This window comes from Taudactylus pleione, unplaced genomic scaffold (assembly GCF_031769625.1).
Source record: "Taudactylus pleione unplaced genomic scaffold, aTauple2 ptg000086l, whole genome shotgun sequence".
Classification (NCBI taxonomy): Eukaryota; Metazoa; Chordata; class Amphibia; order Anura; family Myobatrachidae; genus Taudactylus; species Taudactylus pleione.
In genome coordinates, this window is record NW_028284488.1 from 1,713,272 (window position 1) to 1,857,450 (window position 144,179).

Sequence of the window (144,179 nt, forward strand, 5' to 3'; positions counted from 1 at the left end):
CCTCTTTTTATTTAACTTTAAAATTATTTTTATTGACTTATAAATAAAAGGGGTCCATGTTAATTATACAGGCACCATTGCAACTCACCAGTGTTTTTCACTTGAGCCGCTGTTTCAAATCTTCTGCTGCCAGGCTGAAGTCAGTGAATAAGGGCATTACAGCAGACGGGTAGCTAGGGACATGAAAAGAGCAGTTTAAGTGAAAAAAGGGGTGCAGCTCATTTGAACTGCCGTGAAATCTATTTAATAAACAATTGGCAAATTATAAACAAACTTTATTGATTTAAATAATCAATTAATATTTTAAACAACAATATATCATATATATTATATCTTCCACTGTTTACACTGCTATTGACCCAGTGGCACCAGCAAGGGAAGGGATAGGGTCAGTACAATCTAATTTGTAGATGGTTCTGCAGCTTTAAGTCACCTATTTAAGCTTAAGGTTTAGGTAACATAGCAGGGTTAGCGTTAGGTTTTTTTGGGGGGGGCCTAGGCTTAGGCACCCCTAGGGGAGAGGGTTACGGTCATGCATCACTGGGTGGGGGTGTAGGGTTAGGTACTAAGTGGGAGGGTTAGGCACGAAGGAGGGAAACTTAGGTTTAGGGTTTAGGCACTAACAGGGAGGGTTAGGGTGTGGAGTGGGGAGGGTTAGGGTTAGGCTACAAAAAGGGAGGGTTAGAGTTATGGGGAGAAGGAGGGAGGGTAAGTATATTTACCCAACCCCCTGTTGGGATACCATCCATCGGGATACCCCTGTCGGTATTTTGACATGAGGCATCCCAACAGATGGCATTACATACCCATTCCCTTACCACAGTTGGTGTAGTGGTTAGCATTACTGCCTCACAGCACCAAGGTCTTGAGTTCAATTCCAGGTCATGACTGTTGTCCTCTGGGTTCTTTGTTTCCTCCCACATTCCCAAACATAATTATAGGTTAATTGGATGCTGACATGCTTATTGTATGTCCAAAAATATTCTCTTGAAAATGCTGTGTATTATGTGTGTTCTATAAAAATACCTGTAATTAAATAAACATTAATAAAAAAAAAACATTGCCATTGTTAAGTAATCCAAGCACCATTTATTACATTTACAGATGCTCCATATATGCCATCAGACTCCTTTACAGGCTGTGTTTGAGAAATGACAGTTAGGAGCTGAATGGCTGGTACTTTATCTCCGTCCACTTTAACTCTCTCGAAGGATTTGTACATATACCACCCTTTATGTCTGCATCACTGGGTGGCGGACATCCATTCCATGAATAGATTGGTATCACTCCCATTTGAAGGAGACTATTTCCTTAAAGAGAATCTTCATTCCCTCATTTCAAAATTGTCAGGTGACTGGTCACCACAAGACAGGCTCTGCAGAAATTCTCATGCAGGATGTCTGGACAGATTTAGCCCACATATGGAATATGAGGCACAAAGTAATATAGACCTGGGAAAGTTACAGCAGACTGTTTCAGACAGGAACCCAAAAACAAATTTTCCTGCAGAAATGTACAGTAATGGTGTGTACACACTAGAAGATATCGACCACATCGACCAGTGTGTACCCACTATAAATTACTCTGCAAGCTCCCGTGGGGTTGCTCATCGCATTGACAGATTAAGCCTACATGCAGCTCAATCTGTCAACTTGATGAACGATCCCATGCTTGTGGAGAACGACATATTGTGTGGATGTGGTCGTCCATCGCATCTTTCGTCAGCCAGGTACACACATCGTCTAATGTGTACTCGTCTTAAGTGTATAGACACGTCTGTCATGTCATTAGTAAAGAAATTATATGAGATAAAATTACTGAATCATCCACCAGGGAATATTTTTCAGAAATCTCTACTTTCAAGAATTTAGTAAATAAAAGCTGCCTCAAAGAACAGTCTGAAATCATTGCTAAATCAGAAAGCAATTAATTATTAAAGGAAAACAGGTTTCTATTTAAAAATATTAAATGTGGAGAAACACAAATGAGATTACTGTACGATCCTGGGGAGCACTTTCCTGTCATGAGAAAAGACATGAAAACGACTGCACGATGATGACATTGTAATCGTGCAGCCGTTTGTCTGTCTGTGATGTGCCTACACTGAATGAGCAGTCGTTTGTCTGTCTGTGATGTGCCTACACTGAATGAGCAGTCGTTTGTCAGTCTGTGATGTGCCTACACTGAATGAGCAGTCGTTCAGTGCAGGCTCATCAATCATCTGGTAACATGTTGAACCTGACTTTATTGTCAGATTGTCCAGCATGTTTGCCCGATGATAGATGTCTAAACGACCAGCGGGAGTGCACATCGCTGGTCGTTTTAGACATTTTCTCAAACGATTTGCAAACGATTTATGAACGATTGAACGATATCGTTATCGTTCAATCGCTCAATTTAATCGTCTAGTGGATGTGTGCCTTTAGGGGTCTATCTACTAAGCATTGGATGGAGTGAACGGAGATAAAGTCCAAACCAATCAGGTCCTAACTGTCAATTTTCAAACACATCCTTTGACATGGCAGTTAGGAGCTGATTGGCTGGTACTTTATCTCCATTTACTTTATCACCATAAAAGGCTTAGTAAATAGACCCCTAAGTTCTAATACTTGGGTTACTGCAGAAATGTGCCTGAGAGTGAAAGGATAAATGGCTATACCCACAGATGTGGTGCTGTGCATATCTCCATATGAGATATATATAGACCTGTGTTCTTGCAAAATTAGAACTGAGATAAAAGATCTTCATCACTTGTGACAAGGTAAGCAAGTCAAGATCTTCAGCGGTGGTCAAGAACACAACACACAACTGTGAGGAGGTCCTTTGCAGACCATTATTGGGGTCGTAATTATCATGGGTGTCATCAAAATTACATGGGGTGCCCTCTGTGGTGACCTTATAACTTGAGGTCGGTGGCAAAATCACAGTCAATTTATTGTGGTGGTATAAGGAGTCAAATAATGAAAACAAAGTGTTATGAGTGCAGAGTATTCTGGTGCATATATCAGCAAGTCACATAGCTGGCAAAAGAAATTTCAAGGTAGGTTTCTCAGCTGCAACACCCATTATTTCCAGGAGAATAAGCTCTGAACAACTAAGGGGTCTATGTACTAAGCCTATAAAAGAAATACAGTGGATGGAGATAAAGTATCAACCAGTCAGCTCCAAGCTGTAATTTTTCAGACACAGCCTCTAAAGTAACAGGAGCTGACTAGTAGTCACTTTGGCCCTGATTCAGAGCCGCTCACAAGCACTGTGCGCTCGCAAGCGGCCCAATGTTTAGGCACTGCGCATGCACCATGTCCGGCGTGCGCGAGCCCCGCCGAGTGACTGAAGTTCAGTCACTATGGGGCTCGCAACAAGATGGGGCAGCTGTCGATGGTGACAGCTCGCCCCGCTTTGTGGGCGGGTAGGGGGGGTGGCTGGATAAACGCAGGTGTTCCCTTAGGAACGCCTGCGTTTGTAGGGAGGTCTTACTGACATCACTACTGATGTCAGTAGTAGACTTCCTGCTCTATTAGAGCAGGAAGTCCACTCGGCCTTGCAGCAGCCTAGACCCCCTACCATAGGGTCTCGTCGCAAGGTCGATGGTCGCGATTATCGCGATGGTCTCCTGGCTGCTCGCACAACCTGTGGGTGGTCTCCAACAGCTTTGCGAGCGGCCGCAGAACAAAACCCCAAAGTAACGCCCACAATCCCGGCAGCGAGCAGCTCTGAATCAGGGCCTTGTCCACTTTTATCTCTCTCCGAGGCTTTATATATAGACCCCTTAATCTTGAGGGAGAGCACTAACAGATGGGGTCTTTCACAGATAGATCTTATAGCAACAGCTGGAAAGGAGCGGGTGCACTGGAGAAAACGCCATCTGAAAATGGTGAATGCTCTTGCAGTCAAGCTCCTTAAATATTATCTGTGATATCTCCTGTGTTACCTTTATGATGAATGGCCCCAATACTTTTAATTTCTTCAAAAGTAGGTGAACATATGATCCCCCTCAATGAGATGGGTATTCAGCTTGGTGTATGTTTTTCCTCTCAAAGTCCTAAAAAGTTAAGTAAAGTAAGATTCTACCTTTTTGACCATGCAGATCAGGGTTTGCACAGGTGATTCAGGGCCTGATTCAGCAAGGATCGCTATTCTGCTAGAACGCACGCACCGCATTTGCTAATATTAGCGGTGAAATGCAAATGTTTGCATTCGCATTGCGATCACAGCTTACCATAAGGATGCCCCCTTCCCCTTACTCACACCCGTATACTTGGGCAACATAGCTAAATAATCAGTAACATTGAACCCATACGCACAGTTAAGGCAGGTCAGACCTCGCTCAGGAATTGCTAACTTCAGCGCACGCTATCAGGCCTCAGGCTGCATATGGTATTGCAATGGATAATTTATGCACGCCCCTGCAACGGCGTTGCAACGCACTGGCACACCTGCATTCGCCAGACCACCCCCCCATCACCACCCACAAACGGCACTTCCTGTCAATGTGCTCTGTGTCTGCGTAGCCTCTGCAAATGCATTTCCCATCGCAATTGCTAGTTCACGCAACACGCACTGCAATGCATACACATGCGCAATGCAAATTAATTGACCGATTGCGTGCGTCTTTGCTACTGCGATCCTTGCTGAATCAGGCCCTCAGTTAGCAAAACAACTACCATGGTATTACAATGCCAAATATGTCATCAGAACCCAGAATTCTGGAAACTGTCAGCTGATAAATTGAGACTCATGTTTTCTTAATTTAAATGTGTTAAAAGGTATATCACTACATTCAGTATAGTTCATTTATATTCATGGCAGCGCTCTGCTGTATTTCTCTACTCATTCTAATCAGGTTGTATGCTACTTGTAGAACAACTCCATTGGAAACACATATAGAGCGTCACAGCATTGCCAGTTGTTTATTTACCACATCAAAAGATTCAGTTAATCTGTATTTAGTTGTAGTTAAAGTAAGGACTCCCCTTACTGGGAGCCAATCACAATTTGGCTAACTACTTGTTATAGAGTAACTAAGAGAAGTAACGATCAATTCAGTTCAATCATTCTGTGGCATGGTGAAAAAAGGGAAAGATGATTCCGCACAGGACAAGCAAATCAAAGGTGATATGAGAACCAACGTAGTTATGTTTATTTTCAAAGGGAGTGAATTCCACCTGTCAAATAAAGATTGTTGGTGCTACTCCCACGGAGTAATGTCATTAATACATCTCTCAATGATCTTTCCTGGTTGGTGAGAACCACAAAAGTAATCTTAAGTTACCTTAGCGGTTCTCACCGTTGAAGTCAATGGTGGGAACCGCTCATTAGCTGAGAAGCGGAAGGCTCGTCTCTTTCAGCCAAAGAGCGCTCAGCACGGGGATTTATATAGTGAAATCCCTCCGTTGAGCCGTCATTTGGGTAGTACCGTCCTTAGAGGATGGTACTAATGTCCGCTGGTCCAGGCATTTTCATTTATTTGTTTTGTCAAGCCCGTGGATGCCTACATGGAAAGAATTAAATGTGATCCACGTGGAGGAGGTGAGTATAGAATTTTTTTAACAGGTACACATGGATTATCTACTTGAAGACGTGGACATGAATAGCTACAGGTATACCAAGTGAATATGTGAGATAGTGAGTGTGAGTGTGCATGTATGTGTTAATAAACTTGCACTTTCACGGTGTGTGTAATGTTTTTTTTTAATATTTCTATTGCAGTGGAACTACAGGTACCAGCGGGCCCGTAATGCCCCGCATGCCGGTACTTGTGTTTCTCCAAGTACCAGCATGCGGGGAGGCTTGCTGGGACTTGCGGTTCTACTGCAAAAGACAATATTTTTAGCTCTGTCAATTACACTACACTATCAACCCGGCGCCCACTGCTCCAGGGGTGCCGAGGATAGCCCTGGGCTATCTGCAGAGGCCTGGAGTGCCCTGGAGAGGGGGGCCCCCAACTCCACAGGGATTCTCGGCTTGGGCTGACTAGCGGTCAGGGGTAATGCCTTGGCCGGGGGACCCGGTGAAAGGGTTCCCCTGGCTGTGGCATTACTCCCCCGCTAGAAAGAGTTTAGTGCTGGTTATGGATAATACAGGGGACCCCTACGCTTTTTGACCCCTGTATTTCCATAACCAGGACCGGCTCAGAGCCCAGTGCTGGTTGCACCAAATACAGGGGACACCCTACGTCGTTTAGCCCCTGTATTTAACACAACCAGTACAGGGTCTCCAAATCCCGGGGCTGGTTGAGCTCTGGGGGGATGGCCACACCATTTTTTTTATTTTTACACTTTTATTAATTTTTTTGCACAGATGCACGTATGGATCTCACTAATCCGTCCACGCATCTGTGTCTTTTATCACAGGTGCTTGCCTAACCCTTGACTGGGACCCTAACCCTAAATCCTGGCCAGGATCCAACTGGACCACCTCATGTTGGTTTCATCCCAATTAATGCAGGAGTGTATCTTTAAGTTATTAAGTTTTATTATGTGATGTCATCCAAATCCATCCAGTGGAAGGCCCAGAATAGGCTCCTTGGGTCAAAGTTCTGCCCGGTGCACTCCGGAGTGAGGTGCGACTAGGACCCCAACCCCAATTAGGCATCCCAGACCAATTGCTACCCCTCTGTGAACTTTGCATCCAAAGCTATGGAAGGTACAGAACATGCTCTCCGGGGCAAAGTTCTATCTATCTATCAACAAACTTCCCTATTGTCCTGTCTATTCTGGGGGGGTATAAATATGTGTGCTCAAACGCTGGGTCTTCAGTCTTCGTGCTGAATGCTGAATGACGATGGGGTTTCTTGCTGATGCCTATCATCCGGTCCGGAAGCGCTGCGTATGTATACTGTACTTGGGGTCTGTATAATTCCTTTGCGTCTAATTGTGTATGGATCAATAGCGTGTAACTGACTGTACTTTTTACTTGAATAATAGTTTGTGCTTCGGAACCACACGTTCCAAGTCTGGAGTCTTTTATTTACTGTATGACTGCGTACGCAAATTAGCGTCATCCTTAGAGGTTTATAGGAAGGATTTTAGAAGGTACAGGCAGGGGTATATAGAGGTTCAATTTTAATATTGCCACTGTAGTAGTGCATTAATAGATATGTGTATGCTGGTTTTAGCTGCTGCTGCTAAACTAAAGTATCTATAATGTATTTTATATGTAGTAAATATTTGTATTAATATTTTTATTATATATAAATGTTTGTTATAGGTTATTTGTTATATATAATCAGTTCAAAGACTGTATGGTTTATGACATTTAACTATTTATTCCAGTTAACAAGTGTAGGTATATATAGGTGTACGTTCAGTGCATATAGGGATTCCTTTGCTATAGCACCATGGGTGTCGGAATGGGGGTGAGGGGGGGGGGCAAGGGGCCTCAACCGAACATTTGAAAGTCGTGGCGGCCACGGATGGTCAGGGGCTGTGCTTTATAGCAATAAGCCGCACGGCCCCTGCACTGTTCGTCGGAGGTGTAATGTGTGGTCTTTAAGTTAATGCATATTACATCTCCTCCTCCGTGCAGTGCATATACAGCACAGCCCCTGACCGTTCACGGCTGCAGCTCCAGTCCTTGCACGCATCAACAGGTAAGAAAAAGGGAGGAGGTGGGGTACAGAGGCGTTAGAACGATTTTATGTTGCCCCCCAAAATAAAATTGTTCTGATGCACCTTTATAGCACTGTCCATTTTCTGTGTGTTTTCCCAGGAAAAATGCCCCATATTTCCTAACCAACCCTAAAGCAGGGATGTAACAGAGTGTGCACTGTATGAGGTTACCCGTGGTATATTAGATATATGTAGATGATCCCCATCTGGCTGTATATTACTGGCAGCAGAGTAACTTGTTTTACCTTTTGTTTGCAATTCAATAAAATTAGTCACCTGCCTGTATGAGCCCTAAGGAGAGCTTCCATGCCATGGCTGGCTATATATATCATTGGATATTGTCAATATAAAGGAATTACAACAGCATGTAAGTACAATATAGTATCAATTATATTTGTCTCAAATTGCTGTTTAGTAATGCACTATCGACCTGCCCCGGCTTCGCATGGGAGCAATTTCATCCCACCACAGCCCCCTGCATCTCATAACAACCTACGTCCTGTCACCACAGTCCCCTACATTTTCCAACAGCCTCTTGCTTCTTACTCCTGCCCCCTGCATTTTACAACAGCCTCCTGCTTCTCACTACTGCCCCCTGCATTGCACCACAGCATCCTACAGTTTATTTCACCACAGCCCCTTGCATCTCACCACAGGCCTCTGCTTCTCACTCCTGCTTCTTTAAACAGCCCCCATGCATCAAACGACAGGCACCTGCAACTCACCACAAGCCGCTGCTTCTCACTCCTGGCCCCTGTATCTCACCATAACCCCAACTACTGCTGCCCTGGGATATGCTGGGAATGGCAGGAGTATCATGGATGATAGAGGCTGAGGCACCTGTGCATGTTTCCGCACTCTCCATAAGCACTCCTCTACAGTTGCTGATCATGGGGATCAGCAATGTCCTCTTGCACAACGTACCTTGTATCTCCTGGGCTTCCTGTTGAAATTCCTCACCATGGTGCTCTTGTCCAAGAACAGTGCTGACTTTCATGGGAGGTGCTTCCTGTTCACCAAGGGCAAGTGGCTGAACAGGGACATCATGCTAGAGGGAGCACTTCACAGTGGAGGAGTGGTGGCCGGAGTCCGTCTGCAGGTTCAGCATAGGGTTGGACATCGGAATCCAATGATTACTAACCATCAATGTTTTTGTTCCGATGTTAGTGTTTTTACAATTTGATGGTGGGGATACGATGTTTGCCACCTTCAAATGAAAATCATTTGATGGTGTTCTGATGGGTTGTTTTTATAAATTCCTTATAGCTATGCCTTCCCCGGTTTCTTGCTCGCTACTGTGTTTGCATCAGGGTATTTTCTTGTGTTTGTTGGAGGCTGTGTCTCACTCTTTGTCTGCCTCAGATGTGACCCTGCTCAGTCCCCGACTCCCCCCCCCTCTCTAGGCTGCTGCTAGGCAACAGGGCACATTGCTATCTCTGATTAGCTCAGTTTTAGATGCTCTCTTGCAGTTTCAGCACCCTGGCCAGCTCCTATACAGCAGCTTGGTGAAAGATTTTTTTTGTGACTTTGCTTTACTAAAATCTAGGGATGTGCGCCGATCCCCGTGTTTTGGTTTTGGATCTGTATCTCCTTGAGTTTTTGATCTGGATTTGGTTTTGCCAAAACCGCCCCTTGCGTGTTTTGGATCTTTATTTTTAACCACTTGCCTGGCACGGTCGTATCAGATACGACCACACCAGGCTGGGCTTTCCCTGACATGGTCGTATCTGATACGAGCAGTCAGACATGCCCACTAGGCGGCTGTGGAAAGCTAATCTTCCAGCAGCCGCTTACATCAGAGGGACCTTCTGGTCCCTCTGCAAGCATGGCTGCCTCTCCAGCGTGTCCCAATCACAGCTGGCCACAGTGATTGGCCACCATCAGCAACCCCCTCCCGGCGCACTGGCATTGAAGCAGCAGCCATGGCTCATGTAGCCACAGCTGTTGCTGTGACCCAATCACTGTGGCCAGCACTGATTGGGCAGCCGGGCCCAGCAGCCGTGGCTCTCGTAGCCGCCGCCGCTGCTACTATGGATCCGGGCCACCAGCGGGACACCCTCCCGCTGCGGCTCCAGAACTACAGTGATCACTAGTTGATCACTGTGTAGAAGAAGCCACCGCAGCAGATCTGGTAGCCACCGTTGCTGCTATGTATCCGGGCATATCATATCATGATCATATGTACAGGAAGCAGCAGCGGCTCTGACTGCTGCTACTGTGTACCCAGGCAGCCTACCGCACACTCCCTCCAGCCTCAGCTCCTCCTCCTCCCCCATGATGCCTGTTTTTATAAGGGCCATTATATATATATATATATATATATATATATATATATATATATAAAATGTGTGTGTGTGTATATATATATATATATTATATGTGTGTATATATATATATATATATATATATATATATAAGTGGATATATATGTATGTATGTATGTATGTATATGTATGAGTTAGGAAATTGAGAAGTATAAACTAAATAGACAACTCAAACTGCATGAAAGGTTTAAGGGTACAAAAGTTAATTCTGTTGCCCCTGAAAGGGTCCCTATTGTTCCTACTGCAGGGTTAAGATTGACATCTAGATCTACATATGACCCTATTTCCAATAATCACTCAATTAAATCATTTTTGAGCCCCCCCTGGACAACACAGCACCCCTTTATTGACTGCAGCCCTAGCCTGATGGACAGGACAAAAACACAGCAGCAGCCACTGTTAATTGACAAGACAAGTGACACAGCAGCTGCAGCACCCACTGAAGGAAGCCCCCCTTTATATACTGCAGCCTACACCCCTTTATGGACAACACAGCAGCAGCCTTCAGGCCAAGATCCCGACTGGACACACACAGTGAGTGACTTATGCGTTTTGCCTCGTTTTCTAATCAGAGTCACCGAGAAAACCCAAGCCTAACTCGGTTCTCGCCTCGGATCTGGAAGTTCGGGTGGGTCCGGTTCTCAGACAACCGGACCCGCTCATCTGTACTAAAATCATCACTGCTTGGCTTTTTTGTCACAGATGGTTCATACACCTAAACCTTCCTCGCCCAATGCTGTATAGAATAGTGAAAATCCCATCAGGCCTCTGCATCTCACCACAACTCCCTGCATTACCAGTGTCACTGCAACCCCCGTGTAGCTGGCTTGTGCCCGGCCACTGGGATGTGCTGGCAAGGGCAGGAGGATCATGGATGAGATATTTTTATTGCAGGTACCGTAAGCATGGGCATAACTACATAGGCACAAGGGGTGCAACTGCTATGGGGCCCAGAGCTGAGGAGGCCCATCTTCCTTGTCAAATTTACATGGTTTATATACATTTTTCACAATTAGGTGGTACATAGGGGCCCTTACAAACTTTTGCTATGGGGCATTCAAACACCTAGTTACGCCCCTGGCTGTATGCATGCAATCCTGAGCACACAACAGTAGATGTGCATCGTGCCAGAGACTACTGCACATGCACAGGTCTCCAATAATATGGCACCCATGCGCATGCACAGATCACCATTAAAATGGCCGCTGTGCCATTTTCCCAGTCATTACCGTTGCTACTGCAGCACCGCTGCTGGTCTCTGGGGAGGTATTAAACATGGGTGCAGGGTGTTCGATGTGGGTCCCCCCTGGACTCAGCGGCCCGTGTGCACCGCACACCCTGCACCCATTATAGATACGCCAATGCTATTTCCTAAATGTGAAAGGGTGGCTGTAAGGTGTGACTGATCAGGAGGTATTGGGAATATGTATCAGATGCAGAAAGTAAGTACACGGGTGATGGAGCGTATGGTGTTCTGCAGCCTGGCATTATATTGTCTTCTCAATTTTTTTTATAAAAGGTCTTCATTTTTCTAGTCTCAGTATAGAAACCTTTATACCTGAAAAATGTTATTAAAAACAAATACAGTACCAGTAGAGCGTCCCATTGGCTGTATCTGCAAGACCCTGAGTATAATGTTGGGTACACACTATGCCAATGAATCGGCTGGCCAGCCGGCAGACCAACCTGATTTGCTAAGTATGCCAAACAAGATACACACTTACTGACCGACCAACCAATATGTCTGGTCACAGGAACCAGTGGTGATGTCATTGTCACTGATTCCTGTGCCCAGCATATTGGTTGGTCAGTCACACGTACACACTGGCAGATGTGCACGTTATAATTAAAAGATATATATCCCACCTGCTGTGCTGTGCTGTGCAGCTGACACATATATATATATATATGAGAATGACGTTGTTGGTCAAATTGACTGATTAATGAAAATATGAAATCTTTGGATCACCACAGGTTTTTTTTACAAGATCAAGTAGGCAAAACATGGAGTAGGACGCAGGACAGACTGGGGCTCTTTTGCTTGATGCCAAGTCAGTGACTGGTGCCCTGAAATAAAAGGGCTACCACAGCATTTTGCAGCGCCATGTAATACCCTCTGGTCTACGCCTAGTTGGTCAAGGGTACATCCTACAGCAGGATAACGAAATAACATTCCTCCAGACTATGGGCCTAATTCAGAGATGGTTATGGGTCTGCGCATGCACAGGACTCGTTCTACACATCTGTTGAACGAGTCCTATGATTACGCTCGCTGACCCCCCCCAGCTGCAGCATGATTGACATACTGCGGCGTTTGGGGGGCAGGGCGGAGCGGGGGCATCGCTGTTCACCATTCTCAGAAATGGGACGTGTCACCCCCATTTTCCAGGAGGGATGATGCCAGGGTCTGTGTCTGCAGATGCAGGATCCACGTCTCTGAAGTGACCAGCACCTGATCAGGCTGCGGGAAGCTTCAGCTCCAGTAGCCTGACCAAAGGAGCAACCATCGCGACGGTGCTCGTAAATGCAGCAACCAGGTGTCTGACACCTCCTTCTGCATTTGCATGAAATGGACAGAATTGCACATCTGCTTGTTTGCAGCTTTTTGTCCATCTCTGAATCAGGCCAAATGTTAGATCTAGCTAAGAGGAAAAATACAATATGGTAGGTCTGAAATCATGGAATGACCAGCACAGGGCCTGAGTCACTATGTTACGCAATACTGTGTATGCACGCAGTTCAACTGCGATAGCATGCTAATCCATTGCGGTCACAATGCAAACTCAGCACTACATAAGATCGCCCACTTTACATTGTACACATTTGTAATACTTAGCAGAATAGCGAGACCATCGGTACAATCGAGTACCATCGCAGCCTCACGCACACTTGCACAAGCTCTGACCTTACTCAGAAATTGCTAACAACCACGCACGCTATGAGACCTCAGACTGCGTACGGCATTGCAGTGGCTAATTGATGCACGCGAAAGCACTGGCACACCTGCGTTTCCCTGACCACCCCCCTGTCACCACCCACAAACAGTGCTTCCTGTCAATCAATCTGCGAGGGGTCTGCATAGCTTCTGTAATGGCAGTCCCGATCTCAATAGCTAGTTTGCGCACGCGCATTGCGATGCATGCGCAGTACGTAAAAATCACTCGTTTGTGTGCGTAATCGCAGTTGCGTACGGTAGTCAAGCCCACAGTCCCCAGAATTACATCACATCCAGTTGGTTTGGGATGAACTGAACAGAAGGGTGAAATCAAAACAACCTACAAGTGCAACACATTTGTGTAACCTTCTGCAACAGAATTGGGAACAACTTCCCGACAATATTTGATCTTTATTGTAGAAAGATTGTCACAAGTGTATTCTGAGGTTATATCTTCAAAAGGCGGCTACTATGAGGATCAAAAATGGGGGTGTTCTAAAACGATTTGACCGTTAGTGAATATACTTCCTATTAAGTTACATGCTGCAAGCAAAGAAAGAACCCTATATTATCTAATGAGTTAATGAGAAATGAGGTTTCAAGTTTATTCTTGTAAACACACTATTTGATTAATAATAAAAGTAAGAGTATTAATGAGTAATGCTGGCCATACACGCTACAATTATCGGGACGATCCGCCAGATATCGTCGGATCGCCGCAATAATTGTAGCGTGTGGGGGGCGACCGAGGATTAAATATTGCGTCCGATGCGATATTTCCCCTTAAACTGTCGGCCGCATCGGGCAGTGTATGCCCAGCGCAGCCGACAGACAGACATTTGCTGTGTTCCTTCCTAAGGAAGGAACAGGGAAATGTCTCCTCCCCCGGGAGCGGAGCGCAGATGTCGGGCTGATACACCGTGAGAGAAATCTCACAGTGTATGCCGGGGACATCTGCGACTGGCAGGCTGCCAGATAAAATGTCTGTCGGTGTGACAGACATTTTATCTGGCAGTGTATGCCCGGCTGTGTGATCTGCAAGAATGGGAGAGGATGAGAGTGTCTGAGCTACATTATTATTAGTAGTATGAGTGTCTAAGTATTATTATTAATATTAGTATAATTTTTTTTCATAATGTGCCAACATACAGTATTACAGAAAGATTACATACAAATAATATGATGAAATATGAGCTTCTGTTGACTATTTTCAATCTAGTTTACAATAAGAGAATGGCAAGTGATTCTCAGAAACATTTCTTCTGTGGTTCCTGGTGTCCAGGATATTACTTTGCTGTGATACAAAACACTTGAGACTTGACAGAGTTGTAAATGTCAGTCCTTAACATAACTGTGCTCATAGCACTGTCAGAGTACTTCATAAAAATCCCTTGAAGCTAAGCAAAAGTTCAACAGTACATTACCTAAATATTTCAAATGATATCACTGCAAAGTACAAAACAACATATTATTCAGGCTTGCCGACTTTCTGGCTGCCCCTTCCGGGAGGGAGCAGCCAGATTGGCATGAGAGGGGTGTTTGGCCAGCACAAGAAGGCGGGGACGGCCAGACGACGAGTATTTGTGGGCGGAGCAAGGGCGTGGCCACGTGATCGCGTCAGGTACGTGCAATCTCTTCTTTGCGATCCTTGCTGAATCAGGCCCACAGTTTAGAGATCATATAGTGATGGCAAAAAATCCTGCCTCACTTCACGCAGAGCCATAGCTAGACATTTTAGCACCCTGTGGCGCCCCCACCCCAGTCCCCCGCAGTTTAGTTTCAGAGATGTTGCCAAACTACTGTGGGGTCATCTCTAAGTGCTATTCTGTGCTCCAAATTAAGTAGCATTTCAAACGTGTAAGGATAATGCCGCTAGCATTCTGGTGTCTACATAGTCACTGTCGAAAATGTAACTGTAGACATCCTCACTACATCCCATTTTAGTGACGCCTATACAATACATAGGGGGCGATTCAATTGTTTTGTGGGTGGCCATAATTAATGGGCACCCAGTAGTGTAATTCAATTGTTCTGGGAGCCCATTAATTATCGCGGCCATTGCGCACTAGTAGACCGGGTATAGCTGTGTAAAACCGCTAAACCCGTCTGAAGTCCTGGTTTGGGCACCCAAGCTGCTGTTTGGGTGCCCTAACCACGGGTTTATCGCACATCTTTGCTTGTAGTTATGCCATTGTTTGCATGCATGTTAGCAAATATTGGGGTCCTTTTCAGAACTAATGGAATGGTATTATAGGCGAGGACAATGTAAACAAATATAGGCTGCAGGTATACTTCAGGGTCCAGTCTCCAACCCGAGCAACACCAGGTATCCCAGCTAGTATTAAATTATTGATGTGACAATTGATATTATATTTCCTTTTTTTATTTCAGTTTCCTACAACAGTTGAAGAGTGGTTATCTATTGCCAACGATTTCATAGAGCAGTGGAATTTCCCTAATTGTGGAGGAGCCATAGATGGGAAACATATCCGTATCATGCCAGCAGCTAATACCAGATCCTTTTTTTTTATAACTTCAAAGGATCCTTTAGTATTGTTCTAATGGCCATTGTGAATGCTAAATATCAACTAATATTTGTGGGCATCGGGAAAAATAGAAAAGTGTCTGATGGTGGGGCACTGGAACAGATGCAGCTCCATAACAAGCTGAAAAACAATGCACTGAACTTGGAAGAACGAGAGCGAAATACATACTGGCTCAATTTTGTGTTTGTTGCTGATGAGAATTTTGCACTGCATCATACATGCCCACTCTCCCGGGATGGCCGGTAGTCTCTCGAAAATCGGAAAAGTAGGCAAAACTCCAGGTCACGCCCCGCCCCCAGTACTTCATCATCGTTGAACCACGCCCCCTCCTGCATACAGACATTCAGCACCATCCCGGAAGGAGGGAGCCGAATGTCAGCAAGTATGCACTACACACTCATATATTAAAACCATACCCACAAAGGACACTTATTAGTGAGACAATGATTTTTAATTACAGATTGTCTAGAGCTAAGTAAGTGGTAGAATATGCCTTTTCGTATCCTGAGCAGCAAGTTTCGCATTTTGCATACTGCCACTACACTTCAGCTAGACAAAATAGACAAAGTGGTTATGGCCTGTTGTGTACTGCATAACTAGTTATGCCGTAAAACGCACACAGGGCCTGATTCAGGCCCGCTCGCGACCGCATAGCGCGTTCACAAACGGGTCAATGGTGGGCCTTTGCACACGTGCGGCGTGCGCGCGCGAGCCCCGGAGCGAGTGAGAACTTCCCTCGCTCCGGGGCTCGCTACAAGACGGGGCAGCTGTTGATCGACAGCTTGCCCCGTTTTGTAGGCGCGTAGGGGGGGGTGGCTGGGCATGTGGAGGCGTTCCCGAAGGAACGCCTGCCATTTGTGGGCGGCCCTACTGACATCACTATTAGAGCTGGAAGTCCACTTGGCATTGCGAGTGCTGAGACCCTACCAAAAGGGTCTCCTCGCAATGCCGATGGTCGTGATAATCGCGACCATCGCCAGGCCGCTCGCACAAGCTGTGGGTGGTCACAGCCTCAGTTATTATTCCTGTGCTGTAAAACAATAGTTAGCTGTTGTTACACTAACTATGGTCAGCACTTTAAAACTCAGGCTAATCATTTTCATGCTATTGGCTTGGTCACTGTGCGCTCTAAGCCTGTCTGTGCCCAGTGATTCCCCTGCATACCATTTCTCTCCTGGATACCTGTGTGTATGGATAGCAGAGCGTCAGATCAACAAATTAAGTTCTGGTAGGAATAATGATGGAATTGTTTGATAATTATGGTGTCGCTTTGTGCAGTTGTTTGGGTCACTGCAAAAAAGGTTTTTAAAAATTTCTATACTAATGTACACCAATTTACGGAATGGGATTGAAATACCGACCGCTCAACAGCAGCCGGTTCAAATCCCAACAGTGGTAGGCAGACAGTAGGAGATCCCAACGCCCGGTGGTAAGTATCCTAACCCTCCCCTCTCCCCCCCTAACCCTTCCTTAGTGGTGCCTAACCCTTACCTCCCCCCAGGGGTGCCTAAACCTAACCCCCCTCCCCACACCCTAAACCTAACCCTCCTAGGGGGGTGCCTAACCCTAACCTCCCCCGGTGGTGCCTGACCCTAACCTCTCCTTCCCCTAGCCTAACACTAACCTTCCCCGGGGGGGGTGCCTAACCCTAAGTCCCCCCGGGGGTCCCTAAACCTAACCCCTCCGTCCCGGGCTAAGTGTTATACCTATTCGGCACACGACGATCGGGATGGTGGGGGTCGGTCTTCTGGCGTCGGGATTAAGATAGGCGTTGGTATTTTGATGCCTATCTTACGTTGCGTCCGCCGGTCTATTAACTAGATCCCCCAATTTATATCTGGCTCCAATATGCACAATTCATTCTTCTCCTTAATGTGTTTCCATTCTACAATGATGGGTCCACATTAATAACTGTTACAACTGCTAATGCACATAAGGTACAAAGCTCTATATATTCAAGTAGTATTTATTCCGATTTCATTAATTCATTTTGAATGTATACAAAAAGGTCTGTGGTACTGGAATACCCCCCCAAAAAGAAACAGTTTAGGTCTATGTTTAAAAGGTCCAAATTTAGTTTTGTTTTTTTTATTTATATAATAACAGTTTATTTTAAGGAAAAGTATGCATAGCAGATGTTTATTTTCCTTACATAACTTTTAGGTCTTTATACTCAATAGGGCTTCATGTAGATATACGCAGATTTGCTTTATGGGTTCCATACAGGACAAAACCTGGGAACATTGGTGCAATATAAAGGTAATTCTATGGGTTTACCTTGTGTGCTAGTCATATTAACAGCAATGAAATGTGTGGCATGGACAGGGATGTGAGAAAATTCATGTTAGTAGAGACTACTAGCTCTAACAGAAGTTCACGAATGTGACAAGAAGGCATTATCTGCTTATTTGGGCAGCATTATGGTTTATGGAAGACATTTTATTTTACTGCAGCAGAATGAACACATAAGTGTACACTAATAAAAAAGCAAGTTTAGGTTTGTACTTAGCATTTAAAAATATAAATTCAATTTCTAAACATAACTAAAGATGAAACAAATTCCTAGGAAATGGCCGCTGAGCCGAAATACAGAAGTGAAAATAGAAACAGTAGCCCAAAGCAAGTAATCGCTTCCTCTCCTATGTTACACTCACAACTCTAGAACTTGGTTTAGAATTAGTGCAGCATAACAAATGCTGCTCAGAATAAAGAAATGTAATGGTACGAGTGACCGTAGCACAGGGTTATATGAATCTAAAGAACACGCAAAAAAAAAAAAATACAATTCTAAATATTCCAGAAACCATTCCATTCTACATGAATAGATCATGCCAGGAGACTATTTAAATTATAGTTGTTAGCTGTGCCAACAAGGATAATCTACTATTAAGTCCACATAAAACATGATGTGTAAGAATTATATTCCTGAGATGTGCTGCAGCAGAAGCAAGCCTGAATATTTCAGCTCTCGCTTCCAAAAAAAGAAAGTCCATCAATGCTGTATTTAAAATCAAATAAAACTACTTAATGTCCAAAGTCAACTTGTGCACATACACAGATGACTGCTGACTTTCTACAGCATAATAAGTGAATTTCACCAAAAATAGTTTGTGGTTCAGTGGAAATATACTCCATTGTTACGCCAAAAATTATACATTATGAGCCATTATCTGTGCATGCATCAAAGTCCAAATCAGCATACTAAGGTTACTGCATGCTTCCTGTATGCATGGGCCATGGTCCAGAGCCTAGGTCATCCGCAGGATTGGGTCCTCCCCTCTCTGGGCCCATTACTTGAGCCTGTTGGCTTTGCCACAGTTGATGAAGTTCCTTAAACTGTTCTACCATCTTGTCCTTTAAGTCCGGATGTGAGATCTGGAGTTTTATACTGTCGGCTGACCAGGAGGATTCTCCTGTGAAGATTTCTGATAGCAAGCGAGCAGCCACAGGAATGACCTAGAATTTCAACAATTGAAAGAATAAAGACATTGCTTAGAAACCAATAACACGTGGTAGATAATAATGAAATATGTATAAAAATGTGCTTCAATGACGGGTGCAGCTAGAGCAATTCAATAGAGGTCACAAAACTCTATCCAAACAGAACAGAATAAATACAATAAAGTTCCAGTGCTCCCTACTAGACCAATAGTCCCAAAATTCAGAAAAATAAATTTATTTCAATCTTCATGGATTTTCCCACATCTAGAGTGATTCTTCTCTTATTCCCCACAATGGTGTCCAATGGAACGTAATTCAGGGGTACATAAAAAGAGAGAAATATATGCCAGATATAGTGAAGTACCGCTTTAATTTCACAACATATACAATAAAAATATCCACCAGCACTGAGGGTATAGGTTGCTCCTTTTTAACACATATGTTTGCTGGTGTACATATACACCTCCATATCTGGTACGCTGCCTATACCCTCAGTGCTGGTGGATATTTTTATTGTATATGTTGTGAAATTAAAGCGGTACTTCACTATATCTGGCATATATTTCTCTCTTTTTATGTACCCCTGAATTACGTTCCATTGGACACCATTGTGGGGAATAAGAAGAATCACTCTAGATGTGGGAAAATCCATGAAGATTGAAATCAATTTATTTTTCTGAATTTTGGGACTATTGGTCTAGTAGGGAGCACTGGAACATTATTGTATTAATTCGCCAACACGGGATAGATGCCTATATGGCAAAAAAAGACAAACATGATAAAATAAAAAAGTACAATTGCTTAGTTCTGACAATGGCAAGGCAGATGAAAGAAGCAGGTTTTCATTTCAGGAGATATCTTACAATATGATCAGTACCTGTACAGTGATGAGTTTTTTCTCTCTTGGTTTTTTGTCTGGCCATTCTTCCCCAAAGCAGAAGAATATCTCATATGGAGGCAGCATGTTTGTCTGTCCTTTCTGGCAGGCAATGAGCTCTAAGGAAAAAAAATAAATAAATTAATAAATTCTATACACTATTTAAGATGCAATACAGTATTATTACTTACAGAGGCGTCACCAGGTCTGGTGACACCCAGTGCGCGCCCTGCCAAAGGGGCGTGGTTTTGCGGGGGATTCCGATAACATCACTCGGGGGGCAGCCTCCTCTTCTATGACAGGACCCAGGGGCTGCACTCGGCTCCTGTCACTGCAGAGGAGTTGGCATTTTGGTGTCACCCCCTCCAAGAATGACACCCGGGTGCGTCCCGCACCCCCCCCCCCTAATGACACCATTACTTACTTATATAATGCACACATATTCCACAGCGCTTTACAGATAATATTTAGCCATTTGCATCAGTCCGGGCCCCAGTTTACAATCTATATTCCCAACCACTTACACACACGATAATTTTTTTTGTTGGGAGCCAATCAAGCTATCACTACATTTTTGGATTATGGGAAGAAACTGCAATACCCAGGGGAAACACATGCAAGCACTGGAAGAATATACAAACTCCACACAGTTAGAGCCATAGTGGGAATCAAACCCATGATTACAGTGCTGTGGTGAGGCAATAATGCTAACCTTTACGGGAGGCAAATCGGGAAGCCGACTGCCTAAATACCGGCAGCCGGCTTCCCGACTGTCTTATCCCGGCAAGGGTGAAATGCCGGGCGTCTAGATCTAGACGCCCGCATTTCCCTGACGCCGGGAGACCGGCGCCCGGCATCACGATCGTAGTGATGCCAGGCGCCGCGAGCGGACAGCCGTGCGGGGGGGGGAAGGTTAGGTTTAGGGCTCCCGGGGGGGACTTAGGGTTAGGCACCCCCTCGGGAGGGTGAGGGTTAGGCTAGGCGGAGGGACACCCGGAGGGTTAGGCACCCCCGGAGGGGACTTAGGGTTAGCCACCCCCCCAGGGGACTTAGGTTTAGGCAGCGGGGAAGGGGGTGGTTAGGGTTAGGCACTTGGGGGGGAACTTAGGGTTAGGCACCCCTAAGGAGGGTTAGGGTGGTTAGGTTAGTGGATACTTACCTATCCACGATCGGGATTTCCAACGCTGTCGGGCATCCGCTGCGTCGTACTCTGCTCCTGTCGGGCTGCCGCTGACGGGAATCGAACATGCGGCCGGTGGTATTTCATACCAATTCCACCTTTACACCATCGGTGCTCCGCATAAATGGCCAACAAGACCATTATGAACCATTTTGAGGCAAGAACCCAAATATGTTGCTTAAGAGAGTAAAGGTTGGTTCTAATTATGATGAAAGGCTATATACTGTCTCATCTATTATTTCTATCCACTCGAGAGTTCATGGAGAGGAGAAGCAGGTAGGTAGCTATTGTAGGGGGCGAGGCAGGGCCCGTGATGCCTAAACCTAACACTCCCCCTCGGCTAAATCCTAACCAGTCCCGCTATACTTACATTCGGCATCCTGGCTGTCGGTATTCCGGCGTCGGGATGTCACCTCCTGTCGGTATTCCGACGCCGGTCTTCTAGCCGTGTAGTGGCATTCCGGCACCGGGATTTCTTCAGCCGGGATGCCGCACATCGGTATTATAACTACATCCCCCCACAAGAGTAGGCATATCTCCCACATCCCGCCCACTTTCTAGTGGGCAGGATGGGGAAATTTTACAGTGAATTTTCTGGTCTGCGAGTAGGGGCGCGCTAGATCAGAATTTCCCAAACTCTGCCCATAGGCATCTTTATAATGGATGCACACAGGCCCCTGCCCACACTGCACACCTATAGTTAATAATACTTACCTTTCCGCATATTCCGGAAGCCATTTTCCCGGTGACCTGCGCATGCGCAGAAAAGAATCTACCACAGTCAGTGCGCAGACAGAGAGGTGAGGGACCAAACAGAGACAGCACAAAGGCCCCCCTCCTCTCTTAAAACGCCCCTGACTCTGCCACTACAGTCCAGACAGAGCCGTTACTAGACGTTTTGGTGCCCTATGGTAGAAAATGAGAGTTATGGTAAGAACTTACCTTTGTTAACTCTCTTTCTTCGAAGTCCATAGGTCCACAGGAAGACCTTGGGGATAGAACTGAATCCGGGCACCACGCAGTTAAAAGCTTTCAGCTCCCAGGATGCACTGGTCAACTCTCGCTATAACCTGCCCCAGAGCCAGAGGCACCTCAGTTGGTAATAAGCCAAAGGCCGGAGGAGGAAAAGAGAGAAGGTAGACTGGTACACTCAAGAATCACACTCTCACGGAGATGGAGACGGGAAACCGGTGAGCAGCAAGATAGCCCATCTGAAGCCAGGTGTATCAGGGCAGGTGCCCTGTGGACCCTTTGGACTTCGAAGAAAGAGTGAACAAAGGTAAGTTCTTACCATAACTCTTATTTTCTTCTTCAAAGTCCATAGGCTCTACAGGGAGACCTTGGGGATGTCCCAAAGCAGTCCTTTTAAGGGTGGGGACGCTCCTGCACTGAGAGGAGAATCTGGCGCCCAAAGGAAGCATCCTGAGAGGCGAACGTATCAAAAGCATAGAACCTTACAAAGGTCTGGATAGAAGACCACGTGGCCACCTTATAATGCTGAACAGCCGAGGTGCCATGGCGAGCTGCCCATGGGGGACCCACAGACCGAGTAGAATGAGCATTAACAGAAGCAGGAACAGGCAGGCCAGCCTGCGCGTAAGCCTCTGAGATAGTCATACGAAGCCATCTGTTTGTTTAGTGGCTGGCCATCCCTTCTTGTGGAAGCCACAGAGCACAAATAAGGAGTCCAATTTCCGGATGGAACTGGTACGGTCCACATAAATTTTGAGGGCGCGGACCACATCCAAAGGAGGCCTCACCTGCCGAGCGGTCTGGTGATTGAAAGGCCAGCACTATAATTTCCGCATTAATGTGGAAACTAGAAAGAACTTTAGGAAGGAACTCACGTTGAGTACAAAGCACAGCCCTGTCTTGGTGAAATATTAGGAAGGAGGAGCAACAGGAGAGCGCACAGAATTCTGACACTCTCCTGGAAGATGCAATCGCCAGAAGAGAGTCTTAGCTGTTAACCACTTAAGTTCTATCGAATCTAGTGGTTCAGAGAACCCTGGAGGGCCCGAAGAACTACTGCTGAATCCCAAGGAGCCACTGGGGGGACATATGAGGAAGGTTGTTGATATCCGGAAGAGGAGCAATTCTACGTTGGAACCATACTGACAGTTCAGAGATATGCACTTTCAGCGAGGCCATTCGGAGTCCGAGGTCCAATCCAGCTTGAAGGAAGGCCAGGACTCTGGAAATCCGAAACACCTGAGGGTCGTAATTCAGCGGACGACACCACTGGAAATATGTATGCCACACACTGTGGTAGATCCTAACAGAAGCTAGCTTGCACGTTCTAAACATCGTGTTGATGACAGAGCTAGAGAATCCTTTGGACCTTAGGAGGGATGTCTCAAGAGCCATGCCGTCAAAGACAGACAATTCAGGTCCGGGTAAAGGCAAGGACCCTGAGACAATAGGTCCGGACGTTGAGGCAGCAGGAACGGAGTGTCGATGGAGAGACTCCGAAGATTTGTACCAATGACGTCTAGGCCAAGCTGGAGCTATCAGCAGGACAGTGCTTCCATCTTCTTTGAACTTCCGGAAAACTCGAGGTAGAAGGGAGACTGGAAGAAACAGGTACGCGAACTGGAAGGTTCACTTCACTGACAGAGCGTCCACCAAGGTTGCCTCTGCATTTCTTGTTCTGGACCCGTACACTGGTAATTTGTGATTGTGTCGGGAGGCCATGAGGTCCACCTTTGGAATGCCCCATTTGTCCACTAGGAGTTGAAACACCTCTTGGTGAAGAGACCATTCCCTTGGATGCATGTCGTGACGGCTGAGGAAGTCCGCTTCCCATTGAGAACTCCCGGAATGAACACTGCCGAAATGGCCGGGAGGTGACACTCTGCCCATGTCAGGATGCGTGACACTTCTGTCACTGCTGCCCAACTTCAAGTGTCTCCTTGATGGTTGATGTACTGTAAGCCACTGTAGTGGCATTGTCAGACTGAACCTGTTCTGGTTTTCCGTGAAGTATGTGTTTGGCCAGCTTGAGGGCCCTGTACACAGCCCGAAGTTCCAATATGTTGATTGGAAGGGTTGCTTCGACTGCTGTCCAACAACCCTGAAATGAGTGCGGACCGGTCATTGCGCCCCAGCCCTGAAGACTGGCGTCCGTTGTTAGGAGTACCCAGTTCGGGAACCATAAGGGGCGACCCTTGGTTAGATGAGATGTCAGTAGCCACCAAGACAGAGACAGACGCACCTCCGGAGAGAGCACTATTGTCTGAGCTTTGATCTGATGGGGTAATCCGTTCCATCTGGAGAGGATCAGCCCCTGCAGAGTGAAATTGGGCATATTCCACAATGTCGAAGGTGGACACCATGGTTCCCAGAACCTGCATCGCCGAGTGTATTGACACTCGGCAACAGTGGAGGCCTCTGCGTATTTGTAGTTGTTATGTGGAGATCTTGTTGAAGTCAGAAAGATTCTCTGCTGTTGAGAATCCTGTAGGGCCCCCAGATGAATCATCCTCTGCGATGGATTCAGGGAGGACTTTTTCCAATTGATTAACCAACCGTGCGCCTGTAGAAAGGCAATTGTCAGTTGTAGGTGGTGGCGAAGCACTTCTGGAGAACCCGCCACCAGGAGGAGGTCGTCCAGGTATGGTAGCAGCCGGATCCCCTGATTCCGCAGATGTGCCGCCATGATAGCCATAACTTTTGTAAACACCCTTGGGGCTGGGGGCAGGCCAAAGGGTAGCGCCCAGAACTGGAAGTGTTGTTCTAGTATAGCAAACCGGAGATAATGCTGGTGAGAAGGCGTTATAGGGACATGTAGGTATGCGTCCTGAATATCCAGTGTTACCATAAATCCCCAGGTTCCATAGCCAGTATGATGGAGCGTATGGTTTCCATCCTGAACCTGGCACCCTGAGGATTTTGTTCAGGGATTTGAGGTCGAGGATAGGCCGAAGAGACCCATTCTGCTTCTGCACCAGAAAGAGAGTAGAATAATAACCAGTCCCTTGCTGGGACAGTGGGACTGGCACAATTACCCCAGCTTGCAGCAAGGACTGTATGGCTTTCTGGATCTGTAAGGCCTTGCTCTTGTCCGAAGAAGGGCCTGTGCAGAAAAACTGGTGAGGAGGTCTTCGTAGGAATTGGAGGGCGTACCCGTGAGAAACCACTTCTCTTACCCAAGCATCCTTGGTGGTTTGACACCAGCACTGGGTGAACTGAAGTAGTCGGCCTCCCACTCTGGGATCCCCCAGAGGGAGGGCCGCCCCCTGTCAGGCTGAGGGTTTATCCTCTGGTTTGGAAGCAGGGCGTCTTGTGCTCCAGGCCTGTTTCTTTGGCTTGGCAGCCTTCTTTGTGGCTGACTGTCTAAGAAAGGACTGCCGTTTGGTTTTCCTTGAGGACGAAAGGAAGAAGTTCGAGCCTTTGAAGGAGCAGATGCTTAAGGCAGAAACGCTGTTTTCGATGCTGCCAATTTGTCAACAATCTTGTTCAGGTCTGGACCAAACAAGATCTCCTCATTGTATGGTAAGGCCTTTCTTAGAATCCGCCCTCCAAGAGCGCAGCCACTGGGAACTGCGAGCAGACACGGCCGCGACTCTGGAGGTCAGCAGACTGTCATCCAGTGCAGCCTCACCAATTTATGCAGCCACATCCCTAATGTGGCAAACCAATGACACCTGATTCTCACAAGCTTCTGTGGGAAAGGAGTCCTCAAGTGCATCAGCCCAGCTCTTTATAGCTTTAGCTACCCAGGAGATTGCAATGGACGGACGGGCAATAGCTCCTGAAAGGGAGTATATCGATGTCAGGCAAGTTTCCACCTTCATATCTGTAGGATCCTTTAAGGAAGAAATGGAAGGCATAGGAAGTGTAGCACTTTTTATTAAACGTGCAACATGAGAATGCACAGGGGGCGATCCCATATTTTACAATGAGCCTCAGGAAATGGATAACATGAGGCCAAACGCTTTTGAGGCTGATACCTCTTACCAGGCGATTGTCAGGCAGCAGCCATGTGTTCTACCAGCTGGTCTGATAGAGGGAATACTGCCGAAGTCACTTTTATCCGTTTAAACTGAGGGTGTTTGGATTGCGGGGCAGGCTCATCATCCGCTATTGCCAATATGGATCTGACCGCACGCACCAAGACAGGAATATTAATATTTGACCTAGAATCCGCCTCTTGCAGAGGGGAATCGGGGTTAGATGCATCTGCAATCTCCCCGTCGTCAGATGACATCTCAGACTCAGAGTTGTGTGGACTAGGATGAAAACACAGGTCTCTTCATGGGAAGTCGCCAGGCTCTGCACTGAAGTAGAGAAAAAATCTACCCATGGTGGGTGCATTGGTATTCCCTGTAAGAGAATGACAGACTGTTGTGATACAGGAGGAGTCTGCATAATCTGTGGTATACCCTAAAAGGGAATGATGGTTTGCTGAGGTAACCCCATATGGGGAAAAACAGCTGGTTCTGCCAGGGGGCCCGCAATGGAGGCTAAGACCTGAGAAAAGGCAGCCCAAGGGGGTTCTTGTACCGTTGCAGGGGGGGTTTGAGGTGCAGAGAGGAATATAACACCTCACACATAACCTTTCCCGAACCAAATCCTTAAACTTGCAGAACATAACCTGCAAGATAGCAGAATGGGCGCAGCATTGTGCTCGTTACCCTTGTACAATATGACACTGTGCAATCAATGCAAATTGGCACTACCATCAACTACACAGACTCGGTGTCTGGTACTCTATAGTGCTACATACACTATCCCAAGGGAGAGGTATGTAGGGGAACCGGACCACGCGATGTTGTGATAGAGCTGCGACTGCACCACTGAAGAAAATGGCCGCCGGAGATCTCAGAGGGGGCGTTGTCGGAGGAGGAAAGCAGCTCAGAGAAGCCAGACCTCAGAGGAAAGGCACCCTGAGCTGAGGGGAGGAGCCGCTAAAACGGGGAAGCTCTCCCCTGGCTGGTTGTTAACCCCCGGGATGCAGGTTCCCGCACTTAATGTCCCTGGTGGTCTAGTGGATCGCGGTGGCTAGAGCCTGCGTCCACACCCAGTGACCTCCGGTCTGTTCCCTGAGATCGGAGGTATAGACTGCCTTAACGCGCGGGTCACTACTAGCGCTGACCCCCGGAATGCCCGCCGAGATCCCCAGATCAGTACTGGCATCGCGGCTCCAGAGAGCTGACTGTGCGGCAGTGCAGACGTCCCACGGACAGTCTGCTGCTGCACGCTCTAGTAAAAGTCAAACTAACGAAATAAATCATAAAAACAACAAGCTTAAGGGCTGCCTAAGCAGCCCCTGCGTAATGGTGCCCCGACTCCGGCTGGGCACCAACGAAAACTGAGGTGCCTCTTGCTCGGGGGCGGGGTATAGGGAAAGTGTCCAGTGTATCCTGGGAGCTGAAAGCTTTTAACTGCATGGTGCCCGGATTCAGTTCCATCACCTACACCCCAAGGTCTCCCTGTGGAGCCCATGGACCCTGAAGAAGAAAGAGCTTTGTTGCCTCCTCCCCATTGTAAACAGGGACAGTGCATGCGGGCCAAAAAAGGGGCATGGTCTCATAAGGAAAGGGCGTGGCCACACTATAGTACACCCCAATTCACATGACGCTACACAGCAGTGCCCTTTATTCACATTACACTACATGGTATTGTCCCTTATACACGTTACGTTAAACAGTAGTAGTACCTCTTACACATTATCACACTGTATAAATTCCCCCCCCCTTACACATTACGCCAAACCGTACAAATTTCCCCCTTTACACATTATGCCACACAGTACAAGCCCTCCCATTACACATTATGCCACACAGTACAAGCCCCCCCATTACACATTATGCCACACAGTACAAATTCCCCCTTATACATTATGCCACACAGTACAAGCCCCCTCTTATACATTATGCCACACAGTACAAGCCCCCCATTACACATTATGCCACACAGTACAAGCCCCCCCATTACACATTATGCCACACAGTACAAATTCCCCCTTATACATTATGCCACACAGTACAAGCCCCCCCTTATACATTATGCCACACGGTACAAAATCATACACACATTATACCACACAGTACAAGTCCCCCCATTACACATTATGCCACACAGTACTAATTCCACCCCTTACACATTATGTCACACAGTACAAAGCCCCCCCTTACATAAAATGCCACAGTACAAAGCCCCCCCCCCTTACACATTATGCCCCACCCCCAGGTCTCTCTCCTAAATGCAGCACTTACCTGTACAGCTCCAGCTCCTCAGCGCATCACTGCGGGAGCTTTGGGAGCTGCAGTCTCTGTCTCAGTCCCCACCTGTGCTGCCTCTTCTGCAGGCTGCAGACCAATGCCAATGGAATGGCTTCTCGGCGCATGGCACTGTGGGACTGGAATGGGAGAGACATGATAACGTCTCTCCCAGTCCCTGAAGACACTACAGGAGATGGGAGAAGGGGTGGAGCACAGGGGGAGGCAGCTGCAGCGCTGTCCGCTGTAATGCGTGTTAGAGCAGTGAGCCAGGAAGAGAAGGAGCTGGGCACAACGCTGTTATACATTGCAGTGGGCGGCCGCGGTAGATGAGAGGCAAGCTATTGGGTGATCGCGATTGGAGACGGCCGGTTCTGCCCACAGGGCATGTGCGTTCTGTGCGGGCACACCGACCGCATCACCCTAGTTACGGCCCTGAGTCCAGGCTTTAAGGATGTCTGTGCTTGAGCACAGGTAACTTAATTAGCACCTCAGTCAATTTGATGTAACCATCTGGATGCGTGCTAAGCATGGATATCCTTAGAACCTGGACTGTAATGGTGGAGTTTGGGAACAGCTAGGCTAGATATGTACTTGTTGGGTAATGCCATCAGGAAGTTGGTGTTACTCACCGCAACCAAGCCCCGGAGTGCTTCACATTCCAGGGCTTGATGCATATGAGAAATGCGGTCAAACTCGCATTTCCGGGGACCACAGGTAATGCGTGAATTTCTTCTGTCTTTGTAAATGTTACATTCTATTCAAACAGGTTGATCTTTTTGTGTTATTGCACTTCAGTCAATTATGAACAGTAAAACCCATGGTGTCATGTCGGCATGTGGATAAAGAACAAAATAGAAAAACATTAATCTAAAAAGCACTTTTACACCTATATATACTCACAACAGACCCGAATCTCCAAAGACTTAAGGTAACCTACGGGCGAGAATTCAGATCTGTGGCGCTCACGACAACATGACAGCGCATAAGCATAATACATCGACAAAAAAGATCCCTACAGGAGGAGATATATCAAATCTTGGAGAGAGATAAAGTAACAACCAATCAGCTTCTGTAATTCTTCTGGGACAGCCTGTAACAAAGAGAATTATGGTAGACTTACCATTGATAACTCTTTTTCTTCATGGTCCATAGGGTCCACAGGGATACCATGGGGATAATGTGGTTGGAATGATCCAGGCACCATACAGTTAAAACTTTCAGCTCCCAGGATGCCTTTGGTTCTCCACATATACCCCGCTCCTGACCAGACATTCAGTTTTGTAAACTAGCCCACGGCAGGAAAAGGAAGAATAATCGTACACCAGAAACACTCTCATACAAGATCGAAAGAAAATTTACCAAATGCAACCAGGTGCGTCAGGGTGGGTGCCCTATGGACCTCGAAGAAAAAGAGTTATCAATGGTAAGTCTACCATAACTCTTATTTTCTTCTTCAGGTTCCATAGGGATCCACAGGGATACCATGGGGATGTCCTAAAACAGTTCCCCTAAGGGTGGGGACACTCCTAAGCAGAAAGGAGAATTTGTTGCCCAAAGGAAGCATCCTGATAGGCAAAAGTATAAAAGGCGTAGAACCTGAGAAAAGTGTGAACAGAAAACCAAGTGGCTGCTTTGCACAATTGCTCAACAGAGGCACCACTACTAAACACTTATGATGGCCCTACAGACCGAGTAGAATGTGCTGTCACCGTGTTTGGAACAGGGAGATCAGCCTGTGTGTATACCTGAGAGATAGTCATATGTAACCATCTAGCCAGAGTCTGTTTGTTAGCTGGCCATCCTTGCTTGTGAAAACCATATAACACAAAAAGAGTATCTGATTTTCTAAAAGAGTTTGGATGCTCCACATAGATACGCAGAGCACGAACTACAGTACATCCAGGGAGGCTTCACCTATCGAAAGGTCTGAAGACTGAAAAGCTGGAACCACAATCTCTTCATTCACATTAAAATGGGCCAGTACCTTAGGAAGGTAACCCTCCCTTGTGTGGAGAACAGCTCTATTCTGGTGAAAAATTAAAAAAATGGGGAGTGACAAGAGAGTGCTGCCAAATCAGAGACTCTGCTTGCAAAAGAGATAGCGAGGAGAAAAAGTGTATTCGCTGTCAACCATTTTGAATCTACAGAGTCCAGAGGTTCAAATGGGGGAGCTTGTAGCCCCTTGAGAACCAAAGCCAAATCCCACTGTGCTACCGGTGGGATAAAAGGAAGCTGAACTTGGAGAACTCCCTGAAAAAAAAGTTCCCTGAAAAAAAGTTCCCTGAAAGGTGCGATGACCTGTCACTGCCCCCCATGACATCTGTGGTGAGAAGCACCCAATTTGGAATCCAGAATAGGTGACCTTTGTCCAGATGATCCTTTTGTAGCCACCACGAGAGAGAGAAATGAACCTCCAGAGTGAGAAGGATCGTCTGGGACCTTATTAGATGATACTGTCCGTTCCACCTGGAGAAAATAAATTTTTGCAGAGGCCTGGAATGGAACTAAGCATATCCCACCATGTCGAAGGTGGATACTATTGACCCCAGGGCCTACATCGCTGATAGAATAGATACCCTTCGCTTGCATATTTGCAATGATAGGGCCAAAATCTTGTCCTCTGGAAGAAACACCCTTTGTGCCTGAGAAACCAGAAGTGCCCCCAGATGTACCATCTGCTGTGTTGGAGAAAGAGAGGATTTCTTCCAATTGATGATCCAACCTTGCTTCTGTAGGCAGGCAATGGTCAGTTGGAGATGGTGTTGTAAAACAGCTGGAGACTGTGCCAATATCAGAAGGTCGTCCAGATATGGTAGTATTCTGATTCCCTAATGCCTGAGGTAGGCCGTCATAACCACCATTATTTTGGTGGTAAAGACCCGAGGGGCCGTTGATGGACAAAAGGGTAGTGCCTGAAATTGGTAATGTTGTTGCAGGACAGCAAAACGTAGAAATTATTGGTGGGATGGTGTAATAGGCACATGCAGATACGCATCCTGAATGTCCAGGGAAACCATAAAATCCCCAGGCTCCAATGACAAAGTAATTGACCGAAGAGTTTCCATATGGAACTTGGGTACAAGGATAAACTTGTTGAAGGTTTGTAGATTTAGAATAGGGCGATTAGACCCATTCGGTTTCTGAATCAAAAATAGATTGAAATAATAACCTCTTTCTTGCTGAAACACAAGAACCGGGATTATCACCCCTGCTTGCAGCAGGGAGTAAATAACCTCTTGAAGAGCCTAGACTTTGATTGCATCTGATGGGGGAATTTGTACAAAAAAACTTGTAGGGAGGATGCCTCCGGAAAGTGAGGGCATAGCCCTGAGAGACCACTTCTTGGACCCAGGCATCTGTTGTTGTTTGATGCCAGTAATCCGCAAATTAAAGAAGTCGGTCTCCCACCCTGGGATCCCCCAGGCGGAGGCCAGCCCCATCAAGCAGAAGGTTTGTCATCTGGCTTAGAAGCTGGACGTTTGGCCGGCTCAGACCTCTTAGTTTGTCGCCTGGTTGTCCTGCAAAAACTAGACTGCCTGGAAGAAGACTGTTCCTTTGCTCGTCCCTGGGGATGCAAGGACCAAAAAGAAAACTGCCTAGACTTTAATGTAGCCGTAGATGGCAGACCTGCAGATTTTGAAGCTGCCAGAGTAGCTATTATCTTATCTAACTCCCAAAAAGTATATTTCCATAGAAAGGTAAGGATTCCAGAGCCTTCTTTGACCTTGTATCAGCTTTCCAGGACCTTAAGCCAAAGGACCCTACTAGCCACCACTGAGGCTGCTGATGCTTTAGAAGCTAAGAGTCCTGCATTTATTGCAGCTCCTCCCAAATAGGAGGCTGCTTCCTGTATGTGTGAGATATATGTGAGCTGTTTTCTGGTAGCATTTGGTAGAGAATCCTCCAATGCCGCCGTCCATTCTTCAACCGCTTTGGCTACCCAAGCCCCAGCCATAGCTGGACGAGTAACAGCTCCAGATGATGAAAATTTACATGAAACCAGCACAGGGGCCTCCCCCTCCTGAATCCCTTTACTTTTTGACATATCAATTATAAAGGTAACAATGCAAAGTAATGTAATGTGACAGCTTTCAAAAATAACAAGTAACTGTGAAGTATAAAAGAAAAAACCCTCATACACCTGCAACAGAGGGATGAGGATAGAAACAGTGATAGTTATAACTGACAGTCAGAAATAAAAGGCAGTATCAACACAGCAGCTAGCAAACAGTCACATACAATGCATTTGCAATTTAGTTGCAATGGCTCTGAATTAACTACTCAAAACATCATGCTTGGTAGATATAGAGCACTATATACCTGACCCATGGGGAGAGGTATACAGGGAGACTGACCCAAAACCTCCTGAAACCAACAGCTACAGCAGCGCACAGATAGTGGACTGTGAGCTGCATCAATAAGCCAGGTACGCTGGCCTCATTGCAGCAGAAGCGTCTGCTGTCGATCCCTGGTGTCAGATGACAAGGCCCCGTTAGTCTAATGAGGACACGGACGCTCTGGGCCCTCACACTGCAGCGGCTTCCGGTGAGGCTCGCAAGGACTGCCACGTGCGATTCCCCGTAAGTGAGGAATCGCCTTACCTGACATCTCCGTGCATCCGGCTGCAGTGAGATGTTACTGGTGTTGCGGCCCGGCGGAGGTAGACCGAGTCGCGGTGCATGCATCTTAATTCAGATGCTCAGCACTGCTAACTCGAAAACATAAAAAATAAAACATAAAAGTTTAGGACTGCCTGAGCAGTCCCCTGTTACAACAGTGTGTTCAAATCCTGCCGCACCAAACAACTGAATGCCTGTGGTCAGTGACGGGGTATTTATGGGGGAGGACCAGAGGCATCCTGGGAGCTGAAAGCTGTAACTGTTTGGTGCCTGGATCACTCCAACCACATTTTCCCCATGGTATCCCTGTGGATTCCTATGGACCCTAAAGTAGAAATAAAACATAAAATAAAATAAAAGTTTAGGACTGCCTGAGCAGTCCCCTATTAAAACAGTGCGTCCAAATCCTGCCGCACCAAACGAACAACTGAATGCCTGTGGCCAGTGACGAGGTATATATGGAGGAGGACCAGAGGCATCCTGGGAGCTGAAAGCTTTAACTGTTTGGTGCCTGGATCACTCCAACCACATTTTCCCCATGGTATTCCTGTGGATCCCTATGGAGCCTGAAGAAGAAATGATAGTTAGAAGCTGATTGGTTGGTACTTTATCTCTCTCCAAGGTTTGATACATCTCCCCCTTAATCCCAATTTTGACCAAATACTTTATCAGACCATACCCACAGAGTTTACTACAACTATAAAAGACACTTTTACCTGGTAATAGAATTTTGTTTGAATCTGTGTCTTAACAATGATTGTTGCATGATAAGCACCTTTGTACGTGTGTTAGCCTGATTTATGATCTGCAGTCTCTCTCCTCAGCCCAGCACACACCATCTTCCTGAAGATGGTGCTTCTGAGAGGAGTGAGGTAAGTATATATTGGGTGCAGGGTATGGTGCAGGGCTTCACACACCCTGCACCCATTATAAACATGCCTATGCATGGGAAATTTATCAGTTTACCATTTTGTGAGGTCAGAAAGAAATTTTGCCTCTGCTAAATCACCAACTTCATATTTTGACTTCCTCAGGATTAACAGTTATAATTTATAGTTAATCCAGTTGAACAATCTTTATCTTTTTTTCAACCTTACTAAATATACTATGAATACTTTTCACATACTTTTGTTGGATGCGCAGTATATGTACAGTAGAAGCTACATGGTCTTTCTCTCAAGTTATTGGCCAAAGTATAAAATAAAACTATGCTTAAGATGTAAACTGTAGCAAACAACCCCCCTTCCAATCTTACCATTTAAGAAGGTCTCCAGACTGAATAGTTTGATCCTCTTCTCTCTTTCTATAGGATTGGGTCCACCTATGTTGGTCGCACATGGTCCCGACCAGAAAACTTTACACTGGCACAAGCGGATGGCATAAATATCCTGCCCTTGGAGAGTGAGGATGAGTCCTCGATCCATCACATCAAGAAGATGATTAGTGTAAAACTTCTGTTTGTCATTACTAATTTCATCTGTGCCTGGAAACCGAACTTGTTCCAGGGTAGTAGGTCCAAACAGCTCCACTTGTTCTGGTGTTGGCTCAAGGTTACTGTAAAAAAGGCGGCAGCCATGAGGGTTACTCACAGTCATTGCTCCGGCTTGCTTCCCTCTATATAGAAACTTTATTTCCAGATCTGTCACTGAGACAAAGAAATACAATAAGAAAGACACCATTTAATGTCAAGATATCCAGTCAAACATTTTCATTTTACAGATCTATTGTTCATAGGAAGCTGCATTCCTTTGTCATATAATAGATTCTGTTCATACAGATGTGTCCACATACATCTATCCTCCGTGCGCTACAAGTCTCGCTACACATAACGGGGGAGCTAAGTGTGACTTGGTAGCGCCTTTTCGTGCGTCATTTACCTTTAAATACGTGGTATTCGCACAGCAATGCGAATATTTAGTACAAGCAGCTTCCGCTGATTAAAATGATATGCAGCATGCCTACCGTATATTCTGTGAGCAACTGCGAGTGTATTTGCATTCAAAACGCTATGTTACAGTGTTACAGCATTCCGTATACAGATACACCCGCAGACACACACAGAACATAGGCATGCTGCATATCATTTTAATCAGCGGAAGCTGCTTGTGCTAAATATTCACATCACTGTGCGAAGAAGACGTATTTAAAGGTAAAAAGTTGCACAAAAAACGCTCATCGCTACCGAGTGATGTCATGGCATAGCGCGACTAGGAGGCTAGATGTATGAGGGCACATCTGTATATTAAAATTATCTTTTCTTGCCTCTCTTGATGGACCTTTCTAAAAACAAAGTAATATATATATATATATATATATATATTTTTATAAGGATTCTTGGAACAAATTCTTAACAATCTTTATGTGCTGATCTGGTGTGCTAGTGTGATATTTTGACAGTGTCTGTCAAAATATTAGATTCTATTATCTAGTATTAACTATGACCTAAACTAATGGAGAATGTTATCTAACCCTTTGTAAAAAAAAAAAAAAACCTATTGAAATTATTTTTCTCCTAACTATAATACACCCCTTTTGTAGTTTTTTTTTTACAGACATATCTGTCCATCGGCTGTGCAGCACAGCCAATGCGATATGTCGGTGAACGCCAACGTTCACTGACATATCGCGGGTACACACTGCCCGATGGGCAGCAGGTGCATTGGTCGATCAATTGATCGGCCAATGTATATGTCAGTGTGTATCCAGCTTTACAGAAGCATGTTGTGTGCTTCGTTATCTTTTGATCTTACAAAATGACATTAAGGAAACATCTCTGGTTGGCAAAGTTGAATTTAAAGAATTGTGTTATTGTTTGGTTTAGCTAAAATAAGAGGACCACACCTCTTAGCTTTGGTTATCCCTTATGTAGGGTACACACACTGGACAATATATCGCTGTTACATCCAATGAAATATATATATTGTTCCGACTGTTGGCCGGTGTATACACGCAAAGTATTTGTGAATCACGTCATTCACAAACATATCTTGACGGCCGTGCAGCACAGCAGATGCGATATATCTGAAAGATATATTGTGCACATCTGCCAGTGTGAACTGGTGACCGACCGACCCATATGCTGGCTGTACGAACAAGTGACAAATAAATTTAAGTCGCAACTGGTTTATGCAGCCAGATATATTGGTTGGCTGATTGGTAAGTGTGTATGCACAGTTACATACTTATCAAATTGGTCGGTCAGCCGGCCGATCCACCAACCAAGTGTGTATCAGTATGCACAAGATACCGACTTCCAGCTCAGCAACTGGTCCCAAAAAAGGATACAGGAATAATCTGTGATACCCCGCTATCATGAGTTGTTCCCTAAACATAGCCTATGACCTCCAGATGCAGAAGAGCCATGGCTGGTTTCAAGCCCCACAATCCCTTGGGGGCAAGGAGAGGCAGAGGTTGCCATGGCAGCCAGGAAGCTGTCATGAAGGCTGGGCCTGGCTTGTGGACAGAGCAAGACAGTGTGGAGTCACGTGTTTGATGCGGGGAAAGTTGCCCAGCGTGAGCCAGCTGATTTAACAGGAGACCTCTCCTGAGGTACCTTGCTGAAGATTGGCTGCTGCAAGGAACTATGTGGCATATCTGTAATTGTAATTTGATCCAAGGCTGCTGTGGCCTGCCTGTCATGGGGTAGAGGGATCTGCTGAGGAGCTGAAAGACACCATATACGAGTACCGATAACTCTCAGCAGACGTGCCATGTGAAAGAGAGAGAGAGAAGTTTGTACCTAGGTGGTTGGTGCGCAGAGAACTGCCTGTGAAACGGAGATGTTACAGCAGCCACCCAGAGAACAGAGCTCAGTAAATGTCTGCAGGCTGCTGACATCAATGTGGTGAGGGAAAACCATACTATTTCTTTATACAACAGAGCCTGCCTCTGGTACAGTGGTGTAACGTGGGAGGGGAGGGCAGGGTGAGTGCCCTGGATGCTCTCGGACATGGCGGCGCAGTCCAGGGCACGTGTGGTCGGCGCTGGCACTACCACTAAAACAAACACACCGCCGGCGTCGGCGGTGTGTTTGTTTTAACACTGCAGCCAATAAGAGTCAGACAGACTCTTATTGGCTGCTGCACCCAGCGCCGGAGCTGGGCTGGAGCTCACTTATGAGCTCCGGCTTCCGCACTGGGTGAAAGGAGAGACGTCATGACGTCTCTCCCACAGTGCCGAGCAGGACGGGAGCAGCGGACAGCGGCGGGCGCAGGGATTACGGAAAGTAAATTATGTGCTGTGTGTGTGTCTGTCTTATGTGTATAAGGCACTACTGCTGGGGGGCACTGCATAAGGGGTACTACTGGGGGCACTATATACTGGGGGCACTATATATTGGGCACTACTAGGGGCACTGTATAAGGCGCACTACTGGGGGCACTGCATAATGGCCACTACAACAAGGGGCAATGCATAAGGGGCACTACTACTTGGGCACTGCATAAGAGGCACTACTACAGGGGGCATTGCATAAGGGACACTGCTACTGGGGACATTGCATAAGGGGCACTACTACAGTGGGCATTGCAAGAGGGGCACTACTACTAGGGGCATTGCATAAGGGGCACTAAGGTGCATATGGAATGGAATGTGCCCAGAGTGACGAGAAATGGTGGTGTGTCATGTTGACACGCCCCCATTTTTCAGTGACCATGCCCCTTGTGACATGGGCCATGCCCACTTTTTTCCAGCGCATGCACATAGGTGGGGGGCTCCACTTTTCATCTTGCCCTGGGCTCCAAATACCCTCTGGTATAAAGCATTATTAGCAGCACTGCAACACACTTCACACTTATGGCCCCAACGTGTAACCTGTATTTGGGCCTTGTTCATTCAGGTTATAAAAAAATAAAAAATCTTACATGATTTAATATTGTATATGGGAAAGGTGTCCTAGACGGCACACCCTGAATATATATTATGGAAGGTGCTACCTGTTGAGACTGTTAATGCAGACACAACAAAAAAAATAGACAAATCACAGCTGCACAACTCCAAATTACTATTTATTTATATATGTATATATATATATATATATATATATATATATATATATATATATACATACATACATACATACACACACACACACACACACACACACACATATATATATATATATATATATATACACACACACACACACACACATACATACATACATATACACATTTTTGCAATAAAATTTTGCAATAAATAGAGGATTTTAGCATAATCATGGTCAAGGTTATGGGCCTATCCACCATATCCAGGTAACCTCTGTAGAATAGCTCCCTAACATACAGGGGTTAAAATCCAGGGCGCAGGACACCCCCAAACCAGCTCAGCCGAGCCACCCCAGGGCATCGCTCTAATGAGAAAAGTGAAGTGAAAAGTAAGATAGATAAGAGCAGCTACAGCTGCATGATTTAATATTGTGTTTAATGAGTAAAGTTTATTGAGCGTAAGAGTTACTTTTGTGTACTGCACTGCATTAATGTTTGCCTTAAAGATTGGAGAGTAAGATTACTAAATACGAATAGTAAATAGTGAGAAGATTTTACAAGAGCCTATTTATTTTAGAAAGTCTTTTTGTAATAGAGTAACATTATTGAATAATGGGAACAGTGTAATATATATTCATTTGCAGTTTTTAGGTTCGGTAAATAGTTGTTATCTAGGATTTACTATGTGAAGTATAGAAAGTAGGAATATAGGTAATGTAAACAAGAAATTAATTGTATGGTGTTCAAATGTTGCTATTTAAAAATACTGTGTATTTTTATTGATGCCAAGTGTTAAGAATATCTAATAAAGAGAATAAACCTAAAGCATTTTAACCTAAGCAAAGTGACTGAATAATAAAGAAGTACTCTTTTCCCCCAAAGTATCTATTTACTTTGGGGAAGCGAGAATCCTTGCCTCTCTTCTGTGGTGTGAGAGAAATGAAGGAGCAGTATTGCAGCTGAGGACAGAGAGCCAGAGTGAGAGTGGACTCTCCTTTATCCCGCTACAACCAAGTAACAGAGGACCTGTGAGTAGATCCTTCACACAGAAGCATCCATCAGTCTGGGAGTGTCACATATCTATTTGTAAAAGGTGTTTTAACAGACAAAATAACCTGATCTTTATCATTGGCAGGACATAGTAAATGCTAATTTTCTAGGCACCACTTTTTAAAGGCATTGGCATTTCAGTGATCTGCAAACTGAGAAAAGCAGGTTTCCCAAAGACACCACCACTGCCACTGTTCTGCTAGTCATGAGCAATGGAAATGATTGAAAATTGTTATATGTCCGTTTAGCTCATCTTAATTATCAGTCTTTTTTCACTTCCAAACGCTGATACAACTAAGGAGTGAATTTACTAAGATGGGAGTTCTATTTAAGATGTGATGTTGCCCATAGCAACCAATCAGATTCCAGGTATCTTCTAGAAGGTGCTAGATAAATGAGAAGTAGAAGCTGATTGGTTGCTATGGGCAACATCACTTCTTCAACAGAACTCCCATCTTAGTAAATTTGCCCCTTAGTGTGTACCTTAACTTTTCTGTTAAAATTACCATCATGTTTTAACTCCTGGTTTCCATATATTCTGCAGATCTAGAATAATTAGAATATTGGACTATAAAACTTGTATTTATGGCATTAAATTATTTAGATTTCAAATTATTTCTATATATCATTGAAGATTTAAGCTGACGCCTGCTTTTTATATTGCACAAATTCATAAAATGAATACAAAAACATTAACAATGAGACAGATATACGTAAAATTACATTATTTATACTCCTCTATACTCACATGGTAGCATCTGTGGACTGATGAGCAACTGTGGGATTCCCTGTTCAATGGGTGCTGGGATTACACCCTGAATAGGAAGAGCTGCATTTTGTGATGGCTCAAGGCCCCTTGCCGGAACCAGTTCTGGTAGAGGTAGAACTACAGGCTGTGACACCAAGCCTTGGGGTGACAGCTCCACGCCAGAGTATGCTCCAGGAGCAGCTGGTGTTGCAGCAGGATCTGTTGGTCTCAAGTTGTGCTGTATGAGGTTTGAGCAGGAGCTGAAACTTGGCTCAGATTTGGGCCAGATGTAAGGAGGAAGCGGGTCTGCAAAAACATGGTTACATATAAAGAATGATGGGAAATATATAAAGAGTGGTAATGACGCTTGCCATAGATTGAAGTGTTGGGGATTTATTTGTTGCAATATTAGACAATTTTGTCTGCTATTTTATAGTGCCAATACAGTGAAGAACAGAACAAGAAGAGAGTCCATAAGTTTGCATTTTATGTATCACTTTATTATTTTTACATTTCCAAATTTATGTAAAATCACGTGCTCATAAAAATTATGTCAACCAGTTGGCATGTAATCAAAGTTAGTCTGAACTCTGACCCCTCTCAGATGTCATAGGAGGGGGCAGTGACAGAGAGGCAGGAGAGATTGTGAGAAAGTGTAGGGCCTATACATTACACAACTTTGTGAACAATCCGACCAAAACCAGGATGGTTTTGGTCGCATTGTTCAGAAAGTCGTGTAATGGATAGCCGGCAAGGACCAGCGATGCGCGTGCACGCTGGGTCCTTGCCGACCCCGACTATCTACTGAACATGCCCGTCAACCTGACGATGCTCGTCAGGTTCAGAGATAGGAGGTCGGACTCCTGTACTGTATGACGTACAGTGAACGCCGTTCAGTGCGGGCACCGCACCTCGGCGACCTGAAGGTCTGAACGCTAGACGTTCAGTCTTTCAGGTCGCCTAGTGGTTAGGCCCCTAGGGAAAAGAGAGAAAAGGGAGGGGGGGGAGGGGGGGTAAAGAGAGAGAGAAGGAGAGAGAGAGGAAGGAAAGAGGTGGACAGAAAGGGATCTCACATATGATATAGCATAGATGTCATAAGCAGGAACCTAAATAGATACGCTGATCTACAGTCTTAGTGAATTATGTTTTATGCAGGTGGCAGGGTGACAGATTTATACTGTGGGCACATTAATGACTGATGGCTGCGAGGTATCAAAGTTCTGACCATTTGTCCAGCCAATCACAGCCACCAACGTTGCAGATTTTACTTACACTGCATAGCGTTGTGCAGAAATATTTGTGTAGTTGGGTTACTGTGCAAAGCTGCACATTGCCACTAATTGAATACAACCATGTGTGTAAACATCAGCTACTTTATTACACAATTCAGTGAGCCACTCAGCCCATCACAGATAACTTGTGTCTCACTACGTGCATAAACAGGCAAAGCTTTTACTCCATTCTATGCTTAAAGCAATTGCAGGGTATTGTAACACTCACCGCTAATGTCAAGCATTGGAAACATGTGATCAATCTACAACAGAAGACACAGAGAAATAATATTAGTGAAATAAGCAGGTAAGACATTTATTTAACACGCATAATGGAAATAATGGCAATGGAGTCATTTACAAGGGTCAGTATTAGCTACAATTCTGAACATTTCAGAATATAATATAACAAATTCCTTCCATTGTGCTGCCTGTACTACAAATCCAATTTGCAAACAGAGCAAAGAGGAAAATAGTGTATGCTGGAATGTATCATATCTGTAACGCTACACAATGCCAGTTTCCATCTTGCCTCCAAATTTTATATTGTATGCAATAAATTGATTATTACTCTGCTCACATTACTGGTTGCAAAATTAATAGAGGCCTATCAAAACAGTGTATCATTCGGAGTACCAAACAGGTAGCTGTATCTAATTTGCCAATTTGGAAACCTACCCTGACATGGAGTTTGTAGGCTACACTGGCAGCACTGCTAGTTTGATCCAAGTGTGGCCAGCATCAGACTATATCGCCTAACGATCATACTGTAGATCAGTATCCGATCATTACCCCTCCATGGTATATGTACCAACTTGGTGAGAATAATTTAAAAATGGCTAAGCATCCTGACTATGCGATGTTACAGTTTTGCTGTTTATATATTATCATTACAAAAATGTACTGTGTACTGTGATATATTTCTTTTATTCTGCAGTGATCCACTCTTTGTATGCTTCCTACCAAAATAAAGTTTTAAAAATGAAATTGCTGCTCAGTTTTGGAGCTACTCATGCATGTCTGTAATGTCAGTTTGCCTGTCAATCCATGCAAAACTGGCAGCAACACTTGGCAGCACATTGGTCATATTGGGGTAGTGTGTTTGTGTCACAAGAACTAGCCTAGACAAGACATATTTTTTCTGTGCTTCTTAAGGTGCGTACACACGGTACGATATTTTATGAACGGTAAATCGTTCATTTTTATGCAGCAAACGACCAACAAACAACCAACGATGTGTGTTACCGCATGCAGACCTACTTGGACGATTTCATCAAGAATTGCCTGTTCAGAGATGTAGCAGGATGACTTTACTGAAAGATACCATAGATATCTTTCAGTGTGTACTCCCAATATCGTTTCTCCTGCACTACAGAAGGTTCAAGGGAAATCGTTCAGCGATATCGTTCACTGAACAGATAGTACCGTGTGTATGCACCTTTACATTGCAACATCACAATATGGTGTCATATTGTTATGCAGAAGTGTTGTGGGGTATGTTTCTCTTCAATACCAAGGGGTGAAGAAATTATCATGGAGTTTTCCACCTGTCCAGATTGTTAATTGTCAGTGGAAAGCATTAAGGGCCTGATTCAGGTGCGCTCGCAAGCGGGTCGATGGCCGGGCAGTGCACACGCGCGGCATGCGCATTACGCGAGCCCCGTAGCGAGTGACTTTGAACACATGCACATGTTCCTTTTATCATGATCACACTGAACATTCTGCATCTTTAAAAGCTATGGCTCACTAGGATCATGTTGGATTACAACTAACAATATGTCAATTGAACCAGCTGATTCTTTGAAACTAGAACCTTTATATGTGGCTCAAGTATGAAATATACATTACAGATGGTCCAAAGTTCTAAATAAAATATTCCTACCTCCTCCTCCTCATCATCAGCCAAGGGCTCTGCAACAATAGAGAGAAAGAACGAAGCATGTTTGAGAAAAGTGATACATTATGCAGCTAACAGCGATTACTGTAATCAACCACTCTAAATACAAGCCTGATATAAAGCAGCAGTGTCTGTGTAGCAAATTATATGCAGTTTAGTAATGTAAAACATGAAGACAACATAAAGCCCAGTAACATATATAGAAGTTACCAACACAGAATAATCTATATGTGAAGGAAGATAAACTATAAATAGTTAAAAGGGTGCTGTCAAGAGTTGTCTCTCTAAGCAGCTGCTGGGAAGGAGATAGTCTCCTAGATAAGGTAAATAATATAGCAAAAAGCAGCGCTGAATTTGATAAATAAATAATATGAAATTTACTAACAAACTAAAATAAAAATGATTGCTACACCCTGACTTTTGAAACTTGGGCGGAGATTTAATAAACTTTGGAGAGAGATAAAATTGGAGATAAAGAGCACCAACCAATCAGCTCCTAACTGTCATTTTTCAAAAACAGTCTGTAAAGTGACAGTTAGGAGCTGATTGGTTGGTGCTATTGATCCCCAATTTTATCTCTCTCCAAGCTTTATTAAATCTCCCCCTTGGCACTTTAAAGAGGAAGCACCTTATTACTTATTGGGACATCGTCCAGAATTGGGACGTTGCAGCGTTGATACCGGTAACAGTGGTTTACAGGACTCATCCATTTGCGTTTGGGACAATCTATGTTTGAGACCATTGCTAATTAAGGATACCGCTGGACCATATTTCAAGCTGGTAAAACCTATGTATAGCTGGACTACTGCTACCCAAAAGGACTTTGTCTAGTGCTTATCAATTACCTACAATTAGTGCCTACAGGGTTTTTTAGTTTATTTATTTGATGATTACTTACATGCATGCATGCATGAATTTATTTTAGAATATATATGATCTGATTGCTACATATGCCTATATATTTTTATTAATTCTGATTGTTTTTATTTTATTTTATGTTATTAATTGTCATATTATTTATCAAATTCAGCACTGCTTTTTGCTATATTATTTAGAATAATCTATATGTCCATCTAATATGCTTATTTGCGTGTGTTATATTATATTTAGTGGGGAGAAGGGGGGGGGTTGAGTTAATTTGTTCTTAATATTTAGGTCCTTACAATAGCAATATGTCTGTAGCAAGCATTCTTGAATTCCCTTACTATAGAAGTCCCCATCCCAGCTGCTGGGAGACTTTGTGTAAATAAAGTTCTTTCCCGTGTTATTATTGCCTTTGCTTTGTAAGGCACCACACTGCTCTGCAGCACCAGGGTGTACATATACAATGTGGGCATACAGACATGAAAACTAAGGGTAGGAAACAGGGCCGTAACTAGGGTAGTGCGACAAGTGCCATGGCACAGGGCACCGCAGGGCAGGGGGAGCAGTTTGGGTCTGTCAATTTTCCTGTTTGTTAGAATTCTCACTTGTAGCTTCCTCTTCTTTTATCTCCAGCATCTCCTGGCCACCCCCATCTCTACCCTGGCCCTTCCCCATGAGGCCATGGTCCTATCTTATGTTCCTATTGAAAAAAAAAGGGGGGGGGGCGCCAATGCTCTCTACGGCACAGGGCACAAAAACGTCTAGCTACGGCTCTGGTAGGAAAGGCCCTTGCTCATGGGAGACTTTCTAAACTAGTGCATTTCAGTTACTTTAAAATACAGCATTCTTGAATGCTTCATAACTTTTGATACAGTATATTTCAGTGTTTCTGTCATATTAGCTCTGTGCCTTCTCTCCTCTAAACTGTACATATTCGACTAATCAAATCTTTCCCACAAGTATGGCGATACAGGTCATGCACCAATTTAGTAGCTCTCCCCTGTCATTTGTAATTGTGTCACTTTTATTTAGAGAAAGCCTATAAAGGGGTAATATACCCTAATTCTTCATGTTAGTCATAGTCTTCCTATAGAACCAAGTATTTTGCTGGCTTTCCCCACTGCTGGACTACACTACTTGCATACCTTCATATCATACAAAACTATGGGGCAGATGTATGAAGCTCTGGGAAGTGATAAAGTTGAGAGCGAAAAACTACCAACCAATCAGCTCCTAACTGTCATTTTTCAAACACAGCCTGTAACATGACAGTTAGGAGCTGAGTGGCTGGTCGTTTATCACTCTCCACTTTATCACTTTCCAGAGCATCATACATCTGCCCCAATAACTCCAAAGGACTCTTTCCTCTTGTGGTTCACATTGCACAGACATAGCTACAACTTGGTGTATTACATTTAGATTCCACCTTAGTCTATTCCTTTATTTTCTCTATCATGCCACAATTGTAACTATTAGTTTTTACCCCTTTTGGGGTATCAATCTTGTTAGAAATGTTTGAAACATTAGAAAAATACATACCTGCCCCATTAGACAACAAGTAATATCACTAATGAACACTTTAAACAGAGGGAGGCCTAGGGCTGATTGTCAGCATACTCCACTTGTTATCAGGTAAATTTGTGACGTTACAAATGTTTGTGAGGGAGTCTTTGTAATATAACTTATATGATATTGGTAGTAATAAATAAATGTAACATCTATTATATGTTGAACATTTAAACTCAGAGTTCAGTTTCTCCTAAATATACCTTCATTTTGCCCTGGAAGATCACATAGCTGATAAATCTTGAATGGCTGCATTGGCGTTTCTTTTGTACCATCATAGAGCAGTTTAAATTCTCTGCTTTTGTTTAGAGCACAACGCAAATTAGCCTTCCACTTTGCTGGATCAGGTTCATCCACTCCCTCTTGGTACTTCCCAGTTTCCTTGGCCCAAGCCTGGGAAATTAAAAATTATCAGAGGAAAAACATTACATTTTAGCCTTAAATGTCATCACAATTCTGTTTTATATTACATTTTTTATATAATTGTCTTCTTCTCTCTCATCCAAACTACGTATCGTGCACTGTGTCCTCCACCTGACCCTAATGGACTTTTTTAGCTATTGAGGTATGAAGACTAGTTATTGGGCATGATTTCTAACACTGTATCTTTGTAGGTGTTAGAATTGGGCGCTTAATAATATAAAATAGTAGTATTAATAAGTATGCCTGCTGCTAGTGGGTGTGACAATTGAAGTGTCACTAGTTTACTCTAAGGAATGAAAAAAGGAAATATTCATAATTGGCTGTTATTTATTATAAGCAAATATATATGTCCCTGCTTATCATAAAATAATACAGGGACATAGAATACAAATAATCATGTCACTCCTTGGTATGTAGTGAGTAGACACATTTCGTTATTTTATGACAACTTTTTCAAAACATCTTGTAACGAAACGCGTCAACAGTCTAAAAACAAAATCCTACACAGAACCACTTTCTACACACAAAGTAGTGAAGGGTTGGTCATGTGGCCCATAGAGTATATTTACTACTGGAACTTTGTGATCTGCAATCAAACAGGGAACAACTGAGAATTATCATAGACGGGCGCATACCTCCTGTGTACTAACCATCCCGCACTTTGCCAACCAGTTGTTTGATTGCTAATATAAAACCATTTATGTGCATCAGTGTTCTCCCCAGGCTGTTTTTGGCGGGTGCACCACCCGGCACTTTGGGAGCCTGCAAGTGGGGACAGTATCTGGGAGCTGTATAAAAAGGACAAGTTCCTACAGACTTTGCAGCTTTTTCATAATCAGATGACTGGGCCTCTAATAAGAAGAGAATTAATATATAAAATGTTATTTAAAGTTTAAATCATTATAAGGTAAGGGTTTAAAACATTTTATTATTGCGAAGGCCCCCACCCGGTTACTTCTTGATGCCAGCCGGCTGGAAAATTTTTCTGTGGAGAACACTGTGCATGTTATTTAATGGCTATTAACATCAATTTGATTATGCAATTATTTTTTTGTAAGTAGTGGCACACGTGTGAACGTGTGTGTGTGTTTAAATTGCATACATTTTAAAAACAGCCACTGCTGTGGAATATTTCTGTGTTTGTTGGGCATGCCCAGAAAAAGATTAAAATGAGGTTAGCTTTGTAAGTAGTCAGACATTAAACCATGGTTTCCAACTCCCGTATGGAAAAAAAAAAATTATAATTACAGATTAAATGGATTTGATTAAAACGGTGAACCACACAGGTGACTGAATTTTGATATGAGTAGTTATCTTTACTTTCAAGGTTTTCATCCAGACATTTGCAGCTATATTATTCTCAAACTTTTATGCAGGTTGAGAAGCACCTGAAGCAAATTTGCTTTGACATATCAGTTGTAGGTTCACAAGGTAGGTGGAATGTAGTTAAAAAAAAGTTCAGGGTGCTCCCCACATTGCCACAGTGAGGAGATAGGAGGTTAGAGGCTATCCCACTCAAATTTAAGGTTTTATTTAGTTACTAATTATTCTTAGACAAAGCGTATTTAATAGAAAATTTTAATATTTATTTTATAAAAAAAGTAATACAATATCACTATTTAGAAACTGATATTTGCATCTGTTTCAGTCATATTTGGACATGTTCATTTAGTTATACATTAGAAAGAACATTCTTTAAGGTAATACTACCTTCCAGCATTGTGCCCACCTTAAATATGGTGTTCTCGTCATCCTGTATAGGTATATGTCGGGTTGCGTGACGCCACGGGATACGGAACAACTTGCGATCCTGATCTTCCCAATGTAGCCCTGGGTAAATACCACTGTCCACCTGTGCCACCAACCATGGCTTAAGACGAATACGCCGGGGGTGCGAATTCATGTCCACGTGCCTCACAGTAGGTGGCTATGATACGAGGATGGCAATGAGATAGAACAAGTACATCGTCATATTGTAACCTGCAAAACAGAAGTGAAATTGTGGACCATTCTTGGTTTGCAGTTATGCTTACTTACTTTAAAAGTATTGTCTGACTTATGCAGTGGTCATGACAACCGCTGTTAAGGCTTCCTGCACTTCATCCGTCGATGCTAGCGCCCGGATCAATCAAATCACAAAGTAATATACAAGAACACTAGGGACCCGGTGACGCAGACAAACAAGTATACGTCACCATATAACCCATTAATTTAAATGAAGATGTAACTAACAGAGTTTTCATATATTGACTCATCAAGCTAATATCAATCGGGCAGTCGACATGCACGTCCATCAAAAAGACGCAGCCTGTAAGCAAACCAATGATAAACACCTCCTCATAGATAATATAACGATAGGACAATGTCTATCCATCCGGATTGAATTACATATGCCTAAATTATAATGTATACAAAAACATGGGTTGTCAACATGTATGTCGACATTTTTAAAAAAATTTCAATTATAAACAACCAAATTTAGACACATTAAATAATTAAAAATAAATAACAAATAAACAAACTCCATAGGAAACCCACATTGCCACAACACTCGAAAAAACAAAAAATAAAAAATAAAAAAAATTGTATCATTACAAAATCTGATGATGCACCCCCACTTGAGATCCAAAAATACTTTAATCCAAAAACATCCCAAGGTGTATAGCTTCATTAAGGCCGCGAGGGTGGACCGTATCCAATTTATGTATCCACATCGCTTCTCTCTGGAGCAAGAGTTTGGCCCGATCGCCTCCTCTCTTGGGTGGAGGCACCCAATCGATAATCATGCATCTCAATGTTGCTAAAGCATGCTGTGTTTCAAGGAAATGTCTTGCTACAGGTTTATCAGAAGAACCATTAACAAGCGCGGCTCTAATAGAGGATCGATGGTTAGCCATCCTCTCACGAAGTGGACGTATCGTCTTGCCAACATAGACCAGAGAGCACGGGCACACCAATAAGTAAACCACATGGTCGGAGGTACAGGTGACTCGATGTCGAATGTAGATCTTGGTACCTGTGTGTGGGTGATGAAAAAATTGACCCACCATCATACTCCTGCATGTAATACAATTTACGCATCGAAAGCATCCTGGCTTCACTTGGTTCATCCAAGTTTGAACAGCCACAGCCTTTGTTCTATCAGGACGCATTAGTCTGTCCTTTAAATTCTGGCCACGCTTGAAGCTCATCAATGGTCGTTTAGGTATACAATTTTTTAAAACAGGATCTGTAGCAATAATATCCCAGTGCTTAACCACTGCATTACGGACAATCGAACCAGCAGAGTCAAATGTTGTAGTAATTACAAAAGGATCCTCAATTTTAGATCGCTTTTTCGCATTATAACCTTCACAAAAAATCTTTTTGGCCTTTTGTAAACATATATTCAAATTTTTCAAGTTATATCCTCTTTCAAGGAATCTGCCATCTCAGGATCAGAATTGTTCCGAAAAACTCGTAAGAATTGTGAAATTGGCAAATTTCTCTTAAGAGCAACTGGATGATGACTTTTGTAGTTTAAAAGCGTATTACGGTCGGTGGGTTTCCTATAGAGTTTGTAGCCATAGCCAGCATCAGTGACAAAAATAGTAATGTCCAAAAAATTAATTTTGACACTATCATGTCATGGTAAATCGTATTGGCGAATCTAGGTGATTAAGACATTCCAACATTTTCAATAAAGAATCCTCAGAATCCTTCCAGATCAAAATAATATCATCGATAAATCGACGGTAAAAACCGATACTATCTCCAAACGGCGGAATCAGGTAATTTTTTTCGTACGAATCCATATAGATGTTTGCATAGGCTGGCGCGATATTACTGCCCATCGCCGTCCCCGCCGTCTGGAGATAGTATCGGTCACCGTATCGAAAATAATTACATGTTAACGTCATCTCCAATAACTCCATTAGAAACTCAATGGGTGGAGATCCCACATGTGTATTCAAGAGAGCCATCCTAACTGCCATCATTCTCTCCATGTGGGGAATCACAGTATACAACGACGATACATCGAGACTGGCCAAAAAACCATTATGTATTAAAGGTAAAGACCTCAATTTAGTAATCAGATCTTGTGTATCCCTAAGGTAGCTGTCAGTCCTAATGACACATTTCTGGAGAAAGCTGTCAAGATACTGGGCAATTGGAGAAAACAAAGAATTGCGTGCCGAAATTATCGGACGTCCAGGCGGATGATCAAGGGATTTATGGATCTTGGGCAGTAAATACAAAATCGGACATATCGGATATTCCGTTGTCAAAAAGCCAAAAACAGCTTCATTAATCCAACCATTCTTTAACGCACCATCCAAGACCAAATCCAATCTGTTTTTAAAACCCACTATCGGGTCACCAATTAACAATCGATAAGTACCAGTATCTGACAACTGTCTCCTTACTTCAGCGTCATAATCAGTAGTGTTAAGCACAACCACTGCCCCGCCTTTATCCGCTGTTCTAATCGTAATTTGCTCATTTTTACTGAGATCGCGTAAAGCGATTATTTCAGCTAAAGGCAGATTGTGTCTCACTCTTTGTTGTACACTGAGAGATTCTTGTATACTTTGATCCAATAACCTAGAAAATGTTTTAATGCTAGGGTTTTGCGATGGTGGATCGAACATGCTCTTCCTTTTAAATACATTACATTGTGTACTAGTATTCTCATTAAATCTCTCCTTCAATCTTAATTTCCGGTTCATTTTATATTTGTCAATACTCCACCTAAAATCGTTATGATAGGTGGTGGGGACAAACGATAAACCCTTCGATAGAAGGTTCATCTCATCTATATTCAATTTATAAGAAGACAAATTTATGACCGAATTTTTTGCGTTTTCGTCGGTTTTCTCCCTCCCTTTGTATTTGCCCCGCCTCGGGTGGGGCCTTCTGCGTTTAAAGCAATGTCAAACTGGGAGCGAGTATTAACCCGTGGTAAGGGTGGTTTAGTGTTGGTTTGCGTGTCAGAGGAGTCCCTATCAGAGGAAGTATAGCTATCAAGTTGAAAATGGGGATTTCTAGATCTTATATTTCTAAATCTATAGGTCTGGTTATCAGTACCTGTCAACCATCGATAGACACGATGTTCCTGATAGTCCCTACTTGACAGGAAATGGTACCGACTTGCGTTCCACTTGGCAGGAAGTTTGGGGAATTGACACGCACGCTAGCGGGGGATGCAGCTCGATTATACCTGTAAGGTTTGTTTTTATATATGTGTCTGTTAACATGTTTTTTTTTTTTCATTACTTTTCATTTTTTAGTTAGTCTTTGATTGGTATTATTGCACAATTACAAATGATGTCTTCATGTCTCTATATGTTTGTATTGTTTGTACTCACATGATTGTGAGGGAGGAGTCTCTTAATTGGACTCAGGTATATATTGATGCAAAGTACTACTTGGAATTGTACCTTGACAAAGGTCCATGGCTAGGACCGAAACGTCGGAGCTTTACTATGATGCTGTAAATTTTGTTTTAAAAAAGATGAAATAAAAACTCATTTTAGAAGACTGGTGAGTGCACCCCCTTTGTTCATTTTTTGTATGCAGGGATACAGGTGATCCCTTTTGGGTGGCTACCCCAGCAATTGGATTTTCAGACGTGAGTGTGGACTAATACTGGACTTTATATTTATATATATGTATATATATATATATATATATATATATATATGCACACACCGTTTTATTCTATTCTGGGTTTCATTTAACTCTTAGATGATTTAGATCACGTGTGGGGAACCTTTTTTCTGCCGAGGGCCATTTTGATATATATAGCATTATTCGCGGTCCCAGTGCAGGCCACGCCCCCTCCGTGTTACATCACACGTGGCGGGGTCACAATCGCTGGTGACTACAGCAATCCTGAGTATTCTCCAGGGAGCTGTATGGGCAGCGGTGTGACCGTCTGAAGCACCAAGTGCTGCTCAACCACAAACTGGTTGATGTCAGGTGATGTTTCAGAATGCTCTGCCTCTCTACATAAAAATGTCTGAGTATGTATGAACAGTATATATATATATATATATATATATATATATATATATATATATATATATATATTATATATATCCATCCAAGTATCAGATTGCTCACACCTTCAAATGTAGTTTGTGGGTGCTAGGTTGATTTATCCAGAAATAGCACCAAAAGTTATCCAGCAAGGGTAAACTTAAGGAAACCAGCACATCACCATGATTTTAAATGTCCAAAAAAATCAGTTTTTAATATAGTACATCAACATATACGAGCCATCATATCATATAGAGAAAGAATATTTGTACTCATCCATGTTCTGTGGAGAAGACTTAGCAGCAAATAGAGGCAGTATATTGCCGAAACGGGCAGTCAGGGATGGCCATCACATACCCTTTTTCAAGGGTCAACCACAGAGACCAGTCACATATACTGGGACTTTATATACTGTAGTCTATTAACATAAAATGCACCCCCCAGCCTAAGTGCACACAGCTGTCAGAGGCCATCAGCGACCTAACTCATCTGCAGGGAACACAATACGTTCCGTCGTACCAGAAGTGACATCGTGGAACCGCGACCATCAACATCCGGTCGGCCGGAACGCAGTGCTGCTTACCACGGGAGCTGGGGAAGTGATCAGGCACACACAACAGGGAGCTTGCCGAGTAGCCATGGCAACTAAGTGCACCTAAACATATCTCCCATCTGACAATATACTGTATAACTAACAAATCCAAAAATAGTTATAGATATCACGTATAACAGGAAAGGATTACAAATATGAGCTAGATCTACGTTTGTTGAAGGCAATCCAGTATTTAAGCATATAGACCTATACTCTTTATTTAGCACTTTGGTATACTCTCAATAACTTAATTGTGGTATTAATCCACAGTCAGTATTATCACAAGTGTCAATCAGAAATTTTTAGTCCACATTATTGCTAGGCTTAATACTGGATATTTTTTTTTTAAAACAAAGCCTTAACCATTTAAGCACAGCTCTTGAGTAAATGATTGACCTATAGCTATATAGCGTGTTATATCTACAAAAAAACATAATTGCACATAAACAATAGCAAAAGAAAAAAATCAGGAGAAAAAAATAATTACTCAAAGGAAAAAATTAAAGAATATACACATGGACCCATAACTAAGATGTTATAACAATGTAAACATAATCGGCACATCAATATTTAGCAAATAAAGAACATTGAAAAATTATATTGAGAATTAAATTGAATTGATCTAGCGCATAATATGGCATTGTGTCAACATAATTAGCTCATCAGTAATTCTGTAATCTCGGGAATTGAGTAAATAGATTAAATAAAAACAGTCGGCTATTAGATAAACGGAGTTAGCAGCAGTTCCTCATTGAGACCATAGCATTAATCTTATAAATCCATTCACATTCGCGTTGTAAAAGGGAACGATGTCTATCAGCCCCCCCCTCCCCTCCCTCCCCCATCTCCTCTACGTGAAGGTGGAATGTGATCCACTGGCATAAAATGTTTTGCTACTGGTGGTGTGCTGGCATAATTTTTTTCTGTAGCTCTTTTAATTGAGCTCCTGTGCATACCAATTCTCTCCTTCACCATACACATTAATTTGCCCACGTATATTCTATTGCATGGGCATGCAATCACATAAACAATGTATTTTGACTCACAAGTCATTCGATGTCTCAAATTGTAAGATTTACCCGTAATTGAATGGCATAATTTATCTTGCATAAAATGGCAAGCTACGCACTTGGCACGTTTATAGGCACCAATTTGTAAGGAAAGCCAGTTAGAGTTGGTGTTCACCGCTGGGCTAATATCGGAAAAGGTTAAACGTTCTTTTAAGTTGCGACATCTTTTATAACAAAATAATGGCTGGTTTGTGCAATTACTACCGATAACTAGGTCAGTCTGTAAAATATGCCAGTGCTTTAATATTGCTTTGCGAATGTGACTGGAGGATAGTGAGTAAGTAGTAGGAAATATTATTCTGTCCTCTAACTCCTTCTTTGGTTTAGAGACCAGGAGTTCCTCTCTATTGAGAGATAGACATTTATCGATTGCATCACGGAGTTCTTGTCCATCATAACTTCTCTGCAGGAAATTTTGCCCTATTTTGTCAAGTGCTGCTGTTGTGAGTTCTTCAGTGATCCAAACTACCCTCAGAAGTTGAGAGTAAGGGAGTCCTCTTTTGAGAGCAGGAGGGTGGAAACTATTAGCGCATAAAAGAGTGTTCTTATCGGTATACAATCGGGAAGCCGGCCTCTTGACTGTCATATCTCGGCGAAGGTGAAATGCCGGGTGTCTAGATGTAGACGCCTAACATTTCCTCGACGCCGGGCGCCGCGAGCGGACAGCCGTGGGGGGGGAGAGTTAGGTTTAGGGCACCCGGGGGGGACTTAGGGTTAGGCACCCCCCGGGAGGGTTAGGCACCCTCGGGGGGGACTTAGGGTTAGGCACCCCCCCGGGGGACTTAGGTTTAGGCAGCGGGGAAGGGGGGGTTAGGGTTAGGCACAGGGGGGGAGGTTAGGGTTAGGCACCCCTAGGGAGGGTTAGGGAGGTTAGGTTAGTAGATACTTACCTTAGGAAGATCGGGATTTCCAGCGCTGTCAGGCTTCCGCTGCCGGGCTCTGCTGGTTTGTCGGGCTGCCGCTGCTGGGATTCGAACTCCCGGCCATGCGGCAGCCGGGATATCATACCGATTCCTTCTTATCAGTTTGTTTTCTGAATATCTCAGTCTTGAGTTTCCCCTCCGTTATGGAAACCAGAACATCTAGGAACTCAATATTGCGTGGACTGCTCTTGTATGTAAACGTAATCAAGGGTTCTTTTTGGTTGAGGCCATGAACAAATGCCTCTAAATGAAACGTGCTCCCCATCCAAATCAAAAAAAAAGTTAGTCTATAAACAAAAAGTAACAAGCAATAAATTTGGAACATATAGGATCTGCGGTAATGTGTGGTAGTCTCATAGATGTACATGTATAAGTTAGCGTAAGCAGGGACCATCTTGGACCCCATAGCGGTCCCCTTTAGTTGTAAGTAGAAGGCGTTATTGAATAATAAATAGTTCTTAAATAGTTCTTATGCAAAATGACCTCCATTAATAATAACAAAAAAAAATCGACCGGAGGGCCATTGTACCACGTACTGTCAGTGATCACCCTCCTTACCGCTTCCAGACCCATTACATGATCTATATTCATATAAAAAGACTGGATACGTCCAAAGATACCAGTATACAGTCTTTTGGTAGGTTCTCAAATTGTCTCAGTTTAAGCAAAATATCAGTAGTGTCTTTTAGATAATATGGTGTCTTCAGTACAACAGATTGTAAATGGTAATCACAGTATTGGGAGAGCATTTGCCTAAGGAAGCCCTGAGTGGAAATTATGGGCCTACCAGCGGGTGAAATTAATGATTTATGAATTTTCGTTAATGTATAGAAAAGGGGAATTTTCGGATGATCCTGAGTTAGAAAGTTTACAGTACGTTCATCTAACCAATTATTATTGAATCCAAGTTGGATAATCAAATCAATTTCCCGTTTGTAAATGCCTGTAGGGTCAAAAGAGAATTTTTTATAACAAGTGGTATCAGCCAGTTGGCTTAGTGCCTCGTTAACATAATTCATCCTATTTAATACTACGATGCCCCCGCCTTTATTGCATCAATCTCTGCCTTTTTCAGATTCTGACGGAATTGAACTTGGCGATTAATTATTGGTAATGTATCTCTTTTCACCAATCTAACAAAAGTCTCTATTGAGGAGTTATTGGAAGGGGGTCAAATTGGCTTTTAGGTTTAAATGGCCTCTGTTCTGTATTGGTTAGTAGTAATAGTTTGTTTATTAAATTGAACTTTGATCCTCAATTGTCTTTGAAACTTATAAAGTTCAGTTTTCCATTGAAAATCTGTTTGTTTGTATGTTTGGACAAAAGATAGTCCCTTTGACTGAACAGTTTGTTCTGCTTCCGAGAGTTCGTGTCTGGACAGATTGAACGTTACTATCTCCTTGCTCCCCTCTTGGACTTTTCCTGTGTTCTTTTTATGGTTAATGCCCGATCTCCTGGTTGGTCTTTTTCTAATTTGTTTCTACTGCGGGTGTAGGCATTTTCCATTAAAAAAGGACCCCTAGAGGAAGAAGAGTGATCAGAATCACTCATGGACACTTGCACCTCACGAAATGACAGATGACTGAAGTCAACTGTACTCTCTCATGGGGCGCGAGCCAATCAGCGGCCGCTTTACATTTAGCGGCCACTCATTGGCTGAGACCCATGTGAGAGCAGCCAATGAGTGGCCGCTTTGCATGTAAAGCGGCCGCTGATTGGCTCGCGCCCCGTGAGAAATTACAGCTGACTTCAGTCATCTGTCATTTCGTGAGGTGTAAGTGTATGCAACAGCATATACTTACATCTGTCCGGTCTGGTTCGGGTAACTTGTTTGTTTTACCAAGACCCTGGATGCTACGGAGAGCAGCACCAGGATCTAGGTGAGCATAGATTCTTTTTTGCAGGGCCAGGCACACAGATCCTACTTGAGAAGGGGACAGACACATCTGCAGCAGGTATGTGTGAATGGGTAGGTGTATGAAATAAGGTTTTACTAGGCACGGTGTGTGTGTTTGGTCTTTAAACTATTTATTTTACAGTGGGGGTATGGGTGCTGGCCATCTGCTGGCACTTGTGGTTCCCTGAGAACCCCGGCTTGGACTGCTAATGCTTTGGTCCCGGAGCCCCGGTGAAAAGGTCTCCGAGCTGTGGCATTACCCCTACCCCTACGCATTTTTCCCCCCCTATAATTAAAGCCAGGACTGGCCCTGCAGCCATATGCTGGTTCCTAAACTAAGGTGGAACCCTACTCATTTTGTTTCCCGTAATTTTAGGAACCAGGACTGGCTGGCAAGTCTGGGGCTGGTTGGGTTTTTTTTTTTTGGGGGGGGGCCCTACATCATTTTAAAAAAAAAACATTTAACCCGTTTTTTACAGGTAGACCACACAAGCAGCCTTCACATATTTCACTAATATGTGCAAGCTGCCTGCCTGGGTGAGTTTTGAACACTGCAATCTCGGGTAAGTAATCTCATCTAAACTCGCAATTTGGGGGAAAAAAACTCAATCTGCTTCACCATCGGAAAACTCACTTTAATCTAAACTCACTTCTTAGTAAATTTGCGAGTTTAAAAATGGGAAACTCACCCGAGTTTCAGCAAGTCAAAGTGAGTTAAGAAAAAAAAAAAACTTGACCAAAGTCGATTCTTAGTAAATGTACCCTTAGACACAGTTGCTAATCCACAGTGCAGATACTAAGTACATATTGCAACATTTATATTTAACACATAGTAACAGTGTGGCTAATACCGAAGCGCGGGTTTCACTGAATGCTTTTTCAAGGCCAAGATGTTTTTAATTTTAGATTAATTGAGAAACTGCCTTGGTGTGTGCTAGGGGATTCCCATGCTGCTGAGTAGCTGCACTGATATGCAAATTATACTAGCAGTACTTCACCGCTTCCCAGTTATTAATTCTCACATGATGCAAGTCAGATTCTACACTGGTGACACTGCATACCTCAAGCAGTTAACAGAAGACATAAAAAAAAAAAAAATCACAGGGTAGATCTTATTTTATAGAACTAAAGATATTTGAACTAAAAAGGTTTGTCAATGTCACGTGGAGTCCAGAAGGGCTTTGAGCATAATAGATGTTCAAGAGAAAATCTCAAAAGTAATGTTTAAATCATAACCTAGGTTAATTAAGAACTTTGCAGGCTTCGTCCATGAGGTTAATGAAGTAGGATATAACTGAGAAAAGCTAGATGGAAATACTGCAACATCCTGTTGCAGCATGCCATATAACCTCCACAGGGGGCAACTTAGTAATCATATAAACTTAATAATGTCTACCCCCATCTCCCAGATGCCCCAAATCTTGCGCACAGCGAAACCATGTGCGACCAAAATTACCATAGGCCAAGCCCCCTGAATGATGCTATTTGCGGGTGTGCCCGTATGGCACGCCTCCCATTTAATGTCAGCTGGGGGCGAGCCCAGCACTACGTCAGTAGCTGGGATGCCCCCAACTCTCTCCCTTCAATGAATGGATGCCCATTCTTGTTCCCAGGGGCCAGCACCACCGCGGCGTTGGAAGTGCCCAACATCCTGTCCGCCTGTGGGACACTTCGTCCCGTGGGTGGAACAGCGGGGCAGTGCCCGAAAAACGGGACTGTCCCGTTGAAATCGGGAATGGCTGGGAGGGGTTTGCACTCTATGGGGTGGCACCCCTGTTCGACCACACTGGTCGAACGTGCCTTGAGCCAGCCCTGCCAACCAGTTAGCTCACATTGGTGTTGGAAGATGTGCAATGCTGACTTCTCAATGGACCCTGTAATGGTGGGTCTTCATTGCCTAGGTTAACCCTTAGAGCAGTATCTGATACAATTAAGCAAAGTTGATTGATAATTATCAATTTTATGGGTTTATTTTGCTTTCTGCAAAAAATTTTTCTTTTTTTTGTTACCCTACTTCTCTCCACATCTGTCAAAGTGGTAAATCCAATTACCAGCGAAAAGTGCGAGTTGTCGTTGCTACAGCATTAATATGCCGGCAGCAGCACATCATCTCACACCCCTCGTGGCCGGCTCTGAGCCCGAATATGCACAATTTTGCTCTGAGACCTTTGGGGCTGCGAGCACTTTTGTCTGAGTTTGAGCTGCCATCAAGTGCAGCTGTTGAAGTGACTTCAAATATAATACTAATATTCAAGGTTTCAATCATGTTCAGCTCAAAAATCATTTTGAATGAGTGTGATTTGTAGGGTTTTAGATATTTTAGAAGAATTATATATATATATTTTATTTCATTTTAGTATTTTTATTGTTTTTTTAGGGTGGCTTTAAAAAAATGTACACAGCATCAAGGTGAAGTATTACTAATAACCTATAAAGTGGCACTATACCCTCCCATTTCCTGCAACTACAGTATTACCTCTTCCTAGTGACATAGCAGGGCTCTCAGGTGCTCTGTGGTAACACAACACACTGCCGGGGCACTAGTAGGAGCAGGAAGACAGGCACCGTGTGAACGTCCTAAGGCTGTGCCCTGCACCTTTCTATGTAGCAGGATGCTTCCCACAGTAACAGAGGGGGGGGGAGGGACTGGACACCCTAATTGTAAACATAAGAGGTGCTACCATGCTGAAAATTGTATTGCCATGCTGAAAAAAAAGAAATGCAGTTGCATGCTCTAAGTACTAAGAAATGGATAATCAAAACAATTATCATAAACCCTAACAATTAACAAGGAGTATTTAGAAGGTCCTTAGCAAATGTTTGGCCAAAAATGTATGCCCACCTACCATCCATATTACTGACATCATATAAATTTATCCAGAACTTACCCCTAATAGTGCCCATTCTAATGTGTAGACTGCAATGCAAGGACCTCTACTATACCCAGGGGCGCTGAGAGGGGGGGCGGGCTTGCTGGAGGGGTCCGACGCCGCTCCCCCCTCCCTTCTACCTGTCAGCAGCCCAGCACACATTGCTGTGTGCTGGGCTGCAGTGGGAGACCGCTCACTGCTAATGAGCAGGAGCAGCAGCTGTCTCCTCTGTCTGTGGGGGGGCAGCGATCACACTGATCGCCCCCCCTGGATTTGCACCGGGCTGGGGGGCTCACGGCGCATACAGTTTTTTCCTAAAGGGCCGTGGCCATGCATTCCACGAATAGGCCACATCCCCTTCACCCGGGCCGGAAGCTGCTTGTGCTATCTATTCGCATCGTTGTGCGAATAAGACACAATTGAAGGTAAAAAGATGCACAAAAAGACGCTCAGTGCTACAGAGTCACGCCACGGCATGGAGCGACTAGAAGGGCTGTTTAACGTGCCAGAAGGCTAGAAATATGTGGACCCATCTGTAACTGTATACCTGGACAAACCATGTTGCAATACAAGAGGTGCAAATACATATTTTTGTTTTTGCATGTGGGGTAAATACTGGCTGCTTTTGCATGTAGCCCACAAATGCTGGACAGCTTTATTTTGACTCTGCAATTTTTATGTCAACTTGGACACACCCCACCCAAATCTAAATCTCTCTGCACATTTTAAATCTGCCCCACCTGCAGTGCACAGCATGGTTTTACCAAGATCCACAGCTACATGCCTGCTGTCATGCTCTGGCCCTCTCCGGTGTCTATCCAGACTAGCACAGAGGTCCGATCGTGCTGTACATTGTTCCCGGCTGGTGCTGAGGTCTGACTGTGCTGCTTCTGCCCTGTCCGCTAAGTGTCCTGTCACTGAGCATGGAGATGGCTCTCCACAGCCCCTTGCTCACAGCGTGTCTTCCTAGCATGATAGCACACAAGAGTTACCTCCTAAACCCCAGTATGGGTGCAGCCATATTGGACGCTCTTCCACCACTCAGAGCGCTGCTACCAGACCAGCTGATTCCAGCATCCAATCTCTGGAGATCCTCCCCTATAAATTCTATTTCCTGACTATTCTCTGTTGCCAGTACAACATCGCTTCTGCTGAGCTCCCAGGTACTCTGTATCTGAATGGTTCCAGTATGTTATATTCCAGTTCCAAGTCTAGTTATCAAGTCTCCTATTCCATCTAACATTTCACTCTAGTTTTTCCACAGAGACTTGCTAACATTAACCTATATCTGTCCCAGCCGATGCTTACATTATCGTTTCTAAACCGACCCAGTACTGCAATTCATCAACATCGGTCTCAACCGATCAAGTTCTTTAATTCATCAACATCGATTTCAAACCGATCCATCTCTCAATCCAGCATCATCGATCCCAATCCAATTCTGTCCATCTCTTCAGTATTATATATCCAGTTCCCATTCCAACCTGCTGCTTAATAAATACATTTACTTTACTGTACTCGCCTTCGGGCCCATCATCTTCTACAGTTCATATTACTCCTCTTCAGCCTCCCACGCCTGTTCCGACCAACTCCTAGCCTCAGACGTGACACCCTTTCTTACTCTATTCCCAATTCTGTATCAGGCAAATTCCAAATCCCGGGTCAGACCTAGTGATTTTGGTGGAAAAGTGGTATAACACAAATGTCTCTTTCCTAAGCTTTTACATTACTTTATCCTGCCTTTGGATTTGTGCCCTACATACATTACTTTACATTCTGATGTATTAAATTTAAAAATTTCCCACAATAGTGGATTGCTATTTCCTCCAAATCACTACAGATTTTTATCATTGTTATTTTTACCCAATCTACTGTAGAGTGTTAATGCGGTTACAAATCCTTGTTTCAACTTCAGCAATACTTCCCTTCTCTTTACAGGCAGTATCTAGGGAATGCTTAAAACAGAACAGGAGCCAGCCAGGACTTATCCCAATGGTATTGTACCAGTAAATTATGATTTTTCTGTGCTTACACTACTGACTAAAACACTCACTGAAATTTACTAAACTATAGCACCACACACAACGGATGCAATTTAAGTTTTCACCTTCAAACACACAACTTAAAAAACTCTGCACTTTACCTCAGAAAACCACATCCAGTATGTAATGATTTGCAAACTACATTGTAAACTACACTATATTAAAAGGTCACCCTATTTTTTGTCCTTTTGCTAAACCTTTATCCATTATGTTAATTGACATACAGTAAGTCTGATGAGACTAAACAACATGGCTTGGGGTTTTTATAATTTGCAGTTTTAATTAAAAAGTTTATGAAGTTGGGGCGTGGCCTGACCGTTAATAGAGGAAGCCGCATCTTGTTAGAGCTCCGGGCCAGTGCAGAGGAAATCTAGCCTCTATAGCCCCATCCCGGTCAGCGGACACCTCCAGACCCTTGCTTACCTTCCCCTGGTTTGTCACTGGCCCAGCGGGTTGCAGCTGCGGAATCGGGAGGCGCAATAGGCGCTTCCGCGGGTTGCAGCTGGCCTGCTGCCCTTTGAGCCGGGGACTGGAGCGCGCGGACTGGCGGCTGTGGACTTCCGGCGGCGGCGTCATCTCTGTGGTGTGCGCCCGACGGAGTCCTCTCTGCCGCACATCGCGTGACCCCTCTCCGGCCCTCTAGCCTCGGCTGCCCTGCTGCTGTGTCAGGGCTGGTGTCCCTGCTTCTGGGGACTCCCGGGAGACATCTTTGGGAGGAAGCCCCAGCGTTCTGAAGCCTCCGGCGGCCATCTTTGATTCTCTCCCACGCTGATGCTGCTGCTGGTTATTGCTGCCGGGATACTGGCAGTGCAACCCCGCTTGCAGACAGGATTATCTGCTGCCTGTGACTCCCTGGAGTAAGGGGAGGGTGGTGAGTCCCTGAGGGGAGATTATATTATATTGTATTTCTATATCCCACTGCTCCACCTGCTCCATTGTCACGTGACCTGTTGGCCCTTCTCTCTATGTCTGGAGCTCCTATATGACCACCTATACATATCCAGTTTATTTTTCACTAGCCTAACAGGTTCAAACCATATCAGCTACTTAGCTTGCTCTTTCCCTGACATTTTTTATTTTTGTGCTGGTGGATATTTGCCATTTACTCTACGCTGGCTCCCTCTTGTGGTCTTCTGTGATAATTACCTCAAGTACTATTTGCAGCCACAATTAGCGAACCTCCATGTGCTATTATATTTTCTGCCAGCCTTTCACACTCTTTTTTCTGAGGCTGAAGTTCTCCTGGATGGTGCCTCTCTGGAGTTAAAGATGTTCGCTTAATATTATCACCAAACTTGCCTGGACTATTATTGTAGAGCCCTGTGTCTCACCTTTTATACCGTAGTTTTTGTTTTTTTTTGTATTATTTCACTATGTCGCAGAGAGGTAAGAAACCTCCACCATCCTCTGCAAATTTCTTCGGATCTAAATCCAAGGGTTCACAGAGTTCGTCATTACCCCCAGAATCCCCCTCCTCCCCTTGCTCATCCGAAGCTGGTATTGATCCTCAAATTCAAGCGGTTATGACTGGTTTGTTGGAGGGAGTTCAATCCGCATTCAAGCAAGAACTGTCAAAGGCTATAACAGAATTTAAATCAGAATTGACATCTCTTGGCAACAGAACGGACGCGCTGGAATCTAAATCGGACGACTTATGCCGCTCCCAAAATCGTCTTGATAAAGAACTCTCTAGACTTCATGATGAAGTGGAGACACTCAAAGAAAGACAAGAGGACCAAGAGAATCGTTCCCGTCGCAACAACTTACGTATCCGTAATATAGGAGAATCAATCTTTGGTCCCTCCTTACCGTCATTTCTAAAAGACTTTTTTCAACACTTAGTTCCAGCCCTTACAAATGAAGATTGTTTATGTGATAGAGCCCATAGAGCACTCCGATCGAAGCCCTCTCCTACTCAACCTCCTAGAGACGTCATAGTTCGCCTGCACTATTTTCGTACAAAGGAACGGATCTTGTTAGCTACTCGAGACTCTCCAGTGATTCCTTTCCAAGATATGCAGTTACAAATCTTCCAGGACCTGGCTCCCTCTACTATTCAGAAACGGCGGGATCTTCAGCCAGTCACTAAGATTCTACGGCAGCATCAAATCCGATATCGCTGGGGATTCCCCTTTATGCTTCAGGTTTCAGCAAACAACACTGTACATAGTGTCAAGACTCTCACTCAAGGTCAAGATTTATTAGCCAAGCTTAATCTTCTTCCGACACCGACTTCTGATCCGGTGACTGATGCAGCCTCTCCCAAACCTCAACGCTCCCATCCTCCTTCACCGGACTGGACCAGGGTTTCCCGTCACCATGCTAAGGACTGTGACCCCACTTGAACTGTTCGGTCACTCCCTGGTGTATACTCTCTTTATAATAGGGTTTAAGCTCCCTACAATGTTCTTTTTGAATTTTGCTAGGAGGAACAGTCCTCCCCTCGTGGTTCTCTGCGACATAAATAGTTATTATTTGTATGAATATCCCGATGTTTAGATAATTTTTCTCTTTTCCCCTTGTCTTTCCCATTTTCCTTCTCCCTCCCTCTTTTTTTTTTTTTTGTTTTTTTTTGTTTTGTTTCTATATACTGACACAGGTTTATGATCCCTGTTTTACAGGGATTTTTGTTTGATTTGGTTTTAGCCGATCTTATAGTTAAGGGTTCAGGCAGTCCTGATTCTATTGGACGGTCCTTTCACTACCCCCCATGCTCCCTTTGATATTTTTGATTAATGTTATGTTGATTGATATTATTGCGGTCCTTGATTGGGACCCAATTTACCAGGGTTGTTACCCAAATGGGTTCTCTGTTTCTTTCCTTTTTTTGTGGCTCTCTTCTGTTTCTTTTTCCACTTTTTTTTTTTTTCTTTCTGTCCCTAAGGGTGGCTCTACTTGGGCCAAATTTTTGACGTGTTATGTCAGTAGCACCTCTTTATATATTTTTCCATGTCTCTTAAATTGCTATCAGTTAATGTAAACGGTCTTAATTCTCCTAAGAAACGTACTGTTCTCTTGGGGGCTTGTAGGAGGGAGAAAGCCGATGTTGCATTTCTGCAAGAGACGCATCTTACGGGCCCGCATTCTCAGCTCCGAGGTAGGTGGTTTGCCCAGACCTTCTTTGCTTCAGCGAATTGTAAAAAACGTGGGGTAGCCATTTTAATTAGGCGTAATATCCCTTTTGTCCACATTAAAACTGTGACAGACCCAGAGGGTCGATTTCTTATAGTGATCGGTACTCTCCGTACTGAGATTTTCACTCTGGTGTCAGTGTACGCTCCTAATCAAGACCAGCCCCAATTCTTTGATTCTTTGTTCAGGCGTATTAGCAGAGTTGCGCAGGGCCATATTATTTTATGTGGGGATTTTAATACCATTATTGACCCCCTGTTAGACAGATCGAACCCGCCTTCAAACTCCTCGGGGATGTCTCTGCCTAGAGCTTCTCGTACTCTCCTGGCCTCCCTTAAACATTATGGCCTTAGTGATACCTGGCGTCTTAAACATCCTCACAGCAAAGACTATACTCATTTTTCAGCCCCACACCAACATTATTCCAGGATAGATATGATCCACATTTCCTCCACTATTACCTCTCTGGTTACGGAAGCCGGTATTTCCCCCTTTACATGGACAGACCATGCAGGTGTCTATATTCTTTTAGATGTACATCGCTCTCCTCGTAGGAAGCGTAACTGGCGTCTTGATGACTCCCTTTTACAACATCCCCCCGCTCTGCTAGAAATAAAATTGGCGATGACCCGCTATTTTGAGGAGAATACCTCCCCTGATATTTCCTCTAGTATCCTCTGGGAAGCCCATAAGGCTACTATACGGGGTTTTCTTATTTCTAAAACCTCAGCGGTTAGGAAAGCGGCTGCACAAGAAATTACTTCCCTTGAGTCACAAATTTCAGTACTATTGATTCAGCATAAAACATCCCCTAGCGCCTCCGTGCTAACCCAAATTGAGAAACTACGAGGTCAGCTTAATGCCCTTCTGTCTCGTCGCGCTGCGCTTATCTTGCAAAAACTTCGTCAACGCTTTTATGATAAATCTGACAAAATTGATTCTTTGTTAGCCAATAAACTGCGTCGCAGACAAGCATTAGGTGCGATAGACAAACTACACTCTCCGTCTTCTGGTTCTCTAACTTATGATCCTGAGGTTATGGCTGAGGAGTTTCGAACCTTTTATAGTTCCCTTTATAACTTATCAGGTTCTTCTTATCCCACTTCAGCTGGAGCCGAGGGGGTGCACTCATATTTGTCCTCTACTTTCCTTCCGAGGCTCTCAGAATCCCAATTATCTACTCTCAATGACCGTATTTCAGATGAAGAGACAATAGCTGATATTAGATCAATGCGTTCCTCTGCCGCCCCAGGCCCTGATGGATTTACAGCCCAATATTATAAACTGTTTGCAAAGGAACTTGCCCCACATCTTACATCTCTATTTAATGATATTTTGGAGGGCGCTTCTTTTGCTCCTGATACAACTCGGGCCGACATTGTAGTGATCCCTAAACCTGATCGTGATCCTACTCATTGTATTAACTATAGACCGATTTCATTATTAAACGTCGACCTGAAAATTTATGCTAAAATCCTAGCGACTCGGTTAGCTCCTTTGCTTTCTTATTTGATACATCCGGATCAGGTCGGGTTTATACCTGGACGTCAGGCATCGGACAACACCAGACGGGCCATTGATCTGATACATTCTATTCATAAAAGGAAACTTCCTTCTCTGATTTTAGCTCTTGACGCGGAGAAGGCCTTCGATCGCATCTCCTGGCCCTTCATATTCACTTAGACAAAATGGGATTTTCAGGCAAATTTTTAGATGGCGTTGCAGCACTTTACCGTTCCCCCTCAGCACGAGTTTCGGTTAATGGTGTCTATTCCTCTAGTTTTGGAATAACTAACGGTACTCGGCAGGGTTGTCCCCTCTCTCCCTTAATATTTGCTCTTATTATGGAACCCCTAGCGGCAAAGATCCGTTGTAATAGAGCTATCTCGGGAGTATTCACTGGCCCTTCGGAATATAAAATCGCATTATATGCCGACGATATTTTAGTCTCTCTCACTGACCCAGCTCGATCCCTAAATTCACTTCTAGAGGAAATAAATTCATATTCCCAACACTCGGGTTATAAAATTAATGTCACCAAGACTGAAGTTCTTGATTTCTATATCCCTGCTACCCTAAAGCAAACACTGGAGGCCATGCTCCCTTGTACCTGGCATAAAAAAAAGATTAAATATCTTGGTGTTTTCCTAACTCATCATCTTCATCAGCTGTTTCAGGCTAACTTTCCCCGCCTTCTAGATTGTATTAAGTCTGATTTGTGTGACTGGTCCAATTATTTTATTTCTTGGATAGGTAGAATACATTCAGTTAAGATGAGCGTTCTCCCTCGGCTCTTGTATCTATTTCAGACCCTTCCGATCTACATCCCTCCATACGTGTTCAAATTCCTTCAGTACCAAACCTCATATTTCATATGGAACCGGAAACGCCCGCGGATCAGACTAAAGTTGCTTCAGCGGCCTTCCAGGGGTGGGGGTTTGGGAATTCCTGATTTTAAAAAATATTATTATGCTGCGCAGCTCTCTCATTGTGCTCAGTGGTGTAACTTCAGTGCGGGGAAGGTCTGGGTTGCTATCGAGGCCGAGGAGCTGGGACTGGCTACTGTATCCCCCCTCTTGTGGATCCCTAAGATTCATCGTCCCCGGACAGTTTCTTCTCATCCTGTAATTTCCCGTTCTTTAGCAATTTGGGATTTAACTAATAGATGTTTTAAGTTAGCTCCGGCCCCGTCCCCTTTGATACCTCTACTTCATAATCCATCTTTTCCTCCTGGTTTATGTAAGTCATCTTTTACTGCCTGGTCATCAAGCAATATCTATTATGTAAATGATATTACTATAGATACTAATTTCCCACAATTTTCTGACTTCCGGGATAGAGCAGCGGTTCCATCCAAAGATTTTTTTCGGTTCCTACAAATTAGACATTTCCACTCCAAAATTAGCTCGATTCTGATTAGCAGACCTTTGACTTCTTTTGAGTCCTTATGTTGGAGAAGACCCTCCACTAGGGGTCTTATTTCTACTATTTATTCCTTACTAGGGGAAGAAGTAAGCTCTAATCGAGACCCTCATGAGTTAGCGTGGGAACGAGATTTGGGACACCCTATAGATGCTGAGGATTGGACGGAGATATGGGACAATGCTGCCACCAGCTCTATTTGCGTCAAAATTAAAGAAAATGTTTATAAATTGCTATACCGATGGTATTATGTACCATCGCGGCTACAAGCAATGTTTCCCGATGCTTCGGATAGATGTTGGAGGGGTTGCGGTGGAGAGGGCAGTTTTTTGCATATCTGGTGGACTTGTCCCAAACTATCTAGAATATGGCAGGAGGTTCTTGCTCTCCTCTCGCACCTCTTTGATATTACGATTCCCTCTGATCCTCGGCATTTTCTACTTCCCTTGGGTCTGCCTTCTCTGTCCCAGTGTCAGAATAGGTTATTCCAACATATAGTGTCTGCTATGACCTGCCAAATTGCAGCGTATTGGAAAAACCCTCATCCCTCTCCGATGCAGGCAATATTATCACGCATCTGGTATATATACAAGATGGAATATATGACAGCTTTATTACGTAATACATCCAAAACCTTTGATAAAATATGGTCTCCTTGGCTGACATACCAAAATGTTTCCTCTCCATTTAACAATTAATTTTTTCCTTTTATATATTTTCTCTAACATGTTTAATCTGAAAGAATGTGATCCTATATGGAGTCCGCCCACCCTCTTCTCCTCTTATTCTCCTTTGTCTTTCCTAAAGTCTTTCTTTTCCTTTTTCCTCTTTATTTTTTTTTTCTCTATATTTTTTAAACGGATTGCCACACCGTTGCTGCAAGATTTTTCTCTTGCTTCTGTATTCCTTCTCTTTTTTATAATGAGAAAATTTTCTACTATATCATATTATTATTCTGAAATAGTACAGTTCCCATTATAAAAGTATGTTATGTGTTAATCCTTATTTTTGAATATTGGAATGTACTGTTTTTTTCTGTGATTTGCTCAATAAAAAGAGTTTACAAAAAAAAAAAAAAAAAGTTTATGAAGTTAATTGTTGGTATTTGATGGTGCAGGTTATGGGCAGCAGCAGATTAATGTTTAGTGAATTTTTTATGGCAGCGGTGACTTAGCCAATATGATTCACAAGGGGAAGTGGTTATGCAGGTTAATTAAGTGAGAGCTGAATGAGCATTCTTCCTTTTGGATCCAGGTGTAATTCGAGTTGTTCCCACTTGCATGTTTTATTTTGTTTGGTCATTGGTGTGTTCGGTTTGCTTTTATAGTGTGTTTGTTGATGAGTGGGCAGAGAAGCATTATTGTCAGTGGATACATGTGGCACAGGAAGTGGTTGCAGTATAGGGACTTGGGTAGGCTAATGTCACAAGCAATCTCTGTTTGCGGCTCTTGTTTTGTGTTCATATAACCATGCAGCTGTCAGATGTATGTTATTGTTGCTGCTCTTTGATCCAGTTCTTTTATTTTCCATTTTATGCTAAATAAATTGTGATTACTTTTTTTTCACAAAATACAAGTCTACATCTATGGGGGGGAATTCAAATTAGCGGCGGTAATTTGCCGTGGGCTAACTGAAGCAGCGATGTTATCAATTAGAGCCGAAGGCAACACGCAGGTTGTTTTTCAAGCCTGAGTTTGTGGGTGCCGCAATCATGTTAACCCATAGGTCCGGGAACTTATCCCGGATTCTATGTGTTAACGCTTGCTAATATAGTAAGTTATCAGGCAATAAAAAGGGGATTTAAATGAATAGACCGGGCATTAAAGCCTGCGGCTACCAGTCTTTTTCATCTGCGGAAAATTACTGCTGCTAATTGAATTCTCCTACATTTATTTGTAGTTTGAGTGGTTATTAGTACAATTTAAATTTTTATTGCAAATGATAAAAATCCTCAACAGATAGTCAACTTTAAAACCAAACATTTCAAGGCTTCTGAAAATAAGAGTTATGGTAGACTTACCTTTGATAACTCTTTCTCTTCGAAGTCTATAGGGTCCACAGGAATACTATGGGGATAATTTGGTTGGAGTGATCCAGGAGGCACCAAATAGTTAGCTTTCAGCTCCCAGGATGCCTCACGGTCCTCCTCCACATATACCCCGCCCACGGCCACAGGCATTCAGGGCCTGATTCAGAGATGTATGCTACTGCTAATCACACACAGATTGAGCGATTTGCCATTGCGCATGCATCGCATTGCGTGGGCGAGAAGGCAGCAGTGCATTCGCTGTGCGTTCACACAGAAGCATTGCAGATCGATTGACAGGAAGTGACCGTTTGGGGGGTGTTGACAGGGGGTGTTAAAACGCAGGCGTGCATGGCCGTTTGAACGCTGTTACGTGGGCGTGCATAAAGTAGCCACTATAATTGCGTGGCAGAAGAGCTCCCTGGCCTGCGTCAGGTTAGACCTTCCGCAAGGGTAAAATGGCCGCCGATGAACTTCGATGGTACCGATGTTTAAGTAGGAATGCGTAGTTGTATGCAGGTGTGAAAGCAGTAGTGGGCGTCTTTATGCTCGGGTGTTCTTTACTAACATTAGCATATTTTTGCAACTGCGTTGCGTACGGAGACGCAGTTGCTGTCGCATTAGCCATCTCTGAATCAGGCCCTCAGTTCTGTAAACAAGCCTAGGCAGGAGAAGGAAAGAGGAGAAGGAAGAACAATCATATCCATAAATGAGGGAATCTGTGACCGAAAGAAAAATTACCCAATGCAGCCAGGTGTGTCAGGGTAGGTGATCTGTGGACCCTATGGACTTCGAAGAAAAAGAGTTATCAAAGGTAAGTCTACCATAACTCCTATTTTCTTCTTCAGGGTCCATAGGGATCCACATAGATACCATGGGGATGTCCTAAAGTAGTTCTCCTAAGGGTGGGGACGCTCCTGAGCAGAAAGGAGAACTCGTCGCCCAGAGGAAGCATCCAGAAAGGCAAAAGTGTCAAAGGCATAAAACCTGAGAAAAGTGTGTACAGAAGACCACTTGGCTGCCTTGCACAATTGTTCAGAAGAGGCACCACGACTAAATGCCCACGGTGGCCCCACAGACCAGGTAGAAAGTGCTGTCGCCGTGTTTGGGACAGGGAGATCTGCCTGTGTGTACACCTGAGAGATAGTCATACGTAACCATCGAGCCAGAGTCGGTTTGTTAGTTGGCCATCCTCGTTTGTGAAAACCATATAGCACAAAAAGAGCATCTGATTTTCTAACAGTTTGTACGCTCCACATAGATACGGAGAGCACGAAGCACATCAAGGGAGGTTTCACCTACAGAAAGGTCTGAATACTGAAAAGCTGGAACCACAATTTCTTCATTCACATGAAAACGGGACAAACCTTAAGAAGATAACCCTTCCTTGTACGGAGAACAGCTCTATTCTGGTGAAAAATTAAAAATGGGGTGTGACAAAAGAGCGCTGCGAAATCAGAGACTCTGCGTGAAGAAGAGATAGCGAGGAGTAAAAGTGTCTTCGCTGTCAACCATTTAAAATCTAGAGTCCAGAGGTTCAAATGGGGGAGCTTGTAGCCCTTGAGAGCTTGTAGCCCTTGAGAACCAAAGACAAATCCCATGGGGCTACCTGTGGGACAAAGGGTGGCTGAACTCTGAGAACCCCCTGAAAAAAATTCTAATATCCGGCTGAAAGCAAACTTTCTTTGGAACCAAACTGACAGTGCACTCTCAGGGTGGCCAGGCGGAGACCAAGGTCTAGCCCAGCCTGGAGAAAAGCCAGTACACTGGAAACCATAAAAACCTTAAAATCATACTTTCTGTGGGAACACCATTTACCAAAAGAATGCCAATCTCTGTAATAGATGTGGGCAGAGGACAGTTTTCGTGCCCTAATCATTGTTTGAATCACAGAGCCTGAGAAACCTTTGGGTCTTAAGATGAAAGACCCAAGAGCCACGCCATCAAAGAGAGACAGGGTAAGTCTGGATGTAGGCAGGGACCCTGCACTAACAGATCCGGCCATAGAGGAAGAGGAAACGGAATGCCTATGGATAGATTCCATATATCGGTGAACCAATGACGTCTGGGCCACACAGGAGCCACTAGTATTACAGTTCTGCCTGCCTTCTTGAATTTCCTGAGGACCCTTGGAGGAGGGAAATCGGAGGAATGAGATACACCAGTTTGAAGTCCCATCTTACTGCCAGTGTGTCCACTAAGGTGGCTGAGGGGTCTCTGGTCCTGGTCCCGTACCTGGGGACCTTGTGGTTGTGATGTGATGCCATGAGGTCTATGTCTGGTAGGCCCCATTTGTTCACTAGGAGTTGAAAAACCCTGGGTGTAGAGCCCACTGTCCTGCATGTATGTCCTGACGACTTAGGAAGTCCGTTTCCCAGTTGAGGACTCCCGGGATGAATATTGCCGAGACAGCCGGAAGATAACATTCTGCCCAGATCAGAATGTTTGTCACTTCCCTCATGGCTGCATGCCTTTGCATGCCTCCTTGATGATTGAGATAACCTACTGTGGTCGCGTTGTCGGACTGGATCTGGACCGGCCTGCCCTGGAGCAGGTCCTGTGCCATGATGAGTGCTTTGTATATTGCTCAAAGCTCCAGAATGTTTATGGACAGATGACTTTCCTGATTTGTCAATCTTCCCTCAAAGGTGTGATGACCTGTCACTGCCCCCCATACGCAAAGACTGGCATCTGTGGTGAGAAGCAACCAATTTGGAAACCATGAATGGGCGCACTTTGTCTAGATGATCCTTTTGTAGCCACCACAAGAGAGATTGAATCTCCGGAGTGAGAAGGATCCTCTGGGACTTTGGGCCTGATTCAGACACACTCGCGAGCGCAAAGCGCTCGCAAGCTGGTTGATGGTCCCTCACTGCGCATGCCGGAGCCGGCTTCAGCAAGCACATGCATGAGACCCGGCCAGTGACGGACGCTCTGTCGCTACGGGTCTCGCACCAAAAGGGGGCGGCTGTTGATTCTGATTGACAGCTCGCCCCGTTTTGGAGGCGGGCAGGGGGGGGTGGCTACACAAACGGAGGCGTTCCCAAAGGGACGCCTGCTGTTTGTGGGAGGCACCACTGACATCACCAGTGATGTCAATGGAGAGCTTCCTGCTCTGTTAGAGCAGGAAGCTCTCTGGGGCTTGCGACGGATGAGACCCTACCACAAGGGTCTTGTCGCAAGCCCCGATGGTCGCGACCATCACCTGGCCGCTCGCAAAAGCTGTGGGTGGTCACCCACAGTTTGGCGAGCGGCTAGGAGACCACAACAAAAAAAAAACATCCTGATTCAGAGCGAGCGCTCTTCAAGAGCGTCCGGTTCTGAATCAGGCCCTTTATTACATGATACTGTCTGTTCCACCGGGAAAGAATCAATTTTTGCAGAGGCCTGGAGTGGAACTGAGCATATTCCACCATATCGAAGGTGGATACCATTGACCCCAGGACCTGCATCAGTGATAGAATGGATACCTTCCAATTGCGTAGCTTTTTGCTAATTCGCAATGATAGGGTTGCACCTTTTGAGCCTGAGAATCCAGAAATGCCCCCACATGTACCATCCGCTGTGTTGGAGAAAGAGAGGATTTCTTCCAATTGATGATCCAGCCGTGTGTCTGTAGACAGGCCATGGTCAGTTTGAGATGGTGTCATAGAACAGCTGGAGACTGTGCCAATATCAGATGGTTGTCCAGATATGGTAGTATTCTGATTCCCTGACGCCATAACCACCATTATTTTGGTGAAGACCTGAGGGGCCATTGATAGATCAAAGGGCAGTGCCTGAAATAGGTAATGTTGTTGTAGGACAATCACTCAGATCAGCTGTTTGGATTTTAAAAAGTATGTTACCCATTCCCATCTAGCAAGCAACATATTGCTCTTACATTTCTGCATAATGGATTTTATTTCTGTTAGCAAAGATTTAGATGTAATGACTTGATTGTATTTTGTATTACCTGGGTGGGGGATGTTGTTCAGTGATGCCTAGTTTATGGTAGGATACTGCTTGTGTTTACACAAACCCAGTGCCAAATTTCTTCATTGATTAGTTAGCATTTGTGGTCAGCTGTAGCATGTCTCAATCAGACTTTCTTTAAGTTTAGAATCAGTATAGAGGCAGCCGTGGATGTCGATGGCAGCCGTGTATTATAAGCACTAAGTGTGTTATAACACAAAGTGTAATTATATAACAGTTAAAAAAAAACAGTTGAACAAACAATGAACAACATCTACAACAAGGTAATTACAATATCATTCCTTACCAGTAGTTTGTGTGTTGTGCATTATTGAATGTATTGCAAAAATGTATCAAAAACTTCTATTAATGATCTCACTCCATGGAATCATCTCTAAGACTACTACATCCTTTACTCTCCCTGCAGCTCATCCTTTTGTACATATTGCTGCCTCAGTACTTTCCTCTTCTCTTACAAACACATATGAGCTTTTAACTTATCTAAACACATTGACAATAACATCCACAACCTCTCGCCATAACAAACATTCTGTCAAATCCCACAAATATATTTATATCTCGCTCCTGTTGCTTCTATTAGCTGGTGACATATCTCCAAATCCAGGCCCAACTCACATGCCACACCCACAACAAACTATAAATCCAGCTAACCTCATAAATATTGCATGCCTCCCTTCACCATCCAAGTCACTAAAATGTGCATTATGGAATGCACGCTCTGTCTGCAACAAACTAACATCCATCCATGACCTCTTTATTTCAACCAACCTCAACCTTCTGGCAATAACAGAAACATGGCTAACACAATCAGACACTGTCTCCCCTGCTGCACTTTCACATGGTAACCTACACTTCTCACACACCTCCAGGCCTGGCAATTGTAAAGGAGGTGGGGTAGGAATATTACTCTCCCAATCTTTCACATTCACAGTTCTCCCACAGGTACCTTCACTCACATTTACATCATTTGAAGTACATTCTATCAGGACTTTCACCCCTTTCTCTCTGCGAGTTGCTGTTATCTATCGCCCGCCTGGGCCACCGCACCAATTTCTGGAACATTTTTCAGCCTGGCTCCCTCACTTCCTATCCTCAGACATCTCCACCATCATTATGGGTGATTTCAATATCCCCATTGACAGTCCACAATCTCCTCATGCCACCAAACTATTCTCTCTAACCTCCTCTCTTGGCCTCTCCCAATGGACTGACTCCTCTACTCATAAGGAGGGCCACTGCCTTGATCTTGTATTTACCAGACTATGCTCAGTTTCTGATTTCACTAATGCTCCTTTCCCTCTCTCAGATCACAATCTTATCACCTGCACACTTTCCTCCATTACATCAACCTCAATGTCAGTGAAATCAACCAAACCTACTAAAACCCGCAGAAATATTAATGTGATTAACTTTCAACAACTATCTACCTCTCTACAACAACAACTCTCACCAATTTCTGCACTCACTTCTCCTGAGAATGCTGCATCACAGCTAAACCAGATTTTAGTAAAAGCCCTCGATGAAGTAGCTCCAGCTACCCATCACACTCCGCGTAGACTCAGACGTCAACCGTGGCATTCTAACTTAACAAGGCATCTACAAAAACTCTCACGTAAAGTAGAACGTCAGTGGCGAAAGTCTCGCACTCCAAGTGACTTCCTCACATATAAGTCTATCTACAACTCTTATCGTACTGCTCTGGACACTGCCAAGCAAATATATTTCCAATCTCTAATCTCTGCTCAAGCCTCTAACCCCAAGCGACTTTTTAATACATTTAAACTGCTTCTTACCCCTCCCTCACCCAAGCCACCTGCTACTATCTGTGCACAAGATCTTGCTTCCTATTTCAAGGACAAGATTGATAATATCCGAAATGAAATGTTATTCTCTTCCTCAGCTAGTGACCTACTCAATTCCCTACCTGAACCCTCTGGCACATTCTCTTCATTTGACCCCACAAATGAAGATGAAGTATCTACACTCTTCTCATCCTCCTACTCTATTACCTCTCCTCTAGATCCTATACCCTCACAAATTAGTAAAGCTCTGTCTCCTGTGCTCATCCCAACCCTAACTAAAATCTGTAATCTCTCTCTTTCTACTGGCATCTTTCCATCACTGTTCAAGCATGCAGTGATTACTCCCATTCTGAAAAAACAAAATTCTGACCCTAACACTCTCTCTAATTACCGTCCTATCTCCCAGCTCCCATGCCCCTCCAAGCTACTGGAGAGACTTGTCTACACCCGCCTCACACACTTTCTTAACACCCACAACTTATTGGACCCACTTCAGTCTGGCTTCCGTTCCCAGCACTCCACAGAGACAGCACTGACTAAGGTAGTAAATGATTTGGTCACTGCCAAGGCTAAAGGCCATTACTCACTTCTAATTCTTCTAGATCTCTCTGCTGCTTTTGACACTGTTGACCACTCTCTTCTCGTACAAACATTACAATCCCTAGGTCTTAAGGACACAGCCCTTTCTTGGTTCTCTTCCTACCTATCTGATCGCTCTTTTTCTGTTCGTTTTTCTGATTCTGCCTCCTCTTCGCTACCTCTATCAGTTGGAGTACCGCAAGGCTCTGTCTTAGGTCCTTTGCTATTCTCAATCTATACCACCTCTCTTGGCAAACTAATCCGCTCTTTTGGATTTCAGTACCATCTGTATGCGGATGATACTCAAATCTACCTATCCTCTCCAGATTTATCACCATCTGTATTGGTCCGTGTCACTGAATGTATTTCTGCCATTTCATCTTGGATGTCATCTCGCTACCTGAAACTTAATATTTCTAAAACAGAATTAATTATATTTCCACCGGCCAATAACAGTTACCAATCTGATCTCTTTATCACTGTTGATAACTCAACAATCCACCCCACCCCACAAGCTCGCTGCCTTGGTGTCATCCTTGATTCTGAATTGTCCTTTGTTCCCCACATTCAATCTGTCTCAAAATCATGTTACATACATCTAAAAAACATATACAAAATTCGACCATATCTCACACAAGACACTGCAAAAACTCTAATCCATGCACTCATTATTTCCCGCATTGACTATTGCAATAGTCTCCTTACTGGTCTTCCCAAAAACAGGCTATCGCCATTACAATCCATTATGAATGCAGCTGCGAGGCTTATCTTCCTTGCCAAACGTTCATCATCTGCTGCCCCGCTCTGTCAGTCCCTCCATTGGTTGCCAGTTTTCTACCGTATTCAATACAAAATACTGTTACTTACACATAAGGCCATTAACCGAATTACACCAACATACATCTCTTCACTCATCTCAAAATATCTCCCAACCCGACCTCTCCGCTCAGCACAAGAACTGCGTCTCTCATCCCCACGCATTACTTGCTCCCATTTACGGTTACAGGACTTTCTTCGGGCTGCACCTACTCTATGGAATGCCTTACCACACACAATAAGACTTACCTCTACTCTTCAATCCTTCAAGCGTTCCCTGAAAACTCACCTCTTCAGACAAGCTTATCAGATTCCAGAACCGACCACATAACCTTCATAGCTTCCATGTCTTATCACATCCCCTCTCACAGTCCATACATAACCTCACATATTGTCTTTCTTTCACATACTCCTGACATTTTGCCGACATTCCTATGTGACTGGATCAAGCAGCCCACCAAGAAACTCTGCATTCTGGCCAGACCAAATTGCAATATATATAGCACCTATCCTTGTGTATCAATGCCTGTTTCCCTATAGATTGTAAGCTTGCAAGCAGGGCCCTCTTACCTCTATGTCTGTCTGTTATTACCCTGTTTTGTTCTATCAATGTTTCCAATTGTAAAGCGTAACGGAATATGCTGCGCTATATAAGAAACTGTTAATAAAATAAATAAATAAAATAGGACAGCAAACCGTACATATTGTTGGTGGGATGGCGTAATAGGCACATACAGATATGCATCCTGAATGTCCAGGGAAGCCATAAAATCTCCAGGTTCCATTGCCAAAATAATTCACCGAAAGAGTCTCCATACGGAACTGGGGTACACGGATGAACTTGTTGAGGGTTTTCAGATTTAGAATAGGGTGATGAGACCAATTCGATTTCTGAACCAAAAATAGATTGGAATAATAACCCCCTTCTTGTTGACCCACAGGAACCGGGATCATCACCCCAGCCCACAGCACGGAGTAAATAGCCTCCTGGAGGGCCAAGACCTTGATAGAATCTGATGGGAGAGTTGTGCAAAAAAGCTTCTGGGGAGGAAGCCTCCGGAAAGTGAGGGCATACCCCTGAGAGACCACTTCTCGGACCCAGAGGTCTGTTGTTGTTTGTTGACAGTAGTTTGCAAATTGAAGAAGTTGACCTCCCACGCTGGGATCCCCTAGGAGAAGGCCCGCCCCATCAGGCAGAGGGTTTGTCGTCCGGCTTAGAAGCTGGACGTCTGGTCGTCCAGCATCTTTTAGTTTGCTGCTTGTTTGTCCTGCATGAACTAGACGGCATGGAGGAAGACTGTCCTTTTACTCATCCCCGAGGACGAAAGGACCGAAAAGAAGACTACATAGACTTCAAAGTAGCTGTTGATGGCAGACCTGCAGACTTTGAAGCTACCATAGTAGCTATTATCTTATCTAATTCTGCTCCAAAACAAGGTAGGGATTCCAGAGCCTTCTTTGACCCTGTATCTGCTTTCCAGGAGCTTAACCAAAGGGCCCTACGAGCAGCCACCAAAGAGGCCGATTCTTTAGAGGCCAGGAGCCCAGCATCTATTGCAGCTTCTCCCAAATAGGAGGCAGCTTCCCGTATGTGGGAGATATAGGTGAGCTGTTCTCTGGTAGAGTATCTTACAATGGCCCGTCCATTCTTCACGAACCTTGGCTACCCAAGCCCCAGCCATAGCTAGTCGAGTAACAGCTGCAGATTATGAAAATACTGCTTTAAGACATGTTTAAATTTTTCTATCTGTAGGATCTTTAAGAGAAGATGCTGACGGAATAGGCAACGTAGCATTCCTGACTAAATGTGTCACATGAGCAGCCACAGTAGGAGGGATTTCCCACTTAGTACATTCAGTAGCTGGGAAAGGATACAAAGATGCTAATCTTTTCGTAACATGGAACCGTTTATCCGGGTTACTCCATGCTTCTTCCATAAGTTCAGTGAGCTGCTCAGACGTAGGGTTTAAACACTGGAGCTTAATTTCTAGGAGGCATCATCCTGTATATTTAGGATTGATCTAACCACCCTCAACAAAGAAGGAACATCCACTGTAGAAGGACAGTCCTTCTCTCCCGAGCTAGACCCTGGAGAAGAACCTGGTGCATCATCTGATTCCTACGATGATGCATCAGACTGATTAAAAGATAACCTCCGCTTAGGCACCTTAGTGACTGTTCGCAACAGCCGACTGAGCCATACTCTGTCTTGAGTGGGCATAAACATCCACCAAGGAAGGATGTATATGAGGGGCAAACATAGCATGCTGTGGGTATCCCATTAAAGGAGGCAGTAAAATACAGTACAGTAAAAAGTGAGATACTTTGAGAGGTTCCAGTCAATAGACAGTAAGAGTAAAAAGGTTGACAATGTATAGATATACAACAGATGTTAGACAGGCAATACAATAAATAATAATCTTTCTGATCACTTATGTTTTTTATACGAGAAATAATTTTATACAGAAAGTTCATTTTTTTTTAAACTCTCTCCTCTACAGCTTATACTTTAGACAATCTATAGTGTTAATTATTTATACTGTATTACATACAATATGCAGTGTATAAGGAGACCAATGTGTACATACTGTATATGTCCCGGGCAGGTGCTAGGTTTTCCTGCCGCTCCCCTGGAATTGCTCCAATGCTTTGCAAAGGTGGGGACTTGGATTGTAGAATGGTTTCCACATCCAGGAAATAAAAACCATTCAGTCCAGGAGGGCTGGTCCTACTTCTGCATCTGACAGCTTATTGAAGTATTCATATACACTGCAATTTGTATGATACAGATTATAGCTTGTTAAATACTAACTATTCCCGCAGGGCAGGTCGGGTGATTGCTGTAGAGGCTGCAGCAATCACCTGACGTGCTTCCCGTGGCTCCACCCATGGCGTCAATGCCACGGGGAGCACACGTCAGAGGTCACTTCTTCCTAGTTTACTTGGCAGTAGTACTGCAGCTAGGTGAGCTACCAAAATCAAGACCGTGAGCTACCGGTAGCTAGCGAGCTACAGGTTGGAGACCACTGCACTAGACCAACCTTCATCCAACTAGTTGGCTGGTTGGAATGAAAATCTGGTAACGTATGGGAGTAAATTATAATCAGCAATTTGCTCCTAAATGCCAGAAAACAGATGAAAATGGTCGTTCAGATAAGTTTGATAAATGTGTGATCTAAACAATTTGTTCAAACAAAAGTTTTTGTCCATTTTCCGGCGTTTGGGAGCCAATTGCTGATTGTCATTTGCTTTCATACCTTACCAGATTTTCATTCCAAACAATCAACTAGTTGGATGTACACTACCGTTCAAAAGTTTGGGGTCACTTAGAAATTTCCTTATTTTTGAAAGAAAAGCACTGTTTTTGTCAATGAAGATAACATTAAATGAATCAGAAATACACTCTACACATTGTTAATGTGGTAAATGACTATATTAGCTGCAAACGTCTGGTTTTTAAAGGAATATCTACATAGGTGTATAGGGGCCCATTTCCAGCAACCATCACTCCATTGTTCTAAGGGTACATTGTGTTTGCTAAGCACGTTAGAAGACTAATGGATGATTAGAAAACCCTTGTGCAATTATGTTAGCACAGCTGAAAACTGATTTTTTCCGTTAAGTTAGTTGAGTATTTGGAGCATCACATTTGTGGGTTCGATTATACTCTCCAAATGGCCAGAAAAAGAGAACTTTCATGTGAAACTCGACAGTCTATTCTTGTTCTTAGAAATGAAGGCTATTCCATGTGAGAAATTGACAAGAAACTGAAAATTTCCTACAACAGTGTGTACTACTCCCTTCAGAGAACAGCACAAACAGGCTCTAACCAGAGTAGAAAGAGAAATGGGAGGCCCCTGTGCACAACTGTGCAAAAAGACAAGTACATTAGAATCTCTAGTTTGAGAAACACGGTTCACAAGTCCTCAACTGGCAGCTTCATTAAATGGTACCTGCAAAACGCCAGTGTCAACGTCAACAGTGAAGAGGCGACTGCGGGATGCTGGACTTCTAGGCAGATTGGCAAAGAAAAAGCCATATCTGAGACTGGCCAATAAAAGGAAAAGATTAATATGGACAAAAGAACACAGACATTGGACATATGGAAGATTGGAAAAGTGTTATGGACAGACGAATCGAAGTTTGAGGTGTTTGGATCACATAGAAGAACATTTGTGAAATGCAGAACAAGTAAAAAGATGCAAGAAGAGTGCCTGAAGCCATCTGTCAAGCATGGTGGAGGTAATGTGATGTTCAGGGGCTGCTTTGGTGCTGGTAAAGTGGGAGATTTGTACAAGGTAAAAGGGATTTAGAATAAGGAAGGCTATCACTCCATTTTGCAACGCCATGCCATACCCTGTGGATAGCACTTGATTGGAGCCAATTTCCACCTCCAACAGGACAATGACCCAAAGCACACCTCCAAATTATGCAAGAACTATTTAGGAAAGAAGCAGGCAGCTGGCATTCTGTCTGTAATGGAGTGGCCAGCACAGTCACCAGATCTCAACCCCATTGAGCTGTTGTGGGAGCAGCTTGACCGTATGGTACGCAAAAAGTGCCCATCAAGCCAATCCAACTTGTGGGAGGTGCTTCAGGAAACGTGGGGTGAAATTTCTTCAGATTACCTCAACAAATGAACATCTAGAATGCCAAAGGTCTGCAATGCTGTAATTGCTGCAAAAGGAGCATTCTTTGACATAAGCAAAGTTTGAAGGACAAAATTATTATTTCAAATAAAAATCATTATTTCTAACCTTGCCAATGTCTTGACTATATGTTCTATTCATTTTGCAATTCATTTGATAAATAAAAGTCAGTTTTCATGTAAAACACGAAATTGTCTGGGTGACCCCAAACTTTTGAACAGTAGTGTAAGTTGGTCTAGAGTGTGGCCAGCTTTAGTCTCTGAGTCGGAGATAGTTTCTGCTACAGTGTTACCACCTGTGCTTCCTGGATTCGGTTCCATATATTGTTTATTACATTGACCTTGGCTTTCATGCCTTGACTATATGATTGGATGGTGCTTGCTCTCTTTGGAATTAATTTTGGATTCCTCTATTGCAGTGGTTCTCAAACTCGGTCCTAAGGACCCCACACAGTTCACATTTTCCAGGTCCCCCAGCAGGTGCACAGGTGTAGTCATTACTGACACATTTTAAAAGATCCACAGGTGATCCTAATTATGTCACTTGTGATTCTGTGAGGATATCTGGAAAACATGCCATGTTTGCGGTCCCGAGGACAGAGGGCCTGATTCAGAGCCGGACGCTATTTGCGCTCGCTCGTTCAGAAAAAGGGGCCGGATATTTAAATAGAGCACTCGCTCTTTGCGGTCTGTTGACGCCTCTATGTCTGAACGAGCGAACGAAACATGCGCTCGCTATTTTTAAAAAAACGCCCCCTGGCCGCTCGCATCCTACGTCATCTCCGACTATTTATTAGATTAATCGAGTACATAGAAAGGCGTATGAACTGCTCGCAGTGCTTGTGGTAGGATTTTCCTACCGCAATCATGCGAACAGTTCAGGCTAAGAAACAACCAAGTGACGTGGCCGATGACGCTGCTTTGTTAATTATTCACACCCTTAAAACGCCCGTTTTGACCGTTTGGCACGCCTGCGTTCGGATCTCCACTCCCCGTTTTCAAGCACCTTCCCCTGTTACCACCCACAAACTCCTCATTCTGTCACTCAAATTAGCAGGCATTCGCTATTTTGTAAGCACACAATTTCTGACCGCAATGACTGGTTCGCGCATGCGTATTACAACCCATACGCATGCGCAGTTGTGCGAACATCGCTGGAAGCGAACAAGCAGCCGCTTACGAGCGGCTCTGAATCAGGCCCAGAGTTTGGAGAACCTGTGCTCTGTCTGTCTTAAACCATACTTTGATATGGATTTCACACAATTACATTGCAGTTTCTCTCTGAACCGTTAGTTACATTATTTGTTACATACTGGTCAATACTGTATATTATTATTATTCCATTGTTATAGTAATTCTATCTAAAGGATTATATGATATGATGTACAGTTACTTTCTATCTATATAGTTTATATATGCACTACTCCATAATCACTTGCCAGTGACTTATGGAGAACTATGCATAGATTGTTATCTATTTATATTGATATATCCAGTGGTGGTTATAGAGGCGCGCAAGCAGGGCAGTCGCTCAGGGGAGCTGCCACAGTCACCCCACAGCCAGTCCCTGCAATGTGTAGGAAGTAAAGCGATTGCTACTGCTGTCACTTTACTTACAGGCACGGCGGCCGGCTGAGCTACTGTGTATGGCCATCAGACCATGTGTGTGCGAGTTCGCATTGGCAACAAACTGGTGAGATACAGACCAGAGTGTGCTAGAAGCACCGGAGCAGAGAGCGACACCCCAGGCAGGAAAAAGGAACAACATTGGTTGTGACAGGTGCAGGGTGCTAGAATTAACACTTGAAATGTGGTTGCTGCCCCAGCCACAACCCATTGCAACAAGCTTGCTGGGTGCCCGCTGTGATACATGAAATGCTAGCGGCGCACTTAGCCCAGGCTGTCCCGGGCTCCCTTTCATTTTCCTGGCCCCGTCTGGCTCCGCCTCCTGCTCCTGAAAGAAAAGAGCTCAGCATTCAGAGTGGAACGCTGCCACCTGTAACAGAACCTCACATCCTAGAGGAACAACCACAACCAGCTCAAAAAGTGCATGTCATCATGATGTTAAAGTGTGTAAGGGAAGTGGGTGGGGGGGAGGCGTCGGTCGGGGAAAGGCATAAAATATATTGGGGGAGTGTGTGCGCGTGGTTGGGGTGATAGACGTAAATGTATATAATTGGTGTGGGGGATGATAGGCATTAAGTATATAAAGGATGTGATAGGCATAAAGCATATAAGAGGTGTGAGGTGGTGATAGGCATAAAGTATATAGAGGGTGTGGGGACATACTTGCCTACTCTCCCTGATTGTCAGGGAGACTCCCTGAAATAGTAGCAATCTCCCTGACTCCCTGAAGAGTCTAGCAATCTCCTTGATTGCACCTTACCCCCATTATGTAGCTGTTATATTAAAAAAAATAACAGATATATACATTCAAATGGAATCATTAGTATAATTTCCCTGTATTGGTTATAAGGCACAATGATCTCTATGGCTACATGCATTTCTGAAAAGTATCAGTGTGTTTTCATCAACAAGTAGATCTTACTAACTGCTTTGGATCTCGTGTACAGTTGGATGTAAGTCAGTATTACGACACATCTCTCAGATGTAGCAGTACACGCCGCCTTTACCGCCACGCTCATAGGTGCTGCTTTCACAATCTCCCTGACATGCTTATTCAAAAGTAGGCAAGTATGGTGTGGGAGGGTAATGGGCATAAATTATATAAGGGGTGTGAGGGTAGGGGTGACAGGCATACAGTATATAAGGGGTGTGTGGGGGACTGATACACACAAAGAAGCTGCACACATGTAATATTCTGTTAGTGAGACATAGGAAGCTACACAGTACACACATGTAATATTCTGTCAGTGAGACATAGGAAGCTACACAGTACACACATGTAATATTCGGTTAGTGAGACATAGGAAGCTACACAGTACACACATGTAATATTCTGTCAGTGAGACATAGGAAGCTACACAGTACACACATGTAATATTCTGTTAGTGAGACATAGGAAGCTACACAGTACACACATGTAATATTCTGTTAGTGAGCTCTATTTCTGTGAGCTGTCAGATAATATAAGGAGGAATATTACTTATGCTTATTGTGCAGCGTTGGTATCAGGGTGGTTGTGCCCTTTTGAGTGTATATGGATGATACAATTATTTTATGTTTTGTTAAATATTCTGGGTTACAGATCTTATCTGGGTTACACTCTTGAGATTTTAATTATTGTGTTTCATTTTAATGTCTTTATTTGTGTCAGTATATTTGGACAAAACAAGTATATGACAGTGATCACTGTAGTGCGTTTTTACACACTAAAGACAGTGAGGGACTGCTGCCTGCCCTCATCCCGCATAATATGTGATGGGCCCCAGAAACAGTGGAGTAGGACACCAATTTTTTAATGTAAGGTCCCTTGTACCAACAATTTTTTGCCGTTAGCGTGATCACTGCGTATATCAGAAAGACGTATCATTCCCATCTACGTGTGTGTACAGACGACCGACTGACTTATATACTGGCAAATATAGGAATATAGTGGACGGCAGGATGCTGGAACAGTGACTTGTCATGTGAAAGTATCACTATCTTCTATTGAAATTAGCAATTTACAATTTATATTGTGGCAAGATCAGGGCAAGTGTGCAGACTCCTGGGGTAAACGGCTGCACTTGTCATGCAGCAGCCAAGTAGTAGTACACCATTCGAGGGGTTTGGTACAAGTATCCGCAGCTAGCTTTATTAGCAGCACAAAAATAAACAAAACATAAAAGTGAATCCTGGCCTGTCCGGCTCTTAAGCAAAATAATTCCCTCCTTCAGAGTGGAGGGACCTAACGACCCTCTCACAAAACGGAAGTCTTAAGTACAACACTCACATTCAGTAATCACAATGTCTCTCAACAGGCCCAGGGAGCGGAAGATCTACTAAAGAGACTGACACATCATTTTTCAGCCTCTCACAGGTGGTCTGGCAATCAAGGTTGCTACCAGACAGAAGTTAAAAAAAACAAACACAAAAAAAAACCTCATAGGGAATATATACAGCAGGTAAAATATGTATTGAACACATCATTTTTCTCAGTAAATATATTTGTAATGGGGCTATCGTAATGGAATTTTCACCAAATGTCAGCAACAACCTGTGCAATCCACACAGGCAAAGAAATCAAACCATAGATGTCAATAAATTAAGTTATGTGTAATAATGTGAAATGACTTGAACACATGAAGACAGGGAGGTGCAAAATGCATGGAAAGCCAAGACACCAGCTGAAATTATCAGTAATTAGAAAGCAATCATGCCCCTTGTCAGTGCAAATTAATATAAACTGGTTCAGTCCCAACTGATGGCCTATAAAAAGGTGTATCATTACCAAGGTGTCATACAAGAAACATCTCATGATGGGTAAAAGCAAAGAGGTCTCTCAAGACCTTCGCAACCTTATTGTGGCAAAACATACTGATGGCATTGCTTAAAGAAGGATTTCTAAACTTCTGAATGTTCCAGTGAGCACTGTTGGGACCATAATTTGGAAGTGGAAAAAAAATAATTTCTCCATAAACAAGCCACGACCAGGTACTCCTTGCAAGATTTCTGACAGAGGAGTGAAAAGAATTATCAGAAGAGTTGTCCAAGAGCCAAGGACCACTTGTGGAGAGCTTCAGAAAGACCTGGAATTAGCAGGTACAATTGTTTCAAAGAAAACAATAGGTAATGCACTCAACCACCATGGTCTGTATGCATTGCTGAAGAAAAAGCATGTTGAAGCTCATTTAAAGTTTTCTGCACAACATTTGGACAAGCCTGTGAAATACTGGGAGAATATAGTCTGGTCAGATGAGACCAAAATTGAACTCTTTGGATGCCATAATACACACCATGGCCCTCATTCAGAGGCGGTCGCTCTCTCTGAATGAGGGCGGCCGCTTGTTTTTTTTAATGCGGCCTCCTGGTCGCTAGCTAAGCTGTGGGTTACCACCAACAGCTTAGCGACCGACCAGGGTAATGGTCGCGATGGTCTTGACCGTCGCTACCATCGGGGCTTGCGACGAGACCTCTAATCGAGCAGGAAGCTCCCCACTGACATCACTGCTGATGACAGTGCGGCCGCCCACAAAACGGCAAGCGTTCCGTCAGGAACGCCTCCGTTTGTGTAGCTACCCCCCCGCCCCGCCTACAAAACGGGCCAATGGGATCAACATCAACAGCCGGCCCTTTTGTAGTGAACCCCGGAGCGAGAGAGTTTCTGCGCGTGCGCAGGACCAAAACATCGACCCAGTTGTGAGCGTGCAGCGCTTGCGAACGGGTCTGAATGAGGTCCCATGTAGGAGAAATGGCGCTGCACATCACCCCAAAAAACACCATACCAACAGTGAAGTTTGGAGGTGGGAATATCATGGTGTGGGGCTGTTTTTCAGCTTACGGTACTAGCATACTTCATGTGATTGAAGAAAGGATGAATGGAAAAATGTACAGAAACATTCTTGATAAAAATCTGCTGCCATCTACCAGGATGCTGAAGATGAAACGAGGGTGGATATTTCAGCAAGACAATGATCCCTAACACACAGCCAAGGCAAGGTCACTCTCAATTGGTTTCAGAGAGAGAAAATAAAGCTGCCAGAATGGCCCAGCCAATCACCTGACTTGAATCCAATTGAAAATCTATGGAAAGATCTAAAGGTCAGAGTTCATAGAAGAGGTCCACGGAACCTTCAAGATTTGAAGACTATTTGTGTAGAAAATGGGCCAAAGTCACACCTAAGCAATGCATGCAACTAGTTTCTCCATACAGGAGGCGTCTTGAAGCCATCATTACCAACAAAGGCTTTTGTACAAAGTATTAAATAAATTTCAGTAAGCGTGTTCAATACTTTTTCCCTGTGTCATTTCACATTATTATTACACATAACTTAATTTATGGACATCTATGGTTTGATTTCTTTGCATGAGTGGATTGCATGGGTTGTTGCTGACATTTGGTGAATATTTCATTACAATAGCTCCATCACAAATATATTTACTGAGAAAAATGTTGATGTGTTCAATAATTATTTTACCCGCTGTATATCCCTTTGCCATACACTCAGGTGAGTGGTTTCTAACCAGCACTGGAGTCTACAGCCAGGGGCGTATCTATAATGGGTACAGGGTGTGTGGTGCGGGGCCCCTGGGTCCAAGGGGGCCCCGCACCGCACACCCTGAACCCATAGTGTACTTGCCTCTCCGGAGTCCCACGTCGGCGCGGGGGGGGGGGAGGTGCTGTAAAAACGGCTGGAAAACAGCCACCGCGTCCATTTTCCCGGTGACTTGCACATGCTCTATAGACTCCGGGCACACTCTAGTGCCCAGAGTCAATAAGTGCGGCGCTGGCCGCGCACAGCTCAGTGCGATGCCGGCCACCTGAGGGAGAGGAGGGGGCCCGTGTCGGAGACTGCACACGGGCCCCTCCTCTTTAGAAACGCCCCTGTCTACAGCCCAGTCCTACTTACCCCAAAATCAGGGAGTAGCAGAATAGATTATATAGTGGGTTTGTCCAGTTCTATATGTCAATACAGTATAGAATTTTTTTCAAATATTTCAGTTTTATACATTATTATTAATGGGTATTTAGTATATTTATATGGACTAATTTTATGTTGTCCATTTCTCTATATTAGCAGGTTAAATGGTTAGATTTGTGATAGCCACTGTACACGTGTAACATTTTCTTTGGAAAACCAAACTCAAATTGGGTCTGTAGGACCTGCCATTGCTCAGCAGGAGGCCTGACCACCGGCAAGCCTGCTCAGTTGGCGCATCTTTCCTCCTCAGCGTTTCAGGAGACTGGATGTACCTTCTGAGACACTTAACGATGTGTATACCCAGCGATGTCGCCGATGATCCCAGCGCCAACTGGCCAACATGTGGGCGATATGCCGCCCCCCTTGCCCGCATTGCGCTGCATGGGATAGTCAGCAGCATCACCTGATTTTACATGCAGTACATAAGATCAGACGATGAGGCTGATGACCCCACGGGAGAGCGCACTACACGATGTAGTGCATACATACTACACATTTTAACGATTTGTCGTTCTCATGTGTCTGAGCCCTACAGAGTACCGCAAGTACCCTATACCACCACCGCTAATGCCACTAAGCACCAGGGCATACACCATCCTGCCACCTGGAGCACTGCAAATGCCCAGCAATACTCGTACATGTGTTCATCTCTGTGTCTCTATGCTTGTTGTTCATACCCAGGCGCACTCCGCTATACTCTGCTAATAGCAAGCAACTACTGTCTAAATGAGAAGTGGTCTCTATAAGGTCAACCTCTTACAGGTTATATAAAATGCATTCAATAAACACTTCCTGTGAATGCCCAACCTGCCATAATCAGGTTCTGAAAACTTGTATAAAGGGACTTCCTCACCATATTTATAGCAATTATATTCGCACTAAGCCAACATCCGATACAGAAAAGGGAAGCGAGGATGAAGATCCTTAATGGCTACCACAATACCGTACCATATAGTCACCGATGATAGTCGTCATGTACAGAATGCGCAAGTTTTAAAAGTGTTTTCATTCATTGACTTATTTTCCCCAGCCTAATTATAAACTATCTAATAAAGGAAGGCATTAATAATGCTATAACCTATTTATATATGAATTCTTAAAATGTGAATAGTAAAAAATATATAAAGCAATAAATGAAGCAGTGGTGGAACTACAGTGTGTGCGGCTGTTACTTTAACTGGAGGTGCGCAATCTCGGCTCCCTCCCCCTTCCCAAGACTTCTGCTCAGAACGGAGGCCTTTGGAGTGGCACATACTTAGAGGGAGCATGGGGCAGCTGTGCATGCTCGGAAGTAGCCCCATCTCTGCTTTTTTCAGAGCAGAGCTGGTGGCCTGGATGCAGGGGTGTATCTAGGGATCCAAGCGCCCATGGCAATGTAATGGACTGGCGCCCCCCCATGCAGTGCCCCCAGTAGTAACCCTCCAGTAGCAATCCCCCTATACTGCATTGCCCCCAGTAGTACCCCCTATACAGTGCCCCAGTAGTAGACCCCATTTGTAGTCCCCCCTATGCTGCACTGACTCCAGTAGTAGTCCCCCCTATACTGTGCCCCCAGTAGTAGTCCCCCCTATACAGTGCCACCAGTCGTGGCAACCCCCCCTAAATTGCCCCCAGTAGTGGCCAGCCCCCTAAATTAGCTCCAGTAGTGACCACCTCTGTACATTGCCCCCAGTAGTGGCCACCCCTATATAGAGCCCCCAGTAGCAGGCACCCCACATAAAGTGCCCTCAGTAGCGGTCACCCCCTATTTCAGTGCCCCCAGTAGTGGCCACGCTGGCGGATGTGTGTTTGTAAACTGTGTAGGGCAGACCGCTATCACTGCGGTCTGCCCTACACTTGTGGGGCCGGGGGACTTGTCCACCCCTTGGCTGCTGGTGGCACTGCCCCCCTTTGGTCGGCGCCCCTGGCGAGTGCCATCCTTGCCAATGGGTAGATATACGCCCCTGCCTGGGTGGTCAGAGCAGAGCTGGTGACCTGGGTGGTCAGAGCGGAGCCATCGTAGCCCCACGCCCCGCTTTATAATGCTGGTAATAACGGCACTATAAAGTGGGGGGTGGGGCTGCAATGACGCAATTGCGCCGGCACGCCTCCGCTCCGCTGCCAGAATGTCGGTAAGTATGCCCCCGAGTCTAGGGGGGCAGACACCACCCACCCTGCACCCATTGACTATACTTATCTTCCTGCTGCAGAAATCACTGAGTCAATGGAGCTGGTAACATTCTCTCAGCGATATGCACAGTAGCTTAATCACTGGGATGGTGTCGCCGTCATTAACCTGGTCTATTTTTTTGCAATACTATAAGCAACAACTGCGTTGGAAAGGGCTTCCTGTTACCTCCTGGTTATGTGGTACAGCAACAGGATGAGATACAAAACACATCCTCATTTGTTCTCAGAGTTCTCCGTTCCTTTGCATTTATTATATTACAACAAATAGTTCTTTCAATTCATAACTTTTTGTCGTTTAGTCTACATTTTGAAGGAACCCTGTTATCCCGACTCATGACTTCCTGTTCTGCATTATTTTTCAATACATTGTGATTGTAAAGCTTTATAAACTGTAAGCCCATATCTAGCAAACATTAAAGTCACAACCTCAATAGGCCTCAGTGACATATCAGACAGATCCTCCACGGGACATCTGTTATTTTAGTATGTCCAGCTTGCCATCATTAGAAGAAGTATATTCTCCCAGAGGGGATGTGGTTATGAGATCGGCTGCCACGATGCCGCCGGTCTCAATACCGACAGGGGAATCCCGACAAGGGACTTAAGATAGACTTTGAAATACCAACGCCTATCTTAATCCTGACGCCGGAACGCAGGAGGACGCCAGCCTGAACTAAGGTAAGACACCCTGGCCCTTAGCGTTAGCCACGGGGTGAGGGTTAGGTTTAGAGAGCGTAGCGAGGATAGGTTTTGGAGGGGGGGAGGTTCAGGTTAGGCACCCCTAGGGGGGAGGGGTTAGACACTCTGGGGGGCGGTTAGGAACTAAGGGGGGAGGGTTAGGTGGGGAAGGGGGGAGGGTAAGTATACTTACCCGACCCCTGTCGGGATACCAACCATCGGGATGCCGCTGTCGGAATTCTGACAGAAGGCATCCCGACAGCCGGCATTACATACCGATTCCCTCCCAGAGATCCTGTGCTATTGCATACACACAACATCTTCTACTACTACTAGTACTATTACTATTGTTAACGATCCAGTGCGGAAGTTTCCTCCACAACCTATACTATTGCATACCAACGCAACTCTGTTCCTGCCCTGCAGCATGCTAATCTCCAACTGACTAGAATTCTCTGCAGGATGAAACAGAGCTATGTCAGCTTATAGCAGCACTGACTAATATGGAAGAGAGTTTTCAGAAGCAGGAGCAGCAGCAGCCATAATGTGTCTGTACGGGCTCAGCTCTATACACTTGCCACATGATATGAAAATACAACATATGGGCTTACAGCATACTTGCCTACTTTTGAAAAAGCATTTCAGGGAGATTGTGAAAGCAGCACCTATGAGCGTGGGGTAAAGTGGACGTGTACTGATACATCGGAGAGGCGTGTCATAAAATGACATACATCCAAATTTAAACGAGCCCCAGAGCAGTTAGTAAGATCTACTTGTTGATGAAAACACGCTGATACTTTTCAGAAAATGCATGTAGCCATAGGGATCATTGTGCCTAATAACCAAATGCAGGGAAATGGTCCCATTTGAATGTATACCTGTATTTCTACTATTTCAGGGAGTCTCCCTGACAATCACGGAGAGTTGACAAGTATGGCTTACAGTAGCTTTACTGGGAATAATATAGGGTGAATTTAAGGTTTAATACTAAGGGTCCGGATTCAATTAGCCGCGAAAAGCTGGGATTGGCAAAAAGCGCCACGTTTTCGCCTAATTCACGTGTTTTGAAGGCGAAAACTCATATTGGCGAATGCAGCAAATAGCGTAACTGGCGAAAAGGTCCGTATTTGGGGGGAAATCAGTCTGTACCCCCAATAAAGCCTAACTCACCTGGGGAATCAATATAGAAGTGTATTAATAACCCTAATAAAAATGATTAGGGTACTTAAATTGAGTCAAAGGGCTGTTATATGCATATTTGTGTGGAAAAATTATGAAAAGCATTTTTTTTTGGGGGGGGGGGCGATAATTGCTGTAGTTAAATTGGAGGTACATTAAAATGGGTACTAGTACAGATTTAAAAAAAAAAATTAAAATATACCTGCTGCAGCCTCCGTCAATCCTAAAAACACCTGCCCCATCCATACAGCCCCCCAAAATACTCATCCCAGTACTTTAGACCCATTTTCCAAGACTTTTTACATTTTCACTCCAAAAATTACGTCTTTTTTGGGGTGAATTAAGATTATTTTTTTTGCCTAATTAGTCATTAGGGGGTGTCCAAAGGGTTTTGAATCAAGTCCCCACATTTGTACCCCAAATTATGGATTTTGCACTTCTTTTCTCCTGCCTTTTGGTGGAGAAACTTTTTCGCCTGTTTCTGCCTATGGAATTGTTGCCTAGGCGAAAACGTCCTGGAATTGAATATGGAGATACTTCAGAAGCAAGCGAAAACTGTTCGCCGATCGCGGCTTTTCACCTCTAATTGTATACAGGCCTAAAACTGCTATTGCACCATGAAAAACAATATTTTATATTTAGAAATGTGTAGAGCCTCATAATCAATAAATCTATAAAGTTAAAAATAAGCATCTCCTACATACTTTAATGTAAATTTTATAATCTCAGCATCATCTGACAAGGAGCTGTAATGATGAGTTCTCTCAAAGACATTTTCCAACATTCCATTTAGGTAAAAAAACTTTGCATTGAATCAAAGCAACCAATTACCAATTAGCTTTTATCTGTCTAGTGCAAAATGTAACCCCCACTGGACGCTGGCAGTGAGGAGGGCAGTGGAGGTGGGTCCTGCTGTCCATGAAAAGAATTAGAGGCCCTGATTCAGCAGTGCACGTATGCACAGTGATTAGGGTCCTAAATGATCAAATGCAGAGCAGCAGCAGACAGTCTGTTGCCATTTGTGGACAGAGGGGTGGCGATGGCCTCCGTTTCCCAAAACGCCACCATTGGGGGGGGAGGGAAGAGGTCTGGATCTCCATTGGCTGATGGAGATTTCCTGACCTCTTTGTTGTATCTGAGGCGGCCAGTTTTGCATGGTCACTCAGCCGGCCGATGAAATCGCAGATTATCCCATGCTGCGTCCTTGGACGCAGCTCGGATAAGTAATGCATGCAGGAGGCGTGACGCCTCCTGCTGCATTACCATAATGGTGCTATCGCGGATGCTAACAAGATGTGGGGGTTGGGAAGGAAGGGAATCTAATGATCAATATGTATATTTATTTCCAAATTAAAATAGAATATTTCTTATAAACAATTTGACTATTAAAAAATATTTACCATAATATAATAATTTATTATATAATATGATAATTTTATTAATATAGCACTTTTCTCCAATAGGACACAGAGAGCTTTACAGATACCATGAACACAATACAGAGGTTTAGTTTTTCAGAAAATACAGAAACCACTAACACACCCAACTTGATACAGTACATAGATATGTACGAAACGCGTTGCTGCTGTGTCTCTGGGCTGCAGAGATTATAACTGCCAAAATCTTCAGAAACCTAAATACCTACACTGCTGTGCACCTCGGACCCATTATTCTGCTGGACATCATGGCCGGCAGCAGCTTCACATTGCTAAACTACAGAACAGCCAGGAGAGAGGTGGTAGTGGTACTATTGAATACCAATGTTAATACAAGGTACAGCATCTGATTAAGTCAGTAATTCTCTTGAGACCTGAGCTGCCTATTTATTTACATCAGCCGATGTAGATAGATATATATATCTACACACACAGCAGGTAAAATAAGTGTTGAACACCAACATTTTTCTCAGTAAATATATTTGTATTGGGGCTATTGTAATGAAATTTTCACCAAATGTCAGCAACAACTCATGCACTCCACACATGCAAAAACTGAACACACGAAGAAAGGGAGGTGCAAAAAGGCATGGAAAGCCAAGACACCAGCTGAAATCTATCAGTAATTAGAAAACAATCCTGCCCCTTGTCAGTGCAAATTAATATAAGCTGGTTCAGTCCCAATTGATGGCCTATAAAAAGGTGTCTCATTACCAAGGTGTCACAAAAGAAACATCTCATGATGGGTAAAAGCAAAGAAGTCTCTCTCAAGACCTTTGCAACTTTATTGTGGCAAAACATACTGATGGCATTGGTTACAAAAGGATTTCTAAACTTTTGAATGTTCCAGTGAGCAACGGGCCTGATTCAGACCCGGTCGCAAGCGCTGAGCGCTCGCAACCGGGTCGATGGTGGCCCACAGCGCATGCGCACGACGGAGCCGGCTGTGGCCATTTTCCCGTCGTTTGTGCATGCGCAGTACAGGGAAAATGGCTGCCGCGTCCATTTTCCCGGTGACCAGCACATCCTCTATAGACTCTGGGTGCACTCTAGTGACCAGAGTCTATAACTCCAGCGCTGGCTGCGCACAGCTCAGTGAACAGCCGGTCACTGGCCAGAGAGGAGGGGGCCCGTGTCAGAGACTGCACGTGGGCCCCCTCCTCTCTAGAAACGCCCCTGCGTCCAGTGTCAGCAGAGAGACGGATTGAGGTGGGTGGCCGGTGTTCCGCCCTCAGGGCTGTTGCGCTCTGTGCGGTCGCACCGGCCACACCACCCTAGTTACTGCCCTGCTGGACATGCCCATAAACAATCCATTAATTCGGCCTTTTGAGAGCCGCATCAGGGGCATGAGTTAATTTCAGTCATCCCTATGAGGTGTCTGCGATAAGGGGAAAGATATGTCCTGTGAAATTTTTCAGGAATAGTTCTATGTACGACGCTGAAGGGATTAGTTTAATAGATGTATCAAGTGCTCGCAACAGCCTGTTTGTAGTTAGAGATGGGAAATGGTCTCTCCATTGTGCCAACCCAGTTTTCTGCACATCAACTGTAAAGGAGTATGAAGGACAGAATAATATAGTATTGAGATTACTTTATAGGAGGGGCTCTCCTTAATTAATAAGTCATGCTAAAGAGTTATTGTAATCATCAGTGAGAGAACACTGGAGAGACCAGCCACATTATGCTGGGCCTGTAAGTAAGCTAGAGGGAAAGGTCTAAGCTTCGGATGTTGTACCACAGCCTGTGTAAACAACAGTGGTTTCCCAGTCATACCATTCATAGGTTGTCAAACATAAGTAATACCCTCCCTGTCCTATAAAGTAAAAGGATAACCTGCAGCCCCATGTTGAAAATTTAGATTATGTGTTACGGGAAGATATAAAGAGACACACTGGTTCAAGGAGCGTTTGCGGTGCAAATATGCCATACTTTATGCATAGACATAAATAATGGGTATCTCGCTATCACGTAGATGTAAAAAAAAAAAAAAAAAGAGGTCAAACTAGTGCAGTTCAAGAAAGCAGTCTCTAATGGAGTGTTAGTTGTTATGAAGCCAATCTCTCAATAGCTCTGCTGGGCAGCGTGGCTGTAAGCATTAATATTAGGTAAATGAATACCACCATTGGATTTACTCTGATGAAACTTTACAAGGACAATCCTTTCCCTCTTACCATTCCAAATAAAAGTGTTTATTATTCTCTCAATCTCCATAATATCACGTCTAGACAATTAAATGGGACGAGACTGAAGAGGGTAAAAGATTCTCTGCCTAAATACGAGAGGTTAGATGTCGCCATTTCTGTGCATCCTCCCTAACACTATGCAAAATAGTGGTCAAATTTAATGCATATAGGTTCTGAGATTTATATGGAATTTGCACTCCTAAATATGTAATAGATTTGGTTGCCCATTCGATGACAGTCTCCCTGAACCATGCCAGACGTATATAGCCTTGTCTTAGGTATAACGCAGTAGATTTTTCAAAATTAACTGCAAATCCTGACACCATTACAAATTCTGTAATACGCGCCATCAACAGTCCAAGGGTTCCCCTCGGGTCTGATACAAATAAATGACTATCGCCCACAAGGCCCAATATCTTCACATTGCGTATAGCCTGAAACGGGGACCAACTTTGAAAGATTCCAGAATAATATTTTTAACATCTATCAGATAAAGAGACTATTGTCCACAATTAATAATTTTGTCTGGGAAAGTGCTACTTGTTAGTGATTGGGACTTGTGAGAATGTATAATTACACTGTTATATACAATGTAACAAGTGGAGTTCTTATTGTTGTGTAACATCAGCTGAATTAATTTTAATAATTACAAGGAACTGATAGTATCACAGTTCCACAATAAATCGGAACAGAATCTCCCAATCACAATTCACGTGGCAGGTTAATGTGGTAGTATCTAGAACCTCTGTAATTATTTAACTTGACTGGTTCAAGCTCAGGAATATTACAGTGGGCTAAAATTCTACCAAGTGGACAGATACCCAAAAGTCTTCAATGAGGAGAGTATACAGTTGTGTATTCTATGAAACTGTAAATAATGAATAAAGAAAATGTATAACGCAACATTTATACTCTCATACAATAACTGAAGAACTGTAAATCATGACATCTAAATCAGAACATTAACAATTCATCTTTGTTTACACACTACTACTTTTCTAATATGTTTTATTTATACTGCCTACTACCACTAAATTTATGTGCTACTCGGGTACTGTATCTAGGACTTTAACGTATACCTAATTAAATTTGTGGTTTTATATGTAATATTACTAGTGGGTTGTTTTTGTGCATTGCTATACACTAACCAGTGGAGGATTTTGCCTTGGGGCTGCAGCCCCTCCACTAGTAAAATCCACCACTTCAGTGTAGTCAGTGCAGTCCGTGACTGCACTGGTTACACTGTGTGACTGGCAGTGGCTTCCTATTAGAAGCGCTACCTGCCCGTCACATAAACAACAGGCAGTCTCAGGGGGAGGTGTCTCCTCCCCCTGGGACTGCCAGTCTGGGCTGCTATTAGCAGAGAGAGGCTTCCAGTCGGAAGCCGCTTCTCAGCCTTATACAGCTCCTTGGGACTGCAGACGATGCAGCCCTTTGGAAGCCAGTGATATGTGAATGTGCGGCGCCACAGCGCCTGTCAGATGAATTGCTCAGGCGCCGGGACCCCGCCAGGAGAACTTGGATGGAGGTAACCTGGCACATGGCCGGTCACTTTACATCAGCGACGGCAAGCGAAGGAATGGGGGGGTGGCGGCGAGGGCAGCCTGGATGGAGGTGACTCGGGTCACTTTAAAATAGCGGCGGCAGATGTAAGATCAGGGGACGTTGGCACTGGGTCAGCGTGGGCAGCTACCAGCCAGCACTGAAGGAGGTGACTACCCTGGGCACCTCTGATTGGCTGCTGGCAGAGAAGGGGCGGAGACAACAGGGAGAAGGCAGGAAGACAGCTGTCTTTGCTGCTCTTCTCCCCTAGCAGCACTGCTTACACCATCCTGAGAGAGCGAATGTGGTACTAGCAGAGGAATGGAAAGCTGAGCTTTCTGTTCCTTTATGAATCGCACTCACCATACAAATGTAAGGTGACGTGATACATACAGGAGCAGGTGCCCCTCTGGAGAAGTAATGAGCCTTTCCAACGGTACCTTGCTCTATGAATAGCACGAAGCAGAGAAGTGCCTGTTTTCAGATAATCAGGACACTTCACTGCTTCATGAATAGACCCCTAGTTGGTCAAGTGTTCATCCAACAATGTTTATAATACAGACAATTACACTCTCTGAATGGAAGATAAGAAAGTAGCATACACTACATAAAACAAATATTGATAGACCTGAGTGGAGAGTGCAATTAATTTTCAATTATTGGGTTTGTGCATCTACCTGAAAACGAGCATGAGGGAAAGAGAAAATACTCTGGTTTAAGTCCAACTGTTTCATAACCACCCTCCCCCTTTTTTTTAACATGAATTTTTACTCCAAAAATACTACTTGGTTAAGACTCCTTTATGTTGTAAATACCATGTTTTATGCATGTGTCATTTTTTTTTTTTTTAAATGTTATTATGTTGCTTAAAGTGACTCTGGCACATATAAAATGAGGAAATAAAAGTAAAATGTGTCCTTTTACAAATGTAGAATGCCCAATCCCCACCTTTCAGGTTGTAGAAAAATAAAATATTTTCAAAGGGTAAAAAAGGCTGCTTTTTCTCCTGCAATTCAGAGAATATGCCCTTAAACCCACCTTCACCACATCTATGGCCCAAACAGGGTCGTAGGGGCCCCATTACTATCGGGGGGGGGGCTTGGCCTAATTGCGGGAGGTGCTGCGCGCTGGGGAGGGGGTGCTGTGATCCCCTCAGTCCGGTGCAAATCCAGGGTGCGCGATCAGTGTGATCACTTCCCCCTACAGGCAGAGGAGAGGAGACAGTCTCCCTGGTCTTCAGACAGATAAGAGGGAGGAGGGGGGGTGGCGTCGGACCCAGGCCCTGGCCGAGCCCCTCAAACAAACCTGGGCCTAGGTAATTAGTACCTGCCCCCCCTCCCCATAGGGCTGTGTACGAAAAAAATCTGTGAGTATGGGGTGAGTTCAGGCTACGATGGGGGCAAGTTGTGGTGCCATAGCCGGTGTTCCTACGCCATTGCAATGGTAACTGCCCCCTTTACAGCTATTAGAAATGAAATGAGCCCAAAGGGTTTAATTCAGTAAAGCAACAAAGGGCAGAATAATAATAGCCCATAGTCTCTGACTAGGTACTGCTAAATAATAACACACCATCTATTATTTTTAAATATCTTGTTTTAAATCATAAATTATGTGTGTGTTCATCTAGTCAACATGTTTGAACAGTTATCCTGTTTAAATGTAAAAGTATGCTTGATAAGACACTTAATGGTATCTTGTTTATAGCAAGTAAAATTCTTTCATTAACACACCAAAAAAGTTTCAGTAGATTAAATTACAAATATACTCTGTTCTGGGTGACCTCCAAAGACTTAAAGCAGTTTACACCATCTGAGGATGGTGTAAACTACCAGGACCAAACTCTGAAGCGTTGCTTTTTGGCGTTTGGTACATAGGGGTCAGATCGTAGTTCCCATTGATAATAATGGGGACTGCGATCTGCAGTGCTAATTAGCCTAGGAACCATACATAAAATTATGCAGAATTTGGTACTTGTGTACTTTACGGACTCATTACAGAGAGAACCCAAGTGTCCTACACTCATTATTATTAACAATCATGGTAACTTTCTAAATCCCCTTCACGGAGAGGACCCTGACGTCAGCAGCCACTGTTCAGCGTCATTCCCTACCATCCAAGTGGGCATAGAGGAGTAAAATAACCTTGTAGCGAGCCACCGAGCCCGAAGCATGGCGAGCAGACAACTTTCTTCTTTAGGTGGGTACAACTTTCGGTACTTGTGTACGTAAAGTACACAAGTACCATTTAAAACATTCATTGGACTCTGCAATGAGTCCATAAAGTACACAAGTACCCATCATTTTATTTTAAAAAAAAAGCTTGATACATAAAACACTAAATTGCTATAAAAGTAGGTAAAGTTGTCATTTAGATAATTACGGGATAATAAATAATGACTAGACCACAGAAAGAGACTGGATTATATTATACATATATCAGCAGGGATATCAGCAATTATTGCTTATTAATTATGTTTGTGATTAATTATCTTTGAAAAGTTGGCAGCACCTGGAATGAGTATTTTTGTTATCTCACATATAACAAGCTGACAGCTGACATTAGAGACATCACTTACTGCACTTTTAGGGTGACCGGAGGCCCAACTCTCACCTGCTCTGTCTGCTCAGGGGAAAGCGATCTGTCGGCCGGCCATAGACCTGCCCTCCTAGGTGTCCCTCCCAGCAGCCATACCGCTGCACACACCGTAGAGCAGGACGCCGCGATGCAGTGAAGGGCACCGGAGAAAACACATTGAACAAGTCGCTGAAAATGTTGACAACAACCAGAAAAAGCAGAAGCTGGATGTGAAAGCAGAAGGGGAGGTGGGCGGTGCGCTTCCTGCTTCTGGGAGCAGAGTATGACACAACGCCCTCCTGCCCGGCCGCAGCTCTCCCAGTGCATGTATGGTAATGATGTGCTCTCTGCCCAGCGTCTATATGTCACGCTGTGTATTGTGCTATATGTACACAAGTAAATGTGTATAGAAATATAGGAGACTGTTATGTGAGCTGAGATAAAATCACACGCTATATTACATCAACAGGTACACACCAGCATGATGATGGGTATGGGAATTCAAAGAGGTGGGTAGCTAGCTACCGTAGTATAATGAATGGTTGTATCTGGGTGTTTTGTGTGGATCCTGGTATGTTTGTCTGGATTTTGCTTAAATACAGCTTTTCCTAGGATTTTAGCATGAAGCCAGAGGAACCCAGAGCAGGCGCCAACCCTCTTTCTACCCACTATTAGGGGTCAATTCAATGAGGTGTAAGTAGGGTCCTGCGAGCCGTGAACTCACACTGCAGATTACATTTGTAATTCAATTCCAAACTCGCATTCATTTATAGAGGAAATTTAAGGGTTTTTTTTGTGCGCATATCCCAGAGCAGGTGAAAAGATGAGGAAAATCTTTATTGTAAAGTAAAAATGTCTGGATATAGTGCAGAACCTCTGGTACACCCCTCCAAATTAATATTCATTCTCTTGGAGGGATTTAATTAGCATAATTTTGCCATTTAAGACATGTCAGTTTTAAGGTGTAAGTGATGTGGGACAGGTATGCGGAGGCGTAAATGATGTGGGACAGGTATGCGGAGGTGTAAATGATGTGGGACAGGTATGTGGAGGTGTAAATGATGTGTGGGACAGGTATGCGGAGGTGTAAATGATGTGGGACAGGTATGTGGAGGTGTAAATGATATGGGACAGGTATGGTGAGATGTAAATGATGTGGGACAGGTATGCGGAGGTGTAATTGATGTGGGTCAGGTATGTGGAGGTGTAAATGATGTGGGACAGGTATGGTGAGATGTAAATGATGTAGGACAGGTATGCGGAGGTGTAATTGATGTGGGTCAGGTATGTAGAGGTGTAAATGATGTGGGACAGGTATGCGGAGGTGTAAATGATGTGGGACAGGTATGCAGAGGTGTAAGTGATGTGGGACAGGAATGCGGAGGCGTAAATGATGTGGGACAGGTATGCGGAGGTGTAAATGATGTGGGACAGGTATGCGGAGGTGTAAGTGATGTGGGACAGGAATGCGGAGGCGTAAATGATGTGGGACAGGTATGCGGAGGTGTAAATGATGTGGGACAGGTATGCGGAGGTGTAAATGATGTGGGACAGGTATGCAGAGGTGTAAATGATGTGGGACAGGTATGCGGAGGTGTAAATGATGTGTGGGACAGGTATGTGGAGGTGTGAATGATGTGGGACAGGTAGGTGGAGGTGTAAATGACGTGGGATAGGTATGCGGAGGTGTAAATGATGTGGGACAGGTATGCGGAGGTGTAAATGATGTGGGACCGGTATGCGGAGGTGCAAATGATGTGGGACAGGTATGCGGAGGTGCAAATGATGTGGGACAGGTATGCGGAGGTGCAAATGATGTGGGACAGGTATGTGGAGGTGTAAATGATGTGGGACAGGTATGTGAAGGTGTTGTATTATTGGGAGAGGGGTTTTTTAACTTGCAAGTGAGAAGTAAAAGTGTTTATTCCAACTTTTTACAAGCTTGTATAAACACTGAAAAATTACGATACAGACATTTATTTTCACTGCTGGAAAGACTTTAATTTGCTGAAAAACATTTTGTTTGCTATCATTTTTCAACCATTAATAAAAAGTGTAAATCAGCCATTTGACACCGTTTAAGAGCCTCCTGTACGTTCCTTATTGCCACTAACAACCTTTTATATAGTCCTGCTATGTCACTTTTTTGTGGTCCAGGATGGTTTCCCCACTTTAGATGCACTTCTCCCAGGTCACATTTTGTACAAAAGTCACGCAACCACGATGTATGCAATTTTCATGAAACTGTCATGTGGAAAGGAAAAGTTAAACGATGATAAAAAAAACAAACAGCAGGGGCAGCGTCGGACTAGAAAATGAAGGGTCATACAGCTGTAGGGTCTGCCGGCAGACCCTACATCTGTGTCATTCCCACCACTTAACAAGAAAAACTCGAGGAAAGGTAACCCTTTGAATACTCCAGATTGGAAGCTGGAGGGCTGTCATTTTTGAAGGAACCTGAGGTAGAGTATAGCACCAAAAGGTGTTTTTCCCCCTACATGGAATATTTTTGATGTGGACTTGGATTTAACACAGCAACTTTTTCTGAATATCAGTTAGAATTGACTTATCACTATTCTATTCAATTAAATCCCTACGTAAGGGTTTTTTTGTGCAGCGAGTAATTAGCTTCTTTAGCGTTTTTCTGCACATTGCTATATTTTTTCTTCTCTCATTTTTTTCTTCTATTTGTTGTGTCAGTTATATGTTGTATACCGGTACTAGGTATTTTGTTTTTTAGTGTTTTACTAGTACTAGTTATTAATTGATTGTATATTACTGTTTTGCTAAGGCATAGACCCCCCCCCACCTTTTTTTTTCCAAATAAAAACGCAATACTTTGAATAGAATTTATTGACTATGTGAATTCTTTACTCACACTTAAATTGTGCAGGAAGCCCCTTATTATCTTTTGCATGTATTCTTTGTGGGTATAGTGGAGTGTACCCCATACGCTTCCTAGCAGCATTGTAAGTGTAAGGTGGTCACTTTTTTGTGGTCTGAGCGCAGTGTTAACCCCCTATTATATGTAAATGAGTAAGAAATTTTTTTTGTTCATTCTTCAATACTTCTAAGAAAATATCAAATCAAGCTTCTCATTTCAATACTGCATAAATAGTAGCTCTCATCTACACCAATAAATGCTGTAATTTTTTGGGGCATAACTAATATTCATGAGATTATATTTGCTAAGAACCAGTAACATCACTAAGGCCCTTTGCGATCATGCTTGAAGCACTGATACATAGTGTTGATACAATACTTAGTGTTCATTCTAGCACCCATCACCTGTTAAAACCTGTGCAGATTCCCTATCCTGCCTGGTGTGTAGCTCTGTGCTCTGGTGCTTCTAGCACACTAACTGCTGTATCTCAATAGCTTGTTGCATCAGCTGAGTGTGCTAGAAGCACCAGAGCAGAGAGTGACACCCCAGGCAGGATAGAGGAACTGCGAGGGTTGTGACAGGTGCAGGGTGCTAGAATGAAGACTACTTACTATTTTATTCATGACTTCATCCATCTTACTTGCTGTAGCCAGAGATTTCATTGGCAGTTACAATACATCCAAGGTATGGTACTAACAAATCACTAAGCAGCACCACCAATTACATAATAGTTGTCACAGGACCAATTCTGTCACACAGGGTTTTGACCTATTTTTGAAGCTTTATTTTAGGTTGTTGGTCAATATTATTCAAGGAAATATGTCATAAAATTTTGTGAAATAATTATATGTTGCTCAGCTTAATTAGATGAGAACATAGTGTTAACAACCATACACTGATTCATCAATAAGAAATCTTCATCAAAAGTAAACATGTTCTCTACCATATTTTGGAAATCTATTTTTGAACAGAGCCAATTAACTTCTATATATCTTCCCCATTCAGGATAGATATCTATATATGATAATACTAGTATATTGGACTCGTCATACGCTGGCTATTGTGTATGGCATTACAGTGGTTTTTATTTCCCAATCTCATCCTCCCTCCTTCTCTAATCTCGGTGGGGTTAGGTGTGGTATTAATGAGGGCTTCAGTGAGGCAGTGTGTACTGGTGTCTAGTCTGCAGTGGGGGATAAGGCAGTGTTTTTGGGAGGGGTGCCTTGATGTTTGCATGGGAGTGTAGTCGGTTTGAGGCAGTGTATTGGAGGAAAGGAGCTATGAGGTGTGTATTGGAGAGAATGGGGTTCAGTATGTAGTGTGGAATGAGGCAGTGTATAGGGTGGAGGGATGAACAGAGACATTGCAGTGGGGTATACTGTTTTGTGATGAGTGCAGTGAATAGGTTTGTAGTAAGGGTGAAGCAGTGTATATTGGGTGGAAGGGAGAGGAGCAGGGCTGGTGCTACCATTAGGCAGCTGCTTAAGGGCGTCAGGATTTGAAGGGGCGGCTCCAGGGCCAGATTAATAATGGGGTGGATGGAGCCCCAGCTCTCCACATAAAAATAGGCCCATCATCATGGCAGGATGATGGTGACCAGTTGCCTAGCTGGCCACACAGTTGTCATAAATCATAAGTAATAAACAATTATTTCTGGGTTACTCACAAAATTATGATTTTCTGTATTTAGGGAGACAGTGGGGCTGTACACACCCACAGAGCATTGGTCACAGCTACCCTGCTTCTTATAATAAGCCCTTGAATATTTTCAGCTCCAGGCCCATGTGGCCCTTAATCTGGCCTGGGTGGCCCGCTGAGGCTGCCTGTTGGAAAAATGAAGGCTGTCACTGACATCCTTCATGATGCTTACTGCTGGTGACAACCACTGTCACAGCTATTATTTATTTATACCTGCTGAAGCCTGCTCCTCTGGCCGTCCGTGTATTCAGCATGCTGCAAAAGGCAGGCAGCAGCGTGACCACCCGTCCTGTCCCCTCTCCTCTCACACAGCCAAGTGTGCAAGCTCCGCCTCCCAGGCTGCACAGGAGGAAGAAGGAGGAGCTGCAGGAGCCCGGCAGGTAAGGGAACAGGATTAAGGGTTAAGCAAAGAGAGCGGTTGCTGCACTAGTACTATTCCAATTGTTAATATTTTATTAGAAAAAAAAACATTGTTTTATGAAATACTGTACATATATTCCAAAATTACCTTAGTATGGTCACTATATTGGCATTATATATTACCAAGGTGGGATATATATGGATATATGATAAAAGTACTTTAATTAAAAATAATAAAGTTTAAATAAACACACAGCGGAACTTTAGTTTTTTTAAAAACACACTTTATTTTTGTTTTTTTTATGTCAAAACAATGTATGTATTCTTATGTCTAGGAACAATGTGTTCTCTTTAATCATTTCGCTGTTGCTAATCTATATACACAATTTGACATATTAAAGAATAAAAGTTATATTTTATAATTATTTAGTGCACCACAACAAAGGACAGTTCTGCTCTGTCCTTTCCAACTTGATTAAGGGTAATTGTTTAATGGGTGCTGAGGAGGAATGTATTAATTGGTGCTGGGAAGGGGGGTTAATTGGTGCAGAGGGGGGTCAATGGCTGCTGAGAGTGAATGTATTAATAGGTGCCTGGTGGGGGAGAGGTTAATGGGTTATGAGAGGAGGGATAATGGGTGCTGAGAATGGATATTGGGTGATAGGCGCTGACCGTGTGGGTGAATGTGTTAATGGGTGCTGTGAGGGTGAATTGATAAATGGATTTTTAGAGAGGAGTGGGTTAATGAGTGCTAAGTGTGTGTGTGGGGGGGTGATTTGGTAAATGGGATTTATGGGTGTGAAGGTGAATAGGCATACTGGGTCCTCTGGTTCTGCAACAATGTGCAATGCAGTACATTTAAAGACAGGATGTGCATATGAAAAATTACTCACATAGCTGATATAGACTTTGGTAAACACGTAAGTGTGGTTTTCTGTGAATAGATTGAAAGTGTGTTTTGAGGAATTAGGGGCGGTAATGTGAAGCTTTGTCTAGAGCGTCTACAAACCTCGCACCGGCCCTGGAGAGGAGTCGGGAGGTTGCTATAACTATATAGATGTATATGCATACAGTAAAGTCCAAACAAAAGTTCCAGCTGATCAGATCATAAACTGTGCACATCTTCTAACTACCACCATCTTTGTACACCTGGAAGTAAGTGCATCCTCCGGGACCCCAAGCTTTGGAGACACAGACCAACTGAACTGGGCAGCTCGATCTGTAACGCAGATGTGATAAATACAAGGGCAGCGCCGGCACCGTGCTGTCACAGGGAGGTCAGTATTGCAGTCACTGTAGAAGAGAATCCCAACTCATCATTAAAACAGGGTATGACTCATCATTACTACTGGTATCTGTGTCATACCCAGTATCTACTCCTGTCATACTGAGACGTCTCTCATCTCAATACCAGTAGCAGGAGGCGCATGCAAACCCTTCGGCCCCGGCTCTCACTTGACATGCAGTAGACCAACATAAAATAAAGTGATATAAAGGATATTCCAATATACCAAAAATGTTTGTTTTTGTCAGAGCGCAATCAGCACCACTTTCATTGAGTAATAATTGAAAATCAACATCAAGCATTGTTTCTGAAACCAGAATCCAGGACACATAGGGCTGTATTCAATTCGGAGCGAAAAGCGGTTTTCTCAAGTTGTTTTGCAAAAATTTTGCCTGTTTTTTTCTCTGTATTCAATTCCATTCCGTTTTCGGCTATGCAAAAAATCAAGGCACTGAAAAAGGCGATACTTTTTCTCCACAGAATAGCAGGTGAAAAATAGTGGAAAATCTATATTTTGGGGTGCAGATGCTGGGGAACCACTCAAAACTCCTTGTACACCCCCCCCCCCCCAATGGACAATTCACCCAAGAAAAGATTTTAAAATTTCCAGGAAGACCCCAAAAAGGCCTTTGAAAATTGGGGCGAAAAAAATAGCAAAATGTGCTCTAAGAAGGGGCCAAGTGTTTTGGGGATTGCAGGTGCTTGTATGACGAAGGAATTTCACTTTTCTAAAGCTACACTTTAGAGACATTAAAATATGCTAGTACCCATTTTCAAGTACCCTAAATTTGACAAGACTACTTATTTTCACCAAACAATACTGCTTAATGCCATTCTTCACCACTTTTGTAAGGATGCTAATAACAAGGATTTTAAACAACTTCAGTACCCCAAATAGATTTACTAGGGCTATTGGAACACTTCTACAGTGATCCCCAATGTTAGTGCATCTTTTTTTTGGGTACAGACTCATTTCCCCAATTCTGACAGTACTTTCTGCCTGTTCTGCATTCGCCGCTTGCCATTTTCGCCTGTTTAGTAATTGAATACGGCAAAAAGTGGGGACACGCACGATAAGTTTTTGCTTCCAAAACACGCGATGTAGGTGGAACTTTTTCACGGATGCTAAACTAATTGAATACAGCCCATAGCCTGATTCAGAGGTGGACGCAGTGTCTATTTCATTTACACGCGCCCAAAGTTTTCAGTCTTCTCATGCGCCCGAGTAGCACTGCTCATATGCCTCGATGGCTACCACCAGGAGACGCTGAATAAATTTGGACACTGCAAGAGACCATTTCAGTGGACGTTCCTGAGTGGTAATGGGGGTGACTAGCCAAACGAGGGTGTGTCGCGGCCAGCGACTGCATATTTTTTCACAGTTGCACTGGCGGCCATATTCCTACAGACATTCTGAGCAACCATAGGGCTGCTCTAATGTCCAATTTAGTGACCGAACGGCGTCCGATGGTGCAACTTATTACGCAAATTTGAATCGCATCCCATCGCTGGGTAGGAAGACACAGTCACTGCTGTATTGCCGTCCACCTCTGAATCAGGCTGATGGTTTGCTCAGCCCATACTAAGCAAATTGTGCTTTTCTCTAGAGCATTATTATTCCATTCCTACTTACTGTATTTGTCATGGAATGTACAGAATACCTGGGAGATCTTTATATCAGTGCAATCACAGAATGAAACGTATAAACTGACATTACAGAGGAGGCAAGTTATAATTCGATGCCCCCCCCCCGTTACAGCCGCTGACACTATAATGTAGCAATTCGCATGCAGACAGGCTACAGATAGAATAAGACAGCAGCTAATGTCTGACACACAGCTCTCAACTAGTGTATGGTGGTTTCTCAGGTGCCGGGACGAGGTGCCATGTATTGGGCGGCAGTGACGGTACACTCCGGGTATATAGTTACAGCCCTAAGTGGGGTGAATATGTTGTGGACAATGGAGGAGGTGCCTCCATTGTCTCCCATAGTTCTGCCCCTGATTACAGTCCAGAATGCTTTATGTTACCAATATGACTTACACAGTACACGTCTGGTTTACTTGTTCTATGATTAAGTGTTCCCCATTCATTGCAGCCCATAAAGAGGGATTACTATATAAAATATAGGATAGAAACACAATAGTGCCTACAAATGATTCTCATACCTGTTGTTAAGGGCATGAGAATAGCTTATACAAAAAAGATTCAGAGCAATAGAGATCAATATTTATATTATTTATAAAGATTTAATTTCCCCCTTCCGGAGATGTTACGGTATGACCAGGTCACTGTCAACTCATGAGGTAACAACACTAATTTAAATACCTACATACAGAACAATGCAGATATTTCGATATGTTTGTCTGGATCTGGACTATCTTGTTGAACATAGATTTCTCGTTTTGATGCCAGTGTATCCTATAAAACAAGTAAGGTGACTGAAAGCCACTTCCTGTTCCAATTACAGATAGGACATCATGACTCAGAGGGGCCTCAGCTAAGCCAAGGTAAATCCACACCCATTCTCAGTCAGGTTGGCACACAACTAGAGCAGCTGAACACCAACTAACATGTATTTTGAATTACAAGTGTAAAGGGTGTTTTTATGAAAGTAGTCTCAAACTTTTCTTCAGTACTAACTGGTAGAAACATTTGCATTGTTTTTTACTCTATTCTAGACTAGTAAACATATTATTAGTATGCAAATATTAGTAGACATATATTAGATGAATAACTCCATGCACCCCTATGCTGTAAAGCAAATTAAATGAGGGAACATTTTAGGCTGGGATACATGTTCACCTGAAAGTCTGATCTGGATATGTACCTCATTATACCTGAGTGGGAGGCAAAGGATTTTTCCAGGCAGTTGCAATTAAACAGATAGCAGCACTCATTATGTGTCGGAAGAGTTTGAGAGCATGTCTGGGAAACTAGGAGCTAGGCAGAAGGGAGTTTTTGGATAACACAGAATCTGCATATTAAGCAGCAGGGAGGTCAGATATATAACTTCATTTCAGAATGGTTGGACAATAGGGCAGCTTCATCACATATGTAGGAAGGAACCAATTATCAGAGCAATTCTTCCAGCAGTAGTTTGAGACATTGCGATAAAATGTGGAGCCTGACAAGGAAATTAGTTTAGCCTGACATCGATAGTTTAGTTAATAATAGGCATTTTCTTTCATGGATATTTTAATAGAAAACTTAGAAACTCACTCAAAGTTGTCAACCCATTCCTCTGAGTCAAGTAGTGTACCGAGTTGCAATCCCATTATACTTGGAACGAGTCCCTCCTAGCTCCAGTGGTAGAGAGTAGGGAATTACAACATAACGATGTAAAGCTTTTGGAGGAATGGTTCAACAGCCAGAGGGGTCTATTCATGAAGCAGTGAAAAGCATGGAGAAGTGTGCCAGTGGAGAAGTTGCCCATGGCAACCAATCAGCTCCTACCTGTTATTTTACAGAATGTACTTGATAAATGCAACCTCAAAGCTGATTGGTTGCCATGGGCAACTTCTCCACTGGCACACTTCTCCACTCTTTTCACTGCTTCATGAATAGACCTCAGAGTCTCTTGACTGGAGAAGCGGGCAGACATGGAAGGCAGACCTCAATGAAAGAAGTGATCTACTGGTACTGCTAGAATCATCCTCTGTATGGCTCAAGAGAACTACCTAGGGGCTTTATTTACGAAGTGGTGACTCGGAGCGAAAATTTTAAGTGGCTCACACTTTTAGAATAAAGCATGCCAGAGATCTGTGAATTTAGCATTTTCCCACCTTGGGTGTTAACTTGGGAAGAGTACAGAAATGAGTACAGAAATGCAGGTAACTATCTATTGCTTGGTCAAGATCAGCGTTGGCGGGATGTGGGAGGTTTCTAGATTGTGCAAATTTTGATTAAAGGGTTGGAATTTTTTGAGAGCTAAATCTGAGCAATAAAGGGCTGTGGACAGTTGAGATGGCATTATCCAATTACATTTATCGAAGCATCCTTGCTAAGGGGGAATTTTCTTTGTTAAACTTCTCGTAAAATCGTTGTTTTGTCCATTTGAATGTATTGGTAGCTTTCTTCACTATGGGGCTAATTCAGCAGAGGACAGAATTGCAAATCTGCACGCAAGCAGCTTTGTAATTCCATCCTTACAAATATGCAAAAGCAGCAGTAGGTATATGACACCCCCTGCTGCATTTGCGATACCAGCACTGTGATCCCAGCACAGATTACACAGTCTGGCTGGCTTCCGAGGCCAGGAAACTGTCCGTGGACGCAACCCCCGGCATTGCCACTCTCAGGAAAACAGGGCCAACACACCCCCATTTCCGGGAATGCGGACCATCTCTGCCCCACACCACCCCTTAAATGCCTCTGCCTGTCAATCAGGCAGAGGCATAGCAGGGGCTGCGTGTGATCACAAAAAAGATGGAGATGAGTCCGCACAAGTAAAAAATCTAGTTTGGTAGCTATATAAGATAGCTAGAGAATAATCAAAACAGTGGAAGGAACCAACATACTGGTTTATCACTTTAGAGAATCCTGGATAACTTGGGGTTGGTGGTGCACCCATAGACTTTGTGCTGTACACATGAAAAAAAGTACCTTTGCTCTAGGCAAAGACAGGGGGAAAGACAAATTATGTCTATACTGGGGCACTCTTGGGTATAGTATAGTGAAATGTAATCAATGAGATAATAACAAAATAAAATTTAACTTTTACTTATGAACCTTAAAAAAATGACGTACAATAAATATACATCGAGATCATCGGTTGGCAACAGGGCTTAGACACAGCTGACATCTCAGTTTCCAACAGCGTCACTATTTTTTCTTCTGTTATCCACGCGGTCACTCCTCCTGTATCCCCAGTTTGATTTAGACTGTGCAGATCAGAGGGGATTTTCCGTTTTCTTTGGATCACAGGACTTCTTTCTTTTTTCTTTTTCTTCTTTTTACACACTTGACACTAGACGTTTGTATTCATACATGTGTGCATCTTTCCATTATAGATAGGAACATTGACTCCTGCTCATGTTTTATGGCACATAACTTAAGTGTATAGATATTTCCTGAGTACATACAATCCTATACCTTTTGTATCCCTCCATCAAGCTCTCTCATCTGGGTCCCCTTTTTTTCATCTCCTCTGCATTACAATCTATACCAGAGGAGAGATATATTGGATATCCCAGAAAGCAGAAGCTTTGTCTTTCTCTTCACCTGGGACTAACGTATCACACACTGTCTCATCCCCTGTTTGATTTAGACAGGCGACAGTAGAAGTGTGTGCGCGCAATTATATCCCAGGCCTTACTTTCTTCTGCTGGTTCAGGTTCTCCGCATGTATTTACAGCATCATCCACTTCATTTATTTATTTCTTAATGCTATCTACAGATTAAGATTACATTAACCCTGTGGTGCTAATAATGTACTTCAGTGGATGATATTTATTTTTTGCATTCACTGCACTATATACCAATTTTGTGTGTGCTATATATTTCTCAATTATTGGATATAATTTATCAATAGAGGGCCACATCAGATAAAATTTTCGCCATATGATGTATATTGATATATGTTGTGCGACAGAGTCAATATATATGCTATAACAGATATTTTCCTGTGACTATAATTTGTTAAATACATTTTTCATAAAGAAACTCGGGCCCTCATTCAGAGCCGCTCGCTATTTGCGGTCGTTCGTTCTAAAACAAGGGGTGGCTATTCAAATGAACCATTCGCTAATTGCGGTCTGTTCACGCCTCTAAATCTGAACGAAAACTTGCGGTTGTAATTTTGAAAAATACGCCCCCTGGCCGCTCGCATCCTACGTCATGTCTGCTATTTATTAGATTAATCGAGTACATCGAACAGCGTATGAAGTGCTCGCTATTCTTGTGGCTGGTTTTTTCAACCGCTATTTTGCGAGCAGTTCGGAGTAATAAAAAAACCAAGTGACGTGGTCAATGACGCTGCTGTATTAATTATGCACTCCCTTAAAACGCCCGTTTTGACCTTTAAGCACGCCTGCGATCTAAATCCACTCCCCCGTTTTCAAGCACCTTCCCCTGTTACCACCCACATATGCCTCCCTCTGTCACTCAAAATAGCAGGCATTCGCTATATAGCGAACAAATGATTTTCGGCCGCACTGACTGGTTCGCACATGCGTATTAAAATCCGTACGCATGCGCAGATGTGCGAACATCGGTCAGAACGAACGAGCGGCCGCTTACGAGCGGCTCTGAATCAGGGCCTCTGTTCACGCCAGGTATCACCTATTTACTTTTTTCCGGTTTGGATGATTTTTATGCATAGCTGTTATATGTGTACGTCATTTATCTATTTAATTCCTATTAATCCGGATTGGATGATTTCCCGGATTGGATGATCTCTATGTATATTTGTTGTACATAATTTTTTTAAGGTTCATAAGTAAAAGTTAAATTTTATTTTGTTATTATCTCATTGATTACATTTCACTATACTATACCTAAGAGTGCCCTAGTATAGACCTAATTTGTCTTTCCCCCTGTCTTTGCCTAGAGCAAATGTCCTTTTTTTCGCTGCGTGTGATCACCCAGGACCACTTCTGCACATTTACAGAACAGGTCCTACGCAGGCATGTGCATTGCTGAATCAGCCCCTAAGACCACATTGAAGTGACCCTGGCCTGACAAGAGCTCCTTGAGGGAGCAGAGATCCTTGATGTTGCCGGAGCGAGATGAATTTGCTTGATTAACTCCCATTCTTCCTAACGATACTGGATTAGAACCTCTATACACTCCTTCCTATACCTTCTAATATACTGCCTATACCTTCTAAGGATGACGCTAATTTGCGTATGCAGTTTATACAGTAAATAAAGACTCCAGACTTGGAACGTGTGGTTCCGAAGCACAAAGTATTATTCAAGTAAAAGTACAGTCAGTTACACGCTATTGATCCATACACAATTCGGCGCAAAGGAATTATACAGACCCAAATACAGTATACATACGCAGCGCTACCGGACCGGATGTTAGGCATCAGCAAGAAACCCTTCGTCAATCAGCATTCAGCACGAAGACGAAGACCCAGTGTTTGAGCACACATATTTATACCCCACAGAAATAGACAACACAATAGAGAAGTTTGTTGCTGATGCCATTGGTCCTCAAGGGGGATGCATCTGTTACAGAGCATTTAACAGGCTGGTTCAAATAGACACAACCTAGCCTCCAACAACTGAAGGTCTCTGGTTTCCCGCCCCATGCAACATCCTGACAGTTGTTCATATAATATACATTTTGTTGCTTGAAGTCTCTGCGGTCCATAAGTTGAGAATGCATGATGCGATCTCCACACCGATAATACCGGAATTCTGTTGAAAGAGTACGCATCAGGACAAAACCAAACACGGCTTACTTAGCATGTATGAAACCTTAGTTACCAAATCATCTTTATTTCACAGCATTTATACTAAATGCACAAACTTAAATCTTATACCTTAAAGCTTATGGAACCTTGTATGTGAATATGTAATGTGTGAGTATGCGGGGTTTGATGTACAGACGCTAGTTAACTAGGAGCAGATGCGTGCGCATAAAGATAATGAACAGCGTTTTCGTATAGGATCTTATGCATTCGCTAATATGCGATTAGTTACCAGCGCAATTGTGTGTATTAATGTGTGTATGAGAAATGGTGCACTTAGATCTCACTTAAACCAAGTGAACACTTAGCAGTGTGGAATGCTGAGCCTTATAGTTCCACACGCCCCCTCTCTCAGCAGCCCCCACCCTTCCCAGGCTCAAAAGTAAAGTCCTTTACTGTTCTCCCAGACTCTTGTGTAGATGCTAATTAGCCCAGCTACAAGACCCAAACCTAAGATAACACTCTTGGCTTTGAAGGTATTTTACTGCAAGAAGCCTGCTAATGTAAGGTGTATATTCGAGCAGGGCCACCTGGAGTGAGAGCAGTTGTTATATTCAGGAAGCTTGTCTACACAGGCTAGTTGTCACGTGGCCATTTGGTCTGTTTAGCTAATGCAATATATCCTTTAGGGGAATTATAATAATATACACTTTATCCAGAGCACCCAAACTACGTAAAGTCATGAAATGGGCTTTTGGTGAATCGCCGTAACTTATGGCGATGGTCACAGATGCAATCGCATGATGCTAATAGTATTATCGCCACATGTACTAAAGTGTGAGTTTATCTAAAATGACGCTTAAGCGGCCATTCGCAAAATGGCGTCTTGCGGGCATCGCAAGATGGTGTTGCTGCGATTCAATTTTAAACTGATCTTGTCTCAGCCAATAATCCAGCTTCAACAGTCCACCCTTTGATAGCGAACAACATGCTATCACAATCTGCTATTAGAATTTAATTTAGGCTTACATTTACATATTATTTAGTGTTATTATGGGATGGCACAAGGTGATTCTTAATCCATCAATAATGTGTCTCTGAGTGGGGACATAAAACTACTATTATACGCACACTGCGGATCTTGGAAGATCATGTGAAAGGTGTGGGGATGCACCAGTCTTATAAAAGCGGTCTTGAAGGGGAATTTAGACTTTACATTATCTGAGGTGTTTTAAAAATAACATTTCAATAATACATTCTATGCATGTCTAAATATAATACATTAAATGATGGTATTTCCTAGTTCAGGGTTGTAATGCAGTTCTATATTTACCTCAGTATTCATATTGTCATTACTGACCACAATCATAGTTTCGTTCTTGCGTTTTACTCTATTTTTACATTTTCCGCACTTCAACACAATAGGAACACACCGGATGCATATGCCAATTATTATGATGACAATTAGTATAAGGATCAAGAATTTGCCTATGCTGGCGATCACTTCCTGGACCCATTCCCCTAGACCTGAGAACCATTTCACTGGGTTCAGCCATGAAACCCATCCTTCTATCTTCTCCCCTACTTCAGCCACTGAAGCATTATGGTTCTTAGGAAACTCCCATTTTAGCTGCAGAATTTCATCCATCTTCCGGTCTATCACCTCCTTGGGGTCGCTGGTATCATTGGTGACATAGGTGCAACATTTTACTCCAAATTGGGTGGCTAATGTTACGCAATACCCTCCAGTAACAGCAGTTAAATAATTCAACACTAGCCTGTGTTGCACCAGTTCTTATATGCTTGCAATTCTCTCCCTGTATACCTGAATGTGTCATCGTACAGCTCGGTAATATTATCTATCAATTTAGCAAGTTCCTGAATATATCTAAAATTTAGTGTTCCCCGAGCGATCCTGGTGGGATCCAGTGCTACTAAAACTTGAAAGCCAGTTGTCTCACTAATTAACTGAGTGGCTTTATGCACGTCACCAGGTATCATATTTCTTTTGCCTCTGTGTTCATATTGCATGTAAAGATATGGTGATGGTATGTTTTTATGTATACCAAGCATTTCAACATGTGTGAGGGTCATAACTTCTGGGACTACTCTCCCAGGTAACACAATAACAGTACTAAGATTGGTCATTGCACACCTCCTGACTTCACTCCATCAGCACTGCCATCAGCTCCCATTTCCTCAATCAGTCCTCCATCACAGACACTGAGTATCCCCAAACAGATCATCACGACAAAAACTCTGGAATAAAAAGAACTAGGATAACCACAGCAGACCACTCCATTGCTGGAAGCACTGATCTACACATTTCTTTAGCTCAGATATCTCACCATCATCTTTTTAATCCTTCTGGCACAAGCTCGCAATCGACAGGTCCATGTTATCGGCCTTGTCTCCGCCTTGTATCTCCACCGGTTGGTTAACCTCCCTATAGTGAGTGGAATGGAACCACGTATCTTCCTCGGCCACCCTTTGAGGATGTGGTATCGTCAGATATCGACCTTTCCACTGATCAGTCAAACAACCTGAGCTAAAAAATTTGGATCATAACAAATTCTCCAGGTTTGACATCATGACAGTTTGCATTAGACATGTTAGTTAATAACTCTTTCAATTTCGGTTATTCTCATTCATCTTCGTGAGACCCTGCACAGTAACCTCATTATCATATTTTCACATGAGGCTGCCTGTTTGAACAGTATCTCAAAGGGGGGCAAATAAAGGAAAAGTCAGTCTGGGATAATCTTAGTGTTGTTACCAATCAGTTTACACATGTTCTTGGAAACGTCACCTGTAAAATAAGTCCCCTATCATTTGTAATAATTCTAGGGATATAGGCCCTCATTCAGAGCCGTTCGCTATTTGCGGTCGTTCGTTCAAAAACAAGGGGTGGCTATTCAAATGATCCGTTCGCAAATTGCAGTCTGTTCACATCTCTAAGTCTGAACGAGCGAGCAAAACATACGCTCGTTTATTTGATAAAAACGCCCCCTGGCCGCTCGCACCATACGTCATGTCCGCTATTTATTTGATTAATCGAGTACATCGTACAGCGTATGAACTGTTCGCTATTCTTGTGGTTGGTTTTTTCAACCACTATTTTGCGAGCAGTTCTGAGTTTAAAAAAACCAAGTGACGTGGTCAATGACGCTGCTGGATTAATTATGCACACCCTTAAAACGCCCGTTTTGACCTTTAAGCACGCCTGCGTTCGAATTCCACTCCCCCGTTTTCAAGCACCTTCCCCTGTTACCACCCACATACGCCTCATTCTGTCACTCAAAATAGCAGGCACTCGCTATATAGCGTACAAACGATTTTCGGCCGCACTGACTGGTTCGCGCGTGCGTACTAAAAACCGTACGCATGCGCAGATGTGCGAACATCGCTCGGAACGAGCGTACTGCCGCTAACGAGCGGCTCTGAATGAGGGCCATAGTGTCTGCATACAGGTTCCTGCAATTAAATCTTGTTCTTAATAGCTACTGCTCTAAATAATGCCTGGGCCACTGGGTTGGATAGTATTCCGAGTATTCGACCTTAGCTTGGCATAGCTGCCGTTTATCCTTAGCAACCTTGTGTCCTGTGAGTGGGAGATAAAGCACAACAGTTTAATATAATTTAAACATGACCTAAAATACAACAATAAATCGTCCACATTTTACATTAGAACAGATCCATTGATAGGTTGAAAAGATAGTAAACAGTCATATAAGGCCTGGGAGAAGATACTGGGGTTGCCTATGAACCCATAGGAAACTCGTGTTCCTGTGTAGTGCTCTCCACTTTGCAGTTCTTACTTATGTGTCCCACTTGGTTACAGTTAAAACATAATTTTGAACGGGGCCGGCTGAAAGGATTGTTGTGGGAGTTGAGCAAGAGGGAAAGATGGTGGGTATGGGTAAGGATAGGGAGGGTAAGGGTATTGTGGGGGATATGAGGTTTGTGAGTAGTATGGGACCTGTGGTTGTATAGGGTTTGTGGAATAGAGCTGTGTTTGTTGTTGCGTGGGGTTAGTGAGGGCATGTAATTGTTCAGGTGTAAGTGTGTGTGCAGGTGTGAATGTGTCCGTTGGCTGTGATGTTGCCGTCATTCCTTCCAGAGCTTGAATACTGACAGCCATTAGTTTTTCGCTCTGGGTCTCTCTCTTCTTTGAGATGTTTTTATCATGTTCTATGGCAGATTCTATGAGTGTATCTATTGTGACTCCCCTCCAGCCAGGTTGTGATGTCTGAACCCGAGTGTTTAAATTCTCTTTAAGACCGTCCATGAGTACCGTGACTATCATTCCCCTATGGTGAGTGCTATCTTTAATATCTTCTAACCCAGTTTACTGGGCGATAGCCTGCAGTGCCCGATCGCAATAATCTTCTGCAGGTTCACTCTCCTTTTGCTTAATGGTGAAAATTTTGTTCCAGTTAACTACTACTGGAAAATATATACCCAATTGAGTTACAATGCGGGAAATGTTACCTTGGTTTACTTGGTCTGTTAAGGGAACATCACCATCCAATACACAATCCGTGATAAATTTTGTCACATCGGTATTGCGTGGTAGACAGGCCCTTAACACCACACGCCAATCTTTATTAGTTGGCTCATGTGAACTACCCAAATTTCTCAAAAACCTTTGACATTTGGCTAGTTCCTTTTTGGGATCGGGGAAATCATTTATGATGGAATTTAGTTCTGCTCTTGTCCAAGGACAAGGACAATGCATTACTACTTCCCTCGTGGGCACTACACCGTTCGCATCTGCATTTCCATTCGGAACAGTTATTGTCCGAATGGGATGCAGACCGGCAGCGCTGCTACCTTTGACCTTGTTACCTGGCTGGGGGTTTAATCTGTTGCTGCTACGTATGGTATTAACAACTTCCTCTACGGGTGCAGAGGGTGTTAGCACTTCCCTTGCTGTTACCGATGGAGATGGCGGCACCACTCGTGATTGTTGTGATGCAGCATCTATCATTTGTACAGCATGGGAAATGGCAGACATTACAATAGGCTCATCATCCACATCATGACCATTTTCTTTATGGTTGCTTAAGAGAGGGTACAAGTTGCTTGTTACTTTTTTATGGGTATTTTTGGTAACTGTACTTGCACCTCCATCCACATAAGGTGGGGGTGGTGAGCGTGAACTGCTGGCAATACTCCCCACAACGCTACCTTGCTGCACGTGCGCGCCATTTTGCGGCTCGCCCGTATTGCAATTTAGCATCGCGGATGTATTCTCTGGCAATGTGCTTGCGATGCTAGTTTGCGTCGCTTGCACATTTTTAAGCCACGCATCCCCTTCATGCTGCCACAATTTTAAACATTCATAATATTTGACCTTTTTCTCTCGGGAGCGCATCAGACTGATGTGATCCCGGACGTTATCAAATCTACCAATTCTGGGAAACGGTCTAACACTCTTCATCGTCATTTTAAACCATACATCACAATACCTTATCGCATAAGTACCGTACTTAGTATGCATAATATGACGAGCCGATCCGATCGGCGCCTCCATTAGCAGCACATCATTGTCTAACATCTCTATTGTTTGCGCGGCTCCCATTTTGAGACAAATCCTACGCTTTTCAATAAAGATTTAAACTGGTGAAAGACAATCAAGATACTTTCACTGTGGACAATTTAAACGGCAGCGCCCACACACCTGGATAAGATTTGAAAAAGGCAACTTCCAGACCCGGGTAAGATTTAGAAAGGCAACTTCCACACCTGGATAAGATTTAAGTAGGCAACTAAGACCCAGTGTTGGAGCACACATATTTATACCCCCCAGAAATAGACAACACAATAGAGAAGTTTGTTGCTGATGCCATTGGTCCTCAAGGGGGATGCATCTGTTACAGAGCTTTTAACAGGCTGGTTCAAATAGACACAACCCAGCCTCCAACAACTGAAGGTCTCTGGTTTCCCGCCCCATGCAACATCCTGACAGTTCATATAATATACATTTTGTTGCTTGAAGTCTCTGCGGTCCATAAGTTGAGAATGCATGATGCGATCTCCACACCGATAATACCGGAATTCTGTTGAAAGAGTACGCATCAGCACAAAACCAAACATGGCTTACTTAGCATGTATGAAACCTTAGTTACCAAATAATCTTTATTTCACAGCATTTATACTAAATGCACGAACTTAAATCTTATACCTTAAAGCTTATGGAACCTTATATATGAACAGCGTTTTCATATAGGATCTTATGCATTCGCTAATATGCGATTAGTTACCAGCGCAATTGTGTGTATTAATGTGTGTATGAGAAATGGTGCACTTAGATCTCACTTAAACCAAGTGAACACTTAGCAGTGTGGAATGCTGAGCCTTATAGTTCCACACGCCCCCTCTCTCAGCAGCCCCCACCCTTCCCAGGCTCAAAAGTAAAGTCCTTTACTGTTCTCCCAGACTCTTGTGTAGATGCTAATTAGCCCAGCTACAAGACCCAAACCTAAGATAACACTCTTGGCTTTGAAGGTATTTTACTGCAAGAAGCCTGCTAATGTAAGGTGTATATTCGAGCAGGGCCACCTGGAGTGAGAGCAGTTGTTATATTCAGGAAGCTTGTCTACACAGGCTAGTTGTCACGTGGCCATTTGGTCTGTTTAGCTAATGCAATATATCCTTTAGGGGAATTATAATAATATACACTTTATCCAGAGCACCCAAACTACGTAGGGTCATGAAATGGGCTTTTGGTGAATCGCCGTAACTTATGGCAATAGTCACAGATGCAATCGCATGATGCTAATAGTATTATCACCACATGTACTAAAGTGTGAGTTTATCTAAAATGGGGCTTAGGCGGGCATTGCAAAAAATGGCGTCTTGCGGCCAGTCGCAAGATCGTGTTGCTGCGATTCAATTTTAAACTGATCTTGTCTCAGCCAATAATCCAGCTTCGACATTCCTTTATATTTAGCAGCTACGATGCTGATGAATTTACCACAGCTGACCACCTTATGGATCTTATAGGTAATTGATGGAGATATTTCTGAGGATTCATTAAGAGTAAAGTATTCTGTGAGAGTCTCAGCGAAATCGGCAATTCATAGGCTAAGAAGCAGGGAATTATCCATTCGCCAGCTAGGTTAATTTGTGGGTATGCCAGGAACATCAAGATGACCAAAATAACCAGAAAGATCTATTCAAATGAATGGGTAAATAAGTTAAATAAAGCTCTGAAACTGGGGGAGTTAGTCGGGAGTGCAGGATGATGAAATCAATATGGGTGTATACTAGAGATGAGCGGTTCGGATTCTGTGGAATCCGAACCGCTCCGAACATTGGGGATCCGAGTCCACCCGAACTCTGTTCAGGTGTTCACTGCCTGACTCGGATCCCCGTTCGGGGCCGAACGGCGGCCGCCTGATGTCGGATTCTCGCTAGAGAATCCGACATCAGGGCTCCTATTGTGTAGGGCAGACCGCTGTGATAGCGGTCTGCCCTACACAGAACAAACACACAGCCGCCAGCAGCAGTTGTGTGTTTGTTATAGCAGCCAATGAGAGTCACAGAGACTCTCATTGGCTGCTGCACGGAGGGAGCCGGCTGGAGCTCACTCAGGAGCTCCGTCTTCCGGCTCCCTCCTCAGCGCGTGGATGCAGAGCGGACGGCGCGGGAGCGGGGATACAGGTAAGTTTTTTTTACTTATGTAAGGGCCGGGGGCGCTACTGGGGGGGTCTGCTACTGGGGGTGCCGGGGGGGCACACTACTAGGGGGGCCACACTACTGGGGGGTCCTGCTACTGGGGGGGTCTGCTACTGGGGGGGCATACTACTGAGGGGCCTGCTACTGGGGGGCCTACTACTGTGGGGAGCCATAATACTGGGGGGGCCATACTACTGGGGGGGCCTACTACTGTGGGGGGCCTGCTACTGGGGGGCCATACTACTGGGGGGGCCTACTACTGGGGTGGCCTGCTAGTGGTGCAAACTAGGGCCCTGATTCAGAGCTGGACGCTCTGACAGAACGCTCGCTCTGAATCAGGGCCGTCCCTCCTAGTTTTTGGAGCGGCCTCCTGCCGCCCGCATAGCTGTGGGTCACCACCCACAGCTATAGCGAGCGGCCAAAATGATGGTCGCGATGGTCAAGACCATCGCGACCATCGGGCTTGCAACGAGACCTCGCTGTCAGTGGGGCCGGCCCCAGATGGTAGGCGTTCCCATGAATAAGACCCATTTGCAAGTAAAAAGCCGCATGAAAAGACGTTCGGCGCTACTGAGTCACGCCATGGCATGGCGCAACTAGAAGAGCTGTTTAGCGCGCCAGGAGGCTGGATGTATGTGGACCCATCTGTATTAACTCCCCTCTTGCACATGCCCCGGGCATATATTTCAATTTGGTGAAACAAATTAAAGAAAATAAGCTATTTGAACTAGGATTTGGATCAGAACAGCAAATCAGGTAATGGGTGATGCCAATGGAATCAGTATGAAATACCGACAGCTGAATAGCCGCCGGTTCTCATGCCAACGCCCAAAGGGAGGACATCCTGACAAAGGCTGGTAAGTACTTAACCCTCTCCCCCTAACTCTAATCCTCCCTTGGTGGTGCCTAAACCTAACCCTCCCCCTTCCCGCACCCTAAACCTAACCTCCCCCCAGGGGTGCCTAACCCGCCCCGTGGGTGGGGTGCCTAACCCTAAGTCCCGCCGGGAGTAACGTCCCCACACGCCCCCCCATCCCAACTATTCAGCTGTAGTAGTGAAATGGTCCTTGGGACACCGCTGAGCAGGCACCTTTATATAGTTAATGAGTAGTATTAAATAGAACTTCCAAATCACTGGTGCTATGATTTCGCACTACTGAGGAAGAAAGTTACTTATCCAAATGTACTGTACAGAAGCTGGAGATCCACACACAAATGGTGTTGAAGCTTCACAAAAGTGAAACACTGCATTTATAGGAATGAGTACTTGCCGCCTATCATGTTTTGACACGTGTCGCGTGACTTTATCAAAGGCCTGAAGTTTTGCCGAACAAGGGTCTTAAATCCGTAAAGACTTGAATAGGAAACGCCAGCGGTTTCTGTAGCCATGTTATGGGAAGACTTTAGCATTCATAAAATGCCTCCTTTTCTGTATGATAACTGAGGCAACTTCAGAGAATAATTAGACCTCGGCCTCATTGAAGGTGACAGGGTAAAGGTTCCTCATTGCTAACATGTTCTGTTCTTAATGTCCTCACACTTGTTTGAAAGTAACAACATTGGCCCTCATTCAGAGCCGTTCGCTATTTGCGGTCGTTCGTTTAAAAACAAGGGGTGGCTATTCAAATGATCCGTACGCACATTGCAGTCTGTTCACACCTCTAAGTCTGAACGAACGAGCAAAACATACGCTCGTTTATTTGTTAAAAACGCCCCCTGGCCGCTCGCATCCTACGTCATGTCCGCTATTTATAGATTAATCGAGTACATCGACAAGGGTATGAACTGCTCGCTATTCTTGTGGTTGGTGTTTGCTACCACAAATTTGCGAGCAGTTCTGGCTCTAAAATAACCCAGTGACGTGATCAATGACGCTGCTGTTTTAAATATACACACCCATAAAACGCCCGTTTTGACCTTTAAGCACGCCTGCGTTCGGATCTCCACTCCCCATTTTCAAGCACCTTCCCCTGTTACCACCCACATACGCCTCATTCTGTCACTCAAAATAGCAGGCACTCGCTATATAGCGTACAAACGATTTTCGGCCGCACTGACTGGTTCGCGCATGCGTACTAAAAAGCGTACGCATGCGCAGATGTGCAAACATCGCTCGGAACGAGCGTACTGCCGCTAACGAGCGGCTCTGAATGAGGGCCATAGTCTCCTGGAGGGAAGAGATGTTCTCCTTAGCATCAGTGAGGGATAGACAGATCTCATCAGTTTTGTATTCTAGTGTCACCCTCATTTCTTTTCTGAAGTTAGAGTCAATAACAAATGTCCAACATGTGTTAAATCTGGAAGCTTGTCCATGTTACCTTTCCAAAGATTCCAGGATGGTCCATTCGATAATCTTGTACTCTATTTCTCCCTTCCTCTAGAGTAATGATAATTACACTCAATGCTTTTCATTGCACAGTAGAGTGGTCTGTTTTATGTTCTAATACATTGTGTATGATGTTTTATATTTTTTTTCACATGTATGATTTCTTACTGAATCATTTGAAAGGAGACTATCGAAAGTGCTATAGAAGGAATTGGCAACAAAAAGTTTATTATTGCCTATCAAGTATCAAGTCACTTGCAGATTACTGCTGCAGTCAGTGGTGCAGAGAGGGGAAAGGGCGGTTACTGATTACTCGGGCCCGGGCTTAATGGAGAGCCTATTTACGGCCCTGGCTACAGTGGTCAGATGCACTGTTTCTTTGCTAATCATTCACTGGTTTTTCAGAAACAGAGGCCCTGATTCAGAGCCGGACGCTCTGACCAGAGCGCTCGCTCTGAATCAGGGCCGTCCTAGTTAAATTTGGAGCGGCCTTTTGGACGCTCGCATAGCTGTGGGTTACCAGCCACAGCTTATGCTAGCGTCCATGATGATGGTCGTGATGGTCAAGACCATCACGACCATCGGGCTTGCGACGAGACCCTGCGGTAGGGACTCGCTGCCGCAAGCCTTGGAGTGATTTTGGCTCTATCAGAGCCAAAATCACTCCCACTGACATCACTGACATCACTACTGATCACTAGTGATGTCAGTGGGGCCGGACCCAGGCGGTAGGCATTCCCATTGGAATGCCTCCGTCTGGCAGCCACGCCCCCGGCACGCCCACCAAAGGGGACGTGCTGTCACTCACCATCGACAGCACGCCCCCTTTGGTGCGAGACCCGGAACGACAGCTTGGCTGTCGCTATCCGGGTCTCGCGCATGCGCACGACGGAGCTCCCTCCGTCGTGCGCATGCGCATTTGGGTACCATCGACCCGCTTGCGAGCGTCCTGCGCTCGCGAGCGGGTCTGAATGAGACCCAGAGGCTGTTGAAACTTTAGGTTGTTTGTCTTTTCTTTCACAGATGCTAGCTAGCTACACAATGGTAGAATGCTTTCCCTTGGAAGTCATGGTAAAGAAATGCACAGCTTCAAGAGCAGAAGTGCAAATGAGAGGTCATGCCCTATCAAATCAGGGCTACTGCAAGAGTACGAGTATCAAAAGAAATGTGTGAGAATCAAACAATAGGTGTAAAGGCAATTGTGGAGCTTGCTTCATGCTACCAATAGAAGTGATTATTTTCCAGATTCAAGTTAATATACATAAAGCATATTATCAATGTAGCAGTAGCTAAAAGCAGGAGTCAATGGCAGCAGATTAGAGCCAGTGTTCTGCAGCACAGAGTAGGCCACTTCAATGTGGAATATCTCTAAAGTTACTATGTAAATCCACTGACCTTATAGTAATAGAGACAGAGAGGCCTGAATATAGAGATATTCCTTTTTAGGTGTAAATTGAGAAGAATGCAGGTCTCACACAGCAGCGAACAACCAAATCAGATAACAATAGCTGGAGTGAATTGATGGTCCAGAGAGGCTGGTGGTGAGCTGCAGCAACTGAGTATAGAAGAGTGGCTAAGCTAGTATATGTTGGGTAGGTCAAGCACCGAAACTTATCTAGCCCATCAAGTCGGGGGCCATCTGGTAATTGAAGGAGCAACTGAAATGTTGGCACTCTGAGGACAGAGGATTGCACTGATGTCCATGGACTGCTTCCACGAGCATAAACAGAGGCAGAGATAGCTGGACCGGTCTACAAGTCAAAGGAAGGTAGCAGTCCAGATACAAGATGGCTGTCTGGTAGATAGTGGCAGGGGAGTTTACTGTGTCTTGGAAGGGTTCACCCACTTTCATGTGACTCCACAGTGGCTGCTATAGAAGTCCAACAGCTCCATTCCTGGAGAACACTTTCATCGGGTGACGGCAAGATCTGGGTTCGCAGTGGGGACTAAACTTGAAGTATAGCTGCCAGATGGCCTGCAGGGGATCGGTTATGCCACCATGGATGAATGCAAGGTAGCGGTACTCCCCAGCAGAGCAAGCCACAAGTCCTGGCAGAGGAAAAGTTTGAGCACAAAAGATCACCACCAGATGAAGTGTAGCCTGAAGATAGGTGCTTGGTACCCGACGCCACCATTCAAGAGCACCAGGAATTATCCAATCCTCAAGATGACTTCACAGGATTGCCAACCACCAGTGCTGCTAAAGTGCTCAGACGGATTGGAGTGATCAGAGCCCCAGAGAACCTTAGGTGTCGGATAAGGGGCATGAGCAATCAACAGAAACTATTATGACTAGACCTGAAGATGTCCTCTAGTCATGATCATGGTACACTGCTTCAGGGGCTAGGAGCAGTCCCAGGGCCAGCTGGAAGGGTTTAATGGATGGTCCAGAACCTAATTAGACCACTAGGAAAAGTTATGGAACCAGATAGAAAGAGGACCGGAGAACAATGGAGAAAAATATAGGTCCAAACTAGCCTCACTAAGAGTCTGCCATCTTAGGCCATCAAGCCACTCCCAAAATATGCTATTTTAATATTTTCATTGGATATTGTCCCTGGTGCATAAAGGACATGCACCTGTGTTGTTGCACATAGCTTATCTATGCAATTTACCTGCTCTAATTTCTTACAAATGGGCTGAAGCTGTCAGTTTTCATCATAGCTGGCCAGAACTCCTTCTTTTGGTAGATGGTGCACATCTTTGGTTTGAGTCAAGAAGAGTCATGATTATTACCCATAAGCTGCTCAAATAGTGTTATTAATGGTTAAAGTCCAGAATATGAGGTACACTGGCTTATCCTTGATTGACTGGCTGAGTCTGATTGACTGGACTGAGACTGGACTGTAAGGTTCAGCGCGCCTTGTTTTTCACTCGCCGAACACACAGCTGGGCAGCCAGAACTGAAGAAGAATTATTGTACTACTAATACAATGCTGACAGTCGCTGCTGACAAAGGGAGAGGACCAGGAGACGAGCCACAGAAGAGAGCCGCTGTCGGTCCATGCCATGCTGAGGGCCCAGAGGCTGTTTGCTGCTACTGTATTACTGGAGCAGTGTCTGACAGTCTTCACTGGCAGGGGAGAAAGAGGAGCTGCCATTACCGAAGCTACTGCTGCCAGAAACACGACCATGGGTGCTGTCAGAGAGGAGGACGGGGTCAGGAGCTGGAGCCACTGCTATTTGGCTGTTTTTTTGGCATTACAGCAGCGACCAGAGACAATCATCTGGGTGTTGTCTGCGAGGAGGCCTAGAAGAAAGGGGTCATCACCACCACCACCACTACCACCTGGTAAGCCAGTGTATCCCATGTTCTGGTCTTTAATCATTATTTATATTGTGAAGCACTGTAATGCACTGTAATGCACTGGGTATGAGTGAAACTGGATTTGATAAGTCGCTTACTAGAGCTCATCTCAGTCAGAGCATATGCATCACTTTGAAATATCAATGATTAACTCTACATGGAAGTAAGACAGATAAGTTTGACTCCTGACAAAGGTGCCATGCAGACATGTTCGAGTTCATTTACTTTAAAGTAAATCTTATAAATGCATTCCCTCTTCTTTAAAAAAAAAAAAATAATCCCAGATTTCAAAAGAGTACAAGGAACCTATAAAAATGCATCTGGGCTTTTTTTTTTTTTTTTCTGAGCAAATGCACCCTGTTTTCTACAGGCGCGCCACACTTTGTAAATGTAAACAGTAAAAAAAAAGAAAGAAAACCAGTTAACTAACATTTACTCAAAGTACTGCCTTGTATTACATTTGAAAAACACCTTCATTTTACTTTTGTCCTTTCTAAATTACAGCTCTCTGTTATGTTGTAAACCCGGTCTATTAACCATTTTTGAGCAACTCCAGTTCAATAAAACATGCCCTTCATAGCATACTGTATATGGCTACATGATCCTGAGAGCTGAATCTTGGCAAAGGATGACTCATTGCATACAGCTCTTTTGAAAAACTCCGTATGGATTTAGGGGCCGATTCAGACCCGCTCGCTAGGCTGCGTTCGCACGTAGCCTGCCAATGTTTGCATTGTACACATGTGGACGCATCACAGTGCTCGTGCGTGAACCAGTCCATGCGATCGTCCCTTGTATATAGACGCCTCGCTAGATTGAGTGACTGGAAGAGCCGTTTGTGGGTGGTGACGGGATGGTCGATGGAAACGGGAGTGGTTGTGCGAACGCAGGCGTGTCTGAGCATCTTAATGCCGTTTCAGAGGCATGCATAATTAAGACGCAGCATCATAGTACACGTCACATGGTTGATTTACACACTGAAGCACTCGCAGTGCTTGCGGTAGGGTATGGTCAGCCACAAGTGCTACGTACGCTTCCGATGGTATTCAATGTAACCGATTGTTGCACACACTTCCTGGAGATGACGTGTATAAGTGAGCGTCTTAAGACAGGCTGGTGGGCGTCTAAGTACACACCGCGATCGCATGCCAAGACATAGTGGGCATGCTAATGTCTTGCTGTGCGATTGCGGGATTTGCATACTTTGGCTGTGCGCGAACGCATCTAGCGAGCGGGTCTGAATCGGGCCCTTAGTTCCTCCAGTCTCCGCAAGGAGAATTAAGGTGCGTGTACACGGTACGATGTCTATGAACAATAACAATATCGTTCAACAATATATCGTTCATATTGTTCATTTTTATGCAGTGAACGACCAACGATGCGCGTTCCCGCATGAACAATAACGATATCTATGATCGTTTGTACATGCAGTCCAATCTGGACGATATAGTCAACTTTGCCTGTTCAGATTTGTGGCAGGATGACTTCACTGAAAGATATCTTTGAAAGAAATCTTTCATGTCGTTGGTGGTACAGATCGTATTGTGGGCCTAATTCAGACAGCTGGTCGATGTTGGCCCAGTTTGCATGCGCACGACGGACCCGGATAGCGACGGGGGGCGTGCTGTTAATGGTGAGTGACAGCACGCCCCCTTTGGTGGGCGTGGCTGGCCAGACAGAGGCGTTCCCATGGGATGTCAGTGGGAGTGCTTTCGGCTCTGATAGAGCCAAAAGCACTCCAGGGCTTGCGGCAACGAGACCCTACCACAAGGGTCTCGTCGCAAGTCCGATGGTCGCGATGGTCTTGACCATTGCGACCATCTTCCTGGCCGCTCGCTATAGCTGTGGGTGGTCACCCACAGCTGTACGAGCGGTCAGGAGGCCTCTCTAAAATTAGGACGGACGGCCCTGATTCAGAGCGAGTGCTCTGTCAGAGCGTCCGGCTCTGAATCAGGGCCTGTGTGTGTATGCAGCTTAAGCAGACTGAGGCACTATGGGCTGTCTTCAATTAGAGGCGAAAAGTCTGAATCCGCGGAAAAGTATCGCGGATGACATCATTTCGCCAGGTGGAAAGTTTCCACCCTACGCAATTCCAAAGACTTTTCGTGTACGCGAAAAGTCAATGCAATGTAATCGACGGAAAAGTTTTACCTATGAATAGCAGGCAGAAATAAGGGCAGAATTGCGGTTTTGGGGTGCAAACTTCGGGAAACCCCCCTGCACCCTTGGGACAGTCCCCCAAAGATAAACTGTGTCAAAAAAAAAAAAAAAAAAAATACTTTAGCACACCCCAAAATAGTACTTTCATTTTTGGGGCGAAAAAGTTCAAAGTTGGGGGACAAACTTAAAAACTAGCGAAATAGACTTCTGGGGGGTCCCCAAGTATGGGGCAGGTGTTTTTTTTTATTGCAGGTGCATGCGGCAGGTGGATTTTTAACATGATTTAAAACTTCATTTTAGCAACTTAAAAATATGCTAGCACCCATTTTCATGTACCCCAAATTTGCTGGGAGTAGTTATTTACACAAAAAAATACTGCTTAATGCTATTCTTCTATTCTTCATCACTTGTGTTAAAGCGCTAACTGGCACAAATTGTCACAACTTAAGTACCCCAAATACCTTCATTAGGGCTAATCGGGGGCATCTATAGTGATCCCCAATGTTAGTGCATGTTTTGGGGGGTGTCAGGCTGAGTTCCCCATTTTTGACAGGACTGTTCTCCTGTTTCAGTTTTGCCGGGTGCCGTTTTCGCGTCTTCTCTAATTGAATACGGCAAATAGCGGGAGCGCGCCCGATAGTTTTCCGCATGCATAAAACGCGATGTAGGCGAAAAGTTTGGTAAGCGAAGAAAAGTAATGCGGGTGCAAAACTATTTGACTATGACCCTATATCGGATGGGGAAGGGGGCATGATTATATGAGCAGGGGATTTCCAAAAGGGAGCAACCACTTAATATACAATGTTATGTTTGTAAGGTGATATATAATCCGTTTTTGTTTTTTTTTTGTACATATTTATATCTGCTCATGTGTGAGCTCTATTGATAAAATTGTCGTGCTTTGTCTCATCCTTCTAGCTTCATTACAATTTGTTGTCCCACAGTATGAAGTTTCTTTTCTGTTTTTATGTTGTAGAAGTTGATTTTGCATTGCTTCTCTGAATTATTGTGTTCTTGACAGGCCCCAATGCAGGGTCAGATCCAGTCAATCACATCCCCACCCCCATAACATTTTACTACTTCCCTTTACCACTGGCTGCAATATAGCGGAGCAGCAGGCCATCAGACTGCTGCTCTCTCCCTAGCCCAGCACATGCTGCTGTGTGCTAGATGAGGGACAGTCTGGGGAGTGCGATGCTGAATAGCCCCAGGAGGGAGCTCCCGGAGCTATTCAATTCACCGTGCTGTTTGGTCAGACTTAAGGATTTCTTCTTGCATCCCCCTTCTCTTCTTCTCGCCAGCCGCACGGCTGTTTTCCTGCTTAGCGCGGCGATGACAGCAGCACGGCCGACACTTTAGTCAGAGAATGCCAGTTCTTGTGACTAAACACCCAGGTTAAGTCTCGAGAACCAGCATTTGCCGATTTAACCTCTTCCCGACTAAGCAGACAGCGCAGTGAATTGAATCGTTCCGGGAGCTCCCTCCCGGAGCTATTCAGCATCGCGCTGAATTGAATCGCCCAATGATGTGCTGCTGCGGTGCTTATTAAAGCCAGCAGGAGTAGTCAGGAAGGAATTGTTATGATCTGGGTCCGCCCATGACCTGGGTCTACCACTTCCATAATACTTTGCAACGGTGGGGTATCGCACAGTGGTGACCAGTGGCGGATTTTACCTAGGGGCTGCGAAGCTGCCGCCCCACCAGTGAAATCCTCCACTTCAGTGAGCCAGTGCTGGCTGCACTGTGACTGGAGGTGGCTTCCTATTGGAAGCGCCACATGTCTGTCACGTACAGGACAGGCAGCCCCAGGGGGAGGTGTCTCCTCCCCCTGGGACTTCCAGTCCGGGCTGCCATAAGCCACCAGAAGCCGCTGCTCTGCTTTTCGGGCAGCCCTACAGGGGTTCTCCGGCCTGCTACCAATGCAGCACCGAGAAGCTGGTCTAGTGTTAAGCACATGCACAACGCTACAATGGAGCTCGTCTTCCACCGATTCATTGCCACTGCGAAAGCGTGCAAACCAATCGTACATACATTTTCTACTCACAGCATCTTGCCCATACACTTTCACCAACATTTTGTGCGTCTGCGTCGCCGATTTACCCAATTTGAAGCAGAACTTAATGTTGTGTCATTGCTCCATTGCTGTTCGATGCACACTGCCCGGGACACTCTGTTGAAATGAATGCAATGGCAGTGGGGTGGCGGCCTCGGGCAAACCCTCGTTATTTCATTATCAATTAAGCAGGTAAAAGGTCTGGAGTTGATTCTAATGGTGCATACACACGGTCAGATTTTTCCTTCAGATATGAACGATAACGATTTAAAAATCGTTCAGTCGTTCATATCTGAAGGAAAATCTGACATATCTGACATGCCTGAACGAAGGACGATCAACGATGCGCGTTCCCATTTGTCAGATAACGATATCTGACATCTGATGGGTTTGCAGTCAGACTTGGACGATTCCATTAATTTTAATGCAGTCAAAAATCGTTCAATCGTTCAAATCGTTCAAAATTTTGGTAAAATCGTTCAAATCGTTCAGTCGTTCATCTGACAAATCTGACAAGTCTGACAAATCTGACCGTGTGTACGCTCCATAAGAGTGACATTTGCATTTGAAATCAGTTGCAGTCGACTCTCAATATGAGATCCAAAGAGCTGTCACTATCAGTGAAGCAAGCCATCATTAGGCTGAAAAATCAAAACAAACCCATCAGAGAGATAGCAAAAACATTAGGTGTGGCCAAATCAACTGTTTGGAACATTCTTAAAAAGAAAGAATGCACCGGAGAGCTCAGCAACACCAAAAGACCCAGAAGACCACGGAAAACAACTGTGGTGGATGACAGAAGAATTATTTCCCTGGTGAAGAAAAACCCCTTCACAACAGTTGGCCAAATCAAGAACACTCTCCAGGAGGTAGGTGTATATGTGTCAAAGTCAACAATAAAGAGAAGACTTCACAAGAGTGAATATAGACTGTTCACCACAAGATGTAAACCATTGGTGAGCCTCAGAAAACAGGAAGACCAGATTAGAGTTTGCCAAACAACATCTAAAAAAGCCATTACAGTTCTGGAACAACATCCTATGGACAGATGAGACAAAGATCAACTTGTACCAGAGTGATGGGAAGAGAAGAGTATGGAAAAGGAAAGGAACTGCGCATGATCCAAAACATGCCACCTCATCAGTGAAGCATGGTGGTGGTAGTGTCATGGCGTGGGCATGTATGGCTGCCAATGGAACTGGTTCCCTTGTATTTATGGATGATGTGACTACTGACAGAAGCAGCGGAATGAATTCTGAAGTGTTTCGGGCAATATTATATGCTCATATTCAGTCAGATGCTTCAGAACTCATTGGACGGCGCTTCACAGTGCAGATGGACAATAACCAGAAGCATAGTGCAAAAGCAACCAAAGAGTTTTATAAGGCTAAAAAGTGGAATGTTATGCAATGGCCAAGTCAATCCCCTGACCTGAATCCAATTGAGCATGCATTTCACTTGATGAAGACAAAACTGAAGGGAAAATGCCCCAAGAACAAGCAGGAACTGAAGACATTTGCAGTAGAGGCCTGGTAGAGCATCACCAGGGATGAAACCCAGAGTCTGGTGATGTCTATGTGTTCCAGACTTCAGGCTGTAATTGCCTCCAAAGGATTTGCAACAAAGTATTAAAAAGTGAAAGTTAGATTTAGGATTGTTTCGTTTGTCCCATTACTTTTTGCCCCTTAAAAAGTGGGAGGCACATATAGAAACCGTTGTAATTCCTACACCGTTCACCTGATTTGGATGTAACTACCCTCAAATTAAATCTGAAAGTCTGCAGTTAAAGCACATCTTGTTTGTTTCATTTCAAAGCCATTGTGGTGGTGAATAGAGGCCAAAATATGAAAATTCTGTCAATGTCCCAATATTTATGCACCTGACTGTAAATCTGAGTGAATTGACCAATTTTACGGGAATATCCCGGATCATCATAAGAGAAAATAAGGTAAACCAGTCTCATTTTTTATGTTGATTACTGTGTCAGGGACAGGGAGCAATTACCCCTCTGTTTTGGGGAAATACCACCGGTATTACTCAAGATTGAGAAGGGTGATCCACTTATGGGCTGCAAATACACAGGTATTGTTAACGTGAATTGTGCCATACTGATACTTACGTGTCGGGGTGTTAGAACTGCCCCCATGTGATTTTTTTTCTATAGGGACTTCGGAAGTGTTCAATTTACCAAGCTCTAGTAAATGGTGTTAGCCATTGTAACTTATGGGCTATTTAATTTACCCTCTTCAGCATCCTACACTTGCACATGCGTGGCCAATGGCTAGCCAGGTCTCAACCCAGCAGCAGCAGTAAAGTCATAGGATAAGCTATCATTTTGCTAATTTCCTATTGCTTTCACAGGCTCATATTGGAGCCACTAGGAGGTGATAAGAAATAGGTAATGAGGAATATAAGCGATCTTTCATAAATTTGCCCCTATTTGAAGCTTCTTTAGGAAGAGTTGACCAACAGGGGATAACAATAGTATAACAGCTATTATTTGAGCCAGCGATGAGCAAAGCTAATTATATTTCAGGAGTCAGTAGGAGCCATCAGGTACATTTGAGGCCCACATCTATAAAAATGATTTCCAAAAGTTAGTAACCTATAGCAGTTTTAAAAGTGCTTTGGCTATCTGGTTCTTCAAATATATCCAACTATGATTTAATTTATTACTATCCTCACAAGTTTAGTAATGTCAGCCAGAGGCACTTGCAGGGGAGGTTTCTGAGTACCTAGAAACCCCACCCACCAGGCCGGTCATCGCTGCAGCCGCACTAAATAAATATATATATATATTTGCGAGACGGAGAGCTTTGGTCTCATCGGGCCACCCTGCTTCGACTCCTAATAGGCAGAGATTGGGGAGTTGGCAGCTCCTTGTAGCCATGGAGATGACTGAGTCCAGGGGAGCTGCTGCAGCATGCAGCTCCTTTAAGCTCCCTTTAGCCTTGGAGTGATAGTGACTCACTTATTGATTCTGGACGGCAGGTAAGGGACTGCCTGCATAGCTCAGCTCTGCAGCTGGACCATGTACTGGGAGACCTGTTAGGTATGGGTGTGATATGTATTATATGGCGATTCAATTCCCGACAGCGGCTGCCCGACAAAGGAGGAAATCCTGATCGTCCTAAAGGTAAGTATTTACTAACCTAACCCTCCTTAGGGGTGCCTAACCCTAACCTCCCCCCCTGTGCCTAACCCTAACCCCTCCTCTAAGTGACTAAACCTAAACCCCCTTCCCAGCTGCCTAACCCTAAGTCCCCCGGGGGGTGCCTAACCCTATGTCCCCCCCGGGTGTGCCTAACCCTCCCTCCCCCTATCCTAACCCTAACCTCCCGGCGGGTGCCTAACCCTAAGTCCCCCCCGGGAGCCCTAACCCCCCCCGCGCGGCTGTCCGCTGCAGCGCCCGGCATCCGCTCGATCTGGATGCCGGGCGCCGGTCTCCAGATGTCGGGGAAATGTCAGGCGTCTAGATTTAGATGCCTGTCATTCGTCCCTAGTCGGGATAAAGTAGTCTGGAAGCCGGCAATTAGACCGTCGGGTTCCAGACTACTAGGGGTATTCAATATGGGAGCGAAAACATCGTTTTTGCGTTAATATCGGAGCTATGACGTCATTATCGGAGGTTTTACTTTTACACCGTATTCAATTTCAAAGACTTTTCGCAGTTTTGAAAAGTCTTTGATAAAAAACGGGGATAACTTTTCACCATTGAATAGGTGTCGAAAAAAAGTGTAGAATTGGGGTTTAGGGGTGCAGGCTTAAAAAAAATAGCCTGCACCCCTGGGAATGATATTTAAACAAGAACTGTGTCAAAAAAAAGTTTTAAAAAAAAATAGGGACACCCCAAAAAATTAATAAAAAAATTGGGGTAAAAAAAAAAATTGGGAAAAAATGATTAACAATAGGGAAATAGGTTCAGGGCTATTCTGCAAGTATGCGGCAGGTGTTTTCTAGAATAGAATTATAGCGGCAGGTGCACAAATGCAGAATTTTTAAAAACTGACTTTAGGGACTTAAAAATATGCTAGTACCCATTTTCATGTACCCTAAATTTGATGGCACCACTTAAAAAAACGAAAAAAATAAACGAAGTGCTCTTCTGCAACACTTCTTCAATGTCGGGAAAAAACACCTGCTGCGGCTATTTAAATCCCCGACTTTCATTTAAAGGCTAAAACGGGGGTACCCATAGTGATCCCCCATGTTTTTACAACTTTAGGGGGTCTTACAATTTTTTTAAGGAAAAATTCGTAACTTTACGCAAATCCAACTTCGTAGGCTCCCGTTTTCGTTAATTTTATATTGAATACGGGGATAAGCGGGCGCGCGCCCGATACTTTAACGCAGGCAAAAACTCCGATATGAAACCTTAACTTCGACAGTGAAGTTAACGTTTCATATTGAATACCCCTCTACATCCCATATGTATATGGGGAGAGCACAGCTAGTGAACTTGTCACATTATATAGACTTAAAACTCCAGCCCTATGTAAAAAAAAAATGATGTTCTCGTATAAAAGACTCAACTAACCTTGTGATCATAGATGTGCAACCATTGTACTCTTTTGTTCCAAATACAAAGCAGTAAGCAGTAGAAAGGATTTTGAGGGATAACACTAAGATGACATCTGAAATTAAAAGATTTTAGTGAGTATGATTAAACCTATACTAGAACATTTTTCAGTTTGAGGGGAAAAAAATATCCAAAAACATAATTTTTGCAATAGGCACAAACTGTGTCCCTGCCTATGTCAATATACTCATGGGAAAGTGGGTGGAGAAATTTATATATGGGAGCAAATTTGACCAAAAAAATTATAATTTTTTCATCAATTCATAGATCTAATACTGATATGGACAAGGGTTAATTTGAGTATTAGTGTTACAAGTCCAGTCCAAGACTTGTCTCCTACCAGTATTCCTCCTGCTGCTGACCATGCTTCTAGGTTGCAGGTTGCTAGGAGACCCAGACGTCAGAGGATTTCACATGTTTCCTCCTAGTGTTGCCTGATTGGCACCTGATCCTATTTGAACTTCCTGGACTGTCGCCGCCCTGTTGGCTATAGAGTTTTCATGTGGAGCTTTTGGTTATGCAAGCTGCTCTCTGTGCATCCAGACTTCCAGCTATATTTTCTACATGCTGCGTGAATTCTGCTCACCGGCCTTTTAAGTGACCCAAGTACCCTGGGTCTAAGCATCGCTGTCTACAGAGCCTCCAGGTCATACAGCTATCCTGCTTCTATACCACGGTTCAAGCATCGCTGTCTACTAAGCCCTCCAGGCCATACAGCTATCCTGCTTCTATACCACGGTTCAAGCATCGCAGTCTACAGAGCCCTGCAGGCTATACAGCTATCCTGCTTCTATACCACGGTTCAAGCATCGCTGTCTACAGAGCCCTCCAGGCCATACAGCTATCCTGCTTCTATACCACGGTTCAAGCATCGCTGTCTACAGAGCCCTCCAGGCCATACAGCTATCCTGCTTCTATACCACGGTTCAAGCATCGCTGTCTACTGAGCCCTCTAGGCCATACAGCTATCCTGCTTCTAAACCACATTTCTAGCTACGCTGTCTACTAGGCCCTTCAGGCCATACAGCAATCCTGCTTCCACACCACGTTTCAAGCACCGCTGTCTACTAGGCCCTCCAGGCCATACAGCAATCCTGCTTCAACACCACGTTTCAAGCACTGCTGTCTACTAGGTCCTCCAAGCCATACAGCAATCCTGCTTCAACACCTCGTTTCAAGCACCGCTGTCTACTAGGCCCTCCAGGCCATATAGCAATCCTGCTTCCACACCACGTTTCAGGCACCGCTGTCTACTAGGCCCTCCAGGCCATACAGCAATCCTGCTTCAACACCACGTTTCAAGCACCACTGTCTGCTAGGCCCTCCAGGCCATACTGCAATCCTGCTTCTATTCCAGGTTTCAAGCATCGCTTACAGAGCCCTGCAGGGCTATACAGCTATCCTGCTTCTATACCACGGTTCAAGCATCGCTGTCTACAGAGCCTCCAGGCCATACAGCTATCCTGCCTCTAAACCACGTTTCTAGCTACGCTGTCTACTAGGCCCTCCAGGCCATACAGCAATCCTGCTTCAACACCACGTTTCAAGCAGCGCTGTCTACTAGGCCCTCCAGGCCATACAGCTATCCTGCTTCAACACCACGTTTCAAGCACCATGGCTACTAGGCCCTCCAAGCCATACAGCAATCCTGCTTCAACACCACATTTCAAGCACCACTGTCTGCTAGGCCCTCCAGGCCATACAGCAATCCTGCTTCTATACCAGGTTTCAAGCATCGCTGTCTGCTAGGCCCTCCAGGCCATACAGCAATCCTGCTTCTATACCAGGTTTCAAGCATCGCTGTCTGCTAGGCCATCCAGCAATCCTGCTTCTTCACCACATTTCAAGCATTGCTGTCTACTAGGCCTCCTGGCCATTTAACAACTTTAGTTTGGACTGTAAACCTACAGTATATTCTATTGACTGTACTATGGTTTCAGCTCCTTATTGCACCATTGACATGTTGTGTTTTCACTGGTCCATCATATCATTTATTTAGTAAACTGCCATGATTTAACTATACTTCTTGTGTTTGTTCTTCGATGTGCCACGTATCTCCAACACCTACATCTCGGTCCTAGCAATTGCTAGAGGATCGTAACAATTAGTGAATTTATTTCCTTCATTAATTAAAATTATTTACACTACCATTCAAAAGTTTGGTGTCACCCAGACAATTTTGTGTTTTACATGAAAACTGACTTTTATTTAGCAAATGAGTTGCAAAATGAACAGAACATATAGTCAAGACATTGCCAAAGTTAGAAATAATGATTTTTATTTGAAATAATAATTTTGTCCTTCAAACTTTGCTTTCGTCAAAGAATGCTCCTTTTGCAGCAATTACAGCATTGAAGACCTTTAGCATTCTAGCTGTTAATTTGTTGAGGTAATATGAAGACATTTCACACCACGCTTCCTGAAGCATCTCCCACAAGTTGGATTGGCTTGATGGGCACTTCTTGCGTACCATACGGTCAAGCTGCTCCCACATCAGCTCAATGGGGTTGAGATCTGGTGACTGCACTGGCCACTCCATCACAGACAGAATACCAGCTGCCTGCTTCTTTCCTAAATAGTTCTTGCATAATTTGGAGGTGTGCTTTGGGTCATTGTCCTGTTGGAGGTAGAAATTGGCACCAATCAAGCGCTGTCCACAGGGTATGGCATGGCATTGCAAAATGAAGTGATAGCCTTCCTTATTCAAAATCCCCTTTACCTTGTACAAATCTCCCACTTTACCAGAACCAAAGCAGCCCCAGACCATCACATTACCTCCGCCATGCTTGACAGATGGCGTCAGGCACTCTTCCAGCATCTTTTCACTTTTCTATGTCTCACAAATGTTCTTCTATGTGATCCAATCACCTCGAACTTCGATTTGTCTGTCCATAACACTTTTTTCCAATCTTCCTCTGTCCAGTGTCTGTGTTCTTTTGCCCATATTAATATTTTCCTTTTATTGGCCAGTCTCAGATATGGCTTTTTCTTTGCCACTCTGCCTAGAAGGCCAGCATCCCAGAGTCGCCTCTTCACTGTAGACGTTGACACTGGCGTTTTGCGGGTACCATTTGAGGACTTGTGAGGCATCTATATCTCAAACTAGAGACTCTAATGTACTTGTCTTCTTGCACAGTTGTGCACCGGGGCCTCCCAGTTCTCTTTCTGCTCTGGTTAGAGCCTGTTTGTGCTGTTCTCTATGGGGAGTAGTACACACCTAACGATATTGGATCAGAACCTCTATACACTCCTTCCTATACCTTCTGAGGATGACGCTAATTTGCGTACGCAGTCAAACAGTAAATAAAGACTTAGACCTGGAATCTGTGGTTCCAAAGCACAAGTGTTATTCAAGTAAAAGTTCAGACAGTTACACGCAATTGATCCAGACACAATTTAGGCGCAAAAGGAATTATGCAGACCCAAGTACAGTATACATACGCAGCGCTTCCGGAAGCAAAGATAGGCATCAGCAAGAGACCCCTTGTCATTCAGCACGAAGACTAAGAACCCAGCGTTTGAACACACATATTTATCCCCTCCCAGAATAGACAGGACAATAGAAAAGTTTGTTGCTGATGTCATTGGTTCCCAGGGGAGAAGCATCTGTTACAGAGCATTTAACAGGCTGGTTCAAATAGACTCTCCCTGCCTCTAACAGCTGGAGGTCTCTCCCTTCCCGCCCCCTGTAACATCCTAACAGGTAATACATTTTGTTGCTTGAAGTCTCTGCGATCCATAACTCGATAATGCATGATGCGATCTCCCCACCGATAACACCGGAATACTGTGGAAAGAGTACGCATCAGTACGAAACCAAACACGGCTTGTTTAGCATGTATAAAACCTTAGTTATCAAATATCTTTATTTCTCAGCATTTACACTAACTGAACCAACTTAAATCATATACTTTAAAGCTTATTAAACCTTATGTGTGAATATGTAATGTGTGAGTATTCAGGGTTTGATATAAGGGCTCTAGTTAACTTGGGGCAGATGCGTGCGCATAAAACTAATAAAACAGCGGTTTCATACAAAGTCCTATGCATTCGCTAATATGCAACTAGTTAACAGCGCAATTGTGCGTATTAATGTGTGTATGAGAAATGGTGGAAGATGCAATCGCATGGTGCTAATAGTATTATCGCCACATGTACTAAAATGTGAGTTTATCTAAAATGGCGCTTAGGCGGCCATTCACAAAATGGCGTCTTGCGATCTCATTTTCAAGATGGCGTCTTGCGGCCAGTCGCAAGATGGCGTCGCCGCGATTAAATTGTAAACAACTTGTCTCAGCCAATTATTCAGCTTCGACACACCGTTGTAGGAAATGTTCAGGTTCTTGTCAACTTCTCGCATGGAATAGCCTTCATTTCTAAGAACAAGAATAGACTGTCGAATTTCACTTGAAAGTTCTCTTTTTCTGGCCATTTGGAGAGTATAATCGAACCCACAAATGTGATACTCCAAATACTCAAATAGCTCAAAGGAAGGCCAGTTGTATTGCTCCTCTAACGAGCAAACCCGTTTTCAGCTGTGCTAACATAATTACACAAGCGTTTTCTAATCATCCCGCTTAGCAAACACAATGTACCATTAGAACACTGGAATGATGGTTGCTGGAAATGGGCCTCTATACACCTAAGTAGATATTCCTTTAAAAAACAGATGTTTGCAGCTAGTATAGTCATTTACCACATTAACAATGTATAGAGTGTATTTCTGAGTAATGTTATCTTCATTGAAAAAAACAGTGCTTTTCTTTCAAAAATAAGGACATTTCTAAGTGACCACAAACTTGAACGGTAGTGTAAATTTTAAATATCACCCATAAGGAACATAAAGTTTTTATTGAGTATTTAAACTTCCAATTAGAGGGTGATGTCAATAAAGGCACATACCTCAATGTAACAGAGGCAAACTGTTTCATACCCTCTACAAGTTACCATCTTCTAGCTCGGAAAACAATGTCTCATATGCCCAATTTTTATGTTTAAGAAAAAACCGTAGTAATATTGATCAGTACTGGAATCAGTCAGAACTGCTTGTAAACAGATTTATTAAAGTGGGTATGATGCTATGAAAATAGAAGCACAAATAAAGGCCCCTAATAAAAATAGAATGGAACTGTTAGAAGGAAAACATCTAATGGGAACAGATGTAAAATACAGTAACATCGTTTGTTACCCAATTCAACAGAAAAAAATTAATGGACGGCATTGAAACTTCCTGTTAAGGGATCCGATTTTAGGCCCACAGCTTCCAGTTAAACCTACATTCATTTTTAGGAGCGTGACAAATCTTAAGTGCATCCTGCCCACTTGTAAACTAAGGTCATCTAGTAAAAAACATCCCCCTTGGTAAATATTTTTTTAGCGTAAAAAAACAGTTGTTAAACTTGTAACAAATGTATCTGTTGCAAACATATGGATAAGAAACCCTTCCTATGGAAAGAGGAAGATAACAGAAGTTAGGGGCCTATTCATCAACACTAAATGGCCCGGCAACCGTGCGGAAATGCTAGTTTCCGCATATTTAGTTACCGGGCCTTTCTTCATCCGGGGTCCGAAAAGCCCTTGATATTCAGTAAGTTCCAAAAACAAAGTTTTCAGAGTTTGCTTCCGAGAACAAGTGCCATCTTCAGATGGCGCTTGTTCTCAGATCCCCGTCCCTTCCTATGGGAAGGAGTGACGGGGATGCAAAGAGGGATCTGACCGGATCCCTCCGCCACCTCCTCACTACCTGCCTGGTGGCTGGGATCCCCAACGTGGCACCCACCATGCAGGGGGTGTGCCGGGGATAGCTCAGGCTTGGGGTTCCCTGGAAAGGGGGATCCCCTTTATTGAGGGGGTCCCCACCTCCCTATGGATCCCCAGTGAAATGATTCCATGGCAGCAGCATTACACCCCTGCTAGAAAGAGTTTATGTCACAAGCCGCCGCTGCGCCTTGTCTGGTGCTTTGGGTGGTTTTCTCAGGCCCATTGCTAGGAGACGAGAATGCCGGCCTGCTGCTCTTTCCTACCTGACTGTTCTATCTCCGCCTCCCTGCGCTGATTGAATAACCTTCCTTCTTTACCCCTGCTGGTGCTCTGCTCTGATGCCAGCTATAGCCTTTGTTGTGGCTTCAGGTGCTAGTTAGAGGTTATCCCCCTGTGTGTTCTAGCTCCTCGTGTCCAGTGTCTGTGATCTCCCTCCAAGTTACATCTAAGCAGTAGCTGTTGCTTCCCAGTTTGTGTTATTTTCCTGCAAATACATCAGAGCAGTGCCTGCCACACATCAGTGTCTGTGTGCTCCCTGCAAGTTACATTCAAGCAGTGGCTGCCGCTTCCCAGTATGTGTGTGATTTACCTGCAAGTAACAACAGAGCAGAGTCTGCCACACTTCAGTGTCTGTGTGGATTCCCAGCAAGTACATTAAAGCAGTGTCAGCTGCACTTCAGAACTGTGAACTTTTGTCTATTATTCCAGCCCTCTCAGCAGCTTCTCTGTGACTGTGTGGACAATCAGCTAAATAACACCCAGTTGTCTGCACAGGATGTAGTCAGGAAGTTGGCGGTCGAAATGCCGACCGCCGGCTTACCGAACGTAGGTAAGCTCAGCTTTGGGAACTCATAGCCGCCGAGGAGGGTTAGGTTTAGGGATTCCCGGGGGGGGACTTAGGGTTAGGCACCCCCCTGTGAAGGTTGGAGATAGGCTAGGAGAAGGGGGGGGTTAGGGTTAGGCATTCCCGGGGGGAGGGGAGGTTAGGGTTGGGCACCCCACGGGAGGGTTAGGTTTACGGTGCGGGGAGAGGGGGTTAGGTTTAGGCACCCCTGGGGGAAAGTTAGGGTTAGGCACCCCTAAGTGAGGATTAGGGGAAATACTCCCCTCAGTCGGGATCTTCATCTGCCGGCCTTCCGGCGTCTGTATTTCATCCGCCGGCGGTAATACATACTGATTCACTCATATGCCTCTTTGGTTTCTCCATTGAATCATTCAATATTCTAACATGCAAATATGTTTTTAAGTTGCTGTGCTTAGCTAAGGTTATTATAGTGCGGTAGTAGTCGGAGGGGTTGATCTGTCAGATTTCCCTAGTTGGGTCTCACTGGTTAATGATACTGTTAATCATGAGATTATTAAAGTAATCCCTTAGGCTGCTATCACTTTCCCTCTCTCATAAATGCTTAGCAGAGCTCCTCATAGTAACTGCAACAATAAACAGTTGGTGATCAATGTGTGTGTATGACAAAATCAATTTCTGTAGTAAACCATGTATTCCTGCTGTTTATTTGGAATTGGTATGAAATACCACCGGCCGCATGGCCGGCGGTTCGATTCCCGGCAGCGCCTGGCCGACAAAAGCAGAGTTCCCGGCAGCGGAAGCCCGACAGCGCTGGAAATCCCGATCGTCGCTAAGGTAAGTATAAATTAACCTAACACCCTAACCCTAACCCTCCTTAGGGGTGCCTAACCCTAACCTCCCCCCCAAGTGCCTAACCCTAATCCTCCCTCTAAGTGCCTAACCCCCCCCTTCCCCACTGCCTAAACCTAAGTCCTCCGGGGGGGTGCCTAACCCTAAGTCCCCCCCGGGGGTGCCTAACCCTCCCGGGGGGGTGCCTAACCCTAAGTCCCCCCGGGTGCCCTAAACCTAAACCCGCAGCTGTCCGCTCGCGGCACCCAGCATCCCTTCGATCGGGACATTTCCCCGACGCCGGGGTTTCCCGTCGTCGTGGAAATGTCAGGCGAAGGAATGCCGGGCGCCGCGAGCGGACAGCTGCGGGGGGGAGGGTTAGGTTTAGGGCACCCGGGGGGGACTTAGGGTTAGGCACCCCCCCCGGAGGACTTAGGGTTAGGCACCCCCTCGGTCTCCCGGCGTTGGGGAAATGTCAGGCGTCTAGATATAGACGCCTGGCATTTCACCCTCGCCGGGATATTACAGTCGGGAAGCCGGCTGTCGGTATTAAGGCATCCGGTTTCCCGATTGTATACCATTTATTTATTTATATAGCGCCAATATGTTTTATTGCGCTTTAAAATTGGGAGCACAATAATAAAACAAGACTGGGTATTAACAGAGTGACAGAGGGGTAAGAGGGATCTTCCCTTTATTTATACAATCCACATTTTTAATGCAGGTGTGATAAATATTTTTCACGGAAATTCACATTGCGATAATTAATATTTTTACTCAAATTTACAATTAAACTCTTGCCTGGAGATGGGCTCTGATAAGAGCCTGTCCTGGCAAAGTGATGGATTACACTGTCACTCTGCTTCCTGACTTAGGTCCTTGGCATACGCTCCGCATGCATTGAAAAAATCCCCAGTACAGTAGCCTATAGGCTAACGCCATCTGGAGATGGTGTTCGTTACCAAGTCCAAGCTCCGTAATGTAACTCCAGCTGCATTGCATCTCCCATAGAAACCTATGGGGGCTGCTTTGCGGTTGAAAATGGATATCTTCCGCAATCCCTTCATGGTACATCTGGGGTATCCATAATATTTGCGGGTACTCCCCTCACCCACCCCAGGGCCGTAACTAGGGTGGTCCGGCCGGTGCGCCCGCACAGAGCGCACATACCCTGTGGGCGGAACCGGCCGCCTCCACCCCTTCTCATCTACCACAGCTGCCCGCTGCAATATATAATAGTAGCGGTGTGCCCGGCTCCTTCTCTGACGGGCACACCGCTACTGATACACATCACAGTGGGCAGTGCTGCAGCTGCCTTCCCCTTCAGCTCTACCCCCTCCCCATCTGCTGTACTGTCTTCACTGGGAATGGGAGAGACGTCATGACATTTCTCCCAGTCCAGTTCCAGAGTGCCCTGTGCCGAGGAGTTGTTCCTTCTGCATTGGGTTCCATCCCAGTGCAGAGGAGGTTGCAACTTACCTCGGCTACCACAGTGACATGAGGGGCTGGAGCTGCTGTTCAGGTAAGTGCTGAGAGACCTCAGGGGTGGTTGTTAATTGTGTATAGGCTGCACCTTATGATCTGCTTTATTATGTATACTTTTTACAGAATTACATCAACAAAAGCCTCAGATCTCTGTTATGAACATATTAAACATGTATCTTCAATTTAGCCCGGAAATCCAGACCAACTGAGAAGAGATCTGTATCTCCATCCTACTGTACTGTGGGCCTGATTCAGATCCGCTCGCGAGCGCTATGTGCTCGCGAGTGGGTCGATGTTTGGCCACTGCGCATGCGCACGCTGGAGCCGGCTCCGCCGTGCGCACGTGCAAGACCCAGCTAGCTACGTGCACTCCGTCGCTCCGGG

The 144,179-nt window shown here is 44.2% G+C and overlaps 1 protein-coding gene across 1 annotated transcript; it reads right to left on the reverse strand.

Annotated features, from left to right (window-relative positions):
- Nucleotides 1-17,505: 17,505 nt before the first annotated feature.
- Nucleotides 17,506-99,536, reverse strand: IRF5 (interferon regulatory factor 5). Its single transcript, XM_088468864.1, has 9 exons — nt 99,259-99,536; nt 47,292-47,542; nt 45,343-45,532; nt 42,695-42,723; nt 41,042-41,075; nt 39,542-39,847; nt 34,014-34,403; nt 19,734-19,852; nt 17,506-18,871 (listed from the first exon to the last, which is right to left on the reverse strand). The coding sequence occupies exons 2-9, from the start codon at nt 47,463-47,465 to the stop codon at nt 18,623-18,625; spliced, it is 1,491 nt and encodes a 496-aa protein (XP_088324990.1). The 5' UTR covers nt 47,466-47,542; nt 99,259-99,536; the 3' UTR covers nt 17,506-18,622.
- Between the last annotated feature and the right edge of the window lie 44,643 nt (nt 99,537-144,179).

Bases quoted from the DNA above. Each gene is read 5' to 3' on its own strand.
- IRF5 (XM_088468864.1), bottom strand. From the start codon at position 47,465: ATGAATTCGCACCCCCGGCGTATTCGTCTTAAGCCATGGTTGGTGGCA. The intron at 39,848-41,041 runs GTGAGTGTTACA...ATGTTTTTGCAG, and splicing joins TCCAATGCTTGACATTAGCG to ACCCGCTTCCTCCTTACATC. The intron at 19,853-34,013 runs GTAAGATTGGAA...TTTTTTCCTTAG, and splicing joins TCTGGAGACCTTCTTAAATG to AGCTCATTGCCTGCCAGAAA.